Consider the following 136633-nt stretch of genomic DNA (forward strand, 5'->3'; position numbering starts at 1 on the left):
TGACCGCTCTGCTGGTGGAGCGCTCGGCCTCCTCCGTCCGCGTGGTGCTGACCCCTCGCAACATCGCGGCGCTGCGGTCCCTGTTTAACCTGGCTCACCGCCTGGCGGATGGTCTGGGCAGCTGCGGGTGGCTGTACGTGGTGGATGCGGTGAACGCACTGGACCGCATCCTTGCCTCCCCGCACACCACCACGGCGGCGTACCTGCTGGTAAGCCAGGGGGGGAGGGAGGGAGAGGTTGGGATCGTAGCTGGCTGGCTGGCTGGCTGGCTGGCTGGCTGGCTGGCTGCGTCATGGGCACGTGTGTGATATCGTGATGTATTAAGCTGACCAACAACCTAGTGTGGTGAGGTGTGGTGAGGTGAGGTGAGGTGAGGTGTGGGCCTTATTCGTATGCAGCCGGCCTATGTGGGGCCCCATGTACATATACATGTGCGGCAGGTCGTCCAAGGAAGAGCCTGAGGCCGTTACGGGGTCCCGAGGGCAGTGAGGTTGAGGTCCTGCGGGCCGCCCCCTTGGATTGAGCTGAAGTATCCCCCCCTTGTGCTGCACACACGCAAATACACACACGATACACACATACAAATACACACATACAAATACACACACACCGCGGTGCTTCACCCGGCCAGGAGACGGGTGGCGAGGGGGAAATTGTCGTCGGCCTGCAGCCCATGGGGTCAGCGATGATGTCCGGAGCGGGATCAGGAGCGGCTGGGACGGCGGCAGGCGGCGGGGTCACCGGCGCTGGCGGGTCGGCAGCGGCAGCTGCCGCAGCCGCTACCGCTGCCTCTGCCGCCGCCGCGGCGGCGGCGGCAGCAGCAGCAGCAGCTGCTGGCGACGGTGGGCCCGACGACAGCTCCACTACTGCTCAGCGCGAGCTCCGCATCCTGGCCTCCGCCGCCGACCAGTTGTTTGAGAACAGCCACCACATGTCCCCAGAGGCGGTGGTGTCGTTGCTGTCTGCGCTCGCCGACATATCCCACCGTACACTGGCTGGGCTGGGGCTCCTGGCCGGCGGCGGCACCGCGGCCGCAGCAGCTGCCACGTCAGCGCCTGCGCCCCTCCTGCCGAACGGCGGTTCCATGGGACCTGCATCGTCGGCGACTTCGGCTGCCCCCGCGGCGGCTACTGCCGCTGCAGCTTCCGCTGGTGCAGCAGGCGGCGGCGGCGGTGGACCGTTGAGCCCCGTCGCGGCCGCCGCTGCGGCTCCTGGCCCTGTGCGGTTGTGCGCACTCAACCGCATGGTCGACACGCTTCTCCACAACTTGTGGCGAGTTCAGGATTTGTGGGGAATCTTCCTGGCGCATGTGCTGGAGGTCCTGGCCAGCAGCAACGTCCAGGTGCGGAGGAGGACGGGGAGGGGAGGACAGGGGAGGGGGAGGAAGGGGGGTACTGCGCAGAGGAAGAGAAGCGGAATGTTGGAATATGGATGCAGAGGGGCATCTGCGGTATGGAGCGGAGCCGGTGTCTCGGCCTCTCTGCCGCCACCCGCACTCCGAACACACACCTCACACAGAGAGAGAAGACCCCGCTGTTTTGACCCCCCATGTCTTAATCGCAATTGTGGGCCTTCGACAGGGCCGCTCTCATGCGACATGGTGAGTCTTGTCTACTGTCTTGTCGTGTCCGGAGGGACGTGAGGATGTGGTGACCCCTCACTCGCCCGCTCGCCCGCTCCGCAGGTTCGCGCAGCTGCGGTAGACGCCCTGGACCGCACCATCACCGGCGCCCTCAACCCCGACTTGCACGTGCCTGACAAATTCACGGCGCCACTGCCCGCGTTGGAAGACGCTTTCCTGCCGTCGTACGCAGCCGCCGGGGCCACCCGGAGAACGCTGATGACCAGCTTTCCGTCGTACGGACAGTCGCCGGGTGGCGCCGCTGCCGCCGCCGTTGCCGCGGCGTCGCCGGGTGGTGGCGCTGGTGTCGCCGCTGGCTCTCCGGGGTCGCGCCGGACGTCGAGAGACGCGGGTTTCGGAGCCGGTACGGCAGCTGCCGGAATGATGATGGCGGCTACGACACCGTTGTCCAGCCCGCAAGTGCCTGTGCACCCGTCCGCAGGCCGCGGGTTCAGCGCGGGCAGCGGCTACACCGCCCACGGCGCGCCGGTCGTCACGTCGACGGCGACGACGACAGCGTCCCCGCTACCGCCGCCGCCGCCAGGGCGGCGCGTTAGCGGCAGCGGCGGCTCCGCGCGTCCCTCCACGGACTTGTCCTCCCTCCACACGCCGCTCCCCGCGGGACTACCGCACCCGCCGCCGTCGTCCCTTACCACCAGCCCCGCCGTCAACCCGGCCTCCACCTCCGCCGCCGGCACCTCCACCTCCCCCTTCGCTCACAGCCTCAATGCCGCCACCGCCGCCGCCGCCGCCACCACTGCCAACCCCCTCGTTGCCAACCGCGGTGTGCAGCAGTCGGCGCAGCGTGAGGACGTGCAGCACATGCTGCTGGTGGCTCTAGATTCGCTGTACCGGGAGGGAGGCCGCTCGCCAGATGTACGACATGGACTGCTGCGCATCGCGCTGCATGTACTGCAGCACCATGGCGACGGCCTGACCCGGGGCTGGGTGCCATTGCTACGTCTGCTGGACGCCGTACCCCGTGCGGGACAGGGCCCAGCGGATGTGCGGCTGGGCTTCCAGGTAATTGAAAGCTGTGTTTAAGTCACAGGCGCGGGGATGGGGGAAGGGACGCGACTAGCGTGTGTTGGTCTGTTTGATGGTCTGTCCCCGACAGGTGCCTCTCCCCCCCAACCCCCGCCATCCCGTGGGTTGCCGTCCGTCAGCCGCATTCACATCCCCCTTCCCTTCCCCCACGACGACCCGTGGGTCAAGGCCTCAGGTGCTCCTTAAGAGGCTCCACGTGTTTCGTTATCGGTTAGGGCGGTTAGGCTCACGCCTTCCCGGGATAACCCCTCGTCCAAACACACTTCTTGCTTGGAACGTCGGCGGTTGATTGTCCCGGGTTTTGCGCCACCATCATAATCGCCATCATCGGTGTCATCGGGGGGATGATTCTCAGGCATCCTCAGCCCCCACCCCGGGCCCCTGCGCTACAGCCACCACCAGTCAACGCTAAAAACGGGATATGCCTCCACCTCCCACACGCAACCTCCAAACCCACCTGCCCCTCCTCCCGCAGGTTGTTGAGCTGCTGGCCACCGACTACCTGTCCAGCTCGCTGCCTAAGGAGCATGTGGCCAAGGCACTGGAGGTCATTGCCAAGTTCGCCACGCAGGTGCTGGAAATGGGTAAAAAAAGGAGGGGAGAAGGGGACATACTGCCGGGGGGAGGGGCGGGGCCGTCGCAATGATGTGTACAGGGGCCCTGCTTGCTGCCATGCCGCCGCGATGCCGCCGTGAAGCTGAACGAAGGGCGTACTGCGGTTCATTACTTCCATCACAGACCCGCGTGTGAGCAAAGGGAGGGGAGAGTAACAAGGTGTCTAGGTATGTATGGAAGTGTGGGTCTTCGTGTGAGACAGACAGACAGCACGAGAATGATAGACAGACAGACAGCAGAAGAAGAAGGAGCGAGCTGTCCCCGCGCTGGTTAGGGGCCCGCTGTGTTCTCCCGTTCAACAAGCTCTCACCGTGGGCGGCCAACACCGCACAGCATCAGGCGACCTGACAGCACACACCTCACACCACACCACACCACACTGACAGCTCCTTAGGACCGCCCGCCCGCACAAACCCGACCCGACCCGACCCGCAGTCCGCAGTCCGCAGTCCGCCACCCCAACCCCCTCCACCTAACGACCCAACCTCGCGCCCGCTGCTCCCCACCTCCCGCACCTCCCACACTCCCCCACCCGGCCCCCAGGACACTGTCCTGAACGTCTCCCTCTCCGCCATCACCATGCTGTGGAACGTCACCGACCACCTGGCTCGCAGCAGAGGCACCTTCTCCAAGGCGGCGGCGGCGGCGGCGGCTGCAGCAGCACACCAACCCAACCACCACAGCCAGCAGCACACCAAACAAAACCAACAGCGGCCAACAGCCACCACGGACACACCACCGGCTGCGGCCTCCACCCCCTCGGCGGCAGCGGCAGTGCCGCAGGCGTTGTCGCCCTCCCCCCCCGCGGGCCCCTTCGGCGGCGGCTCGTCCTCCCTGCTGTTCGGCGGCGACACGATGTCCGGGGCCGCCGGGGAGAAGCAGATGTCCCCCGCGTTTGCCGCCGCGCTGTCCTTCGCCCGGGGAGTGCCCTCGCTGCCCTCCGCGTCCTCACCCGACAGATCGCCCTGGGCCCAGCTGCAACCACCACCGCAACCACCACAGCAGCCACAGACGCAGGGGCAGTCGCAGCAGCCGGTGGGAGCTGCGGGCGGGGGCTCGGGTCCAGGCACGGGGGCATCAGCGGCCTTGGTGCCGGCCGGCGGGGGCAGCTACCCGCTACATGACCTGGACGAGGCGGAAAGCATCGCCATGTTGATGATTGCGTTCCGCTCCCTAAAGACCCTGTCAGTGGACCCCCGGCCGGAGGTGAGCCGGCGGGTGGGCGGGTGTGCCGGGGCGGTGGCCGGGGCCGGGGCCGGCGCACTGAGCTCGCCTGGGCCACCCGCCTTCCCCCGTCACCCTGCTTGCTACTACGACTTCTATTGCGACTGACAACCCCCCTCCCCCCTCTTTTAGCCCTTTGGGGTTCCGGCTTGTATAACCCAGCTAGGTGGCCGCCTGCCCCCCTTCGCCACCTTCCCCCCTTCGCCCCCTTTTCCCCCTTCCCTGACACGTTAACGTGTGTATGCGCGTGTGCATGTAAACTCGCCTTCGCAACCCCCCTGGCCAATGGCCCTCGCCACAGCACGGCACGGCTTCGCTCAGCCCCGCGCGAACACGCACACGCATGGAAGCTTCTCACGCGCGCATCCCGCTCCTTTTTGAGCTGCCGCCAACCCCCTCTCCCGCTCCCTCTCCTCCGCAAAGCTGCTGTGGTGGTGGTGCCCTCAAAGCCGGTCATTACTGCCCGGGGCCTCGTCCCTCGTATTGGGCTGCTGACCGACCTGTCCTGTCCTGTCCTGTGATCACCTCCTGCGCCAACCTCTCCCTGCTCCCTTGCACGTACCCATGCACGCATTTCTACAGGCTCGCAACGCCGCCGTGCGGACGTTGTTTCTTGCTGTGGGCAGTCACGGCGGCAAGTTCCCCTCCGCCACCTGGCACCAGCTGTTCTGGTCCCTGCTGTTCGACCTGCTGCTCACCATCCACCGCCTGTCCGCCACCAGCTCCGTCGAGGAGGCGGCGGCGGTGGAGTTGGGGAAGGAAAAAGGTGCGTTGCTGGAGGGAGGGGATGACTTGGGCCCCTGTTTGGGGGAAGGGGGGAAGAGGAGCTGTTAGGAGAAAAGCACCATTAGGGGCCATTAGAGGCCGAGCGTGTGGTGCTGTACTCTGGTGGCTGGCGGCTGCAGGATGTCGGTCCCCTCCTGGATTGCCTTTCCCCCTCTTACCCCTCTTAAACCCTTTCCCCGGGGGCGTCTGGAAGTCCGCATTCGGGGTTCCTTCTCGCGTCCTATTCACACGCATACATACATACTTGCGAGCTGACCAGGAACTAAGTTGAGGCGCCGTTGATCCGCTAGATTTGGTTGGATGCTGGTGGTGAGTTGCTGAACCCAACGAATACATTCTGATGTCGGATGTGGTGAACGGATTAGGGTGCCCCTCTCGCAGGGGAGAGCAGGGAACTGCCTCCAAGGGAAAGGGGGCCGCTGGTGAAGCTTAACCACCCTGTAACAATATACATACATACATGCATCTATATATTTCTTCCCGCCGTAAGCTGCCGCTCTTCACCTGCGTCTCTATTGTTCAGGCGGGCGGTCCGTGGTGATGTTGGTGCACCACAGCCGCAACAGCGAACAAAAGCAGTGGGACGAGACGCTGGTGCTGGCACTGGGCGGGGCGGCCAAGGTGGTGCGGTCCTACATGGCGGTGCTCAGCGGACTGGACGTGTGGGCCCAGGCCTGGGAGCAGCTCATGCAGGTGGGCACGGGGCGGGAGGCAAGGGGGCCCGGGCGGGCGCTTTATCACGGGTGCTATCCTTGGGGGGGTTGGAGGGGGCGGCTGACGGGGCTGAGGGCCCCGAGCTCCCATCAACACCCCCCCAATCCATGTGGTGGTGGTGGTGGTGGTGATGATGATGACTACGGTCGTGTTAATTTCTGCTCCACATCCCCCCGGCCCCGACCCCGACCGACTGTTAGCCCGCAGACGTCCACTGATGGGCTCTGTGCACCCACCCTCGTATGCCGCAGCTCCCCAGTTGGCTGAAAAGCAGTCGCTACCTCTTTCCCCCCCCCCCATTCAGCTGTCGTTCCATCCTCCCGCTTTCCATCCCCCCCCGCCCGCTGCCGCCTCAACAGCTGCTAGGGGAGCTGCTGTCCACGGGGCGAAAGGCGCTGTGCCTGGCCTCCACCAGCCTGCTCACCACGGTGCTGCAGACCCATGGGTCGGGGCCGCTGGTTACTAAAACCATGTGGCAGCAGACGCTCGCGGCGCTGGATAGAGGTAGGCGCGTAGCGGGCAGTGGGCGCGTACCCGCAGGCTTCTCTTTAACCCCCTCGCCCTGCCCTGTGCTGCGCTTGCGCTCAGGCGTCAACGCAATGGCCGCACCCAACACCTCCGCACCGCTACAAGCCCGGGCCGAGCTCCTCACCTGCATCACCACGCTCTCCGCCCAGCTCCTGCTGTTGCGCGGTCCACGGCCGGCGGCCACCGGGACACCCGCCGCTACAGCCGCTGCCGCCGGAGGGGGAGGCCCCGCGGCTACTGCCAACGGCGATGGCGGCGCCCCCAGCCCCGACCCGGAACAGCTTCTGCTCATCTTACGATGGCTAGACCGTTTCGCCCGGTACCCCGTGGGTTGCGACGACACGTCATCCATTCACTTCACCACCATAGGGCCCATTCAGAAGGCCGTGCTGGCGGCCCTAGCGGCGCTGCCGCCCGCAGCCGCCGCAGCGGGCGTGTGGCCGGCCGTGCTGAACGTGCTGTGCAACATGCTACGTCCGTTCAGCACGCTGGCTCTGCGGCAATACGCTCAGCAGGCGGCGGCATTGCAGCAGGTGTGGACATGCATGGACATGTGCATGTCTCTTTGCTTGCCGGTGTGAGGTGGCGCACCTTAACCGGGAGCCAGAGGGCCTGGGCCGCGTGCGCCGGTGTCGGCCGCGCCCCGCCCCGCCCCGCCCTGCCCCGCCCCCATCCCAACCTAATCCAACTCTTGGTGCACCTCACAGCCCCCGGGAGCCTCTCACAATGCAAACCCCCTGTTGCCACACCCACCACCGCCACCCCTTCCCCCCCACCACACACACGCACACTCCCGGACCGCACCCCTCGCTTGGTGATCCTCCCCCCGTCCCCCCATCGCAACCATTCCCCCGCTTGCACTTGTCTCAGCAACGTAAGACCTGCGGCCCAGTCCCTGGGTCCGCATCAACCACCGGTGCGGACGGGCCTGCAACGACGACATTAACACCAACACCACCAGCAGCAGCAGCAGCACCCCACCCCCCGACTACGACCTCCACGGGGCCCACCGCGGGTCCCTCCAACCCCCCCGACCCCACGTCCTCCCACATCAGCGTCGCCACCGCCACCGCCACCGCCACCAGCAGCCGGGAGCCCTCCATCCACAACCCGGTAGGGGCAGTAGCAGGGGCAGGTAGCTTGCCGGGTGCTGTCAGCAGTAGCAGCTCCTGGTTGGCGTTCGCAGCCACCGGCGAGGTGGTGGAGGCCCGGGCTATGTCCCCCGTGTGGATGGCGCGAGTGGTGGAGCTGCTGGCGACTTGGTACCGGGACCATGTGTCGTGGCAGGTAGGGGTATGTGTGTGTGTTTGGGGGGGGCCATATCACGGGATCTTACATGCGCCAATCGGTACTTTTCTGTTCTCGTGATGCGACTGTGTCGTTGTGTGGGTGTGTGAATGAGAGCTGAAAAACCCAGGAGCTGAGCAATCACCCTTGAATGTATCACCCTCATCACCCTGGTATCACCCACCCCCGGCTCCCCGCACCCCACCCCAATGTCCCGCAGGTCCGTGTGGTGACCTTCCCGCTCCTGGTGGGGGCCATGTCGGAGTGCATGGCGTGTCGCCACCTGCTGCCACTGCCGCAGTCCGGGAGCGCCCCCTCCACCTCTCAGCAGCCGCCCCAGAGCTCTTTCACTCCGCAGCTGCAGCTCTACCCGGGGCCCGGGGACCCCGCGGAGGGCCCGGCCCTGGAGGAGCTGTGGCGGGCGGCGGCACGAGGGCTGATGACGGTGGTGCAGTCGGGGCTGCCGTCCATCAACATATGCAGCCATCAGGTGGACTCCGGGGCCGGGGCCGGGATCGGGACTTGGCCTCAGGATTGGGGTTTTTGTTGCGGCATGGAGGCACACAAACAGACACACACATAATATTGTGTATTGTATATTATATATTACATAGACGGCTGGGTGAACTAGGGGGAGCTGGTCAAGGGGGAGCGCTCTGGCGCTCAGGTATCGTGGCCCGCAGGGGTAGAGCTTTGGGGGATGACGGAGTTTCTGATACCATCCCGACCATCCCTTTGCAGCGAGGTGGTGACTATGTGTGTGTCTGTGTGTGGGGGGGAAGGGACCCAGGCAACTACTACGAGCTGCCCACGAGCAGATCTAGCTGCTGCCGGGGACGGCACACGGCGGAGAGGGCGTGGTGTCCCTACGGATCGTACGGGCACGTGATCAAGACTGCTGTTCATCGCGCCCTTCACCCCTCGTTCCCGCCACTTTCACCTCCCTCCGTTCACCAACCTCAGGGGCACAGCCAGGGTCAGGGTCACGGTCAGGTGCTGGTGCCGCAGTCCACCTGGCCCGCTCTGGCGCGGGCCTTCCAGATGTTCTTCCTCGCCGCCAACCTGCCGCCACTGCTACAGCCCCCGCCGGAGGTGCAGCACGCACTCTCGTTAGCTGCTGCTGCCACCGGTGGTGGCGGCGGCAGCAGCAGCAGCGGTGCCGGCGCGGCGTACTTCCGCAACATGAACGCCTCCGCCGAGCCGCCGCTGCCACCGCAGTCCACCGGCGCTGCCGCTGCCGCTGCTGCGGCCACAGCAATGCCGGCCCCCTCTCTGGAGCAAGTCGCGGCGGATCTGGAGATTACGACTGCAGTACTGGACTGCCTCTCCGAAACGGTCCTGAGCTCTTGTCAGCACGCACCAGTCGAGGTGTGTTTGTGTGTATGTGCGTGTGTGCTCTTGTATGTGTCTGTGTGCATGTATGTACATGCGCGTTGGTGAACCCCGGGTGTCTGCTATTGTGTCCAGGCATGGAAATGTGTAGCTAACCCCGAAATTCAAAGCCGTTGTATAATTTGGTGAGCTCCGGAATTTGGATATTCCGGATTGTCCTTCACTGCCGTGTGTTGGTATTGTGACACGTAACCGTGTGCGGCTGCGAGTTGAAGTGCTCTGGGCGCTCTGGGCGTTCCTTGTTAAACGTGTTTCGGTTGTGGCTATTTCGGGGAAGTGTGTTTCTTGACACACCACCACGTCTCCCCGCCCCGCCCGCCCTCGGCCCGCCCCCGGCCCTACCCCACCTGATGCAGATGCGGCGAGCACTGATTGAGGTGTTGGACGCGGGGGCCGCCTCCGTCGCAGCGCCCTCAGCAGCCGGCATCGCCACCAGCGACCGGCCCTACGACGAGTCCTGCTTGCCGCCCACCAGCCGCCTCAGCCACGTGTGCCTGAACAAGCTCTACGTGCTGTGCAGCCGGGGACAGGACGCGCCCGTGCCCGAGCCGGAGGGTCGCGACCTGGCGCACCCGCCGGTGCCGGCGGCTAGGTCCCTATTGGAGGTGGGTGAGAACGGGTGCACGAGCGGGGAGGTGCCAGTGGAGCGACTGTGCGGGGGACTGTGTTGGGGTTGTGGGTGCAAGTCTCCATAGTGAGGGTTTTCGTGCGCGGTGCCGGAGGCCTGGATGGAGGCGGGTGTGCCTGAGAGGGCCGCGAGCAGCTCAGGTGGAGCAGAGGACCCGGAAACTGGTAGCTGTACCCAGGAGGAGATTGAAGCCCCATTCCCCTGTGCCCACTCCCACTTGCGGTGCCCAGGTGGCCCAACTCGCGTTGCCGGTCTTCGTAACTCGCTGCGAGGCCGTCCTTCATGACTACGCGCGAACCGAGCAGCGTGCCAGGCCAGGCGCCAGTGCGCCGTCGGGTACGGCCGCAACAGCCGCCGGGGATTCCTCCGTGGTGAGCGGCGGCACCGGTGCTGCCGCAGCGAATGCCGCTGGTGGCGGCGTCGGAGTGGATGTTCAGGCCATGCCGCTGGAGTTGACAACGGCATCTTCGCGCGCGGTGACGTCAGCTGTTATGCCGGCGGCGTTGCACGACAAGGCGCTGCACGTCCTGGAGCTGCTTCAACAACTTCGCGTGGTTCCAGCTGTGTCGGATTCGCTGCTGCCGTCCCGTCCTCATCTCCGTTTCTGGCTGGACGCGGTGCGGGCGGTGCGCTCGAACGCAGCCATGCCGCCGCCATCGCTGGCGGCCGGCGCAGCGGCGGCGGCTGCCGCCGCCGCGCCCGCCGCCGGCGCCGCTGCCGCTCTGCACTCCACTTCTAGTCTCGGAGGCTCCGGTAGCGGACTGGGCCCGGGGTCTGTACTGCAGAGCCCACCGGCGGCTTCCCGGCGCAGCAGCAGCGGCGTCGACCTCGTGAGCCCAGCGGCCGCCGCTGGCGGCGGCGGCGCCGCCCCGGGCTTGGCAGCGGGGCCGGAGCTGTCCTTTTCCAGCCTTGCCTTGCCCACGGGTCGATCCACCCCTTCATTGTCGTTCTTCTCGCGGACGTACAGCAGTACGGGTGCGCTGATATCGTCAGCAATGGGCATCGCAACCGGCAGCAGCGGCGGCGGCGGCAGCGGCAACAGCGCCGCCGTGCCTGTCGTGCCCGTCACCCCGCCCACGCGTACGAGTCTTGGTGACGGTGCTGCCGGCGCAGTCGCCGGCCACACGGGCGAACCCCGCATGTCCGCTTTCATGGCTCCCCGTAACGCGGCGACCGTGTTCGCTACTGCCGGGCCGGGGTCGGTCTCGGGGGCTGGGACCGGGCCCGGGCTGCAGCTGACGGGGAAGTCGCTGTGTGTAAAGGAGCAGCCACACCTGCCGGCGCTGTACGGCGTGCTGTGCGAGTGCATCGGTAGCTCCGACCCTGTCGTACGTGCGGCTGTGCAGAGTATGCTGACGGCACTAGGTGTCGGACTGGGGCTGTGCGTCGCAACACCGCTTCCGCCGCCACCGTTCTTGTTATGAGCAGGGGCTTTCGGGCTTGTGGGTAGGCCTGTAGCGGGTCGACTTCAGAGGCATCAGAGGCACGGCTGATGTCCTGCGGTGATTACTTGAAGGGAGGGATGTGCGTGGTGTGTACTGTTACTGTGGGGAGGTGTCGTAAGGGAGCGGAGATGTTGAGGTGGGTTGTGCTCGCGGGATTAGCCGGGGGACTGTAGTGATGGAGGTGAGGTGTAGTGATCCTTGAAGGGCTCCGCGGGAACAGCGGGACAGCATTTGATCGATAGAACTGAGCTTGCAGTTGTTGTGAGGGGGTAATGGAGCGGAGGCGGACGAAGGCGGAGACGCAGGACAGCTGTTGAAAGATGTCGTCCAGCGAGATGACCGCCGCGTAGGACCAGGCAGGCAAACCCACAAGTGGCGGTATGCTGCGAGAAGCGGAGAACGTCTCGAGGAAGTTGCGGATAGTGCTGTCTGTCGCGGTGCGGGAGATATCTATTGTTGAAGATGTGCCTCTGCGTGTGTGTGTGTGTGTGTTATTGTTAGCTTGCGTGGCAGGGCCGGGTTCAGCCATCATGCTGTGGCACATGCTGTTTTGTCAGCGGTGTATTCAAATATTTCTTTCCTCGAGGATGTGTTCAAGATTGTTTACTACTTGTGGACACGCTGCCTGTTGCGATGCTCATGTGCGTCGCACTCCCGGCGTGAGACATGGACGGGTACATTGCGTCAGCCGTATGGGGCTTGGTAAAGGTGCGGATTGTGCAGTGGACCGGTATAATTTACCTCCCGCACTAGACGGCATTACACATGTACGAGGTACTATTGTGGTTAGGGACATTGCGAGCTGTGGCCCAGAGGCTCCGAGCCATGAGCATCGCGATGGGACTCGAGAGACCTTCCTCATCAAGAGGCCACGAGACTGTTACCTTTGAACACTGCTTCTGTGAAAGAGCTGCCAAGGCGGCTTCCTGCCGCCGTCAGCAGTTGTCCCACCCTGCAGCATCCTGATGCGCCTTTACTCGAGTCGAACATGTCCATCGTCATCGTCCACAAAGCTGCACAGCGTGAGATTGAGACCCCACAGCTAAGTAGAGCCCAACCGCTGCACCGAATGCCTTGGTTTGCTGAGGCGTCTTGGCAGCTGGGGCCTGTTCACGTCTCCGCAGCTTTGCGCAGCTGCGAGACATCCGACACCCACATCACACGTCCTAGTGCCACAATTAAACCGAGTCCGCGCAATCATGTCAGCCAAAACATGCTCGTGCCAGATGGGATGCCAGCCCCACTATGGACCATATCCTCCTCGCTCTGCTACCCACAGCACCAGACCGCGTCGCACCGCACCGCACGGGCCCTCCCCTCCCGCCCTGGCTGAGACGTGCACACCAGCCGCGCGCACGTGCACGCTCAAAGCAAACTCAACTCCGTCGTCATGCCGTTCACGCGGCAGGCACCTGTCGTCTGAGGCTGCCGGGCCAAAGACCTAATCTATCACCACACGCCCAAAGGCCATTTCTAGTTTAGAAGGATAATTACTTAGGGACGCAAAATCTCGACAGCCGGTCAGCACCCACACCGCAGGTCAGCACCTATTGCACAACCCACTCCTATCGCCGCTGCTGCTGGTGCCCAAACAAACCCACGTCGCGCCTCATTTCCATGTCACGCCCATCCACCATCATTTCACCATCACGTTACCAGTTGTCCGGATTCTCCAGATCTGCCAGGCTGTTCTTTGTCGCCCCAAGCGCGGAAGTAGAACCTCCGCTTACCTTGGTGGCGCCGAGCTTCATAGCTCCCAGCTTAGGCTTGGCCGCCGCACTCTCGCCAGCCGCCCTCGCCGCTCCCGCCGTGCCAGCCGGCCGTCGTGCAGCAGCTGCCGTACCTGCTGGCCCGGAGGGACGCGATGCGGCGGCGGCTGGCGCCGCCGGTGCTCGCGCCGGCGCTGGCGCCGGTGCCGCCTTGGCCTTGGCGCCCTTACCACCGTTGTCCATGTCCTCCCACAGCTCATCCTCGTCGAGGTCGTTGCCCCAACCGCCACCGCCGCCGCCGCCGCCGGATGCTCCGAGCACCTCGTCAGGATTAGGCGCCGCGAACCGTCCGCCACCACCGGCGGTCCTGTTAGTGCCAGTGGTGGCGGTGGTGGGCGGCGCAGACGGGGCTGCTGCAGCAGCAGCTGGAGGGGCTCGCGAGGTGGGTGCCGCCGCACGAGCAGTGCTGCCAGTGGCGGCGGTGGATGATGGCTTAGCTGCGAAGCGGGTCCGGGCAGCCAGCTCCTCCTCATCCACCTGTCGGGGGGTGGTCATCTTGAGTTAAGAAACAAAGGTGGTGGTGGTGGTCTAAAGGTGGTGGTGGTGGTGGTGGTGGTCTAAAAGGTGGTGGCGGGAAAAAGAGAGAGAAACGGGCATGAAGGACATTTTCGACCCAAGGCTTACGGGCTTCTAACGCCGCCATGGTAGCAGCAACGGGATGTCAATGCCTTCTACGCTATTTCACACGTGTTAAGTCAATCCCTACCTCGAATGCCTCGTCGTCATCGTCCCAGCCATCGCCAGCGGACGTGGCCTTAGCGCCACCAGCTGCTGACGCAGTCGCTGAGGGTGTAGCCCCGGACCGAGCTGCTGACGGCGCCGCTGCTGAACCCCCGGGACTAACAGGTTTGAGGGCGGAGGCAGTCGCCGCCGGTGCCGGTGCCGGTGCCGCCGCCGGTACTGGCGTAGCTCCCGGTGCCGCGGGCGTCGCTCCGCCCACCGTGTTCATCAGCCCCGATACCGCCCACGTCAGCATGCTGCTCGTAGCCCCGAGCACCGCAGGCGCCTGGCCGACAAAATACGACGCTGCGCCGCCGGTGCCGGCGGCGGCGGGCCCCGTGCCGGCGCCAGTGGCGGCGCCACCCATTGCGCCGGCGCTTTCCGCCGCTGCTGCCTCCCTGGTCCTCCGCTGCTCCTCCTCCTCCTTGAGCAGCATGACGAAGCTGTCCATGCACAGCAGTGACGCCTGGCGCACCTCGGGGATGGCGTCCATGGCCAGGGGACACACCGCAGGCAGCAGCCGCACCGCCGCATCCTCTGCAGAGATGTAGTAGCGGGAAGAGGAGAAAGAGGGAGCAGAAGCGCTGAGCTATGAGAGAGTGTGTGCGGGGAGGTGAGGTTGCCATACGCAAGGCTGTACTCCAGTCGCAGCGCGGCAAAGGGGCTATAGAACCAAATTGAACCCAGCTAGGGAGGAAAGCAGGGAGAGCTGAATAACGCACGAAGCATAAACATGCTTTCGGGACTCGCGGCCAGGCCTAGGTCCACAGGCCCAGGAATTACCCTAGCAGCCAACTAGCCGAAACCCCCCAAGAACCCCCGCCCCATCCCACCCGGCGAGTAGTACTGCTTGGTGGCCGCCAGCGCCCGCAGGCCGGCTATCCTGGCGGGCGGAAAGGCGTCCTTGAGGGCCCGCGTGAAGGCGTTGGGCAGCACCCTGCGGCAGGTGGAGTCCCCCAGGTAGGAGGCCATGTTGCCCAGCAGTACGGTGGTGTTGGCTCGGATGGAGGGCTCCTCATCCACCTGCACGGAGAGAACGGCACGGGGAGGGGGGGGGAGACGAACCACGAGCGAGTGAAGCTGCTGCCAAGGAAAGAGTGCTGCGGCAGATGTACAGGACGGGGGGGAGGAGGGATGGCAGCGAGGTGGATACGCGGGAGGAGCGGGGAGGCTATGTCGGGAGATGGGTTGCCGTCTCCAATACACCCTCACCCCACCCACCCACCATCCACCCACCCCCATCTCGCACCCGCCTTCCCTCTTACAATACTCGTGTCGGCCCCTCCCCCCCCCTCATTCCCCTCTCCCCTGACCCACCTGCAGCTTGGACAGGTGTTTCAGCACCGACGACACGAGAGTCTTATTGGCCATCTTGGGTGCCAGCACCAACATGGACTTGAGGGTGAGCTCCCGGATGTACGCGTGTGTGTCTGTGAAGCCGGTCTGCAGCTGCGGGTAGATCTGCTCCTCGATGACGGAGGTGGTCAGGTGCTGGGCGTACTGGTCCATGGACTCCAGCAGGGACCGGCGAAGGCCCCGGTCTGAGGGCGGGTACGTCAAGAGCGGCGGGGGAAAGGGGAGCACGTGTTGGGGCGGAGTAGGTGGGGAGGTGTTGGGGTCGGTGTGATGAGTGGTTAAGCTGGGGTAAGATGCGGCACGGCACGGCACGCCCCCGCCCTGCCGTCTCACCCGCGGATGCGAAGAGCTTGGACAGGCAGGGCACCACTCTCTTGTTGAACTCGTCGCCACTGAGGTGGCCGCCAATGACCATCAAAGACGACACGGCCAGAGGGGGCGCACCGCCGAATTCGAGCGCGGAGGACAGCAGCGGCAGCAGCTTGCCCACCGCCACAGCGGCCGGGATGGCGGGCAGCAGGGTGGGCAACCGGCGGAAAAAGGACTCCTGGGGTTGGGGAGATGGGAGCGTCGGATCACGTGTGGGTGTGCGGGCGCCGATGTGAAGGAAGGAGTTAAAGTGGAACACGGTTATGAGGACCTCCTTCCCTTACCCTACACCCCGCTACCTCCCCCCCCCCACACACCTTCTCCACGCTATCCTTGACCGCAATGTTCTCCATGAAGGCCACCACATCCACGAGCCGGTTGTTCAGGAAACGGGACTGAGCCACTTTGGCGGGGTTGAGGCGCCGGGCGGGAGCAGAGCTGAGCAGCTTCTGGTAGTCCTGGAGCAGCGCAGGGGGGATCAGGTCGGTGTGCCTGCGGGAGCAGGGGAGAAAGCGTGTCAGTCAGTCGGTGGGTGGGTGGCTGGGTGGGTTTGTAGGGGCCATGCAAGATGGTGTGCTAAAAGGTACGGGTTCACGGGTTAAGTAAAGGCCTGGCTAAAACTGCACCCTACCGGAACCCCAGCCCTGGCACGTCTGCGGGTCGTATCTGAGGCCCCCTCCCCGCCCCAGACCCCTCCCTGGGACCCCAGCTGAGGGCCCCCCACCCTTGGTGGGTGTGTCCCCTAAGGCGCCCGTCTCCGCCTACTTCACCTCAGGTTCTCCACGCTGCTCATCTCCGTGCAGCTGAAGACCTCCTGTGTGAGGCAGCCCAGTCCCCAGGCGTCCACCGCCCAAGGGGGCCCCTGGCGGATGACCTCCCACTCGGAGCGAGCCAACTCGGCCGGCTTGTACTGGTTGCCCACCTGCATCCGCCGCCGCAGGGTACCGCCACCACCGCCGGGAGAACAGGCGGCAAGGGCAACAGGGAGGGCGCAGGCAGGCAGATTTAAGGGACAAGTACGCTCAGCATGGTGAGGCCAGAGTGAGGTCGGGAGCCAAGAAGGTCCGCCAGCGTTTGGGGGGATGGAGGAGATGCTGGTGTCAGGCGCGGAGCCATGTGTAGGCGGAGAGGACACCCAGTTCCCCCCCTCCAAGCGACATGACGCGCGTCTTTAAACCCATGCCGCCTCCTTCCTGCCCCCCTCCCTCCCTTGGGTCCTCTCCCTAGGTCCCCCGTCTCCCCTCTCGGGGGGTTGGGGGTGTTTAGCCCAGGCCAGCTGAGACCCCCTCCCTCTCTCCCTTCTCCTCCGCCGCCATCCATGCCCGCCACCCACCATCCATGCACTGTTCTGCAGCTGCTGGTCGGGTGGCAGTGAATGCTCGCTCAGCAGGTCGAACCCACTCAGCTTCCAGTCCAGGGAGGCCGTTACCACTACGGCGGCCATGCAGATGTTGCCGTGGATCTGCAGGAAGACGTGGTGGTGCGCGGGCGGGGCGGGGGAGAGTGTGTTAAGAGGTAAATGTGATGTCCGGTCAGTCTGCTGCCTGGTGCATATGCGGTAGTTGGTTCTAGTAGTGGTTTCGGAGCCATCTTCCGTACTGTTCCTATCGTACTCTGAGTTGGTATAAGAGACCTATACCAGATAGTTCCTTGCATGCCGACCGCCTCCATGACCCACCCACGCACCCACCCACCCACGCACCAACTTGCAGTCGTTGTTCAAGAAGCTCACTGCGTTGGTGATGTGCAGCATGCCCATTGCAAAGTACTCATCTCTGGGGGCCATGTAAAAGGGGGTAAGGGGGCGCCCACCACCGGAAATGAGGAGGGGAGGCCAAGTGGGTCGCAACCTGAATCAACACTCGGCTAATACCCAGAAGGTGCCCCCGGCGCATATGTGTGTGAGCACACGCCGTAGTCCACCCCTGAAGGAGTCCAATCCCTGGAGCCCCCCTCGGAGAATCCCATCTGGGTCCTCGCCATCTGGGTTTGTCGTTCCGCCTAGTGGCCCCTCTTCACACCCGCGATCTAGGCTTTCCATCTCCTGGGCTTAACGCCACCTCCGCATTCGCCGGTGCTGCAGCAGCTTCCTGCTGTGGGTATCTGTAGCCATGGCAATGACGACGCCTGGAGAGCGTCGGCTTGGCACAGTTGGTGGCTCTCTGGGTGAGGGCCCAGAAACTTGAGAACTGCTATCAGGCGCCAAGCCGCTCGTTGTGTCACCGTATCTCAGCTGGCACAAGAGCTGCAGCGGCTGAGCCCAGGAGCGCAAAGGCCTACAGCCGTGTGCCGGTGGCTGCACAGGCTTGAACTGGCTTTGGGAGGTCTTGGGGTTTTGTATGAGAGGCGGGGACATCTCGGGACTTTCCCTCCACATCTTCCCCTCATCACATGCTAAAAGTATCCCACCGTTCTGGGGCTGCCTCCCACCTGTGCTGCCCCTCCAGTTCCAGCTCCTTCAAGACATCCTTCAAGGGCTTGACGGGCTCCGTAACCAGCATAATTGCAGTCGCGCCCTTTTCAGTCGTCTCCGAGCTATCCTTGAAAGCCAGGATATTGGGATGGCGCAACTGGCGGACATAGGGAAGCCGGTTCGCGTGTGAGCGGTTAGTGTGCGAACGGTTTAGACACGGAGTCCAGGCCTTCAAGGACTGTCCGCTTATTAGTGCATGGTTAGTCACCTATTGACGCCATGGCACTAAATTGCATTTGGTCGCATCGTGAAGTGATCACATAAGAAAGGCGAACCTAGGTGACGAGGCGCTCCAAACTGCGTACCATCTTGAGGCGCTTGACGCCGTTACGTGCACAGACGAGCTTTCGATCATTAGGATCAGTAGCGCTTATCTTGAAGATGGAGACAGGTGAGTTGTCTTCCTTCGATTTTCCCCGATAGTGGGTCCACTGGCCCCAGGCGCTATCATACGGTTCCTCTATTACATAAGGAAACGTATAGCCACCGCCCACAAGGGCGGTGAGCTTTGCAAACATGGCTGTCGGGTTGCAACAGCAGCCAGAAGCCCCTAGGGGCGGTAGCACAGCTACGAGCTATACTCTAGTCAAAACGGGCTACTTAATATTTGGAAAAGAACATAAGCTTGGTTATTAGGCCTTCTGTAAGATATTCACGGCTTGTATGCGTCGTTATACGGGATTCGTGCTTTGGTTAAGGGTTTCATGCGCGCTAATTCCAAGGGTGATATTATGATTTTGTTCTTTAACGTAATCTGTATATACAAGAGGCTTATGCTCAAGCTCACGCATAACGGATGCCAAACAACATCCACTCCAATTTTGTGACCTGCTTGCTTGAATTCCTTGAGGTAGCTGTTCATACGATCTTGTACACCCGTAACCTATACCATAAAGACGCGTTTGAGCGCTGCCGTGCTTTTAACACCTTCACAAGGCGCTCACGCCACCCAGAGCTCAACAGCTACATTTCCTCGACTATCAGCAGGCTTCGGGTTAGTCTCGGTGCCAAATTATCCCATCAGGGCTTCCAGCACGCATTAATACACCTGCAAACGCGGTCCCGGCCCTCTGCCAACGGTTGTACCTTCAGCCCCTCTTGGAATCTGGACACTTGCGGGAGCTGGCCGTCGTATTCCTGGATGCCAAGGGGCGAGCCCTTGAACGGGTGACCTTTGCCACACAGGCAAGCCAGGGGAAACCCGTCCGGCACGGGATTCAACCTAGGCAGTGGGTCAGGCGCAGTGTGTTTCTGTCTTAACTGCCATTGAACTGGGAGACATGCTCCTGGTGAGAAGGCCTTTGTTTGTCTTCACGGTCAGAATGCTGGCCCGTAGCCGGCCTCTGTACTGCTCACGCTGCCCTTGCAGCCATCTCCCCGTGACTTCCTCTATCTTTCTAAAAGGCACACCATATCACGAACTTATCCTGTTAGAAATTACGAGACCCCATTCCATGCTTTCCCAGTCATGGATTTATTTTCCTGTTCCGCCCTTGGTCTGCCGCAGCTTCTGCTTCCACTTACCGCTGGCGGGGCAGGCGCAGGTCATCAGCAGCAGCCGCAGCAGCAGCAGCAAATCGACGTGGGGGCGTTTGAGGCTGGCCTGGGGTCAGCCCTACTGAAGCTTCAGTTTATTGACAGCCTTCTAAAGCCCCTGCCTCAGGGTGAGTAGATCGATGCGCGTGTAAACACCTCTGCAACGTCAAGCAATTGAACTCGACCACTTATCAGGGCGTCGGGTGGTACGCACACGGGTCCATGAAGCACTCCCGGGTCCAATGGCCCAGAAACAGCTGAAGAGACTGCTCGCCGGAAGATCCATTCTTACTCCACGTGCCGCACCAGTCTGCTCCCGCCCCATATCACCAGCTGAGCCCCTGCCTGGCTCCATCCTGGCAATTCTTTCCCTTCTGTTGCCTCTTCTATCCCTTGCTCTTGCCCAGGCTGCACATTTGAGCTGGTGGCGTACAGCACCTCCCGTGCGGGTGTGGATACGCAGTACTTTGGGGAGGAGAGCGGCGGAGGCCTGGAGCTGCGACAGCCTATTACGGGGCAGCCGCTCAAGACGGTGTGCGTGCCGGGCTGCCTGAATATGCAGGTGCACCTAGGGTTGGCTGGGCGGAACAAAATGGACTGGCACGATGGAAACATGGTGGCTTTCAGGGACGGATCTGCGGCAAGTGGCCAGGCGGGTGGATCAGCGGGTGGATTTAAAGACTTAGTAGGTTTAGAGTGGATGGTAATTGAGTTACTACACATCTACATCTACGTGGACGTCGCAGCTGTTATACGGGCCTCACCGTGTTCCTGCCAGAACAGATCGGTTGCCACTTGCCAACGGTGGGATGCTTTTAGAGTTCTTGCTATGGTGCCCTCTGCTAGTCCAGGATGCTGTTCCGCGTCCATCCGCCGCTTCGGCTTCCATACTGCTCGGGTCCCGTGGTGCCTGCGTCGATCCGGTTCGCCTGTATCCCTCTCTGGTCGTGCCGCTGCTGCTGCTGCTGTTATCCGCATACCTGCATATGCCGTTCCAGGTGCTAGTGGAGTCGTCCGCCAGGGGCTGAGGAGTTGGCCAACGAAACAACCTGGCAGGGGGCCCTCCTCCTCGCCCTAAGCACACACGTACACAGCCGGAAAGCCATCAGTACTGTAGGAGGTTCCAATTGGTTCCACCAGCAGCAGCAGCGGCAGCAGCGGCAGCAGCAAGGTAACAGACAGGTTTCACAACAGCACGGACATAAGCAGCAGCAACAACAACAACGGCGCCAACTGGAAGTGTAACGCGGAATAATATTGGCAGCAGGGTTGTGGTGATAGTCCTCGACTTGTCGGGTGCACGGTACGGCGCATCCTGCCCGCCAAGGGTTTTGCTTCCGGCTCCCTCGCAACATTCCCAGGTCCTGCGCCGTAGGTCGTGCTTGGCGATACTTCAACGAATTCCCAGCAGAGGGCTTTCTCCGCCCCTTTCCTCCATTTCCTCCATTTTATCAACGGATGGCCCAGCGGGCGGCCAAGGCGGCGCAGCGCCGCGCCGCGGACCCCAATGAGGCGCTGCTGGCGCAGCTGTTGACGCAGCGAGCGCTGTTGCTGCAGGAGCGGTCCCAGACGGATGGGGTCACTGCCTTCCTGCGCCGACCGCCTGTGCGCGGCCGCCTCAACGAGCGCTTCCTGCAGGTGGGCGAGGCCTCGGACGGGCTGGGTATGGGCTCCGTTTGAGAATGAGAGTCCTCTCCGGAAACATTTGCAACACAAGTGCGCATTAGTGCGCCTTCTCGGGTAGACAGTAACAGCGCGCACAACCTACCCTCGCTTAGTCTTGCTGGGCGGCGCACGTAAGGAATAGCTGTCATGTGCACCTGAACTGCACAGAACACGCTTCGTGGGGTGCGCAATGCCAACCGGCGCGTTGAGGAGGCGGAGATGTGGGAGCTGCGGGAGGCACAACTGGGGAGGGAGGCCCGGGAGGCTGGGGCAGGGGCCGGGACGGAGCGAGAGCGAGGCCGGGAGCGGCGCGAGGAGGAGAGGAGTTCCGGCGGTCGTGGGCATACGAGGGACGGCGCTGGACACAGATCACGGTCGCGGTCCCGATCCAGATCCAGGTCGTACTCGCGTTATGGATCACGATCATCCAGGTCGCCAACTCCATCGCGGTCAGGTTCCAGGTTGAGGACGAGATCCAGATCCAGATCTCCTGGGTGCTCCCCGAAACGGAGAGCTCGCGAGGTTTGTCGAGTTACGGGGATCGGTGTTAATATTGGTTAGGGCTTTCCGGAACTGTCTGGATTGTACCCTTACGACGTCGGTACAGACCGGGGCATGGCAGGGAGGTTACGGACCGTACATCTGAGGCTGTACAGCCTGAGAAACCGGTCGTCTCTCCCCACGCAGGCTGCATCCTAGGTGCTGTAGCACTGTTGACAGCACAGCAGCAATACGCAATAGAGCTGCCGGTGCTGCCGTGACAGGCTGGGAGGCCGCGGGACGTGTCACCTGTAGGGTTACGACACCCAAGAGCTTAAGCTCCGTAACGTTGTGTGATGTGATGTTGTGAGCAACGCCCTTATTGCGCTTCTCACTCAACCGCGACCTCCTGCCGCCTCCGGAACTCCGTGTGCCTTTTCCGCTCCCTCGGATTTGCAGGCGATCCGACCCAGCGGTGGTGATGACGCCCATGCACGACCTGCCCCCTCGCTTCCACGCTCCAGATCGCTTTCTTGGTCCAGATCCAGATCCAGATCCAGGTCACTCCCTCGATCCAGATCTGGTTCCGAGTCACCTCAGCGGAGTCAGGATGACTCGCACCACCACGCATGCCGGCAGCAGGGTGGGCCGCACCGCGGCGGCTCGGCGGGACCCCGACACGGCAGTGCAGCGTTGGATGGCAGCAGCGACGACGATGGCCGCGTTGACTCCCAGCCTAGCGGCGGCAGTAGTGCAAGCACCAGTACCGACAACAGCGACGCCGGTGGCGAGTGGAGCAGCGGCGAAGATGGCAGCGGCGGGCGCGGTGGCGCCGGACTGCGGGGCGATGTGTTGTCCAAACCGGACCGCGAGGTGGAGGGTGATATCCCCGGGGTCCATGGCGGCCGAGCTGATGGGCGAGGGGACGGTGGCCCCGGCGGCGGTGAAGACGGGGCCGACGGTGACGGGACTTACATAATGACGGACGAAGAGATCGCAGCTATGCTGTCACGCTACCGGGTACGCGGCCGCGGCGGGGTGGGCTCCAAGGCGGATGCAGTGGGACCGGAGCCGGACGAGGATGTGGAGGAGGAGGCGGGTGGTGACGCCGAGCGAAGGTGCGGGGCGCTGCGCGTCCAAGGCCTCCAGGCTGAGAGTCAAGGCTACAGGATTTTCGCGAACTTTTCCCCACTTTCATGTCCAAAACAAGCCTAGTTAGTGTGCAACCTACAGCTTCCACCACAGCCACGCATAGCATTGCTGTTCGGCTCATGGAGCTCCGGCCATGTTAGCTTCTGTTGGGCTGCTGAGCGCTGGAGTGCCGTGGGTTGTTGCATGCGTCGTGGTCATGCAAGTAGCAGCTGCCAGCGCGCCACACGGGCGCCGTCATGTGGGCTGGCAAGCCTACGCGCGGATGTTGTCCACAGTGCGGGTAACCCCCCTCTGGTGTGTACACAAGCGCATCCTCACAGGAATGAGCTTGCCTGCCTGCCTGCATGAGTACTGATTCGCATGCAAATGGCTTCGTGTTACATTGTCTGCTTTCCTGACCACTAGTCCCCTGCCAGCATGCTGATCCCTAGCCCCAGCCACCGGGCCCCGTTCTTCCTGTTCTCGCTCGCGATGCCCAGGTCCACCCGCGGGCCGGTGGCTCCTGCTTGGTTGCGGGCGGCTGTTGCAACTCAACAGGTGAGGCCGCCGGGGCCTGGGGTGTTGACAGGGCGATGAAAGTATCCGTCAAGCCGTCGTACGGGACGTTGCCTGAGCCGTCACCTGGGAAGTGCCATACACCGGCCGTCATCTTAAAAACTGGCCCCGCCTTTCCCTGGCTTACAATAGGCACTCGCTTCGCTGGGTCTACCTATGGCAGCTGCCGCCCCAGGCGCCCTGACGCTGCGGGCCTTGCAGCAAGAGCTGCTGTTGCAGCGGCAGCAGCACCAGCGGGGAGAAGTGGCGACAGGAATGGAGACCGCCGGCGACGGGCAACGGAGCATTCTCGGCAAGCGGAGTAGCAAGGCGTCGAAGCGCTCCAAGACTCGGAGCCGGGACAAGGATAAGAAGGGCCGCAAAGGAAAGAGGAAGGATAAAGGGAAAGACAAGGGCCGGGATCGAGAGCAAGATCGACGTCGTGACAAGGATAAACAACGGAAGCGGAAGCGAGAAAAGGAGCGGCTGGAGAGCGGTGGGACGGGAAGCAGGAGAGCAAGCGCGCAGACTGACAGGACGGGCTAGCTTGAGTGCTCTTTCTGTGGGAGCTTCACTTGAGTGCAGGGACAAGGTTCTTGCTGCATGGGGTTGCGGCTAAGGTTGTTGCAGGAGGTTGCTTAGAAGTGTGGCGGTGGTACTGAGAGTGCGTCCATATCAGGGACCCAGCAGCTCTTTGTCCGCGCAAGGGCGTAAATAACCACGATGATGATAACTGATTTGGGAAGAGGACACAAAATCAACCGTGCACGAGCTCCTAGGTGCTCTGAAGCCCTCTGGGGCACACTAGCCAGGAGTCTCCAGGAAGGAGAAGGGGGCCGGACAGGGCACAGCGCCCTAAAAGCGCCGTATGGGGCGACAGCAGCAGTGAAAGGATACCAGAGAGGCAGCCCGAATGATAAAATGATTGGGGAATGCTAAAATAAATAGTTCCACGCGATTGCTGCCTTCGCCTGGCTGATGAATTTCGACAACAGCCTTGCGGCGGCCAGAAGGCATGCGTTCCTAGCCTCGAAGCAATTAACCGCGCTCCCCCAGCTCTCTGCCCGGGCGAAGTCCCCGTCGATCCAATGAAACTCTCGAGGCAGTCAGCCAGGCGTAAGCCAGCTGTTAAGCTGGCAATAAATCTTAGGAGTAACAAGGTGCGCAGCGCGCGTCCCGCTCGGCCTAGCAAGAAGTGCCAGCCCAAGGACTCCATACCTCGCCCACCGCATGTTCAGTTCCACTCTTCCTCTGATGCTCCAAGCTATGGCATCACCGCTCTTCCCAAAGCTCCAAGCCGTGGTTCACTACGGCACAGCCTTCCAAACCCTCCCACGTTTCTCCTCCTACTCCTGCGACAGCATCCCAACGAGGCACTTCTCTAGCAACGCATCTGCATTCACCCAGGGATGGTATTTCATAAACAGCGACGTGCCGTCTTTGCCAGCGGCCTTCAGCAGAATGGCCGCGCCCCCGGGGTGAAATCGCATGTATGGCCCTATATTGTAGACCTTGCCGCGCAGTACCATCCACGCATCATCTGCTGTGTGGTGCTTCTTGACCTCTTCCAAGGTGATGTCCCGCCGCAGCGCCTTGCCGCCCAACCCATTCAGGTCGGTCCCGGACTTAGAAAGCCGCAGCCAATCGACCTGTGTGTAGCCCTTCTCAAGCGGGACCTGAGGGAAGGCGTTATGGGTCGAGGCAGAGACCGGTACAGCACCTTGGCAGGATCACCAAGGGTGGGTTGATGGGGCCTTCGATCAGCTACTGCACTGTAATGCATTTGAACGCGTCCACAGCGGCGGACACGCGCGCAGACATTCGTATCGTGGACTCGGCAGCCTGGTGTCGCCTCTCCGTACCTTAGATCGGGCAGGCTTTTCGAAAATGGGCACCTGGAAACATGGTTTTTTTTGGAGGTTGTGGAGAGAGCGGTTAAGCCGGGAGGGTTGCCAGGGTGTGGGCAGCAGCTGTTCCTCACCGGAGGTGAAGGTTTTTCGGCGGAAACCCCCGAACGGTCCGTCACGGTAGAAAAGGCAGTCAAGGGTATCTGCGAGCGGAAGGCCCACCTTGTAACCACACAGCTGAGCAGGGGCACGAAATCCCTTGCGTGCCCCAATTGTTTGTGTAAACCACCTTTTTGGGAGCCTCCGATGGTTGGTTTAACACAGGAAATGAGAAAGCGCCTCCGTCGTCTTCTGTCATTCCGCACCCTAACTTCACAGGTATCGGTTACTCAACATGGCCAACCACAATGAAGTATCTGTTCAATGCAAAACAAGGTAGGTTAAGCACTTGCGTGGCTGCATTAGCCAAACGTCAGATTGTATTAGTGTACAGCACGGCCTTAAAACTGCAATCTGGTCGCTGAGGTTGTACCCGTGCAGATCTTGTTGCTTCAAAGCCTTCACGTTGACATTTTCAACTACCTCATAGCAGCTTTGATTTGAGCCATTTCCTGTACAGCGGAAGTCTCAAGGACAAGGAAAACGAGCTCACCGTCACCGAAAGTCACTCATGATCAGCGGCTAGCGAACGGCTCTCTTATGCAAGCTTAACTTGCTAGGAGTTGTCGTGGCGCGGGAGGGATGTACGCGGGTGCTGGCGGGCCTCCGCCCGCACGGGCGTATATTTCGCCTGAAGAGCGTGCAAAGATGCGGCAACAAGGGTATGTCGGAGCTCGACGCAACCGTATGCTAGGTTGCGTTTTTAGAGGATCGTACCCCTTCCTTGGCAGGTTGAACATCTTGATGCAAGCGTTTGGCAACACGAAGTTTGCTGCTAGGCTTCCCACGGTCGTTGAAAGGGCTGAGGAGGATGCGTTTAGCAAATGCGTGGACCAGGTGTGTGGGATTTGGACCCGGAACCAGGGTTCAGGGCCCGGGGCCCTTTCCTCGCGAGCTACTTCCATGCCTACCCATGCCGTATGCCGCACAGAACTCATACTACCTGGCCTTCAAGAAGAGGATTGAAAACAGCAAGGACGGCATCGTGAAGTTGCTGGAGCAGCGGCACATACAGCAGCAGCAGAAATTAGCCGCTGAGCAGCATAAACTGGCAGGACATGGGGTCCCTGCGCAGCAGCACCCGCTCCACCAACACCCGCAGCAGCCCCAGTTCCCACCCGCTGGTATCCCCCACGGCATGCAGCCGCCGCCACAGCTGCAGCAACCACCGCACCCACAGGTCAGAAGGGTGAGGGCGAGAGGAGGATAGACAGGGTCATCATGCCCCAATTCCAGCATAGTTGCAACCGACAATCAGGCCCGCCACCAACGGCATGCACTTCCCACTTGCTTATCACGACACGGCACAACATGTTATATACGTTCCCGGCCCTTAAAAGTGGCGCACCATCCTTCTAGGTGACGTCCGGTCCGGTGCAAGCAGGGCTCCGATTTGCCGGGATATGCGGAGGACGGATCCTTGCTTGTACTACGCTGTCCTAGTAGTGTGATATCTTTTGAAAGCACGCTGGAGCTTTACGTCACACACCTTCCTCCGTTACCTTTACAGCTGTCTTAGCAAGAGCGTGGCCTTCCTGGCCGCTTAACTGCCTCTATACTGCGTATATCATGCGGTAGGTGACGTGTTTGAGTGGCCCGTGCGGTGCGGGGTTGCTCCTCCCGCAGGTGCGGGCTCCGCCGCTGGAAGCGGAGCCGGTTATGGCCGCCCAGGAGCCTGGCGCCATGGAGCAAGGCGATGACTTCAACGACTTTTTAGGCACCTTCTTTGCACCTTCGCAGCAGCCACAACCTCCGCAGCAGCAACAGCCCCCACCGCAGATGGGCCAGTCGCTCTATGCGCCACAGCAGCAGCAGCAGCAGGGCGTTGCGTACACGCAGCAAACGGCGGCAGGGGTGGCTCAGCAACAACAGCAGACTGGGCAAGTGGGGAGGCCGTCGCCTGCGACGGCGGCAGCGGCGCAGCAGATGCATATGGCGGGCAAAATGGCAGGGATGCCGACACCCCATGCAGGCCAAATGGGCTCCATGCCGCCGGTAGGCGGTTGGTTTTCGTATTAGGGTGGGCTGGCGGAGCCGCGGGCAGCTGGGGGGTAGCTATCCAAGGCTGTCCTGGGTGTAGGGGCGCCCCTGGCATCGGCCAGCCGGCCATGTAGGCCGGAACCCGCTTGTTTGCAAACGCAGTGCTCATGGGGTGAAGCGCCTCCCACCGTCATCTGCATCACGTTGCTCCTTCCTGTCTTTCATGTGCCCTGGAGCTGATTGCCTGCCTGCATACGGCTCTGCGGCTGCCTAGAGAGCTCATCGAAATCCATATCAGCGCTGGTTCCGCCCGGGTTTCTGTGCAGGGCTACCCGCAGGGCATGGGCGCGCCGCAAATGGGAGTGCAGATGGCGTCTCGGGCGGGCGGTCCTCAGGCCGCCTTTCCTCAGCCCCAGCCCGGGGGTGGCGTCCTGGCCGCTCATGGCCCCTCTGGAGTGACCCCCGGGTCTGGAGGTGCGATGGGGCCGGCCGGGACCATGGCCGTGGAGCAGACCATGGCGGGTATGTACGGCGGGGGCGTGCCTGTGCAGTCTGGCACAGCCACGCAGCACGGCCCAGGCGGCATGATGGTCCTGCCAGGCCAGCCGGTGCCGGCGATGATGGGCCAGTTGCCACAGCAGCACCAACAGCACCCTGGCGTGGGCATGGCGATGGCGGTTGGTGGGGGGGGGCCGGGAGGTCCCATGGCCATGATGCCGCCGCAGCAGGCGGCGCAGGCGCATCCTCACGCCGCAGGCGGCGCGTCGGGGGCTCAGATGCCGTACGGTATGCCGCCAGCTCAGCAACAGGACATGTCCTATGCGCAGATGAGTCAGCAGCACCAGCTGATGGCGCAACACCCGGCGGCGGTTGCTGCGGCCGCGCAAGTGGCGCACCAGCAACAACAGCAGCAGCATGCCCAGCAGCAGCAGGTGGCTGCTGCAGCTGCCGCGCAACAGCAACATCAACAACAGCAGCAACAGCAAGCAGCACAGATGATAGGGCGCGTCGCATCCGGGAGCATGCCACCTCAGGGCGCTGTTAATGCGGGGTCCGCAGCGGCTGCCGCAGCTGCAGCCGCCGCAGCGGCTACGCGCAAAGCGACTCCTATGTCCGTAGGGCCCGCGGCAGCTGCGGCCGCGGCGGCAGCAGCCGCCCAGATGGCGCGTACCGGAGCAGTGCCTGGCACGGGCATTCCAGGAGCACCCAACTTGGTGACACAGCAACCACCCCAACAACCACAACAACCGCAACCAGCCACTGCCGTACCGGCGATGAGCTCTGTTGCGGGTGCGTATGGCGGCGTACCCGCGGTTGGGGGGCTGTCCTCCCAACCTATCGGTGTGCCAGGTGTTCCGGCGCCAGGGCCAGCGGGGGCCCCGCAGCCACAGCCACCACCTGGTGCCGCGTCTGCCACCATGCCGGCGGGCACCATGCCAGTCCCCCAACAGGCCGCCACCTCTGCCGCTCCTGCGGCGGTGCCGGCGCTGGCTGCCCCGACAGCCCCACCTATCTCCGCTGCTCCCGCTGCGACCCCGCCCGGCAGCGGCCACGTCCCGATCTTGGCGGATGTGACTCCCGTCATGGTGGAGGACTACTGGCGCATCATTGGCGCGCTGAAGACCCGGCTGCAGCTGCTGCGGATACACTTGGACAAGTACACCAAGGTCGCGGAGCAGCAGGGCGCCGAGGGGAAGGCCCACCGCTCCAAACGCATCTTACAGGAGGCCTACGACCGCTGCACTGTCGACCCCAACTCGCCAGAGTACGGCAACCTGCCCATCAGCACGGCATCGCTGAAGCTCATGAGTGCCGTGCTATCCTCCCTGGAGGGCAATGCTCGGCGCCCGGCGCAGCCGGCCGCTGCCGTGACGGCCGCGGGTACCGTAGCAGCGGGAGGGACCGGGACGGGGACGGAGGTCACCGGCGGGGCAGCGCAGGGCGCTGCCGCGGCCGACAACTCCGCGGTTGTACGACCCATGATGACGACGACGACACCGCAGCAGCCGCAGCCGCAACCCCAACCCGTGGCGCAGCCCCAGCTCCCGCAACCTCATCCCGCTGGCGCTGTAGGCGCCGTCATGCCGACGGTCAAGCTGGAGGGCGGTACTGCAAATGGGGTGGCGCCGTTGCCGCCGCATGGCACCGCCCCGGTAGTGTCGGCGTCGGTCAGCGCGAGCCGGGCGGCTGCGGCGGCAGCAGTGGCAGCTGCGCACAACGCCAAGCTCCGAGGCTGGAAGGCCCCGGGCCAGCGGCCGCCAGCAGGCAAGGCGGTCGGAGAAGTTGCGGGCCTGCATGGCAAGCCGGCGTTGGATTCGGACCTGGCCGCCAAGCAGGTAGCTCTCCAGGGCAGGGACGGCAAGCTGGAGCGCACCGCGGATGTGAGAGGGGGGAGGAAGGGAAGGAGGGGCGACCAAGAAGGAGGGTTGCCCTCTCGGACGCGGGAGAGAGCCGACGGAAGAGGGAAGGCAAAGGGACGTGGTTGGCGACCGTTCCGACTGCGGTTGCGACGTTAGAAGAGGGGCATGGCAGACGTGGTCTGTGCGGCGCAGGGGTTGGGGTGGTACCAAATTAAGCGGCGGACGGCGCGTGTTAGGACCCGTACCGCGTACCCTGTGTATTAGTATATTTATTTATATATGTATGTATGTATGTATGTATGCTCCCTTCAATATATTCCGGGTCCTGGCAACGTGGGCTCCGGGGCCCCCGTGACTGTTCCACAGTCGCTCTCTCCGGGTGTGGACAACGTGACCCGGCTACTGGGGCTGCTGGCCCAGCCCCTCCCGCATGCCACTCTTCGGGTGCACTCCTCCCGGGGGGCCGCGGACGTGCTCAACTTCGACTGGGACTCGCTCATGCCATCGCTGCCGGCGGCAGCCTGCGCGCAGCTCACAGCCGCCGCGGCGACGGCCGCGGCGGCCGCGGCGGCTGCGGGGCCTGTGCGCGCACGCACTGTCTCCGTGTGCCGTGTGTCCGGTATGTCGTACAGTGACGCCGGCGGTCCAGCGGCTTCGCTGGACTCTGACAAGCCCCAGGTGTGTGTTTTCTGAGGTGCAGTGACGAGGTCAGCCCCACAGCAGCCGCACGGGCTCGCGAGCACACACACAGCCAACGCTTCACTACGGCCGAAGTCCCCTCAAGCGGTGCACCGCCCTGACTAATCCGCAAGAAAAAACGAACTTGTAATATATATGTAATCATATTCCCTTACGTGGCAAAGCCTGGACGGGAGCCGCACCCTAACAATTAGTCCTTGTGCGTGCTACTTCCGTACTGGATCCCATGAAGTGCGGCCGCGGATACGGCTGCAGGCTTCATCCGGGTGCTGAACGTTCCCTGATCTAGTCCTCCAGCCCCCCCGTGCTGTTGCGAACCATAATGCTGTGTACTTCACGCTTCTTTATCTTGTCATTACCCATAACCGTTTCGAGTGTAGTGAAATTATTGCATGATTGCTGGCGGCAGGGGGGTGACAGAGTCTACGGAGTTGACGGTGCCAGCGGCTCTGCCAGTGCGGCCGCCGGGGCCGGTGGCGGCGGCCACGGCGGCGGCGGTTCCGATAGCGACGTGGGTCCCTGTCCGGAGCTGAAGCGGCGGCGGCAAGCGGTAGAGGCGGCATGTGCGGAGGTGCGGGAGGAGCTGGGAGAGACAGTGGCGCTGAGGCTGCTGGCGGACAGCAGCAGCAATCAGGACGCGGAGGGGTCCTGGGCGGAGGCTGGTGGAGGCGGAAGCAGCATGGACGATGCGCTGCTGGTGGAGTGCGATGCAGCCATTGGCGGGGAGGGTGAGCGGCGCGAAATGGGGGGCCCACCGCGGCGAGGGGCTTGGGAGGTTATCGTTGGGCTGTTTTAGAGCAGCAGCGCGCTGTTGTCGGGGGAGTCCATTTGGGGGGAAGGGGGGAGCTCCCTTTCCTTAGCGTTGCGGAGGGGTGAAAGCGAAGGCACAGCCTGCATGTATCGCGTGACTGCACGGCGGCTGGTGTGCGAGGATGTCCAGTCGATGCCATCCAGTTGAATGGGTGACGGGTACGTAGTCTGCTGCCTTCGACCCCTTCATCCTTCAATGAACCTGGGCGTGTGGATGGCCAGCGGGATCCGCATGTAGAGCTCTTTTGACTCCCTTCTGGCTGAAGGGGGTGGACTGTGGCTGGAAATGAAAGCAGGGGAGACCCTGCTAGCTGACCAGCCTGCCGACCTGCCGGTCCAGGCTGCCGTTTTTCCCGAGACCTGCCCTAGCGGCTGTCTGCCTTTAAGGGCCGCTGCCCCACAAACGCACGATTATGACCGAGGCCCCACCCCGTGCACTAGCCAGGTTCCTCTCGGAAGTCTGGGAGACCCGACGCGTTGCTCTTAAGGCGCTACGTGCTGAAGCGGACGAGGGAGGACGATGATGGTCCACCACGTAACCACACTAAAAACGATGTACCGTCCATGGCCGCCCCCCGGCTTTTACGGACACCCCCGCACTTGTGCGGAACTTGTAACATAAACCCTCGTCGCGGTGCCCTTTCTAACTCCCTGTGTTTAATGTCTTCACCCATCAGACGCTGAGTCCCTGAGAGGAGGGGCTGCTGCGGCAGGCAGTGGCAGTGGCGGGACTGTTGGCAGTCCGCCGTGGAAGCGACTGCGTGTGTGCGTCCCGCGGGGGTTCCCTGACGCATCGCCCATTCCTACCTTCTCCTCCACGGATGCCTCGTATACCCATCCATACGGACGGGCAGCGCGCTTGCATTTCCAGGTACGGCTGGGTGAAAGGCGGCGAGTATGCGTTAGCTGTATGTTGAACTTTCAGGAGGCGGCTTTCGCGGAGGAGCTTTTCAGCTGCCAGCCCGGGTCGGCGCAATCCGTGGCACTATCGCACCGGGCTGCAGTCCGATGCTGCGCTGCACGGTGTGGGTGGTGCGGCCCGCGGTGAGGGCCAAGCGCTGGTTTCTCTCCCCCCCCCCGCCCCCCGCCGCCATTGTTCCCTGCCGCAGTGAAATGTTTTTCCAGCCCAGGCTGACCATCCTTATTGCTCCTGCATAGCCTGACGTCGCACCTCTGCAAACCGACGGCACGAGCCCGGTTCTGACTGACTAACGGGTCCCTCCTGTTCCCTCTTCGACATTCCGCCCACGCCGCCATCGCCCTCCTCGCGGCCGCGCAGACGGCCCTGCAGTCCGGTCACGGGCCCCCGCACCTGTCCATCCGCTCGGTGGCCAAGGCCTGGCGGGACGCTGTGGCCCGGGTCTGGGGCGCCGTGCGTGCGGTGGACGCGGGGGGCCCTGCGCATCCGGCTGCCGCGCCTGCCGCAGCCATGGTTTGAAATATATGCAAGCTATAAGGCCTGTCGCTGCTGTTTAGGTCTCTGTTGAAGTCCGGATGCCCGTCTGAGGTCACCGTGGTATAGCAGGCAGGCGTGTGACTACACGCTGCCGGGCACGGTGGTGCTGCATCTTGGAATGGACTGGCAGCGGGGGGGGAAGGGAGGAGGGCACGCATGTGAGGGCGATTGCGGCGACGGCGTGGCAGGTCTTGTTGCATGGCCTTTGCATGCAGTGCCAGAGCAGTCGCCAGCAGCGGGGCCCAAGTGCTGGTTACCGTGAGATGTTTGCAGCCACGCTCAAGGAAAAGGCTGGGAAATGGCCACTGCACGGCCGGTGGTCGTGCTTAAGCTTATGTTATCTCCCAAGACAGGTGGTAAGGCCACCCCACCATGCACCATATCTCGAGGACTTTATTTTGCTTGGTTGTGGGGTTATCCTAGTAGTGTGCAATACTGTTTAATAGGCAGTTTAGGGCCGTTGCCCGTAGTAGAGCTTCTGCACTGGCCGGGGTTGGGTGGCGTGTGAGACCAATGATATCGGGGGCTGAAGGACGGATGGGGATTCCGTCAACGGCCGAGGTCCTAAGGCACGCTCTCTGAATTGCGGTGCCAACAATTCACTGAATGGGCGCATTGCCCCTCGCTGCCCGGGCTGCAGCAACCATAAGAAGCGGTTGGGAAAGGGAGGGGGGTAGGGGTAGCGTGTGCTTAGGACGGGGAATAGACATGATGTCAGGAACAAGTTTTAGCCTGGCGTCGGCACGAAATTCGCATGTGTGTTGCAATCTTGTGGCTGAGTGTGTCAACACAATGCGCGCCTCTTCCGTGATGTTGATCTGTACAGTTTGTCACATTGCTGTGGTTTTGAGGAATGAGGACTGGACTTGTGTCCATATCAACATTTTGACGTCCGCAACTGACAGACCACGAGCGGGGTAGGTGTGAAGGAGCAGGGGACGACGACGCTTGTGTGTCTCGCATGTCTGCAGAAAACACGTAAAACTTAGAGCCAGTAGCGCCGTAAATGTAGTCCATGAGAAAGGTCTCCATGTGTTCATACGTGCGCCAATATGCTTTCAGTCGCACTGCGTGCTTGTGTTTTGCACTTCTGTTCTCGATATGCCTCGCGTTGCTTGATCGGAGGTTGCAGGTGGTGCAATCCCTGCTTTTGCACGTACGTTTTGACCAGGCGTGTTGCTCCTGGCCATGCCGTTGTTGGGCTGATTGGCTAAGCCTTAGTTTGGGTACCCACCACGTTTGCAGCCCAATGGCGGAACCTTCCGGGGTCGTAACCACGTTTTGGAGTAGCAGTTTTGGCCCGCTGTCCCAGGCGTTGTTTCCAGGGGAGGCTTTGCTCTGTAAGCGGTTGCTTTGGCGCTCTAGATTGCAGTCTTACGTAGCCCTCCGGGGCGGGCCTTTGTTCCCGTTGGAATGTGCGCTGTAACTGCTCTGTGGTTACGGAAGACGACAAGACCGGGCCCATGCTGCAAGGGAGTTTGGGACGTGAGGATCTCCCGCTTCCTGGGAGCCGACCTTTCGTTGCCGCATATACCGCTGCCACGAAACAGATGATGGGTTGCGCCCAAACTGGCTCCGGATGGGTTATCGGCAGGCCTCGACTTATGGACTGGTGTCCGACGGTCTGTCGACGATAAACGAGGCCAGGCGCTGCCGTTATTGGCCAGGCAGCGATACATGCCGAAGCACCCAGTGGGTGCCACCCACACCCCTGACTGAACGAACGAACCAACGACTGAACCCGTTGAAGCCGAAGTATCACTGTCGTACCACCTGGCGGCCCCTCGACCTGGTGGGATTTTATGTCCATTCCGTAACCTGTCTCATCCGCAAAGATGAACATTATCCAGGCCTTCCCTATCTGGTCACGTATCTATTTCAAGTCTTTAGGGTTCACTCCTTGCTTGAGTAATATCTCCTTCCAGTGCTTTATCCATCCGTGCGTCACAACTGAACAATTGACGCTGGCAATTCGTTCTTAACTACCCGTTGTTTACACCTCTTGTAAATGGATTGTATCCTGTACTGTTTCTCACCTCAAGTCAAGCACCAATACCAGGGCAGCATACATCCAAGGAGTTCCCCCCTTACGCATCGCCCAGAGCCGACACGAACATAAAATCATCGATCCGCATGCGTCCGCGGGCCATAGCTCTAAAAACTAAAACAATACAACAATGCTTTATCTGCCAAGGGAGCCTCCCTAACTGTTGGCAGGAGCGACTGTGTCGCGCGGCAGTCCTGAATCCTTCCGCAACCCACAGCTTGTGACGTCTGCCTTGTCAAACTTGTTAGTAGCTCACCACGCACCGGCGTCGGGCGTGTTGGCGGACATGTTAGTACAAAAAGTACATATCGGAAGCCAGGCCAGCACTGTTTCACAACCACGAAAAATGCTGGAAGTAGCTTGCAGCAGGATAGCAATGGAGGGGCTCCTGCATGGCACTTGCACATTGACACACGAGCACACGAACCGGCATACTCGCGCACAACGGTCACTGTAGGCGCTGTCCAAGGCCCATCAGGCCGAATATAAAGCACAGGCGTTCAGTCATAAGTTATAAATGAAAGCAGCTGTTACCCCTGTTAATCCTGACCTCTGGACCCTTCGGAAGGTTCTGCCAAAATTTCAAGCCGACAAATACATGCAAGTCTGCTGGCTAACAGCCCCATCGAATGCAGTCGCCCCTGTATAACTGCCCTGGAGCCATTAATTCTTTAGTGCCTGCGCAGTCTCACATCCACATATAAAACGCCAATGACCCCCCCGCTACCTATGGCCACGGCAACAGTCGAGAATGTTGTCTTCCCCTTCCTGCGCCGTCATTGCCCATAACTCTTTCCTTGTCCCTTTCCTGAGCGCTACCGACTCCACAACGAGTCCCATTGCGGGGCCCCCGCTCCAGGCATTCCAGCAGCTCCCATAGGGACTCCGGTCCCCAACCCGAAAGCCTGGGAACCACCCAGGAATGCACCCACAGTACCAAATGTCGCAGGCGCTTGCTGCACAGGGGCACCATACGCGGCAGCTGCGCCGCTGAAGGGCTCCCCACCGCCAGGCACCGGGACGCGATGTGACCCAGCTCCTGCCGGGCCTCCTCCCGTAGAGCCAGTGGTTACAGCTGCCTTCTTGGCCGCCAGCATTGAGGCCCGCTTGCGGAAGAGCAGCCGCAGCACGAAGCGCGCAATCTCAGCGTACAAAGAACCCGCACGGTCCAATAGCTGTAGCAATGCCGATATGAAAAAGTGCACCGCGTGGGTGTTCTCGTCGACCAGGAAAGATAACCGGCCGAAGAAATGCATGACGCCGTTGACCATGTGCATAAAGGACTGCCAGGCCGTTGGCGGATGCGGCGGCGGATGGTTGGGATCCATGGGCCCACCAGGCAATGGCATGCCACCCCCTGCACCGTACATGCCCCCCGCGCCATACATGCCCCCCCCGCCATACATCCCCCCCGCGCCATACATGCCTCCCGCGCCATACATCCCGCCTCCGGCGCCGTAGGAACCATAGCCGCTGTACATACTCCCTGTGGACCCGTACATGCCACTGCCATATGTACCATATCCGCCACCACCATACATGCTTCCCGCGCCATAGCCTGGGCGGTAGCCCGTCCCATACATGTTGGACCCGTACATGCTAGACCCATACATGCTGGAGCCGTAACCAAGCCCCAAGTTACTGCCTAAAGCTCCAGGCCTGGAAGGGTAAAGAGACGACGAATAGCCGGAACCAAGACTGCTACTTGTTGCCAATGCGTTTGTCGTCTCGCCGTCCCGTTCCCAGGGTCGCGCTGGCTGTGTGCGAGGTACTATTGCAGTCGAATGTGAAACTGCCTGTGCGGTCTGGGGCTGCTCCCAGGGCTTCGGGCCAGCGCCCTGTGTGGTCGTCGCTGCTGCTTTCGCAGCTTCCCACGGTTTAGGTGGTGGTGCCGCACCTGTTGCATAAAACAAATGACAGAAACGCGAGCTCGGCTTGAGAATCAAAGCATATTCATGACGAAGCAAACAGCGTCCTATGTCAGCATACATACCGCTCATCTGGTGTCTCCGTAAGGTTGTTTAAAAACTGTCAATAGTACGAGAGGGTTTCTGTGGAGCTCGTGCCTCTCTCTACTGAAAGCCGCTGGAACGGAGGTCAGGGTTCTTTGCTCTTTTGCTCTTTTGCTACCAAGCTAATCACAATTGCACGTGAGCGCAGAGCATATTCTGGAATTAGACAGATTTATATAACTAATGGATATCACGACTGTTACCGTGGACTTGCGTCGTGTCATTCAAGTACAGCAAGCCACATGACATTCTGGGGATGTATGACCGAATCACCACTGGGCGCAATTTTATCATTACATTGCCAAACGTAGCGGAACGCTGACGGATGAGGCCCAACCAAAACTATTTGAATCATAAACTCCGACATGGTAGCACCAGTCCCCAGAACAGGAGAGGAGAAATTTACACAGTAAACACTTACCTATGAAACCACAAATCAGAAGCAGCAACTTAAGGAAGAAACATTATACCATTCACCACCAACTTCCATGGGCAACCCTAAGTCCAACTTGGGCAACGCGCAGCGGGAACCACTCACCCGCTCTTTATCCAGAGCACCCCATTGCCCAATCCTAGTTCCAATGATCGCGCATTGCAACGCGGAAGCATACAAACTTCGCTGATACACCTGCATTGTCCTGTGTCGGTGCAGCTGCTACAACTATAACCAAAAGACATTGCAAGGGCCTGCACTTCCTAGGCAAGACGCCGGGCTCCCTTGCGAACCTGAACGGGCAGTGAGCCCCACTGCGTGAATTGCAGGACGGTAATTACCCTTCCCCCTGACAACCCGTGGTCGTCCTTCAAACCCCGAGCAGACCACCGTCGCGGCTGTGCACCCAACCTGCAAAATACCCCAAATACAGCCGTTCACGCGGCTGCCAGATGGCCGCAAGCCCGCCGCAGCTGCAGTTCATGACCATACAACGCGTATCAACGCTCTGCGATAAGGGGTAGGCTTGTAGGTTCAAGCCCTATGGATCTTCCTCATTCCCCTCCACCTGAAAAGCCACAAGATCCGGCACTGCGCGCAGTTCCTCCTGCTGCTACGTCTCTCACCATTTCGCCTCCAAATGACTGAACTAGCAGAGCGTTAAAGTTCAGTCAGTTCGCTGCTTCAACCGCCTGCCGCGCAGATCCGTCCACCACTCCTCCAGTGCGCCGCCGGCGACCACGTCGCTGCTACCCGTGAACAGCTTCCTCTTCTTCGACGGGTGCAACGACTGCTGTTCCTGTTCCAGCATCAGTTTGGCACGGTACTGAAACTCCAGCAGTGTCTGCGTGTGTAGCGCCACGCACTCATATGTCTCGCAGGTTAAACCATCCGCGCCGTACATCGATTTGGGGGATACCCAAAAGAACGGGTGCACCTTGAGCAGCTGCTTCAAATCCTGCAGCCGCGCCTTGCCGTAATGCTTGCCCAGTTGCGCCGGTAGCGCTTCAACTGCCGCCTCAATCGTGTCAGTGAATAGCCCGATCTCCTTTTCCTTGCATCCAAGAAGGTGCAGGGCAACATGTCGGAGCACTAACCGCTCCTCCGCACCCTCCGGTTCCCTACCCATGAGCTCCAGACTTGCGCCACCGCCGCGGCCCATAGCGGCCGAGCCGCCAGCAGCGCGTGCGGTGCCAGATCGTTGCTGTTGCTGCTGCTTCTCTAGCTTGGCCGGCAGCAGCAAGTCAATCGCTGTGCGGAACAAGAGACACATGTCGCGGTAAGAGGGGAGCTTCTCTATGCGCAGTCGCACCAGCCACTGTATGCTCCTGGGGGCCTGCCAGTGCGTATGCTCCTTCACCTCAAAGTAGTCAACCTCCTGCCGAAGCAACGTCATCGTACTGGCTCCGCCGGCTGCTTTAATTTCCAACGCCTTTTCCAGCACTGAGGGGACGTTGCACAGCGTTGCACCCACCAGTTCATACGCCCGCAGTTGCACCTCCTCGTTGTTGACGGGGACGCACCGGCCCCCCTCCGTCGCCAACAGCAGCACCTCTGCGGCCGCGCGAAAAAGCTGATGCTCAGGCGTTTCCAGCGGCCACACGGCCCGAATAGACCGGTCAAGAACGAAAGCGTAGTACCCTGCCCGCATGTCACCCATATCATCTTTTGTGCCGGCCTCAGCTACACCCGCGCTATCCGACTCAGCCTTCTCGACCGCAGCAGCGGCAGCATCCGCCTTGGCCCTTGCCGCCGCCGCCTCCACTGCGGCGGCCTTCAACGCCAGCGACAATTCCTGAATCCGCTTCTCGCAAGTCTGCGCCAGCTGCTTCTGCATACCGGTCATCAGCTCACCATCCAACCGAGTAGCGGCCACGGCAGCCTTCAACGCTTCAGCGCGCTTTATGGCGTCAGCCAGCGGCAAGGGCGGCTCATCGGGGGCCGGCGGGCCCACAGGCTGGGACGGCCCGTATGCAGCCCGCACACCTTCGCTCGCCAGCTGCATTCCGTGGACATCTGACACAGCCGTGTCGGTCCTAGACCCGAGCCTGTCAAGGAGCCCAGTCCGTAGAACCGGACTAAGAGCGTAGCTGTCAGCCGTCACGCCATCAAGCTCCTTCGGTACGCCACGGCTGCCAAGCCTTTCTCCAAGGCCGACGCCGCCAGGATAGCGGCCTACCACGCCCTCCTCGTACAGGTAGCCTACATCCTGCTTCAAGGTCAGCTGAGGCAAAGGTTGCGGCTGCTGCTGACGTTGTGTTGCTACGATGCAGATGCGCCCGTCAACAACGTCTGCCAGGGGGCCATGCGGGTGAGTAAAAGCTGCAGCGTCGCGGGACACTGTGTGATCCTCCCACATCGCCGTCCCGCCACCGCCAACGGTAATGCCTGCCGGTGGCTGGTACGACTGCGGCTCATACGAATGTTGCGGTGGCACTGCAGGCGCCTCTCTGGCCACGTGGAGCGGAACTGACGGCGGCCCCATTGACGGCGCGCTCGTGCTGCCGTAGCGAGGCACCTGTATTGGATGCGTCTCAGGCACCGGCAACTGCGTGTGCAAAGGCCCATAACCAGCCGCTGCCTGCTGCTGCTGTTGGTGTGTCGGCGCCGTGTGCTGTCCTGGGGCCCCTGCTGCCTCCAGGGCCACCACACGGACAGTGCCCGATTGGTCGACCTGGATACCCCCCGGTTGTTGGACGAGCTGCACGAATGACACCGGCGTCGCCAATGTCTCAACGCTCGCAGGCTTCAGTCTCGCAGGCGCAAGCGGTTGCGGGTAGTTGGCAGCTTCCGAAGCTGGTGACACTGTCGATGGGCCGAGGCCGCTGGGGCCCCCAGCGGCATGCAGCGCAGCAACTGGCGGCGAAGACACTGGCGCCTGTCCAGATGTCGACGACGTCCTCATCAACTGCCCACCGCTAACATCTTCATCTGCCCATGGCGCACAAGAGCTCTGGTGCTGCTGGTAATTGAGCTGCTGGTACTGTTGATGTGGCGCAGGGTACTGCTGTTGCATCGGGGGCGAGGGATATTGCTGCTGCGGTTGCGGCTGCTGCTGTTGCGGCTGCCGTTGCGGCTGCTGCGCCTGCAGCTGCTGTTGCGGCTGCCGTTGCGGCTGCTGCGCCTGCAGCTGCTGTTGCGGCTGCCGTTGCGGCTGCTGCGCCTGCCGTTGCGGCTGCTGTGCCTGCGTCTGCTGTTGCGGCTGCTGAGCTTGCGGCTGCCGTTGCGGCTGCTGCGCCTGCGGCTGCTGTTGCGGCTGCTGAGCTTGCGGCTGCTGTTGCGGCTGCTGAGCTTGCGGCTGCCGTTGCGGCTGCTGAGCCTGCGGCTGCTGTTGCGGCTGCTGAGCTTGCTGCTGCTGTTGTGGCTGCTGCGCCTGCTGCTGCTGTTGCGGCTGCTGCGCCTGCTGCTGCTGTTGCGGCTGCTGAGCCTGCCGCTGCCGTTGCGGCTGCTGCGCGTGCTGTACAACATGCGGCTGCGCAGCAGGATGCGGGGGTAGCTGGTGCACATCCCCCTCGTACAGACGCTGTTGTTGTTGTTGCTGCTGCTGCAGCGGCGGGCGATGTTGTTGTTGTTGCTGTTGCAGCGGGCGATGTTGTTGTTGTTGCTGCTGCTGCAGCGGCGGGCGATGTTGTTGTTGTTGCTGCTGCTGCATTGCGATGTGGGTTGGCGTACATTGCTGTGCCTGGGTGTGCTGCCCTGGACCGTTATGATACCAGCCGGTCCCCTGGGCCCCGTTTGGTTGGCCCGGCTGGCCAGCAGCGCCCGTTGCAGAGTCCACTGCGGGAGATGCGGCGGCCGGCGGCCCGTTATTGCTACTGCTTAGGTATTGCATCTGATTTGGGTATGAGGCCTCGGAAATCGCTGTCTGCGGCGGCAGTAAGGATGCTGGTGGCGCACCGGCTGGCTGTGAATCCGACTCATGCTTTCCCAAACCCACGGCAGCGTCTTGACGCGGGTAACTCTGCATCTGCTGCTGTGGAGGGGATTGCTGCTGCACGCTATGGTTTCGGTACTCGGTCTGCTGCTGCAAGCGCTGTTGTTGTGACGACTTGTCCTTTTGTTGAGGGAAGGAACGTGGTTGCAAGTGATCCGGCAAGCCGCTCGGTCTACTAGCTGCCGGTCCGGATGAGCCGCTCTGGACATGCTGCTGGGCCATCTGCTGCTTTAAGTGTGGTGGCAGTGGATTGGCGGAAGGCAAAAGTAACTGGTTTTGCTGCATAGGCGGCACGCCTAGTGGTCCTTGGTAGAAAAGCGGCCGTTGTTGCCCGTATCCGGGGAGCGTGTGGGTCATGTGCGGCGGCAGGGGCCGTCCCGGCCCAGCAGACGACAGCGCCTTCCGTTGGGACGGCTGCTGTTGTCCACGACCAACGGGGCGCATTATGGCGCCCACGCTGCCGGCGCCGACGCGGTTCAGCAGCGGCGGTGGGTAATCTTCCTGGTGCTGCATCCCTAAAACGTGGCCAGACGGCTACAGACAAGACAGCGGGCGCTTTGAAACAGAAGTGCGAAACGAACTGAAACTCCAGGTGGCTAAGATAGTTATATCTTTAAACTCCAAGAAAACATGACGTGGGCCTATCCACGGCGCACTGCATCAATGGACGCCTGCGGCGTGAACACCGCCGCTGCTGCGCCACAGGTCTGCAAAGTACGCTGCTCCGCTGGAATATCACTAGGCTGACGGTAAACCCGTAAGCAGTGAGACTTGACAAGAGGGTGAAAGGCGGGACGTCCCGACACCACTCCGCTATGTCAAGATGCTTGCAACTCTTTCCACCTTTTCAGTAATTCTATCCTGCACAGAGGAAGATGCGTCCCAGGTATAATCACTACGTCAGATGACCGATAGTCGACGGCTCAAGGCGACACAAAACCCGCATCAAACCTCACTTTGAAAGTATGTATATCATTAGCTTAAGATCTGTACCAGCGGAGTCCACATACTGACCTTCAAAAGTTCGCGGCAAAGCCACCAAAACTCAAGGAAGGAGCAGCTGCAGATGACAAATTGGATGGATAAATCAATACCTAAGCTAAAACAATAACGTTCTGTGCTTGAAACTAGTTGAGACGCCCGAGCGCATTGGACACTTTCAACGGTTGGTCGCGACGTTATCAACTGTAATGCCTGCCTGTAAATGTCCTGCCGGAAAGATGTAGCACAAGATATGTAAGTGCGACATGCACATCCAGCAGGTTGAGAGCAGGGCGGAGAGGCCCTGGTCGAGAGGCTTGGCAGCCGCCGTACCGCTGTCAATTACCAAGACTTATCGGGGCATCCAGCTACATCCTGGCTGCTTTGCGCACCACAACAAGTTCCATTTTTTCGATGCGTAATCAGTTTCCACGTTCATCTTCCCCGGAGCTAAATATGAAACCTATGTGTGTGTGTGTTTATTTCGAGCCCAAAGCAAAGCTTGGATTTGGGAGCCTGCTACTATCTGCTCACCTCGTAACGGCAATACCGCTATACTAACTGCATGCCCCGTCCATCCATAGAACATACGCGTACCAGTAAATTGCCAGCAGCAAAGTTACCATGTCAGTACATGCATCTCGTTCAGCCCAGGAAGAAAAGTCATGTGGTGTCAATGTGCTGGTGCGCATACTGATTCAGCAGCAGGAAAGATCTATTGCGCCTCTTGTTCCACACCTTTGGCGCGTGGCGGTTGCTTTCCTTACGGTACCATTATAAGCCCGAGCATTGCTAGTTTGCTGGTCTCCATTTTGTTTCTGCGAGCCGATGTTATACATATAAGCTCCAGAATTACATAAATGAGGCAGCGGGTACATCATCGACCATGTGACGAGGAAGAAGATTATTGTTGTCCTAACGGAACGCAACGGTGCCGTGCATGGCATTATTAAAAGGCAAGGTGGAAGCATGAAAATGTCCTCTTCCTCAAAGAAAACTTAAGCAGGCTCAAGGTCCCCCTCAACAGTTACAATTTAAAATGTTGTTTACTTTTCTGAATCTCAAAATGCATAGGTGTAGCACACATGCTGGTGGCTAATGCAAGCCAGTGTTTGAATATCCTCTTGGTCGCAATAGCGAAGATTAAGGACATGTCAGACAAGAGCGTTGTGAACACTGCGTTGGGCAGGATTATCGGGGTGAAGAACCAGGTGTCGGATACGACCATTATAACCGGGTGCGTATCTACGTAAATCCTTGAATGGGCACAATATTCGGTGAAAGGTTCTTTGGAGGTGAACCCTCACCTGTGGTTTATACCACTAACGGACTGGTTTCTGTTGTTGGCCAGTGATGCCTGCTGTGAATCTCTATTCGCACTTCGATTTTAGCTGCACTTACTTGTCACATTAGGGAGGCCGTATGCTGCATTAGTGCTGAACGTCTTTACGTGACCTTGGCTGTCAACCTCTGTCCGCGTTTATGGCCAGTTGATGTGTGCCTGTCGTCCGTCGTTTCCGTCGTGTGTCTATCCCACAGTTTATGGATCTCAGGCGTAGTCGGCACTGCAGTCATCATACTCTTTTGCGTGCTTCAACGCGTGAGCCTGCTGTACAAGTACCGGTTGGTAAGCACCACGGTGGTGGTCATTCCCTGCCGAAGAGAGCACCGGAGAAGCTAGCGTATCGAAGAGAGCCCAAGCATACATCTTACACATCCTGCACCCAAATTAGCGGTGCAGCTCTGACCTTTTCCTTGCTTCGCAGGTTGCCAACCATGTACGGGTCAAGCCCCCAAAGCTGCGGGAGCGCGGTCTCATCTCCTTCATGTAGGGTTGTACCTCCCCACACACGTAAACCAGGCAACAGCCGCTTGTAGTATATCATGTCTGATTTCTTTGGAAGGAACCTTAATTGCCAAAGCCTGACCTGAGAAAAACGGGGCCACAAAAATATCCGCAACAGGAATAATTGCAAAATGGGTCTCCTCCGCAAGAAACATAAAATGTATACTTTACCGCTGTCAATAATTTACATGCCGCTATTTGCTTCTGACGTTTTCCAGCTCAAAATATCTGCAAAATCGCCAAGTAGGGTGTTGAAATATCCCCCGCCTTGAGCGCCGTTCCATCGTCCACGCTTACCCCCTGCCCTGGTGCTGACACGACGTGCAGTGATTGGGCCATCAAGTCGATATCGGTGTCGGATGTGGACTTCATTCTCTCGGCCGGACTAGATGCGCTGGTATGTGCCTCTGGCTCCGCTGGGGGGCTTCTGGCGCAGTCCACTCCGGCGCGGATGACACAGCACCCGCGGTGCACTGCTTTCGGTGCAGTGCTTTTTTCCTTGTCAAGCTGTTTATTTAGGGCAAAATGCTTCATGCTGCCGAACGGTGTGCGATAAGCGGGACTCGGGATTATTCTTCCCGTGAGGGCAGCTTGCTAAAGACGAGATTCAGATGAGGACCTGCGCAAGCACCCAGGCGGGCACCGACCTGACAAGCATTGCCATGTTTATGTGGAGAATGTGCAGCACAGCTGAGCCAGCGCTGATTTGAGGGTCGGATGTAGAAGTACCAGCCTACGCGGGCGGGCATGTGCGGGGCCCGGCATGGTCTGTCTAGAGCAAATGTTGCAAGCAGGAAATACGCTCCGGGGCAACAGGAATCACCAATGCATGCAACAATGCCTTTGACACGATGACCCTGTGATCGCCTCCCTGCAGATCATGGTGAAGATCTGTGCGCTAGGTGTGCAGCTGTTTCTACCCCTATGCATTCTGGGAACCGCAGTCCGTGAGTCGGTTCCGGAGCGCCGTATCCGTGTGCATGTAGCGCTGCGGCCAGTAGGCCCCAATCAGTGGGCGGCAGGAGGTCTTTCCGAGGTGCCTGCCAGCATTCGTGTTGTATCGCCATGCAGTGGCTTTGTAGATCCTGCCTGCGTATTGTCCTATGTGCACCCATATCTTCGTGCGGTCATGGAACGTCAAGAACACTCTCAGGAATCTGCACTCGTGTGTTGCCCTGGCCTCATGGAGCGCACCCGTTGCGTGTGTCCGCCTGCCGACTCCTCCACAGTCATCCCGTTGCACTGGACTGGGGGCGCCTCCAAACAGCTGGACGCTTACCAGAGCGGATTCATGCGCCTCACAATGTCCAATATCCCGCATGGCTCCAAGGTCTTTTGGTATGTAACGCCGTGATGGAACATTGTGGTTTCGGGGCCATGCATCCGGACCGTGCCGTTCGGAATCTCACTCCGCCCCACCGTGTTTATGTACCTTGTCACCGCTCGAGCACGGACCTTGGTGCTCGAAGCCGTCCTCCACACAAGGAAACTGAGACGCCGGTTGACTAGTTAGTCTCCGCCTGTGTGAATGCGTTTTATTATTATTATTTTAATCAATTATTAATAACTAATTTATTATTAATATTCCAATTTCATTGAGATGTCTTGCAGCACCTGGGTTGGCACTGTTTGGGGCGCTTTGCTTCCGGAGGATCCTGTAGCCGCCGGGGGGGTTGTGAAGAACGGCATCCTTCTTGAGCTATGGATCTAGGAGGCTGCGGACTTATCAACCTGATGCCATCCTGGCCGCCTTGCGTTGTGTAGACCGATTCAGGGGCGGAATTGGTTACCTGTTGGTTCGGTTGTACTGTTGTACTGCAAACAGGGTGCATCTGGGTTTTGTCTACATCTACCTGGGATGGGCTATGGTGCTGCTACACTGGCATTACCACCAGTACCTCACCATTCGCCAGCACTACCTGCGGAAAGGTGGGTGGAGGTACTCAGGTGCTAGGGCAAAAGGCGCTTGGGGAGAGCACGACTGATCCACGCATTTTCCCTGTGACCTGGGCTAGAACGACCCGGACCCCACGGTGAGGTGAGGTGAGGCGAGGTGAGGTGAGGTGAGGTGAGGTGAGGTGAGGTGACGTCAGAAGAGGCGAGGTGCGTGCAGATCCTAACCCGCACAGCGCCTAGTAGTGCTGGCTCGAAAGCTGTTGCCTTGGGAAGCATACCACACAGTGCACAGTTCTCCATTGCTCTAGCAAAAGGTTGCCGCCGTATTGTTGCACATCGTAGGGTCGCCATGGTAAACATTTGTGAACGTTATGTTGGTGCTTTGTTGCTGCTGTTGCGGCCCTTGCCGCTCAGGTGATGACGTAAATCTGTGGCGGGCTCTGTACGAAGAGCAAGGACGGCCGGATCCGCCACAGGGCAAGGAACCTAGGGGCTCGGAATTCATCAACGGCCTCTTGCGCAGCGTGCAGCTGATCAAGGCACTCATGCCGTCGGGCGTGCCTGTCAGCGGGCCCACGTCCCTGGTAAGACCGTACAGTACAGTAGCAAGTGTATAGTGGATGCTTAGGAAGGCTGTTGTTGCTGCAGCCACCGGACATTTTCCGGAAGGAAAGCCCGGCCTAGCGTGTGTGCCCTCTCCCTGGTCCCCAGCCTGCAGACGGCCGGGACGAGGAGGATGAAGATGAGGAAGAGGACGAGGGCTTTGCGATGGGTGGCATGCCATTGCCGTTGGAGTTGAGGAGGACGACCCTGGGAGGCCTGGACCCAGTTGGGGCCCGGTCGCCGAGGGGCTCTGTGGACGGGTGCGGACGCGTGGTACACGTGCGAGGACATGGGGATCTTTGGGCGGGGGAGTGGTGAGGGCTGTACCAAATAATAAAAAACGTTTGGAGGACTTGGGCTGCCGCTAGATTGCAGCGCCAAGAAAAACAGTCGCGCGCTGTGTTGCATGTGTTGCATGTGATGGGGAAGCTGCCGCGGCTGGTAAGTCAGCTTTGGCTAGGAGCGGTCAGGCATATGCCCATGCTTGCCGCTCGTTTTGCGAGGCGGCTGTGGTGGTTGCTCCCAACCCCCTTGCCGGGACCTCGGAAAATGCATGCCACCTGGCTTGTCAGCTTTAGGAGGGCAGGCACTGAGCAAAATCCTTCAGCGCTTCTTGGCAACCGACCGAGACTGCCCACCTCCCTACCTGTGCACAAGCTCTTGCCTTGTGCTTCTGTGCCGTGCAGGAGCCAAAGCCGCGTACTGCAGCTCTCGGGGGCGCATGACGCACCGACGGCCGGGTCGGGGACCTCATCAAGGCTGTCCCGCCGGACTCTGGCCCAAGCAATCCGCAACCGCGTTACCGGCTCTGGAAGCACCGTGTTGCGGGCCTCGGGGGCACAAGACCATGGCAGCAGACTCATCCACCGGGCCGCCTACAGCATCGGACCCCGCGCGGTGGCGGCCCCTAGCGACCAGGCGCTGCAGCACATGCGACCACAGCTCAGCCTTGACCGCGGAGGCAGGCGGGGCATGTCGCCGGCCCGAGGGCAGTCCTACTTGAAGTCAAGCGAGCCGGTACGCCGTGTATGCGGAGTGATGGGTTCTCTCTGCGCTGCCATGGTGCGGCGGCATGGAGGCTGCATGGACCGTGGGGATGAGAGGCTTCAGCAGCGTGGGGAAGGCCGGTGGGCCAATCTCGATATTCCCAACTTCAAAAGCGGGGCCCCCAGCCTGACTACCGCGCTGTGTTTCTCTTTCGCTGCGCTGCGTCCCGTTACCGTTACGCGGTGCCTTTCGCCTTCGTTTTCCGCAGGCGGAGGTATCGCCTTTACGCGGGCGCGTGTGCATTGAAGATGATGTGATGGGCAGCAACAGGAAGGGCATTGCCGCCCCTGTCCAGCGTACGGGCATTGGCAGACGGGGTCCGTTGGCAGAGGCCGCCGAAGGCACCCAGCACATTGGAGAGGACGACTCTACTGCGACTGCAGCGACTGCAGCGACTGCAGCGACTGCAGCGACTGCAGCGACTGCAGCGACGGCGGCGGCTGTTCCGTCATCGCTGACGGCGGCGGTGGCGCCGGCATTTGCGAGCAGCGCGGCGGTGCCAGTCGCGGTGCCTGGACATACTCGCGCATCACATCCCGAGGTGCCACCATGCATGCCGTCTCAGGTCAGCCTTCAGCTGAAGGAAAGCAGTGACGCCGCTGCCGGCTGCGGCCTCGGTCAGGAGGGGGCTACTGATCTGGAGGCGGGGCTGGGCCGCAGCGTTCTGGGTGCGGACTCGCGCTCTTTGGCCCCAAGCCCTTGCTCCATAGATCGCAAAGGGTCGGGTCTAGACTCTGATGCGCACCTGCTTGAGTGGTGGCTGGAGCGTCCGGAAGCGACCGTCCAGTCGCGCTCACGTGCGCTGCGGGCGCAGCTGGAGAAGGCGCTGAACGGGCGCGACATGGACTTGAAACGGCCCAGCGTGGGCCACCGCAAGACGGTGAATGCGGAGTTCTCGGACGGCACGCGCGTGGCGGTGCTGGCGCAGCACTACGCGGTGCTGGTGACGGACGTTACATCGCGCAGACCGCGACTGAGGTGTGAGGGCTGAAGGGGTGAAGGGGATAGAGAAGGGCAAATGTCAGTTGGGCGCCGAGGCAGGGGGGCTCGACAAGCAAGCGCCTTGTCGGAGGGGAGCTGAAGAATTTTTGCCTGGGCCTGGGGCCGCTGCTGGGCACTCGGTGAGTTCGGGGGAAGGGGGCGACCGAGTCCCCCTGCTGTGGGAATGACTATGGTCATTTTTAAGCTGGAACAGCTGGTACGGGAAACTGGGGGAATTCCAGGTTGGCTTAGGCTGTGAAGTTGTGCTGTCTATGTCGATTTGTGCGGGGAGATGTAGTCTTTTCCGCCATCCGTAGCACAACAGATTGTGGCGCCCGTGGCGTTTCGCAGGCCTGCCGGGAAATTATCATGATAGATTGCACCTCCGCCCGCACCTTTACATTCTTTTTTCATTTCCTTAGCATGTAACCTAAATCAATGTGCTCTTGCACATGATTTCTCCACCCTCCTCCTCCTCCTCCTCCTCCTCGGATTACAGCAGGCGGAACAGCAGGGGCCCCGCTCAGCCTACGTTGGTAACGCTGCCTGGCAGCGAGGCCGCTGACGCCGTCACTGAAGTGCAGGTTACCGGTCGTCGTCCAGCTGGATGCTGCCTACCTCCATGGCTTTGGAGGTGCGTGGCTGCCAAAGGTGTCTGACTCATCCATGGCTGCTAGCACAGCACATGCATCCCCCCCTGTCCCGCAGCTCGAGTTGAGAGGCGCCGCTTCCACAGCCCGGGTCTGTCGGCTGGGCGTTCCAGTCCCCGGGGTTGCTCAATTGTGCAGAAACCCGCAGCCAGCTGGGCTCTCCCTGGCCCATGTATTTGGGTGATGGAAGACGCCCCGGACGATCGCAGCCCGCAGGAACACCTTGGGCCGTCATCTCGACCCATTCATGCATTCGCAACAGCCGCCTAGCTCAAGAAGCATTTGCACGATACGGGTCAACAGAAGACCCGCTGATGCTGCCCCAGCTTCTATGACGCCACTCATGGAAGACGACATGGACGCCAAAACCTGAGCCGCTCTGCCCTCTTCCCTAGGTGGCTGCTTGGGTTTACGTTTACTGGAAAACATCAAAATGTTATCCCCTGCTTTGTAACCTCACCTGCTATGCAGCTGGTGTGACCTACAGTACGGTCACCAAGCCGCCCGCAAGCTCAACCCCAAGCTTCCGGCTACTCTGTCTGAGGAGCTCCTCGCGCCGGTCCCCAGCGGTGCCAACCGCACCATTGCGAGCATGACGGCGCTCGCCCGTGGGTCCACTCCATACCACTGCTCCCCCCGGGGCTCGGGGGATGGCCGTGTCGTGCCAGCTCTGCTGAGTGGTAACCGCACATGCAGCGTCAATACGCCCTCGCATGCGCAGCCTCTCTCTGCGCTACAGACCACCTCAACCGCGGGTCGTATCGACCTGAATCCCGACTCATCACCGAAGATGGCCGGTCGGTGGCACCAGGCAGTGCGCGGTGCAGCGTTGCTGGGCCGGGCCCCGCAGGGGGGCACTTGGAGCGGCAGTGGCAGTGGCAGCGGCAGCGAGAGACTGATTCGGCTGCTGGAGATGATGGCCCGGGAGGCGCAGGGAAAGCTCGCGGCAATGAGCACAGGGATCGTATCGGCCAACCCGTCATTGAGTCGCGGCAGTCCCAGCAGTCATCACACCGGCACCGGCTCTGGCACTGGTACGAGCCACCCGGTGCCGACGTCGTCTGTCAGGGCTGTGGCTCTGCCCAGGTCCTTTGGTACTGGCCCCTCATCATCACACCAGCAGCTACAGCACCAGGGGGTGCCGCATCGGTTCACGGAGCCAGGTCCCGCAGCAGCAGCTGCTAGTGGCGGACAGGCCGCGGCGCGCAGAGGACAGGCAGCAAGCCCGAGGGCAGGTAGCGGCCCCATCATCATCTCTCCAAGGGTACCGGTAGGCGCATCGCTTCGCGGGGTGGCGGCACTGGGACAGCGGGAGGGCCCAAGCACCAGCGGCACAGGCGCCGGTCCGGTGGCAGAGGCGTCGTTGGAGATTCGTGAAGAGGGCCAAGCCGGGGACGCTGCCGGGAGTGAGGGCGTCATCCAGGAGGGTAACCACGTCGCCGGCAGCGCAGGTGCCTCGGCGGCCGCTGGCGTGGGTGCCGGTGCGGGGCAGGATGGCGGGCGAACGGTAGTAGATGCAGCGACGTCGCAGCGTCAGGAAGGCTCACCACCAGGGGACGAGGTGGAAGCCAATCCGGTATCCCAGCAGCCAACCGAACGCGAACGCCTGCGCGCCGCTGCGCTTGCCGGATGGGAGGTTGTACGGCAGGCGGTGTGGGACGGCCGCGTGGCGGAGCTGCCGTGGCGGTACCGTTACTCGGTGGTTTCCGCCACCTTCCTGCGGCTGTTCCCCGAGGAGTTTGACCGCGCCATCCAGGTCGTCAATTTCAAGGAGGTGGACCTGCTGCTGATGGAAGTGGACAAGCACATGGCGCAATACGAGTATGTGAGTGCGGGCAATGCCATCCTAGGCAGGATGGCTAGGGTGCGGGATCGGAGGGGCTCGACTAGGGGGAATGAGGGGAGGCAGAGCGGGGTGATCTTTGGGACGAAGTGGATGCGTCTTTCTTGCACGGTTTGCATGGACGTCCCGTGGCAAGGCCCATCATAAAATTAGGATTTGATGATTTTTGCGCGTTGTGGTGAGCTGCCTGTAAGCGATCAAACGAATGAGTGCAGTCACACGCCGCAGTGGGGCTGAGGCAGCGTTGCCCGCGGGGATGTATGTGTGAGCAGCAGGGCGAGATGGGAGGAGGGGAGGCCTAAATGCGTTTTGGGAGTTGATAACCCTCTCCCTCCCCCTCCCCTAGACAGAAACCCTCTCCATGTACGTTTCGATACGTTTTGAGGCCATGTTCGACAACCCTGCGCCCATATGTAATTGATTACAGGCCATCAAGTACGAGGAAAAGACCGGGAAGCCGCTGTACGGGTGTCTTGGGTTTTGCGGGCTGGTGGGGGAGCGGTGCAGGGTGCGCGACCACCACCGCGACAAGATCAACGACCTCCTGGTGCAGGTGGGTTTGTCAGTCACCTCATGGGTTGGGATTTCGAGATGAAGGTAGGTGTGGTAGGCAGCGGTGATTTAGGCAGATGCGAGGTCCACTCTTTTGTTGCAACCCGCTCGGCGCTCAGCCCTCAGCGCTGTGAAGAGGTGCAACCGGCTGCCACTACTCCACTTTCCCTTGCTCTGGGTCAAGACGGACCCGCCCCTGGGAGCCCGCGCTTTCTTTGCCTACAACGACCGACACCGACACCGACGCCGACGCCGATGTCTACCCAAATCAAACCGCTCATGTCGCGAGCGGTCCAGGATCCGGCTACCGCCGTCCTGCTGTGTGTACATTGAAGCTCATCCCTGTTGCAGCTTTTGCCGAAGCAGTCAGCTATAGCTGCCTTGGAGCTCTACCGGGAAGCTGTCTAGGCTGCGCCCAGGAGAAGCCTCGGCTGCCCACCAGACAGCTAGCTTTCCCGGTTGTGGAATTTCCCTTGGATATGCGTCGCCTCGGCCTACTACCAGCACCACCAGCACCTAACTTTGGAACCCCCTGTAACATGATCCGCTCGTTAGGTTCGGAAGGCGCGAGTGGCGGCTGCCAACAAGGCGCACACGCCGTCCTGGTTTGTGTTTTTCCGCACCCAGCGCGCCGCCGCCATGGCGTCTCAGTGCATCATCCACGCGGAGGACAACCGGCAGTTCCGGGTGCGGCGCCCCGGACCGGTGGTGGTGGTGGTGGTGGTGGTGCGGTTTGCAGTGGGGGCGTGTGATGAGGGGGAAGGACCGTGCGAAGGGAGGAGGGAGACATGCGGGGCCCCGGCCGGCAAGAGATGTATGCGTGCATTGGGCATTGGGCATTTCAGGCATAGGGTCCGGAGGGAAGTGCGAGGAGGGTTGTTAGGCCTGATGAGCCCGATGGAGGTGCGCAAGGATGTGAGCCGTAAGCCCGGTACACCAACCATGCGCCCTGCCTTGGCACGCAATGCTTTCCTACCTAGGCCGTCACACACCCGTACATACCGCTTGCCTTGATGCCTGTCTGTCTGTTTGTCTGTTTGTTTGTCTGTGTGTCTGTCTGTCTGTGTGTCTGTCTGTACCTCCAGGTGCACCCCGCTCCCGGCCCTGACGAGGTCAACTGGTCGGCCCTCTGGTCCAACTTCCGCGACCGCGACCTGCGGCGCAACCTGATGCGCCCGCTGGTGGTGCTCATGGTCGCCTTCCCCATCGGCATATTCACCGGGGGTGTTACTCAGCTGGACTACCTGCTGTGTCCGGCACACCTCTGCGGTACACGGGGTTGAGCACCGGGGGTAGGGGTAGAAGCACGGAGAACGGGGGTGGGCCTTGCAGTATGTTGTTGCTCAAGTATGACTTTATAGATACCACTTCTGAACAGGTGCAGGTGCAGGTGCAGGTGTGCACGACACAGCGCACCAAGAGGTATAGAGGGAGAGGACAAAGGGCCGGGGGTGTTCTTGTTTGCTTTCCTCCTCCTTCCGCCCTCCTCTCGCTGCTTCCTTTTTTTTACCGCGGTTCGCCCTTCCTTGCCCGCCCGCAACCCCGCCCGCCCCACCACCGGCTCAATCACCGGCTCAATCACCGGCACACGTCCACATCTGGTTGTGAGCAGTGGGGTTAGAGAGCGGCTCCGAAGACTGGGTTGCGGCGGGCTGCACGGACGACATCAAGGAGCGGGAGAGGTGTGTGACGCTGGGAGGGGGGCCCTACTGGGAGGCCGTACCGGTGTGTGTGTGTGTGTGTGTATTACAGCGCGGATATCAAGACAAGGTGCACATTGGCTGGGAAAACGCTGTTTGGTGTGGCGCATGCGCCGAGGTGTGTTTGTGCTGTTCTCCAAAGTATACACGCGGTTTCCAACGCCGGTGGTTGATGGAGGGAGGTATCACACGGCACGGCTCGCACGGTGCCTGCACGAAATCTTCCAACCCCCCCTTCCCGCGCGACCCGATGGCCGCCTCCGCTGCGAGGGAAGGTACCCCGCTGTGTGTTCCGCCGGCGACGAAATCACTTGCAGTTTTTAAGCTCCACCTATGGGTAACTAATCCACTCGCCACAAACATGCATTCTGCGCCATGCGTGTGTACTGATAGTATGTACCAATAGTATGTACTGATGATTACAAAGAGCTCATCGTTGCACACCTTTTCAGTGTCGACTCTTAGCAGTGGCTGATGAAAAGAGTCGACACTCGGGGACATCACGGCAACTCGCACAAGTCCAGTTCCCCCAACCTCATCCGCCCCGAACCACCTCCATCCAGGCGGGGTTAGCCTCACCGTCCTGACTTGCTGCCCCCTGCCCCGCACCCCGCTGTGCTCCTCATCCTCGTCTCCTTCACCGTGATCGTGCGGCCCTCGTGTGCCCTCCGTTCCCGCTGCGGCTGTGTCTGTGGTCGGGTGTACCGCAGCCAGCAGCTGTCCTGGGAGTGGTACTGCGGACAGAAGAACCCAATTGCGAGGCTGCTCAAGCGGCTGGTGGTGGCCTGGCTGCCCTCCCTGCTGCTCATCCTGTGGCAGGGCATGGTGCTGCCGCTGTTCTTCACATTCGTGGTGCAGGTGGGGGCGCTTGGAGTGTCGGTTGGTTTCCGGGGGGTGCACACTAATCCTCCTTGGTGACCTGCCGCCGCCCAGTTCCAACCTAATCCTCCTCCCCTTCCAGCCGCCCCACGCCACGGTCTCCCCCGCGCCACGGTCTCACGCTACGTCCCCACTTGCCTGTGTGGTCCCGCAGATCAGTCGCCAGGCCCGGTCTCTATCGGAGGCCGACCGCTACATCGCCAAGAACATGTTTTATTTCGGTGTCTTCAACGTTTTCCTGGGCGGGGTGGCGGGCAGCACCATCATTCAGGTGCACGCGGGGTCCTGTAGAAGTGACGGGTAACGGGGTCTGGGGTGGCAAGAGATGATCCTGGAAGCGTACTGCGCCTCCTCCGTCACGCCTACACGCCTACACGCGCACTCAGTACAATAGCTGTACAGTACATTCAGCACAGACAGGTCAGGGCGTGTCGGGATTTACATGGCCACCGTCACACACGGCTTCCTGGGCGCCTTTGTGCAGATTCGTGCCTCCTATGTATGTGTGCACGCGTGCGTTGCTAGTGTTTGCAGTTCCCATACTTACGCCTGGACAACGCTTTGTTGCTGCGTGCAGGGTATCAACTCGGCCATTGAGAAGGGCCCAAGTGAAATCTTCAATTTGGTCGGCACATACGGTGCGGGGATTGCGGAGCGGGCGGTGACAGAGCCTCTCGAGGGCGTGTGTGCTCCCGCGTGAAGGGCTCCCGCGTAGGGTTGTGGTCGGGCACACCGCTGCGGCCATCGCAGGGTGCAGAAGGGCGAGGGGTGCACAGTGACCTACACAGAGACCTACACTGGTCGCCGATTGCGGTGAGGGCGGGGCAGTGGCCGAGGAAGCCAGTCGTCGTCGCAGTGCTGGCTGGAGCACGGACTGACTGGAATACCGGCCCCCCAGAGTGCCCCAAGGTGCTTTGGCGACAGTTTGTCGTACAGCTTGTACGCGTATTGACGTACACTGAAGGCCTTTTGGTCAACCCTGTCGACCCATCTCCCGCCCCTGCACGGCCGTGGCCCCCCCCCCCAACTATCCCCCCACACAGTGCCCACCTCGTCCAACTTCTTCATCAACTACACCATGTTTAGGTGAGCGTGTAACGGAAGCCGTTGTCGTGCGCGAGGATAAAGGGAGGAGAAAAGCGCCAACAACCCGATTTGGATTTTTACAAGAACGTGGAATGTATGCCAAGGTGCATGTGCGCCACACGGCGACAGGGAGATGTGTGAGGGTGGGACAGGAAGGCCCTGTATGGTACCTTTGGGGCCCGCAGTCCCATGCGCGCGGGCTAGCCGGGGCCCAACAGCGTGCGGTGGGCTGCGTTGCCGCCTCTGCCGCTCTCTTGGGGACCGGTCGGGATCCCCATAAGGAGTGAGTCGGTACCGGATGGAGTGAGGCAACTCCCCGTTCCGGCGGTCGGTGCATCTGCATCTCCTCCATCTCCTCTTCCACCTCCTCTTCCACCTCTTCCTCCTCCACCTCCTCCCCCTCCACCTCCTCCTCCACCTCCAACCCCAACTCCTCCCAACTCCTCCAACTCCCCCCAACTCCTCCAACTCCCTCAACTCCTCGTCCTCCCACCTCACTGCCTCCCACCGCACCGCACCGCGCCGCGCCGCAGGGTTTTTGTGTCCGTCCCGGTGCGCATGCTGTGGCCCCACATCGGAATCCGCATGTACCTCATCCGGCGGTACCTGCGGCTCTCGTGCATCATCACGCGTCGCGAAAGGGCCTTCCTCATGGCTCCGGGTGAGCGCCTCGGTCCCTGAGGTGTGAGAGGGAGCGGGCTCGTGTGGGCGATTGACGCTGTACTACAAGGCCGCCTTAGGAGAGTGCGCCGTAGGACAGAGCTGAGGGCGCCCAAGGCTGAGCAACCGGGCAGAACCGATCCATTTCATGTTTGGTGCATTCCAGGCGAACAACGCTTCTCGATAAAAACAAAGGGGATAAACTAGGGTTCGTATCCCTTTCCGTTGGGTCCGCCTGGCTGGCCTGCCCGCGTGCGTGACGCTCTCGCTCTTCACGACGCTACGCTGCGCGCCCATATCTGCCCATGTGCCGCTTCCCCCTTGCATGGCTGCTAAGCGAAATGGATGTGGCCAACCTGTTGTTGTGTGTTGCTGTGTGACGCCGTGTGCCATACAGTGTCGCCGCGATATGGGTTCGAGGTGGGCATGGTGATGATAATCTTCCTGATTGCCTTCGCCTTTAGCGTGGTGTCCCCGCTTCTGATGCCCATGGCGATGCTCTTCTTCGCCATCTCCTGGCTCTTCTGGCGCTGGGCGCTGCTCTACGTCTACGTACGCAAGTAAGTAAGAGGGTGACGACTGCGGCAGCCTGGCTCAGCTGTGTCCCGCAGTGGAAAACAATCACGTCTGCGGTGACTGGACTGGAACTCGTATGTTGTTGAGTGCGGGGCCGTGCATGTAGGCATGTGCGGTGTGATGCCGTGAAATCCGCCAATGCCCGTTTGGAACCGTCGAGCTGAGATACATAAGGCCACATATGTGCTTAAAAGTGTGGAGCTGCCTTGCGACCGCCGGCTTCAGGTCGGCGGGGTCTCCCATCGCCGATTTAACGAGTTCCTCTCGCAAAGCCGCATGTCATGAAGGCGATCCGCGGCGGAGCAGCTAACCGCCGTAGTGCGCACAGGCCGCGGGTTCTCTAAGGCGCCGCAGTCAACTGGTCATCTCATTTCCTGATTTTCCGCCTCCCAGCACTGCCTCCCTGTCCAGACGTTGTGTGCTCGCCAATACCCACGCACGTCCCTACCCTCTTATGCTAATCTCCTGCGCGCTGGCCTGTACGACAGGTACGAGGGTGGCGGCACCATGTGGCCTTTCGTCTTCAACCGGGTGCTGGTCTGCCTGGCCATCTTCCCCGCCTTCACGGCATGCGTCTTCGTCACGAAGCACGCGTATGCACAGGTGCGCTGTGGTTGAGGCGCTGTCTTCCTGCGTATGTATCTTAGCGGCGGTCATGGGGAAGGCCAGGGTGTTAGTTCGACCCGGTGGCGACGAGGTGGTGGGGTAGCGGCCAGAAACGCAAGGCAAGGCAGGGCAGGGCAGGGCAAGGCAACGCGACGTCACTTTCCTCGTTGTGAAGGTTCTGAAGGGCTGGCGGCCCCTGGCTGGCGGCCTCTGCATGCACCTCTTCCCCCCCCCCGCATGCAACCCCGACGATGCACAGGGCCACACGCATGTCCGTCAACCATCATAGCAACCTCACCCGTCACTCCAGGGGTGCTCTCAGTTTAATTCCCGTTGCTTCCGCCCGCAGGCTATTGTGCTGCTGGTTACCGTCCCTGTCATCCTGGTCCGCTTTCACAAGTACTGCTACTACAGGTGCGGTCCGCCTGTGGTGCGGCTGAGCACCTGATGCACGGCACGGCATGGCGTCTTGGCGTTGCGTCCCACCGCCACTGGTGGCTTAGGATGCTGCTGGTCGCAACTATGCTGTCCACAAAGCCGTACACTGCCTCCGTACACTGCCTCCGTGCATACGATTAGTTAGATGCCGCTTTCCTGCTCTGACTCTTCACGCGGGGCCCCCACAGACATTCCCTCCCAGTTCCAGTTCGGGGTTCCCCCCGTTGTCGGTTCTCTCACGTATCTCTCTCTGCCTCCGACCAGCTGCTCCTGCCGCCCTGGGGCCGGTGTCCTCCCTCCTTCCTCCTCTCTCCGGACTTTCTCTCCGGACTTTCTCTCCGTGCTCAGGTTCGAGACGGGTCTCCAGGCAATGCCGCTGGAGGCCACGGTGGCGGCCCCACCCGCTCGCGTGGAGCCCTGGGTGTACACGCCGCCGCCGTTGCTCAGCAACCTGGCCGGGTGGCACCCCGACTGGTCCAAGTGCTGGATGGGCTGGAACATGCCCGTCATGTACGGGTAACGTGCATACAGGGCATCGCGCGCTTTGTTCGAACCGAGCAGATGTCGAACTATCCATTGTGCGGGGGGTTTGTAGCGCCAAGTCACTACACGCCAGACAGTGCTGGGTCTTACATAACTGTAGGAGTGGGAGGATGTAAGGGGGTTGCAGGACATTAGGCCCTCGAGGGTGGAGGAGAGGGGAAAGACACCGGAAGGTGAGTTTGCCGCCGGGCGCGGGGCGTGCCGGGTTGGGTCGCTCGGTGTCTTTTGGAGGTTGCTAATAGACGTGGTGGGCAGCGGAGGGCGGAAGAGGGTAAGCCGTGTCGTGGTCTGAGAGGTTTCCTTATGTACAGCCTGGCGAGCCTGGTGAGCAAATGCGCCTTCGTTTTTAGTACAGCATGGAACCATATGATTTTCTGTGGTGGTACATAGTAATGGCCGTGTTGACAAAGGAAAAAACACGGCCATGCATGGCTTGATTGGGCGCACGTGAGGGCATGCCATGTAGTATTTATGTTTGCTTCTGCAGGGTGGGACTGGCGCAGGCGGCGAAACTCTTCTGCTGATGCCCAGATGGCCTTTGTCGATATTCTTTTGCGTCCACGAGAGCGATTGATTGCCTTGACGAGAGGATAAGCGGAGGTCGTGATGGTCGTTGAGCGGGTGGGGTCACTTGCTGCCCCGAGTCCGGAGAGCAACACCGGGAACTTATGTGACGTTGTGTGTAAATTATGCCGTCAATCATGCGGCCTGCGCCTGTTATTGGTGGCTGTGGGTCAGTGAGCGAAAAGCGTATCTAGCATTGCTGAAGATGTCGCTGCCCTGTGGGCAACTTCTGCGGGTAGCTTTGTGTGGACTGTGAAGCCTTTATGGGGCAATTTTTTCCCCACCTATGTGGTAGGGTCCCCTGACCCATTTTCGGTTGGGGTAATCCTACCTATTTGCAGATTTATTTTCTGATTTGCTCATGTGCTTGAGGACAGTGGCGTAAAGTGCACCTGTACAGCGGCACGGACGAGTTCATATAGAATTCGTGCGGCGCATCTTTTTCTTTATTCGGTCATGGAGGGGCAGTCGAAGGTGTTTTGCATAGCGCCAAGGCAAGAGTAGGAAGGATTTCGAGTAGAGGTTGTCGAGTAGAGACACGTCCTGACAATTGGCATTGATACAAACTGCTCTGGCCGGTGCCGGCCAACAGCATGTGCTCCCCCAGAGCGGATAATTGGATATTACCTTATTAAGTTATTTCTGTCAAGGGGCATACAGTTAACCGTTAACGCGTAGCACCGTTAATACGTTGTGAACAGCGATGGTCCGTACGACCGCTGTATGTTTTGTGTGCGCTGTCCTGAACAGGAGGCTGATGATTATCGTAACTCCTTGTGCTGGTTTTTCTTTTGGCGAGGCTGCCGGAGTTTGGCTTTTGTGCACTGCACAATTTGGTTCCTTAGCGCTGCCAAGCTAGCAGCCTCTTTTCACCAGTAAACGTGTCGCCTGTTACTTTTTTTGTCGGTTACTCTTTATCACTCAATTTTAACCTTACAAATCCCTGTAGCACTGAAATTCGATATGTCATCTACAATGCCTTCTTTGCTTGCACCGCGAGCGGGGACGCACCCGATGCTGGCACGGCTCGGACAGAGAGGTGTTAGATGTTTTGCTAAAGGTAGATGTACATATGCTCAATCATACACGACGATCGTTAAGCCCTGTGGCGCTGAGGCCATGCGTCGTCACTGCGCACGTCGTGGCTTGTGTCTCCATATCAACAGGCGGTCAGGGTGGCAACAAGAAAAAGCCAACAATAACCGAAAAGCTTAAATCCGGCAACGCGGCGCCGTCTCTAGATGTCTTCCAAGCACCTAAGCCACGCGATGACCCCGGGGAACCTTCAACGTCGGGTTCGGGCCCAGCAAGCGCAAGCATTGCCGCTGCGCTCGAACCAAACTTGTTGCAAGTGGCCTGGCGTAGACTGTTGCGAGAGCTGTCTTCTCTACCACGCGCAATTGCAGTCATGGGTCTTATAGCTGGACTTTCAGGGCTCGGGACCTTCATTCCACAAAACCAGGTGCACGGATGGGAGCAAGGATGGGTGGGAACCGTCGCCGGGTATGCCGGGAACCACGAGGCCTTGCCAAGCGATAAAATTGGGGAAAGGGGAGCCCAAAAACCATCCAAACAACTCGGACTGCAAGGGGTGTATGCAAGCAACCAATATAAAGATAACCTGACATGGCCTATATCCTTTTCTCTCCCACCCTTTTCAAACCCCAGCCACCCTCCCTCAGGACCATTTCCCCACCGTTGCAATTTCCCTTGAACTTGCACTAAGACCCCAACGCATCAGCACCGCTCCCCGGCCTGACTTTTGAGGCGCTCTGATTCCCTGTTCCCTTCCTCTTCCTCAGTCTCTAGACTTCTACCTCACAAACTATCCTGATGGGCCAGAAAAGGTGTTGGGCTTCCTGACGTACGACCTCATCCTGGCGTTTCAGCTCGACCACATCTACACCGCGGACTACTTTTATCTGGCCATCGGTCTGCTAGCCGCGTCCCTGTCCGCGTGCACCTACACCCGCCAGTGGCCCGCAGTCAAGGTGTGGTGCGAAGCGGATGTCCTAATCAACGCTCCGCGAGTACCTAGTGGCCCTGCCAGTACCTGAGCCCGAAATCCGTGTGCGGTCTCCGCATGTAACTACGGCCTTTCGGCCTTGCTGCAAAGTTGCAATGATGTTCCTTACGGCCCCAATACACAGCCACTGCCAACGCCTGAGTCCTGCATGCTCTGCCCCCCATTCCTTCCTGCTCTCCCCCCTTCCCCCGGTTGAGCCCGCAGGTGGCCCAGCGGTGGCGTTTCCTCACACAGCCCTCCTCGCTGTTAAAGCAGGGCCGGACGGAGGTGCTGCCCAATGCCCGCGTCCAGGACCTCGGTGCCATCCTGATGCAGAGGGGCTATCAGGTGGGACCACTATGGGGCTCGGCGGGGACTGGGACTTAGGGGACTTGCCCGTTGCTAGGGGTTAGGAGGCTGAGGCGGGCGATGTTGGGGGGTTGCCATGTTCCGGGATTGCGCCCTATCGTAACTGTCCCCGCTTGCGTGGGCTGTGCGGCTATGCTGGGGAAAGCTTTGGAGGCCTCTGCTGCTGCTGCTGCTGCTGCTGCTGCCGGCGGCGGGGAGGAAGTTAATCAGGGCGCAATACGGGCCCGTATCTGTCCCGACCTATCCCCACCTCAATCTACCTCATTCTACCTACCGGGAGGGCTCTCTTTATTCCCCCACATCATTTATGATTCCGCCGACCCCGCAGGTCTTCCTCAGGGACGGCTCGCTGTACGGCTTCAAGGGGCTGGCGGGCAAGGTGGGCCCTATTGGAGTGCACGCAGCCCTGCTGCTATGTTTGTTCGGAACCGCGTGGAGCGGCTTCGGGACCCTGAAGGGCACCGTCATGTGCCCCGAGGTGAGCCCGGGGGGGAGGGTGAAGTCCCTACTGCGGTTCGGACTGGTGGGAACCGCCAGGACGTTATCCAAACCATATGGGGAGGAGGACGAGGGGGGAAGGTGCAGGGAAAGCGCGGGCGTGCATCTTTCCTACGCGGACATACTCACGTCGCTTCTCCTACCCTCCGGTACGTCCTCCCTGCCTTCGTCCGGCGCCCCAAATCACACCCGATAGCTGTCCGACATGGCTTGGCCTGCTAGGTAGCTGTCGACATCCCGGCAGGATCTTTTAAAGGGGCGAGATGGGCTTAGAGGGCGCAGTAGATGCCCTCTTTGCCCGGTCGTCCCCAAACTGCCCTGACGCCCTCCCGCATGCCAACACGCCCCCTCCCACCCCTCCCCACCCACAGGGTCAGGACTTCCTGGTGTCCAGCTTCCTGGTGCCTTCCTCGCCCATCGCCTCCATGCCAGACGCTGCTTCCAGCGTCATCCACGTGAATCGCTTCCTCATCGACTACCGCCCGGATGGCTCCGTGGCGCAGTTCTACAGCGACCTATCCCTGCTGGACCCGCAGGAAGGTGGCCGGGAGCTCCTGCGGAAGACCATCAGCGTGAATGATCCCTTCCGTTTCAAGGTGGGTGGCGGAACGCCGCAGAGCGCCGTATGGTGGTGTTGGGGCCGGTTCGCGGCCTATGGGGTGGGGCCGGCATACCAGGGCGGGTTTAACAGAAAGCTTCGAAAACAAATAGTATCTCGGCAAGCTTGGAAAATGATACAGTGATGTGGACTTTGACCGCCTATTATCTAAACCTGTCCACACCTATCCATGAGGCCACAAGCACGCGCAAGCACTCATGCGCCCCAGCGTGCGCCTATGTGTACAGGGCGTCACAATGTATCAAACGGACTGGTCGCTATCAGCCGTGACGTTGCGAGTACAGGGACAGGACGCGCCGCTGGCCCGCGCGGCGGAGGCCGCACAAGCAGCTGCAGCCCAGGAGGAAGCCACCACGTCCGGAAACACCACACCCGCCGCCACCAGCGCCACCAGCGGCAGCACCGGCAGCGGCGATGACACCGTCGCGGTGGGGGCTGCTGAGCGGACCGCGTTCAATCTGCCGATGGCCTCCCTGGAGGGGAAGCCGGGTGTGGCGGGCCGGCTGTGGGCCACGTTCCTACCGCTTGGGGAGCCGGGGCAGGATGGGTCGGCGCCCCGGGGCATATCAAGTGAGTGCCGCATGAGGACGGACCCGTTGTGTAGCCGGGTAGATGCAATGGCAGCACAGTGGGAGATTGAGGAATGGCCTCTGAAGGAGGAGGGCTGCAGGAGTTCTGTAAACGGGGACCAGTCGGGCGAGGGGAGGGAAGCGGGCGTCCCACGACCTGAGGGGACCGGAGCATGCATCCTGCTGAAAGGCTCTCTTCGGGATCCTTTGCGACATCACTCTCGCCGAACACCTCCCTGGTACCCTCCGCGCTGAGAGAGGACGCCCTCACGGTCACACGTTGGATGATTGACGGGACGCACCTTGCAACAGCCTACAGCTGCTGCTCTGTTAACAGCAGTCAACTGCCGCCGGGTCTTCTCCTCCCTCCGCGCTGGGAAGAAGCTCCCGATCCTCTACGCCCATTCTCTGACCCTGGTCCCTCCCTTGATAACGCCCTGTCCCGCCCACCCCTGCCCTCCCCCCTACCTTCTGTCCGACAGTCCTGGCCCGGGACCCTCAGTCGGTCGTCTTCTACGACGCGTCGGGGCAGTTTGTGGGCGTGCGACGGCCCGGCAGCGGCAAGCCAATCACCGTGGAAGGGCTTCAGCTGGTGGTCGAGGATGTGGTGGGAGCGACGGGGCTGGAGCTCAAGAGCGACCCGGGTGTGCCGGCTGTGTACGCGGGTGAGTGAGGGGCCGACCGCCAGCAGCCGCATGCGTTTAACGGGTGCGGGTGTGGGTGTGGGTGTGGGACTCCCTGGAGCGGGAGACGCGGGCCTGTGCTTGCCATGCACAGGTGGCTCTTGCAGAGTCGCATTGTCGTCCTAACGGGTGAGGCGGCAAATAGCCCCTAGGTGCCCGGAGCGAGTCGACGCGAATGGAGCGTTGCGACCAGGTCCCGCCGATAACGAGGCAATGAGTACCTGTCCTGGGATCCGGGCACAGCGTAGGGGCGTCTCCCTTATCCGCTCGGCTGGTGCGCACGGCGAGTTACGCTACCAGGCGGTTACTTCGTACTAATGGCCTTTGTTATGGCTGTCTAAGACTGAGAGGGAGTGGGCACGAGAGACGGATGCCCCTGCTGCATGTCCACTTTGCCGCTTCACGCCATTGGCATTGCGCTTGATCTGCCGCTTCTGCGCCCTCTGCGACTGCCGGCTCCCAGGCTTTGGCGGACTTATGGTCACCACTCTGGTCAGTTATCTGAGTCATAGCCAGGTGTGGGCGCTGCAACAGGGCTCAAACCTCTTTGTGACGGGCCGCACGAACAGAGCCAAGCTGGCGTTTGACAGGGAGATGGACGAAGTACTAAACGCGGTGCCGGAGCTGACGCTGCCGCTTCCTCCAGCGGCAGCAGAGCCGCCGGCACCAACACCCGCGGCAGATGCGTCTCCGCAACGCTAACTAGCCACGGTGTTTTCCGTATGGAAGAGTAGCGTTGTGGGGCGGGCACATGGACTGGGTGCTGATGTGGTGTTTCTTGGTCTACCGCTATCGTACTGACCGGGAGCTCCGGATTCTGGGGCCCAGCTGAGGCCCTTTTGGATTTTCGGGAGGACCTAGGGGTTGTGGGGGGTAAGAGCTAGGGGCTTTCCTTGACGATATTGGCAAAGGGTGGTCGGAACTGGCAGTGCTGATGTGCGTGTCATAGGATTGGTGCTGTCCAGGGAACATATTGAGGACGAATCGCAATGCTGACGACGGGTGTGTCAATGTCAGGAAAACCACTTGTGAGGGGTCACGCTGCTAACGAGCAGTGCCGAGCGCCGTACAGCCTTCTCCACTTCGAATATTTAACCACAGGTAACGCCTGCATCAGTGACTACGACCTGCAGAAACGTCAAGCCGGCGGTATACGTTGTGTTGTAAGTTACAACCCTGTTACAACGACCCTGTGAAGAATTGCCGCTCCGCTAGCCCAGGTATACCGGTAACATAAATGCGCGCGTCCAGCCCTAAGTCCATATCCTTGTATGTCGTGCTGCCTCTTTCAGCAGAAAGGTATCCGTTAGCGTCGACGATGAAGTCATACCAAGTTTAGCAATAACTGCAACCTGCTCACCTCATTTACGTGTGCACATGTTAAAACCGTGCAGCACATCACGTATTCGTCAACACACGTCAATGCTACCAGCGTCGCCACAGGCAATCCGTAATGAGAGCGCCTGTCAGATGAATTTGTTGGGTATTGATCACCAACAGGATCTCACTGACACCATGCAAAACGACGGCCAGCGCTGAATCACCGGAACACCTTCACATCCAACAGAACGCCGTCAGTCACGAACAAACGCCAATGCATATCTAGCCATAGGACTTCTGGCGGCCTGTACGACTCGACAACTGTACGGTACACCGTCCAGTGGTTGAGCAGAGGCGCCCAAATACAAGCAGCTGCGGGACCAAGTAACTTAGTTGGACATACACCCTATCTGCGTCATCGCGCTGCCACGTCAAACAATACATCATGAAGCACACGCACGGCAACACTGTCACCTATCCAGTTGTGTACGTAAATAGCGGATTGGGGATCGGCCCTTACACAAGAACAGGCACCGAGCGCAGAAGGCACGCACCCCCAACTCCTGAGGTCGCCCTGCGCAGAAGCAAATGCAAAATGCAAAGCCAACAACATGGGCAAGCGGCACCATCGCCACCCAGGGCAACTTCTTGTACAAGGGCAGGCCATGCACCTCTGCAACAACTATACAGCCATCAACGGAGCTGCGGAGGGCCATCGCAGCTGTGGTGGCCGACACAGCGAGCCGGTGCGCACAGGTAGTTCTGCCATCGCAACACTCCAGTAGAAAGAACAGCAGCATCTATTGCATGTATCACCATAGTCCCCAGCGTCCAGCGCGCTCCGCCAACTGTTGCTCGTCTTGTTTGTGTCAGGCCCCCACCTATTCTTTTGTGTCCACCCAAAGGCACAAAAAAGGCAAGATGAAAGGTAACGCTTCATCCTCCTGCCTGTGCGCCCTCGCCAGCCCCCAAGTTGGGCTGCCGATTTGCATCGGTCATTAACACGTACAAATGCGCAAAGAAGTTCCATAAATTTCAGCACGCTACACTGTCCTATCGCCAGGAAGCGACCTGCATATAGCTGTACATGTCAAACAAACAGGGTGAGATCACGAATTCAGCAACCCAGCCAGAAGGCACCAAACCCTGCTGGAATAGCAATCAATGTTACCCAACTAAAACCCCGCTCCCAAACACTCACACCAATCGCGCCCCATACTGGAATCCTTACATATTCATGCATCCACGTGCAGTCATCATGTCTTAGCTCCAAGCTTTTATTCCCGCATGATGGTCTAGTGCATCATGCTAGCAATACGGCCAAAACCGCAAGACTGAAGTGGTGGAGGTCACTCGCTCAAGGCCCCGGAACCGGCACCTCAACATTCCGACACAAGAAGGTGCAAGCCGCCGGCCGCGGTGCCGAACGGGATGTGCGCGTGCCATGATGCAAAGTCGGGAAGCGGCCAGCAACAGCCAAAATATTGCGCATCCTTCCGTCACATGCGTACAACCTAATTACCGATTTCCAGCTTCCAAGCATATTTCCATTTGCCAGGCGAACCTACGCGCACGTCGCTAAAAGCTCACGTGGGAAAGTTAAGCCGTCGCCGAGCCCATCCGTAACCGATTATTTAAACGCTGGGGTGCACCAGCCCAACAGGCCCCATGCATGCAGCATGAATGGTCACCTGCCACCGCCCCGAACCAAGGCCCACGCTAGGACCGTCGCCAGTTGCGCCGTGGGTCTTAGTCCTGATGCAGTTGTCAAGCAGCGCATTTGAGGACGATGATCCTGCAACTCAGGCTCGTTCGTGAGCAATGAAGAGAAATAATCCTCAAATGGCCTAGTTAGCCTTCTGGCTGAGCGCGCCCTTCCACTCTTCACTATGTGACGGGACGCACGGCAAAGTGCTGCGCACCCAGCGTGTTGAAATCCCCCAAGGATCAAGTCAAGTAACCAGGCGCTAAAGGCCCCTACGCAGCAATGAACCTCCACTCCGGCTTTGGCGGCGTCTGCATGCGCACACACTAAGCCGACCTTTACCGTGGCGGTGTCGAAGCGCATCTGCACCCCATCCATTCTCCTTAGGACACCCGCTCAGACGTGCCTGCGCTACGGCCTCAGTATGCCTCGCCAACACAAACACACAACCAAACAATATGCTCGCACCAGCAAATACACACATACACACACTCGGCTCTCGGCGCTCGTCCAACGATACGTGCACAAGTGCTCACCCTTATATACAACCTCGGCGCAGATACATGCACGTGTGCCTCGCAAACAGCTTCGCTACAGGTACTTGTGCTCTGAGGTCACTAACGAGCGCGGCTGCAGGCCGGGGGCTGACGCAGCACCGCCGGGCTTGCCGCCGGGTTTCCCGCCGGGCTTGCCGCGCATGTCGAAGCCTACCTTGTTGTCCTTCATGGCGCGCGCAATGCGCGCGTGGCCTGCGGTCTGCGCGAACGCGTCGTTGAAGAGGATCTTCATCTGCAGCGCACCCACTACTCCCAGGAATGACAGGAAGGCGATGCATACGAACAGCGTGTAGCCAATAATCTGGTCCACGGTGTAGTAGAAGGAGTCCACGAAGGCACGCATTGAATTGTTCTGACTGCAGGCCACGGTCACGAACTGCAATTCCGTCCGCCCCGGAAACGCAGAGGGTTGCAGAGGACGGTCGTCAGCGCGAAGGGAACCCGGCTCGGAGAAGTTTGTAAGGTTAGCAAGGGAAAGGTGGACCCTGAAGATGTCCAAAGCTGAGCTCAGAGGTTAGATCTTTGGGCTTTGGGAAGGCATGGCCGAGGACGGCGAGGAAAGGCCGCCTAGGTAAAGCGAAAGAGAGGCGGCTGCGAAACAAAACACATCCAGCTGGCCGGTTGGGAGAAGCATAAGGCGCGAACACATGCAGTTGTGGCAAACGTGCTCCTAGGAGCCTCGCTCCGGGTGCGTGGTAAAGACAAAGCGAGGGCCATGGGGACGTAACGGTACAAACAGCGCTAGCTGATCGTTGCTGAAGGGTCACTACCGGTAATGACCCATATGAGGGCGTATCCGGGACTGGGACTGGGACCAGGATAAGCTCCGTACCTTGTGGTAGGCAATCAGCAGCTGGAAGTTGGCGTAGAGGATAATGCAGAGCGTGGCGAGGCCGTTGCCATGGTACGCGCGCGACACCACCGCCAGCCACAGCACCAGGAACACGAACAAGAGGATGGTCATAATGTAGCGGTAGATGCGGTAGGGCTTGTGGTCCGCCAGCTCGGTGAAGTACGTCTTGATCTGAGGGCATGGGGTTGGCGGTGGCGGAGGTGGAGGTGGTGCATTGAGCAGGGGGTGTAACGAGCCCAACAAACGACCCATGTGCACGGCGCGACCGTCCCTGGGGTCATCTTGCCAAACGCCGCAGCGCGCAACAACAACAATTGACGCAAAATAAACAGAAAAGTATGTTTAATCCTAGATAATCATAGGAGCCGGGTGCACCATAGCAGAAGACACGTTCACACGGCACACAACAGTGACAACGATCACATGTTGCCCCTTGCATCACAATTGCCTGTAAGGCGTGTACTTGTTCGGCCTCCGCATGCCCCTTACCAACACTGCTACGCCATTTCCACTACCACCTCGCCTGACCCGCTCCCACATAGAGAGAGTACGAGAGCCTTACGGACACTCACCCCACCAGTGTCCAGAGTACAAGGGATACATGCTCACATGCAACTCAATGCAGGCCCATGGCAGGATCCCGAATGCTGTGATTCCTCACGTCCCGCCCCGGCCCTCCGCACCTGAATGGTCACGTGGACGAAGATCCAGATGCACACAGTGGCGATCAAGAACACCAAGATCTGGTTCCCAAGCACGGAAACAGGTTTCCCAGGATGTGAGACAGCGACCTTGAGCCTGATGTCCAGTCGAGATGCAGCGCATACGGTCAGGAGGATGTACGGCAGACAGCCCACAAATGTGAACGCGATGTTGACCCAGTTGTCTGTGTTGTTGCCGTTGTCGTTGCGCATCTTCTCCAGCATGCCGCTGTGGGGTAACGGCCGGGACGAGGCGGAAGGGCAAACAGGCGCAACGGCCGGTGGCATGATGCGAGATCTTCTTCGGGCTTGGACGGGTCTGGTCAGCCAAGCCCATGCCAGTCAAACAGAGGCAAGCTGCCCAGTCCTATGCTGCTATCCAGATGAGAAGCACCCTTGCGCAATTAAACTTGGCACCTATGTATATACACACAGGCTAAGTGCCATGATCACCCCTCTGTCGGTCTGACGGCAGTCTCACCTATTCCAAGTGTACCAGTTGGAGCCTGTGTTCGAGTCCACGTCGCCATGCATCCAGCGCTGCCAGGCCAGGTAGTTCACCTTGACCTTAGCAAGGTCGAAGGAGAAGGGGTTAAACCACAGCGGCGCGAAGATGAGCACGAACGCCAGCAGCCATCCGGACCAGGTCAAGGAGCCGTAGTTGCACACCTCACAGCCACGCACCACGTACATGGCGATGAGCATAGACATCAACTCGAACGCGTAGTACAGGTGCGAGCGAGCGTACAGCGTGAAAATCTGCGAGGATACCGAGAGGTTTTTAGAAGAGAGGGGAACACCGTCTGTGTCAAATCGCCGCGTGAGAGAGGGGGAAATGCGTGTGTGCGGGAGCGAGAGGTGTACATTATAAATGTACAACAAGTAAAGGAAATTCACTGCCGAAAGCACTGGGTATCCAAAGCACTGACTGTGTGTATCTGTCACATTGTGTTGCGAGATGAAGCAGGCGTGGAGGTAGGCCGCAAGACGTGGCAACTCAGGGAGAGCGGACCGATGGCAGCAGGGCAGGGCAAGACTTTACTCAGCACGACTGTGCAAGGCTGTTGTACGTAGGGAATGTGGGCCGAAAGGCAGAAGAGTATTGTACTTGCGGCGGAAGCAGTGGATGCGGCGAGGGCGGGAAACGCACGCGCGTGGATGAGGCATATTTACTGCTAACGACTAACGACACGCGATTCCTACCCCCCAGGACCGCCAACTCTCCGACCACACCCACCTTGACGAAGTCCAACGCGGTGATGTTGAAGCCACGACCCGTGCCCACATACTTGGCGCTGCCGTACATCATATCCGCAATAAAGGACGACGCGACGGTTTGCTGCTGGAACATGTAGAAGAACAGCGAGCCGGTGAGGATTTGCTGGAACACAGTCACTATGGCCTTGACCACGCCCATCTCCAAAACGAGCTGTCCGATGTACGGGATCATGGCCAGGGTACCCAGCTGCAGGACCTGCAGAACCACAAAAAACAACGGCAGTAGCAGCAGCAACAGCAGCAGCGTGTCAAAAAGGCATACGGCTCTGCTGCACTATTACGACACCGACACACGTGTATGCACCCACAATCAGCAACAACGCACGCACCTGCTGCACGTTGTAAATCCTCTGCAGCATGTCGCTCATGTGGGAGGCCTTGGCCATGTTGAAAACCAGCAGCGCGTAGATGTTCCAGAAGGCGCCCTAAAGGACACAGCACCAACAGCACCGGCCGGAAATGGCGTAAGAATCGATAAACCAGCCGTCAAAGCCACACTGGCGTGCAGCCGTAGTAGCATCGATAATGGCAACATGTAATGTGACGCAAGCGAACACCCCTACACTCCACCTGCCACAGGGGGCCTTTCCAGCCAGGCTCACCTGCGTAGTCAGCCAGGAGTTAATGTAGAAGCCGATGCAAGAGTGATAGAACATGAGCAACCGGAAAAAGTCCAGTCGCGCCCCCAGGCGGCAGGACTCCCGACTGATGGCCCATTCGCCGCCACCACCGGCGATCTTGAAGTTGAAGCCGTTGATGGAGTCGAAACCCATATCGCGGCCCTAGGGTCAGCGGAGGGGAGCGAGAGGGTCGGATATGGGATGTCAGGGAGCAGCGGAGAAAACCATCTTGGCTGGCGCGATCCCTACCTAGGAGCGCTAGGCGCCTTAGGCAAGTGGTCCGCGTCGGACTCAAAACAGCAACGCCAACGGACCCCGCCCACTGTGCTGTAGCTTGTAACTCGTTGCACACAGCAGCGCATCCCAATATTGAACCGCGTACATATCCGTTATGCAATGTTTCTCTGAGGCTTTTCCCGGGTCTTCCCTTGGTTCCGCTGCAGGCCCCGATCTCGCACAGCGCACGCCGTACCTTCCCGCAGCTGACGTACTCCTTGTAGCGAATGCGGCCCCCACGCAGCGTGTGGTTGCAGCCGCAGAACACATCCTCCGTAAGGTGCAGCTGTCGGGTGGCCTTACTGATGCCACCCTGCAGCAGCAAAAGCAGCAACAGCAGCAACAGGGGAATAATCAGTTGATGGATACATTGTAATGAGGTCACATGGTTGCATGATGACACTGCCATGGATACCGCTGCCGGATCCCAAAAGTCCCGAACCCAAAACGCCGGACCCAACAGGAGCATATGTAGTGCCCCGGCACGCGGCTAGCAACAGGCATCCAGGACTGGGCGGGTTGGCGACAGCATATCTGGATGCTGAGGAAACGACAGACTCTGCCCGGCAATCAATTGCGATGGCGTAAACCGGTCTGCTGACCCCACTTTTCTCACCCAATGCCTCTGAGCACGCCCGCCGTCCTTTACAGCGCACTGCTGCTAAAAGCGCGTAACCGGCTAATCCACAGAGTCCCCCCTCGGGCCTTTCACCTCCAGCCTGTCTCACCCTCGTCATTGTGAACATCTTGTTGAAGATGTCAGGGTGGCCGTAGTGTAAGCGGATGCGCGCGGGGTGAGTGAGTGTGCGCTGCGTAATGGTGCCAAACGCGTACTCGGTGGCGGCCGCAAAGCGACCCAGCGCACCGGCCTTGTCGCTGAAAATCCACTCGCGGAAGCCCACCAGCGCCGTGAAGGTGCAGGCCGCCTGTGTGGGGGCGCGCGAGCATGCGAAAAGGGGGGATGCGGGGAAGGCCTTTCGACACACCGGTGGCAAAGACGACGGATGTTAGCTATACGAAGCAACCTAGGTAGGACAAGGCAGGGCCGCAAAGCGTAGGTTACGAGGTGCAAACTCAGCCGGTAATCAGTCGGCAAAGCCGCACCGCACGCAAAAAGCGGACAGCAGCTGGGCACCAACAGCAAAAGCAGCAAAAAAGCACCAGCAGCAAAAGCAGCGCATTCACCTGACGCATGCGCATGACGAAGAGTAACTCCGCTGCGATGGTCTTCCTCGTGATTTGCACCTGCTCATCGTCGTCTGCAAACAGGCGGAAGGCACCCTTGGTGGAGGGCAGCAGCTCCTGAACTAGGTTGCGGCTCTTGAGTGTCTCCGCCAACACGTTATCTTGGTTCATATCAATGGCCTGAGGCGGCAGCAAAGAGGGGTAAAATGGGAAAGGGGTCGGATACAGAAAAAAAGGCCAAGGCTTGTAGCAGTGGTCAAGGAAGGCACTGGAAGGATAGGAAGGCGGACAAAGGTCAGCGCGAGGCTAACAAAAGGGGTTGTCCCCAGTCGCCAAGTGGCAGTGACGCACGCAGGGTGGAAAGCACCTGTGGACGCAACCACAGACGCAACCACCTCTCCCAACACACCTGGAGGCCCTCCCCGAACGCAAAGATGACGGCGTGGTTCTGATTCTCAGGCTTGCCCTCACCGACGATGACACCGCGGCCGCTGTACTTGTTAAGCGGCAGCCGAACTCGGTACCACTGGAGGACCGAGGAACAGCGGCATAACGCAGGAAGAGGAGGAAAGTAAAGCAGCATGGGTGCGGGGAGGTTGAGGTAGGAGGCAATTAGTTGTGATGGAAGGAGACTTGGCTTGGAAGATGGTCGCGTTTATGGCTGGCAGCGGGCCACTCGTTAAGATCCAAACGCCGCCGCAGGGCAAGAGGCAGGGTGAAAATGCGGAGGGTGGAAATGCTCTGAGTCCAGCGGATGGGCGCACCTCAATGACGCCGTTCTCGTCCTCCTGGATGCCCATAGAGGTCAGCGCGGACAGTTGCGCGACATCGTTCAGGTCGCGGCCACGCGCCATGACGGAAAACTGTGTTGGGCCGTTGTCCGTCTCGGCGTGGTCCAAGAAGGCCACCTGTGGGGGAAAATAAGAGCGTAGGAGGGAGGGAGGAGAACGAGCTGGGAGAGAGTGGCAAGGAGAAGGCAAGGAGGCGAAGGGGGCAGAGACGGGACAGAATCTGCGGCAGTGGCGACGGCAGGTGACGACAGGCTCTTCACACACCTTCAGCCGCGGGTACTTCTGCATGAGGATGTCAATGGACGACGCCAGCCAACGCAACCGCAGGTCCTTAGAAACGCGGTTCTTGCCGTACGTCTGCGGTGTCACCACGTACTCAAACTTGCAGTTGACCAACTGGTCGATGTAGCGCCTGCAGCGGCACGTCAGCACCCAGAGACATCAAGAGTCGATGCAGGAGAGCCCACGACTCCAGCAATAACGTACGATACCCCGCCCGTCAAGGGATACCGGCTACCGGCTTCCAGCAGCAACACCGAGCCAGTGGCGGGAGCACTCATCAAACAATCTAGCTGCAAACAAGGTAGTTACCACGCGACAAAAAACTATGCCGCGGAACCACCAAGCTTACAACCTCCATCTCTTTCCATCGCCCGCGGCTTGCTCTCCATCACCGCCTACCACTACTTTCCGCCTGGCACCTGCACCAGCTATGCACATCACCAGTGAACTCACTTGTACTCCACTTCCGTCATGTTAGGCGGCATGGGATGCTCCAGCTTCGCCAGCACCCGCAGCGACACCTCGTTCAGCATCATGCCGTGCACCGTGCGCGCCAGCAGCTGGCCGCGCAATGACGCCCACATCTGCAGCTCTAACTTGAAGTCGTGCAACTCGCAGCCGGGTGCGAAGTCATGCTCTGACAGGTCCATAAGGTTCACGTCCGGATTCAACGACTGTAGGGAAACGGCGGGCCATCGGGCGGGAGCGTAAAAATCGTGTAGAGACAGCAGGTGCAGCAGCGTGTCCATCCATCGTATGCCAGTTTCCAAGAGCGCGATTGCGCGTGGCGTCATACTACTGGTGAGAGGCGTCGTCTTTCGCACCTTGATACGCTCCTTAAAGTTGGACCACTCGTAGGGGAACATGGCCTTGAGGTAGCTCATGAGGCTGATCGAGTCGTCCGTCTCCGACAGCAGGTCAGTCATCTTCTTGCCCTTCAGGCCCAGCTCCTTGGCTGCGAGGCGGCGAGGTTCCAGCAACAGCAAAACGGTGCATCAGTAAGCGCTTTTCAATCATCTTGCGACCCCGGACACCCCCCAGACCCCAGTTATTACGTGCCAGGCAGGTGCCAGGCACTACGCGGCCTGGATGCGCACAAGTAAGGGTTACGCATCCCAGCACGTGATACCCTGGCGCGTGGTGCTGAGACCTCTGCCCTGCCCACTAATGCCTGGGTTTGTGGCTCCCGTACTTACCCAGCGCCTTTGCGTCCAGTGCATATAGCACGTCCTCCTCGTACAGCGGCGTCATGATGGACCAGCTCCACATCTTGTCAATGGAAGGCGGCTTGTCCAGGGAGGGATGGCCCAGCGAGTTGATGAAGAAGCCCAGGACGCGCTGCGCCTCCTCCAATTGGGGCGTGGCCTCCGCCTCCGTGGTCACCAGCATGCGCTTTATCACCCGAATGACACGCAGCAGCTCCCGGTAGTCAGCGGTCGCACTGAGATGTTTGGACAAGGGGAGTGACTTTAATAATAACATCACAGAGTTAGCTAACAGGACTGAGGGGACGTAGCAACAGGAATCGTGACAGCACAGCGCAACCCACGATGCGGAAAGGGCATGACGGCATGGCCGCCCTGAGCTCTATCTATAGCCTAAGCGGTAAGCTCAGCAAATGACCGCGTCGAATGGCCCATCGTCTGCCCGCCAGCCTCCCGTCTACCACGGGTAACCCCCTCCACTCACTTGTTCAGCAACGCTGCCTTCATGACGGACTTGAGGCCCTCTGGGTCACCTGAGATGACCTGCTTCATGTCGGACACCACCTCGAACAAGATGGACGCCAGCTCCACGTCTTCCGAGGTTGCATGCTTGCGCTCCGCGGCCTTGTGAATCGCAAAGCACTCGCCTGGAGCGGAGAGACCACGACAATTAGGGAAGCGAGTTAAAGTCCGTTCATTTATAACGTAAGGGTCATACCTGCCGTCGGGCCGGAGTGCCTTGCCAGTGATTAATGATTGTAGGCGCGGGTGGTGACCCAGCCTGCGGCTCGGCCATGTTAAGCGTCCCGGTCCTGAGTCCCCTGCCCACGTCCTGCTACGCACCTTCCAGTGACACCCAGAGCTGGTACAGGTTGTCCGCAATGTCCTTCATGTCAAAGGGCACCTCGCGACGCTCGCAGATCTGTTCCAGTTGATCCACCAGCTTGAGGCCGTGTGTAAGCATCTTCTTGCGCAGCAGCGCATGCTTCACGTTAATATTGCCGCGCACAAAAGGCGCCGAAGTAATTACGTGCGCGTGCTTGCCCGATAGCAGGCCCACCTGACATAGGGGAAGAGGAGGTGGGCATGGGAAGGTTGAGTGTGTACAGGTATAGCGTATGCGGGTGTGTGGTTAAGAGGTAGGGCAGCGTTGAGGTAGGGCAGCGTTGAGGTAGGGCAGCGTTGAGGTAGGGCAGCGTTGAGGTAGGGCAGCGTTGAGGTAGGGCAGCGTTGAGGTAGGGCAGCGTTGAGGTAGGGCAGCGTTGTTTTGTCAATGCTACAGTCGTATGACGCGACAAATCTGCGTGTATAGGGCACTACAGCGCTCAGCCACGCATCGCTTAGACCGCCATGTCGATGTGACCGCAATCTCTTCTCCCATCCCAATCCCCACGCGATGGGGATCACCGGCGCCTTACCTGGCACCCTAGCCACACAACCAGCACACGCAGCTCGTTGAGAACCATAATCTGCGCCGTGGACACCTGGCCGGTGTCGACCACCTTGCGGACCTGGCCCGCGTAGAAGAAGGTGGGCAACAGGATGGGCCGCAGGCCGTGGCCGCGACTGCCCATGTCCAACCGCACGAACTTGAGCATGGAGACCTCCTTGTCATTGACGTAGTCTACATGACGCAGGTCGTCAATGATCTCGTCCCACGCGAACGCAAAGGCGTTCCACATCATCATCTGGAAGCAAGGACAAGAGTTGGTTTGTCTTGAGGGTGTCACACCTCACACGAAGACAAAGTGCGGATGTAGCCAACTGGATATGCACATGAGAAGAGGCATGGAAATGGGGCGGAACTGAAACCCCGCCAGGCCAAAGAGATTAACTTTCAATGGCCGGCCGGGATAATCAACTCCGCCCCCAATCCTACGGCCTACCCCACATGTCCTTCACTCCGCGTTCTGCCCGGCGCGCTCACCTGTGCGTGCACCTCGTCGATTTCCTCGTCCTCATCAGGATCGGCGCCATCGATGATGACCAGCGAGTTGGAGCGGGCCAGGTTGCCTGCGGCGCGCTCGATGGCCTGCATCCGGCAACAAGCAACACACTCAGCGCCCATTACCAACACGCAACAAAGCGGTTGCACAAAGCGAACTTGGCTCTCCGAAGACATTGATGGCTGGCATATTCACCCATGTGTCTAACTGCGCTCGCAAGAATCGCCGCGCACACGGGTAACATGCACGCTGCAACGACCGTTGTATATCCCGTTGTTGCCCCATTCTAGTTTACCGTCGCCATGGCCTGACCACGGCCTTGCAGTTGCACTGTTCCAAACCCAACTCAACACCACCAGCAATTCACCTGCTCGCGTTCCTTCTTCTCCTTACGCTTGGCCTCTTTTACAGGATCGTGGCCTAACAACGCCGTCACAGGCCGTGCCGTTGTGGGTCGAATTGCGGTAGTGGGTCGCAAAGCTGTGGTAGGGCGCAATCCGTTGCCCGGCTGCAGCACCTGGGCCATGAGCTGCGACCGCGCCTGTGTGCTGCGCGGCAGTGAGCTCGTCGGCCGACCCTGGCCGGCAGTCATCGGTCTCGCGCCGCCACCTCCGCCGCCGACCACGCCGGCGCGGAATGACGCGACGCCGGCCCGGAACGACGCAACACCGGCTCGGAACGATGGCCCGGCAGCACGGAAAGATGCACGGAAGGAGCGACCACGCTCCGGCTTGTTGCTGCCCTGGCCGCTGCCGGCCTTGGATCCTTGCCCGCCGGCTGGGGCGTCATCGCCTCCGCCACCTTGCAGCTGCCTGGCGGCGCGCACCGCCGCCTCCTCGTCGGCGGCCTCCTCATCCTCGCCGGGGGCTACCTTGTTTCCCCCTAGCCCGGTCCAGCCCGACAGACCCGCCAACCAGCGCGACATGATGCCGCCATCGCCATCACCTCCCGCCGTGGTGGGCCTAGCCTGGCCAGTGGACATGGCCATGCGGTTGGAGCCCGAGCCGACCAATGCGGCATTGGAGCTCTCAGCTGGGTCACCGCCGCTGGGGGCCGTGTCCTCCTCCACCTCCTGCCCGCTAAACATCACTGACCGCCGCCGGCCGCTCTTGCTAGTGGTCAGAAGGGAGCCTGGGCCACCCTCCCCATCGGTATTACCGGTGGCCGCGGCGCCGCCTTCACTTGATCGCATGATCGGGTCGAGCTTTAGCCGACTCTTAGGATGCGGAGGCATTGCGGCCACGCTTTCCGATGTGTCATCGTCCTTGGCGTCCTTGAAAAAGTTGCTGTGCAGGGAAGTGCCACTGACGGAGCGCACGACCATGCCGCCGTTGCCACCGGCGCCGCCTTCACCGCCCCCAGCGCTCTTGGCTAGCCCCTGCGCTGAGTCGGCGTCTCCATCCGCCTCCGGCTCTGGAGGCGGGGGCCGGTACCGCGTGGGTGTCCCTAGCAAGTCGGGACTGCCCAGCCGGTCGCCGCCGCCACCGTTCTGTGTTGCCTCCGCGACGGGACCAGCGCGACGCGCCGCGTTGCGCACCGCCGCCCAGCCCGGCGGCACGTCATCGGCGGCGCTTAGGCCGCCATCGCTGCCGCTGCCGCCGCTGCCGCTGCCGCCGCTGCCGCTGCTGCCGCAGCCTGCAGTGGCGTCGGCAGACGACGAGCATGACGCCGTTATTCGCAACTCGGCTGCCCGGCGTGTACTGGTCCGTGGCGTGAGGTGGTCGGCGACGCCGTCGCTGTCCTCTCGGGCCTCCCCTATTGCCGCAGCTATCTCCCCCGAGTGTTCGTCCCCGTCGGCATCGCCGCTGCCGCCACCACCGCTGTCGGTGGCGGTAACAGAACTGGCATCCCGGACGCGCCACTCGTACACCATCGCGAGCGGGTCCCCGTCGGACCTGAAGCCCGTCATGCTGGACAGCGCTGTCACTTCCTTATCATCATCATTGGCGCCGGTCTGTGTACGATACGAGCGAGCCTTGGACGCCTCCAGCCGCCGTGTCCACCAACTCGCGACGTCAACGTCATCCTCCTCCTGCCATGCCAGCAGTCTGTCCGCCCCAGCCGCCAGCGGCCCCATGCCCGACTGCGACAGCTCCAACCAGCTGCCAGCTGCAGCTTCCATGCCGCTGGTGATGCGATCCACCACGGATTCCGCCACGGGCCCCGGTCGCGCGCCGGCGCCGGAGGCACTGAAGCGGGTCATACTGCCACCGGCGCCGCTGACGCGACCGCCGCCGCTACCCGGCGGACTGAAGAGTGCGCCACTGGCAGGGCCCGCCGCCAGGCTGCCGCCGCTGCCCGGCTTAGAGCCGCCGCTGCCCGGCTTAGAGCCGCCACTGCCTGGCTTGCCAGCCGGGTTGCTCTCAAGTGGCTGCTCCTCCACCGGGTTTGCGACCCCAGGGCCCAACGAATCGATGCGCAGAATGTCAGCACGTCCCACACCGCTGCCCTTACTACCCGCGTCGCTTTCCGTGGCTCCAAGAGCCCGCGGCGGTGACCGCGGCGATATGCGTACCGGCCTTGGCATGGTTGGCGTCCCACTGCGCTCTGCAGCCGCTGGCGAGGAAGCTGCCGCGGCCCCGGTGGCCTGTCCACCAAACATGCGGTTATAGCCGCTGTACGATTCGGCCAGGTCACCATCCACATCCTCTACATCTGTCGTCCCCGCGGAGCCGAGCCGCGGGGAGGCCACTGGATGGTAGTCGCCCATGTCAGCTGCGTCTGCCTTGCCCTTGGCGCGAAGCCGAGACGGGCGCGGCATGGCTCCGACGCCAGCTCCTGCTGGTGACAGAGTGCCACGGGCTGCCTCAGCTGCCTGGCGATTTGATGACAACGTTCGTGCCATCGCGTCCGCATCCGAAGGCGCCCCGGTCCATGAATACCGAGGGGGAGGCTCCGCGGAGCCCACCCTTCCCACAGACGGAGACTGTGGCTGCGATGGCGGCACACCGCTGGCGCTCATGCGAGCACTGCCGGCTGAGCCGGTGGGACCGTCGCCCACCAAGCTGGGCCAATTCTGCGGCAAGTCAGCGCGGCCACTGCCAGCCATGCCGAAGCCGAACGAGTCGCCGCGGTCCACCGTTGGCGGCGGCGCCGCCGCCGGTGGCAAAGTTTCCAGCGCCGCGCGGGTCCCGACGCCCGCAAGGCTTGGGGTGACGCCACCTGCGGGCGTTGCCCCGCCGTCGGCAGCACCGCCGAGACCGCTGCCCAGTCGTCCGGCGCCGCCAAAGAGCGTCGGCGTCGAGGCGCGGCTGTGGTTTGGAGCGGTGGTGGCGGGGTTCAGGACAGCGGCTCTCTCCAAAGTGGCTGGCGTGGCTGCGCTGCCTGCCGAAGCGGGCTTATCCTGGTCCACTCCCTCTAACTCATCGTCCACCTCCTCTACTGGCATTGGCAGCGACGCGCCGGCCTTGACGCCAGCAATGCCGCCGCCTGCGCCGCCGTCCTCATCATTGGAGCTGGCGCCATCGCCGGCACCATGGCCTGTGCGGTCCCTACTCGGCAGCAGCACCTTGCGACTGTCTGCCCCCACTGTACCGGCAGAGAAGGGACGCAATGCATCCTCGCCGTCCGGTGCCTTGGCGGGTTCGTCCTGCGCCTCAGCGTCCATCGTCAGCAGGTCACGCCGCGGCTCACTGCTGGCGGTAGCGGCACCCTCGTCACTGCGGCGCGCCGCGGCAGCCATCGCCCTTCCCCAGCGCACCTGCGGGCCCGCACGCTTTGGTGATGATGGCGCATTGACTAGCAACCCGGCTGCGCCACCGCCGCTCGGCCCATCCAGCAAATCGCCAGCCGGCAGTCCCGCCGCCGGCGCGTCACTGCCTCCGCCGGCCCCACCGGCAGCTGCGGCGCCGCCCTCCTTCCGCAGCTTCTGCGCAGCCTGGATGCGTGCAATGACCTCCTTGCGCTTCTCTTCCGGCGACATCTCCTTAAGTTTCGCTGCCGTGGTGGCCACCTGCTTGTTGCCGAGTAGCTTCTCCGCAACGCTTGCCAGCTTAGGCTTGTTGGCGTCCCCCTCACGCTGGCGCTCCGTATTAGCCAGCATACGCTCGGTAATGGTGGTCATGGGCAGTTTGACCGGCAGACGCTGCATCTGATTGAGCTGTTTCTGCATAGCCTTCATGTTGGTGGTGGTCGGTAGCAGCGGACCACCCTTGTGGCCGGTCTGTGGTGGGGGAATGGCACACAGAATATCACAGCGCCGAGAAACTGATAGCCCCAACGGCATCTCAGCAGGGACGTGGCCCGTAAAGGAACCCCCCGATACCGTTTTGCACTCGGCATGTAACATGTCACAGCGACCATGGCAATGCATGAGCCTTGTCGCAATTAGCAAAACACATCACGGACAAATGGTCAATGGTAATATTACGGAGAGGCCCATGGATGGGTGCGGTTCGCAGCCTCTCCGACCTTCAAAATTCAACTCCGACCTTCAAAATTCAACACCAACTTGTCCATTGCAATGCCAGAGGCTCCGCGCAGGCGACTCACCTTTGGCTGCGGCTTCTGCTGCTGCTCGCTGCGGAGCCCGAAATTTTGCAGGGCGGTCTTCCAGCCGGTGCTGAGCGGCTTGTTATCTGCCGCTTTGCCGCCCGCAGCAGCGCCCTTTCCGCCAGCGGCATCCTTGCCACCAGTGGGTTTGCTGCCAGCTCCGCCGCGGGTGCCGTGCCCAGCGCCCGCAGCGACGCTGTCGTCGTCGTCGTCGTCTCCGTCGAGCACAGCCTGCGTGATCGGGTGAGGCAGTGGTGTGTGAGTATATGCTTTGAGAAGCCCTACTGAGAGGCGATATTTCCGATAGTACGCTCATGCGCTCCCAACCCACCGCTACGTTGACGGAACGCTTCTTGGTGCCCATAATTTCCTCGGGCGTCAGCACAGCCTTCTTGAACATGCGTCCATCGGATACGATGGCGCCTGTGTCCGGGTCTGCGGCGTTGTCGAAGAGCATCGTCTTAAGCAGCGTAAGCTGGTTGCGGTTGCCCACCTCCGACATACACTTGAACCACCAGCGGTAGGGCGCTTTGTAAAATTCCTTCACCACCTCCTCCCACGCAGTCAGCACGCCCAGGTCCAGCTTAAACAGGCCCCGGAATAAGCCAAACAGCGTCGTGGAAACCTAATGCGGATGAGCACGGAGACAAATCGCAAGTCGGCAAGATGAGGGCTTCTGCTTTACCCACAGCGAAAAGTACACGTCCCATGCAAAAACGGCCGAGGGCCAAGAAGGGAAACTACCACCTGGGCAATCAAACGGCATACGCACATGCGCGAAAGGAGGGGGTCGCAGTCACAGCTGCCGGGTAGCCCGGGGCTCAGGTGCTGTTGCCTGCTTCTGGTTTCAGGGCGCACTAGGTCCCTACAGCGGTGACATTGCCGTATTGATGGTGTTGCATCTCGAGACATGGGCATCACAAGTACCTGATAGAAGAGCGACGTGTCCAGCAGCACTACGATGACGAAGGGTGCCAGACGCACAAAGGCGAGCACCCAGTCACCGCCAATGCAGGGGATGACGCCCCAGTATTTGGGGTCTTCACTGGGGTCTTCTCTCTTGCACGCCAGCCAGCGCACCTTGAACGTTAAATATAGCTACGGCAGTAGAAAAAGCAGTGCACGGAAAGGCCACAGAAAAACTGCAGGTAAGCAATGCGCAGCGATGAAGGCAAGGTGATACGTGCGTCCGCCACGACGACGGACCGACAAAGCCAACGGGCTAATAACAATGGTTGCCCGAGTCACCCGATAATAAAGTGCACAAATCCTCGTCCCAAAGCAGAAGCAAGCATTCAAGCAATTTTGCAAGAATGGTAAGTAGAAGGTATTGATGCGGCATGGTCATACATACATAGGCACGGTGCGGAATGGCGACAGCAAGCGCATCGACGGTACATACCGGTTCGACGGACGGCTTGCAGATAATGTAGTAGTCAAAGGGGATCTTCATGGCAAAGGCGATGATCCAAAAGAGCGCGTCCAGGAAGAACAGCTTCCATTTCATGTGCATAGGGCCCATGATCCAGTTGACCTGTAGCCAGTGTTCATGGCGGTGCGCACGTGAATGCATTATTGTGGGCCACCCTTACCCGAGGGTGAAACAGAGGCCTATCGGGGCAAGGTAAGTGAGCTTGACGCTCTTGATGAGAATGGCGCGACGCGATGCTTTGCCACCGACGCCCACCCACCCATGGCGTTAAGTGCGCGTGTCACAAGTAGCAGGCCAGCAGGCAGTCATATTAACGGCCTCAACTCCCGATAAAGCGCCAGGTGCCCAGGCCCCAACAGATCAGCTTGCGGGTCCAGCGCTAGGACCCCGAGTGCAGATGATGCCTCCTCCATAATGCGTCCTTATTTTGTGACGCTTCCGTCACATGCTTCACAGCCACAACCTGGAAAGCCCCCAGCTGCACGACCGAGGGTACCTCCAACCCGCCACTTACCGGGTCGGGCCGCGAAGTGCTGGCCTTGAAGATGGGACCCAGATTCAGTGCGTGCGTCAGTGAAATGGTGTAGCCGTCCCGTGTGGTTAACAGGAAATGTAGCATGAAAGCGCCCGCATAGGACCCGCTGAGCAGCTTCCAGTAATCCCAGCAGAACTTCTGGAAGGGGCCCTCGTAGAACTGCAGCACGTACCTGCAGGAAGCACAACAGCTCGGCCCGTGAAGATCAGTCCGCATCCAGGGGCCTCGACGCATGCAGGCTTACAGGTGAATATGGATTTTGGCCGGGCTTCATGCACATATTGCGCAGTAAGTGATTGGCAAGAGCAGCACGGTTTCTCAAAACAACTCGTTTGATACGGACGACTGCAAACGTCCAATTTCTCACCAGCCGAGAATGAAGAACGCCAGGAGGACCCACTCCACCAGGCCTAGCGTGCCGAGGTACGGGCTTCCCTCAATCTCCACCACGCGCACCGGCACCATGCGCGCGTTCTCGTTGCCGATCGCCTTGCTCTCGCCGAAACCGACGGCGCGCGCCGCGGCCAGAGCTTGTGCATTCGCACGACGGCTGATCTTGAAGTTACCCCTGCAAGGCACATGGAAGGGCGACGTAAAGCAGAAGGCGCAGGCAGACGGCACGTCGAGGAAGGTCTGAACATGTGCAGAACCCGTGTCTACAGGAGGAGCACGGAATGCATAAAAGAAAAATACACAAAAGACGGTGCCCTCCTCAAATATACGCTCAGGAAATTGTAAAGGAGCGTGAGGCGCCAGTCGCTTAATAAATAGGCTGTAACCCCTGCGGCATTTGCGTCTCCGCCCAAGCACCTAGACAATCCCATTACCGGCAAACCGCACGCACTTTCTGTCGAACACCTTGGACAGGGCGGTCTGCAGCGGCTCCGGCGGGTTGCGCGTCATGTACCAGTTGGCGAAGCGCTCGAGCGCGGTGCAAAAGGCGTGCGTTATGATGCAGCTGCTGATTATGCGATAGTTCCACCTGCGGGCCCGGGGGAGGAAGGGGCGCAGATTTTCCTCATGATTCAAGCGGCTGCACGCACATTCCGGGTGACTGCGCTCGCCATAATGCATGTTATTTGCCCCTGCTCTGCTCGACCGAACGGATGATGAGATTTGAGGAGATGGATACAAAAATGGTTGCAAATGGGATTGCTATACCCCAGTAAATGACCGCATCCTGGCCTCGGGCCTCAAGCATGCCTGTCCGCCCCACATCACCCTCCTACCCGACGAAAGCCTGCGCCTGCATGCCATGATACAGCACCAAATGCCACGTATATACACGGTAGTAGGCACGGAACACCGCCAGCCAGGTGCGCCGCTCCCGGTACGTCTTAACGAACACGTTGAGACGCCACCAGTCGGCCGCCAGTTGCGGATCGTAATGGGTTTCGGCGCGGCCGCGTGGGTACCCAAGGCGTGTGATGGTGTTGTAGGCCTCGTTGACCTCGCCGCGCACGATCTGATCGCCGCGCACGCGCAGGTCCCGCAGCGCTAGACGCACCACACCCGTGTGTGCCATACTCTCGTTGATGTCATCATACCTGAGAGAAGAGGAATGGAGCATGGGGCAGCGAGGAAGTGCTACGACGCGATATCCAGGAAGAGCCTACACAGGTACCTTGTCGCTGGAAATAACAAAAGTTAGAGATGCCGCGATGGACGGCTGATCAGGTAGGATGGTGCGCGTTTACTCAAGAGATCAGCGGCGGGAGTTTGCGATACCGTCTTCATGTTCAGACGTCCAGTCAGACCGCAGCCCTTGCAGCCCCACACTTCTCCTCCGGCCGCCTCCTTTTAGTTGAAAAAAATTCTTCAACTCCCGGCAGCCAATACGGCCTTGTCCAGACCCCCCCCCCACTTCCAGGTAACCAACCCAAGCCCACCCCCGCGCCCAGGTCTCGCCTGGGTCCGCAGTGCTCACGTTCCTATCCTTCAAACGTACACATCCACACAGCCCCACCTACCCCAGTCGGTGCGCCACCTCCACACCCAGGTTGGACAGGTGGTCGATCTCGTAGCTGATGACATAAAAGATGGGCGTCACAATGCGCTCGTAGTAAAAGTTGCCATCACCAAAGGCGATGAGGTCCGCAATGATGATTCGCTGGTCATCCGGCACATCGCTGCCCTTGAGACGCGACATGATGGGCGCCAGCCGGCCGCAGTCCTCGGGCCTGATGCGGTCGGGGTAAATGCCCAGCGTGTTCTGCAACTCACGAATCAGCTGCTGGTGCTTGTTACGCAGGCCGATGCGGATCTCCCGAATGTTCGGGAAGTTCTCGGGCGGGTCGCGAGTCCACATGTCCTGCATCACATAGCTGTTCGGGTGAGGCGGCCGTGGGGGCACGCGAGGGAAACGGAACCCGGAGGGCAACAAAGGGTGAGCGCAGGTCATCGCGGGGTTCGGATATGAGTCTGGACTATTATGTGGGCAAATGAATGCAGAGGCGGCAACGAAAACTACCGTAAGGCATGCGGTGAGCCAATGAGGGACCAGGAAATGCACCGCGGTACGCAGGCATGTGCAAACTATTTTCCCACAATCGAGGCAACCACCTAGCAATTTTTGCGACTGCAGACACGCCGTAGGGGCTGACCCCAGTGGCTGCGTTGAATTGCGACCGCGATGTGGTGCTTCAGCTTTTAGGGCTGCGCGCAAGGGCCACGCAGGCCATTGGCAGAGCACGGCAGTAATTTCGCCGCCGCCGCAAGCCCGAAACCAATAGTGCACCTTGCCGGCCCTCCTTCCGGTTTCTACGACCTCGACCCCCGTCCCTAAATACCCCGATGCTCCCGCGCCGTGCGAGCAATAACACAGTTATGTAGTAACACGAGCCCCAGGCGCCCCGAACTTTGAAAACCCCACCCAGTGTTGCTTGCAATGGCGGCCGCAGCTTCCTTTGAGGACACAGCGCCCAGCAACAGTGCCAACCTAGGAAGCCGGTAGCCTAAGAAGTCGGTAGCCAGCAGCGTTTCCATCCATGAAGGCTTCCTTGGCCCCCGAAACCCACAAATGAGACTGAAGAGTGAATGACAAGAGTGAGTTAATCGAACGCACGCCTGAACGGTGGCAAACGCTGGACTATCGTCCCCTAATGCCCTTTGCCCCAACCCCCAATTTCCCCAAAGTGCATTCCCACCTGTGGTTCATGCACCAGTACAGGAACCACAACAGTTCCGGCGTGTGGCGCATGGACGACGACTCCGTGTAGATTAAAAAGTACAGCGCCAGTTCGGTCAAGAGTCCGCACACGACCGCCTCATCGCAGTAGCGGCGCTTGTTCAGCAGCTCCTGCGGGCGAAAAAGGAAAGACCACGTCAGCGCCGTGGCTTTGCGGGAAACAGCAGGCTCGCCGCTCGCACGCCGAAGGTCAGCGAGGCCTGTACAAAGGAGAAATGGCTGCGCTGCCTTCCCATCCACAGCTCAGGCCAGACAGGCAAGTGCCGTTCCCGACGACCCTTCATGTCCAAATCCAGATTGGGCAGGGCCAAATGGGGGTTACATGTGACCTGCAGCTACGTTTGCAAATGAGCCCTTCCGGTCCTCCCAGCTGCGCTGTTTCTAGGGCCGCGTTTGCGATAGCCGATAAGTGGTCTTATGCAATAGCATGGAAGCCCTGCGTTTGTCCAGACGCAACACACGCCAGGCTTAACACCAGCACAAAACTTTGTCAAAAATCGGGCCCCGCTTCGCATTGCGTCAGCGCTCGGTGCAAGGGGCAGCACAAATGTCATCCCCTCAACTTCCTGTCGTTTACTCAAGTAACACCTGGCATGACACAACCCCTGACATTTTGCCGCAAAGGTTCAACCAGCTTAGACGCTCGCAAGTGCAAATCCGTGCGAGATTTGAATCGTGTGTATTCTTGTGGTTGTGTGCGGTGCTGCCTACTTGCCAAAGAAGCGCCTGTGCAGCTGTCGTCCTAGGTTACCCGGCACAAGCAGAGCCCATAGCCACATTGCAATGCGCTGTCCAAAGCGCTTCCAGGTAACACCTTCCTGGACTTGTCGCCTTATATGGTAAGGCGCCTTACCACATAACAATGACTGAACCGCAGCACCCAAATCCGACCTCGGCACTACCCTGTATCCCCCGGCCCTGATCCCGAACTCCCGGCCCCCCCCTCACCTGCATAATCATGGGCCGTATGGACAGCCCGTGCATGTGCGTCCAGTACTCCTCGTAGGAGTAAAAGATTGTCGTGTGCAGCTCAAAGACTGCTTTAGCAAAACGCTCTTCCTGGCGTTCGTCCTCGCCCTTGTCGCGCCGGATAAAGTAGTTCTTCACTAGAAGCTGCGTGAGGTGGTCCCCCGCCACGAATATAGTAGCGGGCGTCCACTCAGCGCTAAACCCCTATCCACGTTAGGGCCATAGAACAGCGTTAGGGTGCAATTTTCCCACAAGGTAGGGACTCCACTGGTTCGGGAGCCCCCGAGCACGGAAATACAATTCAGGGAAGGGGCACCTAGGCTCGTACGTACCCGATTTCTTGTCCGGGGGTTGATGTTAAACGCCTGAAATCCGAAGTTTCGCCCCACGCGCCACACGATATTGTGCACCAAGTTCTCAAATGCGAACGTGTGAAGTGCAGGCATCACGAACGGGTTCTTGCGGTCCCGTTCCTTCTTTTTCTTCTTCTTTTTCTTTATAATGCCCTTTTCAGTGGGCAAGGAATCGTCATCGTCATCGTCTTTTTCGCCATCGTCCTTCTTAGCCTCCTCGCTGGCGTGCGAATGAGCTGAAGTAGCCCCTGGGCGACGCATCGCTGACTTGGTGCGCTTCGGTAATGCCGAAACGCCACGCATGGCTGACTTTTTGAAGGCAGACTTGGGAATGGCCGCCGCAGCGGGGTGCACCGGAGCTTCGGTAGGCCCCGGCGTGTCGCCGGCTAGCTCTGCTAATGCGCTGTTCATGCCCAGCGTCACACGGCCGTTTGGACCATCAACAGCTGCCGGTGCTTCCTCCTCATCGGCAAGCCAGCCTGCAATATGCAATCAATGTTCCAGGAACGAACAGGGCATACAGGTCGTCCGCATGTCCTCATGGCCGAGACACTTTTTAAGCATACACCACCGAGCCGCTTTACCTGCCACAAATGTTTTCCAATCCTTCGCTCCTGGCGCCTGAGCTACCTCTTCCAGCGGCTCAGGACCAAGACGCAGCACTTCATTGTTCCTTGCAGCACTAAATGGCCGAAGAAAGCCGACTGCTTTTTTCTGCTGTGGAGGAGCAGGTGGCTGTATTGTAAGCTGCTGTATCACCTGCTGCTGTTGGAGGTGCTGATGCTGATGCTCCGAGAACGAAGGCTGCCCCAGCATGAGCCTGAGGTTACCCCATACAGAGCCCTGAGCATCACCTCCTCCCCCCACATCAGGGGGAGGAGAATCGGACGCAAAGTGTACTGGCATCCGCTAATGCAGTCCACACCCCATTCTGTTCTGGGACCACGCTGCCTACTGGACAGAGTGGTCCCCGCAGATTAAGGCCTCCGTGATACCAGCCGAACGAACTCTTCTGCCGTTGTTGCAAGCCAACGGCCGTTGATGTTCCCTCTCTCTGATGCTGCTGCAGAGTTGATAGTACGGTCGATACCTTCCTCTAATCAAACAATGTAGATTAAAATTCCTACAAAAGCCTCGTCCTTTGAATAAAATCGCGACCGAAATAAAGGGGCGCACAGAGAACGCAGCAACTAAGGTTCACCCTGGCTTCTCCACGACGTCCGCCCTTCCGTCGTGTGCAGGGAAAAGCAAGCTATTAGGCTCGGATCGTTATGTATGTTGGATGAACCTAATCGGACGTTTTTCGGGGAATTAGAGAGTAAACTGCTTTTAGGAGATCCGTTGGGTTGCAAAGATGTAGTGAAAATGAAAGGTTCAGCTAAAGGCTGTGATTTCATACATCGGAATAAGTTCAAACAAGGGCAAACTGTGTCTTGCGTGTGAATGCGCAAACGTACGATGTGCCGTAATTCTCATAACTAGTCTAAAGTATCGGACCCTTTACCATCGTACAACTGTTGAGGTATTGGCTAGGTAGTTATACACGCTTTGCACACTTAAAAGGTTGACATGCCGGGATGCATTGATCCCTTCGGGTCCTTGAGAAGTTGATTAGAGCTCTCTCTCTTCATTATCCTTGATCCGTAGTGCGTTGGGCAATTGACTCAGTTATGAAATGCTTACGAAAACTTAGCTGGTAGAATTTTGAGGCTGCAAGCGCCAGGAGTTGGGCTGACACCGAGCTCCAAATTACGGTCGCGCAAGCGTTGTACCTTGAAGCTCATACTGGTAGTTGCGTTCCCAACATGCGTGATCGGGCACACGATTGGCATGGAATCCCAGTGCTCAGGGTTACGTTTCAGTTTTCTACCCAGTAGGACTAGCCATGCAGCGCAACAGTGCGGAACTTTAATTGAATGGGTCGCGAGGAAGGTTCCAGCCAAGTACACGGCCTGAACGTGCGGCTTTTCCAACAGTTTACATGCAGGACCAGAAGTTACTAGCCCCCCGCTCTCTACGCTAAGCTACAATCATTCACAATCACAAACCCCCCAGTTGCATGTGCTCTGTACGTTCTGTACTTTGCGCCTCGAGGCTCGGCCTTGTAATCTCATTCGCTTTTTCCCATCATTCATTCCTGCGATGGTTTCTGCGAGTTGTGCGTGAGGTGATTGACTACCGGATGTTCCTCCGATTAGTTTTCCCTTGATATAGTGCCCTTCAAATCTCTCGCTTGCCAATATGAAACGGTTCAGACAGGTTTCGCGGTCGGGATTCCAATCGCCTCCTGCTTGGTTTGGGGAGTATCCTTGCTATCGCGCTCGCTTTTTCTGCGCACCCTATTTCTTAACGACTTCACCCACCATGGCGCTGCAACCAGTTTCAGGAGGGACACAGTGGATTGCGAGATACTAGTTGTCACCACCTTTGTGCCCCGACCGTAATGAACACGGCATTAAGAACAGGGGTGATTAAGAGGGCCTTTTAGGCACGGTAGTACCACATGGAAATCCAAGCGGGTCGAGGCCGATACCGGTTCACTACCATGGTATACCATGGAGTTGGTATACCGTACGAGGCGGATCCTCAAACTAACAGACCAGCGTCTTCAATCCTGCCTTTGTGTCCCACGGTTGCGGTTCCTTCATTTGCCACACGAGCAGTTATCCCCGTGGAATTCACAAACACTGCGATGGCGCATATGGCATATCCTGCGGACACTAGGGCCGGCTCCCTCGAAGCACACATGCCGGGATTCTTCGCATAGCAGGAGATGTTGTCCTCGGCGTATTACAACACTAAGGTGCCCCACTGCAGCGTTGCAACTGCATGTAGTACCAGGCTACACCAAGCAGCACGCAGCAGCCACCACCGCCTGTGCGCTGAAGCGAGCCCGTACCGGCCCTCGTTGACAGCGGCAGCGCTACAGTAACGACGGTGGCTTGCGGCAATGGCGCCCCAGCCGTTCGCATGAACCAGGCCATACGGCACGTTCAGGCTGACAGCGTAGCCCCGCTCCTTGCTGCCGTCACCCGAATTCCGGTCTTTGTCGTTATTCCTTGTGCCAAGCCCGGAGCCGACGGTGCCGTCCTCTGGCGCATAGCAGGCGGCGGCCAATCTAGCTGCAAACCTAGTGTCAATGTCAGCCAAGTTCATGTCTTCCGGTATGACGTGCGCACAGGCCGCATCCTGCACCTCCAAGGACAAAGCCACCAGCCTGTCGAGCAGGGTAAAACGACGGTAAGAAATTGGATGCAGCTTTCCTTCCACCAAACAGCATGTGCATGCATGTAGAAGGACGGCTCAGTCATGCTACGCTACGCTAATGGCATCATGGTCTTCGTCGTTTTGCCTACATGTTACATTCCCTGGCACACCCGCGCGCTGGCAGCCACCGCAATCTGCTAGCAGCTGGCATTGTCCCTTCGGTCGTTTCGCGCTTCCCGTCACGTACCGGCCGTACCGTCGCCGAAGGCGAGCGCGTCGCTGGCAAACGCCCTGCCATGCTGACAGCAGCCGAGCCGTCGCACCAGAGGCCAACCTGGATGCGGCTGCTGCTGCGCAAGCGTCCTCCGTGGCGGCCCTACCATTCATGCGAACCGGAGTACACGGTCCAAGCATGAATTGCCAAGCCAAAAGGTTTCTACAGTAGTGTAGTATCATGCACGACGGTAACTCAGCAGCCAATCATGAGAGCCAGGCCGCCTCGGCAAGAGGTAGGCACTGGACACCAGCACTGGGCAGCCACAAGCTGTGTCATCACCGTCCCCCACCTAGATTCATGGGGCCACAAGCAGGGTGCAATAGGCAAGGCAAAGCCTCCGCATGGTCATGTACCTATGCGCCTTTCAAACGGCTCCACAAAAACCGCCTGCAACGAGTTTCAATGAAGCTCACGGTCCTGTAGCCCGCAGGAAACTGTTCGCATACACCCAGTTACCCTTCCTTCCTGGTTCCTAGACGCATGGGCATATGCACACCTACCGTGCGTCCAAGTAACGGCGAGCCGCTCGGCAGATAATGGCAGCGGCAGCGGTGCGGCGTGCCCGCCACGCCCTCATTGTCGCATACGCATCAGCAGCAAGATCAGGATCGCCTCTGCTCCTAGCTGCGGGCGTGACGCTGCTGCCAAATCGCTTACCCCGGCTGCCCAGCACCTGTTGCCGGCCGCTGCTGGTATGCCCGTCTTGAACTTCACCCGCCCTGCCTCCACTCGTACCTGGAAGACGGCAGCTATTAACTGCCCCTGTCGTACACTGCCCCTGCGCCCAAGTCGTGTCTTGGCTTTGGTCCGCAACCTTTTGTGCTGTACTGGCAGGTGGTATAACCCAGTCCAACGGGCAACCTTGGGTTGCTTTTGGTGCACAGGTGGACAAAGAGTTTCTGACATCTCTCAGGACTTCGGAGCTGCCCAGTGAGGCCAACACTTCAGGCGCTGCATCGTTGGCACGGCGGCGCGTCGTTAGCAGCGCCGAAAGGCGCTCTCGTCGGCTAATCACACGATCAACCGTAGGAAAGGCTGATGATTTTGAACCGGACTTGCCCTGGCGGCACCCCGTGCAGGTACAGTCCTTTCTGGCACAGATACCATTATCCTCCACAGCGTAGACTGGCAGGACAGCCTTTGCGTGCCCTGCGAACTGGGTGCCAGCCCGCTTGTGGCTGCCACCCGTGGGTGCAGGGAGGCAAGAGTTTGTCAACGAACCCATCACGGGCGCAGCGCGAACCCCGTGTTGTCCAAGGTGTATGTCAGCGCACTGCCTGCTGCAACAGGCTGCCTGATCGTGAGCAAGTACCGTGGTTCTTGCGGCAGAAGGACCTCTCACAACGCCAACACCAGAGCAGAGTCCAGCATATGAGGCGTTGTTTGCCTCTGGCGCGGGTAACTTTTCCGACGATGCAGGTGCAGCTGAAGGGTCAACCGATCCGGCTCCGGTGCTATGCAGGGCTCGTGAGGTCTGCACAGCTGCGTCGCAGGTCGTGCGTTGGGCCTGCGTCCTCTGAGCCAAGGCCGCCACGTCACGTGAGCACATCACTGTGGCTGTTGTTCCTTTTGCAGCTTGATATGCCGCCGCCACGGCATTGGCAGCCGTGCCCTGACTGGATCCACGGTGACGTGCTCGCTGCCCGGGGCGCCATAGCCTGCCCCCGCCATCTCGGTCTATCCGCGACAACTTAGGTTCTGCCTTAGTCATGACGGACATGGCTGCCTCAGCTGCAAGCTCCCCCAGAACCTTAGCAAGATCACTGTCGCCGTTCCTGTCGCCGCCATCACTAGCATGAACATCCGCCGCTTGCCGCTGCGGGGCCGCTGACGCGATCCTAGGTTGTGTTGCAGCTGCGGGTATGCCTCCAGCGCGGCGGGCACGGCGGTGATGGATCAGTTGCAGCTCATGGTGACCGTCGCCCAGCTCCGAGCGAGCTGCGGCTGACGCTGGAGCAGCACGGCTGAAGGAACTCTGCCAGGGTGGCCGAATCGCCGCACTCCCTGTGCTCACAGAGGTAGCGGCCACTGTTCCCGTTGGCCGCTTTGGGGCTGACCTCCCGGACGAGCGTTCGTGGCTTGCCCGCTGCGGCTCAACGGTAGAGCTGCTTGTTGAAACATCAATACAATATTTTATGGAAGCGGTCCTTGGTGCTGCTGATTCTGCCAGGAGGCCAGAACTGCAGGCGTCTCCTGCGTGGGTCCATATTAGTATGGAAAGCCATAGTAAGCCATGAGAGGTACATCCGATCAGCGTTGTACTGGAATTCCCGTAACTGTGACGCGAACTTTAAAGCTGGCCACATTCATGGTCCGCTCCTGGGCTGCAGTTTGTACATCATTTACAACCAACCGTACCTAAGTGCATTTCACCAGGAGATAATGAACTGCCCGGCCCAGCAAGGGCCGATCCGAGTGCCACGCCAGGAGCTGCTATGTTCGGGAACACAGTCGCTGGCGCCTCGATTGCATGGAATGCTGAGACATTACACTGCTTTGCTATCTCTAGAACTGCAAGCAATTTCCGATGTGCCTGGATGAGCAGCCAGCTCATTGTCAGTAAAATTTTCCCATTTACGCTGCCTCAGATAACAAGTGTCACCTGCAGCTCTTTGCGCAAATGCGCCAGGCCGCCTTCGACAGCTCCACCAAGTGACATGCCAACCAAATCTCTATCTTAAATATGCAAGTATTCTGCAATTAAAAGCTTGATTGTCTCAGTGATGAGCGCTCAACCCGCTATGTGCGTTAGCTTCCGTTACGGCTTGGCTGTCGTCTTTAAACCACCGCTGCAGTACATCGCTTGGCAAGTTGCCATCTGCTTCGCGTGCGAGAGTTACTGTGTTACGCATAATGTGGTGAGAAATGCATGTTGCCTTAGCATGCTGTAACTCATATGCCTGTGCCACTACTTTGTAGTTTGTACCTACTCCTTTCTTCTCGGCCTATCCCGGCATCCACTTGCGCATACCATTAAGGATTTTAAGGATATATGGGTAAGCCCTAGGATTGCATGCTGGGTAAGCCCTAGGATTGCAAAGTAGGTGGTCGACACCAGATGAAGGGCTGACAGCGGCAGAGCGTAACCGCACGAACGGCCGCACGCCGGACCCCAAGGCAAAGGGCTGACAATGGCCCCAAAGCAGGACCGCACGTATGCGAAGATCGCAGAACTTGAAGCTCGCGGACTCGCCGCCCAAGCGAAAGCATCGGTCGCAGTCCGCACGGCGGCGTCACGTGTTCAGACGAAAGCTTCTGGGGTGGTTGTGCCGGTGTTCCGGAGCGTTGAAGAGGTCAGGGCCCTCACGGGTAGGTGGAGAGTTGTGCTAAGGAATCTTTGGCCCGCCCTATCCAGGATTGCAGGTTCACCTTGCGCACGTTTTAAAGCCTCGCGACGTATCTAGTATGTGTGGCTCATGGACGGGGATTATGCCCAGAAGCTCGACCTAGGACTGGAATAGACTAAACCAGGGAGTCATGCCGCGGTATGCCTGATGGACATACGCGGTGTGCATCGTGCTACCGGTTTAAGCTTAAGAGCTAAGGGCTACGGAACGCTGTGGTATCAAGGTTACCCCCATCACGCGTTCATGCAGGTGTCGATCTTCTCCCAAGGGTGGATCTTCCCCTGGACATCATGCCCCTTCCTGCATGCCCCGGGCATAAGCGCGCTTTCCAAAGCGACAGCCACCCCGTTTCGGGGCATTGCCCCTCGGCGGGCGTTAGCAGCAAAAACGCCGCCGTCGGGGCACAGGGTGCGCATGCGCATGAAGTCGCCCTCTTAGACGCGTCTCCCGTGAATCCCCAAGCTGCAGTCTCATCAGCCATAGCAGGACGGATGATGCCCACCCTCCCTGAAGCAGCTGCTCCTGTCGCGCTGGCAGATGCCGCCACTGTCACCGCCCTGCGTCCACGGCCGCCTCAGCGCCCGCCTGGATTGCCTTCTCCGGAGGTCATTGCGGTCGGTCAGGAGCAAGTGGATTGCCGTCCACCAGCACCGAAGCCGACGGCACCGGGCCCTGCCCCCACTGGCAAAACTACTTTACTGGGCTCGACCGGGTCAGCACCAACAGCCCCAGGAACCCCTCCGGAGGCCCCATCTGTGCTGTGCGACCCCAATACCCAAGGGCGCATCCTGATACAAGGCGATACCGTTAGCATAGTCCCACAGAGCAGCACGCTTGATAACGCCAGCAGTAACAGCGGCGCGGGCTGCGCTGGTGGTGTGCAACTGTTGTCGCCCCCTCCGCCCCGCACCCCACAGCCATCGGCGGTCGCTGCGGGGCTCCAGCCGGTGCCGACCAAAAAGGGATATACAGAGGAAGCGAACCGGTCTTGCATGGCGAACGTGCACATGGCGGGATCATTACAACAGCCTCAATCACAGGAATCAAGCTCACGCTCAGCTGATGCCCCACGTCAAGCCACGGAAGCCGCTGACAAAAGCAGCTCTGTGTATGGAGCGGCTTGCGCCGCCTCAGGCTCCAGGGTTGCACAGGACGGCGGCCATAATGCGGCTAGCAACACCGCGAACGTGCCGTATCCTGTTGTGGGTCGCCAGAAATTGGATTCAGCCTTCTTGGAGTACAACCGGCAGCAGCATATTCACCAGCTTCAGCTTGAAAGGATTCAGCAGCAACAACAACAGGCTAAGCACCAATTGCATCAGCTCCAATATTTCCAGCTGCAGCAACGTAACCTGCTGCTTCTTCAGCAGCAGCACATGCAGCAATTTCGATTATATCAGCTATCCCAGCAGGAAAACATTCGGCTCCAGCAGCTACAACAGCAGGTGCAAGTGCCGCAACAGCGGCGGAAGGGCGGCGCCTTGCTAAAGCAAAGCCACCCGGATCCCGAACCACCTGGTGGGCCCGGCGCCCACTGGCCAGCCAACCCGTTGCGCCCTCCGCAGAGGCCGCGTCCTTGCGTGGCGTTTGGGACAGACCTTAAGGTGCGGTATCGAAAGCGACGGGTTGGCGGGGCCAGGCAGTCCGGATGCGGGGGATTTGTTGGCCACTCTGGTCCTTACTCTGCAAAATCTGAGCATGCTGCAATGGCATTCGCCCAGTCCCATGCGTTCCACAGGGCTTTCAATCCTGGCACTGTTTTTGTAGACATTCTCTTTATCCTGAAGCGCGATTATGCACAGAATCTATGGTTTTTCGACGTTGCCTTCACGTTGCCCCCGTTCTGATCCGTTGTGCGCACGTACCGATATTACCTTGCCGGTCAGGGTGTTGAGGCTACGCTGACGCGCGCACTTACATCAGTCTTCCGCAAAGACCCCGACCTCTTCAGAGGCATTTACGGCTTTGACCTCGACTGGTGGCTTGATGCGCGCGGCAAGCCACTCGGCGACGCAGAGGGTGAGTGCTGTGTTCTGTCTTGACTTTCTGGCTGTCTACGAGCTGCTGGGGTGAGTGCAGTTGTGGACCCCTATGCGTAGTTAACCATGGTAACCATGGTAGCGATGAAACGTATGCTTCCATTACATGCCGACACGGCCCGCGGCCCACACGGCCCTGACGATCCCGTGACTGTGCCCTACAGACGATTTACTCGTGGCATTTCTGTTCCACAATTTTGCCGCGGTGGTCGTGAGGGCGGACAGGGGTGCGGCCCCCGCCTGGGCCGGCCAACCCCAGCTGCTTAATCCCACCATATCAGCGTTGCTGAATGAGAAGGTGTACGGCAATGTCCTGCTCCTTAGGATCTTCAAGCGGGTGAGGCGCAGGGAAGGCTCCATGGTTGCCGGCACATGTAGGTGGCTATCAGGAGATGATGCAAAGTAGGGAGCCATGCAGGGAACACGATGTACGTGCAAAGATGGGCCTACATGGCTACGAGCTTCCTTCTCGTAACTCCTTTCTGACTCTTGCCAATAATCTTTGTTGTAATAAATGCAAGGACTGTAAGGCATTTGATGCTTTGCACTGAAGGCTGGATGATTGCCCGCTTTTGCAACTGATTCCTTTTTGATGGCGGTCCGCTCTCGATGCAGGACGGGGTGAAGGACGGCGTTATTGGTTCGGCTGACGGCAGCGGGGCGGCCTTGCAGGTCTCTTCCTTGACGCCATCCCAAGTCCACGCACTCGTGCTGGAGTCGGACAACGTCGCATGGCAGATGGACTGGTACAAGTACGTGCTGGGTGCAGCCGTGGACAAGGGCGGTGACAGTAGTTTGTGTTGTCGTTGGGAATAGTTGCTCTTGACACAAGAGGCAGGATGGTTACGAGCCGGCAGTGCTCGTTGTTGTTGTTGTTGTTGTGTTCACAGAGTGGGAGGCTTCTAGGCTGTTTGCACACATTTGGATTGTCATATGTAGGATTCGAATACCATACAGCGCAATCCACCATTGCCACAATGTGCATCACGCCATACCCGAGCTGCAAGTCCGAGGCGGTTGATTCTGCCTTCTAGGGTCCCCCCTCATCCTTTCACCCGAACATCCGTAGAGACAGAGGGTTCAGCAGTCGCCACCAATCCTTCGTGCGAATCTCGGTCCATCAACTTTGACCTCAACTGCACATTTCAGCAGCTAGCCATAGTCCCACGCTCCCGACAATGTCGATGGTTTACAATGTTCCGGCAATGTCGGGGGTCGTTGTGTCATGTCTCAAGCTGACATACACACGTTTCTGGTATGTGCTGGGGTTCCTCGTTTAACATGCGCGAACGCTTTCCGGCACGAGGTCTGTTTCGACGGCGACGGCTACAATAACGCGCTGCAATAATCAATACGCAAGATGCTCTAACCTGGTCATTTGCACACGGCCACGCACGGGTCCGTTGCGAACTGAATCTCTGTCCGTTCCCTGTGCCGTTCCTGTCCTTTAGGAGCCTCATGCCGAGTCTTGCGGAGTCCTTGTCAAGCGACCATAGAGAGGGCTGGCTGTCGCGGCTACCACTAGCGCCACTCAATGAGCAGGGTAACCCCGATCTCCGGAAGGCTCTGGCGTTGGTCCAGGACTACTTTAAGATTCCGCTACCGGTGCCGCGGGCCCGAACCACTGGCTGCGGATCAGATCGAGGGGCCGTTACTACAGCTGCTTCATCGACGCCACCGGCAGCTGTCTGCCGAGGCGGGCGGCAGCAGCCGTCGGATAGCGGCTCTGGAGTGGCGTCGGGGTCGCGAAGAGATACCGCGGACGCCAGCAGGAATGAGGACGTTACGGAGCTGGTACCCGCGGAGGTGGCTCCGCTGCTGAAGGCTTTGCGCTGCACCAGCCCCTGGTGCACGCCGGTCTGGCGGCGGAAGGCAGGGTCGCGGCACAATGGAGGGCATTCGACCTGCCCCTTTGGCCATTTTTGGAGGTGTGGAGGGAAGGGTTCACCTTCGGGGCGGGAGGTGCCGAGTGAGGGTTCAACAGATGTCAGCTCCCCGAAATTGTTTTTCTGCACATCGGCTTGCTGTCCGGCGGGGCATGCATTGTGAGCGTGGTGATGTCGTATGTCGTTTGGGCATGGACCTGTGTCGGGTAATATGACTCCTGGATCGCTTGCCTTTGATCTGGTTTCCCAGGAGTTTGGACCTGGGAGAGGGGAGCACCACTCGGACTCCGGTGTTTGACGCGGCGCGGCACTGGCCCTCAAAGCCGCTAGAGCCGGAGCTGTGCCCGTCGCTCATCGACAGGCTGTCGCAGATCGGCTGGGCTGTGGTCTTGCCGAGAATGGAGGCGGGTGCAGGAGCACACGGAAACGCATTACCTCAGGTGAGCCTCGATGGCTGCACGCCGGGGATGGCTACATGGGCAGGGCAATCCAACAATACATGTGCCATTTTTTACCCCAACTGTGTCCTTAGCGAACCATGTTCACCTCGCGTTGCAACAACAGGCAACCGCGCAAGGATTTGGCATGGATGCAACTGGGTTTTGTTTTTTACAAACTCCAGGCTGGGTGGCTTGGGCGATAATCTTCCAGCCAAGGTCATCCCACATGGCGCAGTTGCATGCTCCATTTTTTACCTTGAGGGAGGATACAGCTCGCTGACTCGCACAATCAGGACACGATTGCCACACAGGCTAAGCGTGCAACCCGTTGCTTCCGAGCCGTCGGTAAAATCGGGACCGATTTGTGGCTCAATACTCGTAACCTATACGAACTGTACCGGCGATCTACATCGCATTTACTCGACAATGTGCCCTACGCTGCTGACCTAACAAAGGCACCCAGCGCGGATGGCATTTTTGCCCCGGGTGGCAGCGCTGACAGTGAGGGACACGAGGGCAACTTGGAAAAGCGCGACACTTCCAAACCTGCGGCAGGAAGCCGGCAGCTGCTCCCGGAGGATTTGACATTCTACCTTAGCTTCTGCAGGGTGAGTTTGGAATGGGGGCCTAGCTGCTGTCGTGATCGGTGAAGGATTACTGCTGCTGCTGTTGCTGCTGCGGCAGCAATCCTTTTGTGGTTGCCTGCCCCTTGAGCGTGCTCGCGCATATTTGCAATTTTGTCGGGATGTATTTTTGCGGGTCCCCGATTTACGTGTTGGGGTGTCTCTGCAGGAACACCTGTGGCTTTATGAAGAGTTTCGTTGCGTTGCCTGGCAACTGCTTCATGATTTATGGATTCAAGAGTACGTGCATAATGTCTCTTAATGACTTGCTGCAAGGGACTTCTCTTTGGTACCGCGCAGGAAGGATCACGATGCCGCCGATGCCACAGCTATTATGAGCTTAACTTAGCGGCGGCGCTGCAGAGGCTCACGGGGGTTGCGCGAAGCTCGAGGACAGGCGCAGCAGCGCCAGGCCAAGCTCAGGGGAGGTTGCCGCGGCTGGGCTTTGCGGTGCTGGCGAACCTCCAAGGCCCCGAACTGTATGAGGAGGACACACATGATGGCGGTCCCAGCGACAAGCGCTCCTCTTCCGGAGTAGATGCAAGCGTTGCCAGCGCTCAAGAATCGGGTGCTTCACCGCAGGCAACGAGGTCAACGTCTGCTACCACGAGTATTGGCGATGCCTCCACGACTTTCAGCAGCGGCTTCAACTGGGCGGATGAGCCGGAGTCAGCGGAGCCCGATCCAAAGGCGGTGGCATCGGCGGCACGAACGTCGGGTCGGGCGTCACAGCCCGTCCCTCCACGGGCATACGGCAACGCGCCTCTAATGTCGGAACTGCTTCGTCCACAGCGGCTGCCGCCACCGCTACCCATGCATGGGTTGTCCTCAGCGGCGCCGCTGCCACCGCTACCACCTGTGCCGTGTGCAGGGAACGGATCATTAGAATGGAGCTCCCGCGCCCCGATCTGTTGTCAGGAGCCCAGCTCCGGCGACAGCGACAGCACGGTTTTCCGCGGAGCCGCCGAGCGTTCCCTGCGGCGTGACCTTCGGCCGCTGCCCCAACTGCCAGAGACTTTGGACCTGGAGCCAATGCAGGCCCGCCCTGACAAGACGGCTGTCGCCGCATCTTTCACCGTGAAGTCGCGGAACGGAGTGTACGTGCCGCCGCACTTGAGAAAACCAGTGGATGAGGAAACAGAGAAAGACGAGCAGAAAGAAGGGTTGAAGGTAAGTGAACTGCTGGCGGCAGAGGCTCAGAGTGCAACGGCGCCCGCGGGGCAGCGCACATCTTCGGTAGAGGCGCAAGGGGTACCACCGGCCGCCAAGGAGCCGCAGGCATCGCTAGCGCTGGCAACGGAATCATCTCAGATGATGGCTGTAGTGGCAACGGAACCGCAGGCGCCGATGCCACAGGCTGGTGATTCCGTAGGACCGTCTCCAGGAGAGGAGTTCAAACTAGCCGCCTTTAGCGCCTCTAACGCAAAGTCTTCTGTGTCTGTCACACCCGTGGCATCACTCGATTCGCTGATGGAGGCGGCCCAGCCACCCAACCACGGCATGGAGGGACAGCAGTACTTGGGCATCTTTCCACTGCAGGCGCAGGCCCAAGCCTTGGCTCCGCCTGGCCCCTATCAGGCGAACCCGCAGGTGCAGGAGCAGCCTTCTGTTCCTGTCCTTGTCCCTGTCCCAGTTCCGGTTCCGGTTCCTCTCCCGGCAGTGCAGGACGCTTCGCCTCAGCTGCAGGGCGCGCTTGACGGACAGTGTGTAGCTGCCGCAACGTCGTTCCTGCCCCAGCATTGGCCCGCCGCGAGCAACTCAGCACATGCTCCGCTGGTACAGCCCATTCCCTCGGGCGATATGCCCAGCATTGAGATGGACTGCACATTGGGCGACTGCATGTCCCTCTGTGATCTCTCCTTTGGGGGCACACCTCAGGCCCCGCCTCCGTCGTCTGCGCAGCAAGCCAGCCTGGGGAACCAAGGACACGTTTTAGCTGTCGACATGTATGACACTACAGCGGCACCCAATGACCGGCCGACGTTCGACGGCATGCCGACACCACCACCACCTGCCGCCTTGTACCCGGCCCTGCACATGCCGGCAAGGCTGGGTCTGCAAGTCCATGCCCCGCCTTTTTCGCTGGCACACGGCCCTATGGAGCAAGGTAGTGCAGCACATGTACCACCCACGCTTTTCGCAGCTCCCCCCTCGGCGCCTTCTTCCCTTATGCAGCACAGCATTCCACAGTCGGCGCCGTGGGTACAGCAGCTTCAGCGTCCATACGCGCCGCCGAGTCTCGCACCCGGTCCATTTGGTGGGGGCCCGCCCCTGTACGGCACGGTGCCTGCTGGATTCCAGCAGCTGGCATTTCAGCCGCAGTACCAGCCGTCATTCTTGCCAGGTTGGCCGTCGCCTTTGCAGCCGTGTGCACCGCCGCAAGCTCTTGATAACTGGCTACACTCTTAGGGGTATGCAGGGTTCCGGCCGTTGCCGGGTAATATTCGGACGTCGCTTCCGGCGGTAAGGATAGCAGTTCAGCGAAGCCATTCCAGTGGTCCACGGACGGCAAGTGATTCAAAATTCAGGATCTGCTACTGAGGGTATCGTTGCCCAAAATGGGTGTCCAACGTCAATCCTGAGGCCAGCCGCATTTGCACGCGGCACGCGGTGGATGGAGATACAAGATGTGTCATACTGTGGTGACGTTGGTGGGGTGAATGAAAGATTAAAGAGAATACGATCTTTGTATTGGAAAGTTGTCGTTTACACGTTTTGTTTGATTGTATTCTGTGGCCTTCTTCCCTGTCTCTGTTCGGTGCTGCCAAGTGCGGAGCAGCAATTGCGGTTGAATCACATCGTGTTGCTCAGGGAGATGTACTTCACGACTCGCAGGGTCCGGACACCAGGCGAGGCAGGGGGAAAGGAGGAGCGTAGGTGAATATGCGCGTGCGGCTGGGGGGCGAGGCGCTAGCTACATGCCCTTGTCATTGATACAGAAGCCCGCCAGGTAAAAGCGGACGTTTGGCGGCGATGGCATTTTGCATGCGGCTTCAATTCAAGATTATAAGCAGTTGGAGCCAGAATACGAACGGCGCATGTGTCTGTCGCCATCTCAAGGTACAGCACCACAAGCAGGAAGGGGTGCAACACGCAGGAAATTAAGTGGGTTAAGTTGTATTTTTAGCCTTGTCGGTACGTGTGCAGGTTTCGAGCCGCAGACATCCTCTCAGTTGCGTCTCAGACATGGTCTGTCGAATGGAGTTATAAGGACAGGAGTTATAAGGACGTCACGTGTTGCAGCGTAAGGGACTCATGCTTCCCGGAAAAAAAGCTGGAACAGTGGATTGTTGATTTATATGCCGGAGGTGCATCCCTTGTTCCTGCCGGAGACTGAGTGGAGTGCCCGGCAGATTGGAAACCCGGTGTGATAGGACGTGTCTGCGGGTGTGGGCGTGTGTCTGCGGGTGTCGTATTGCAGCTGGCATCTGATCCACCAGTTTGCGTTAATGCGCTCGGGATGTGGGTGGAAGACGAATGTCACGACCTACCGTATCATAATAAGGTGGATTTGCGACACCCGCTATAACCCTTAGTGTCTACGTATAAATATGAGACTCGGACTACACCGCTTGGAGTCGCTTGCAGTACAATAACGGTCCGAGGGTAGTAGTAGTCGTGTATGGACACTAGCTATCAAGCGTGGTTACATGTATGGAACATTTGCTTACATCACTCAACCTCCTGGTCGTACGTATTTGTCGCCAGAATGTTGGCCATGTATACTTGCTACAAATCCGCGCTCGGCATCATAAGGTAGCATGGTCATGTTCCATAAAACACTAAACAACATTTAACGCCTCCGGAAGGCGCTACTAAAAAAATACTTTGTCATGGCACCTTTACGAGAATATGGTGCAGCCATATTTACTCCTGGACTAGGAGAGGTCCTACTTATCAAACATAAAGAGGAAAGCGGGTGGGCCTTCCCATTTGCGCACACCACCGAAAGCGATGTTCATGTGGTTGCAGCAGCCTCGGCCGTGAGGCAGTTGCTTGGTTTGGACGTTGGCGATAAAATAAGCAGAACGCATTGGATTGAGGTAAGGAAGGATTCGTACAGACATGTTGTGATCAGGCGTTGAGGTCATTGCAAGTGAGTGTCAGCTGCTAGGATGGGCAGGAGGTTTGAACGATGAGGTTAGGTTTCTGCTTTTCCTGTTGAAGGACGTATAATGAGCTCTTTGTTCCTGTTTGCGCCTTGCGCCGTACCCATATACCCGTTACCCTCGCCCTCGTGAAACGTTAGGCTGAGTTCCCTCAAACAGGCGCCTTAGTGCGCCTGTATGTGGCCCTGGGCGTTAAGCCCGAGACAGCCACGCCACGCTGTGCCCCGGGCGCTGTAGCTGAGTGGCACCCCCTCCGCAGCATATTCCCGCCGGTGAATGCAATTCTTAGGGCGGACAATGGCGCCGGTGGGCAGCCTGCTGTGGATGCCAATGAGGATGAGGAGGGGGCCAACCTGCTGCTGGAAGCCGGGATTGCGCCCTTTTTGGCGAAGCTTAAGGCATTGCTGAACAAGTGCGACGCCAGGGTCAGGCTGGGGGCCGCAAAAGGGGTTAGGGGTTCAAGGTAGCCTAGTAAAGGATGGGCAGACGTATGTTATTCGCCGGGCAGCCGACTGACTGGTGGGCTTAAACGAGGCTTTGGGGCCGCTGCACGTAGCAGGTTTAGAGTTCGTGTTCCAACGAACGAGATGACAATGCAAGCGTGAACCTGAGCTCGGGCCCTCGTAGTCCATATCCTTTCCCCATCTCGGTTCGTCAGCACGGTTCCTTCCGGCCGGGGCCATGACACTGCTGGCAACGCACTGCCGAAGCAGCCAATGAAAACGGAGACTGTGGCAACTCTGCCGGGTTTTGATCGAAGCTGCCAGACATATTCGGCAACATGTGGGATTTGCCACTTACCTCCCAACCTGCCAGCATTATCGCGTCGCTGTACTGACGTCTCTGCGTTCCCATTTCACTGCTACGGGCCCCACGTCCTGCGCACCCTTGTCCTGCGCTAGGCACCCGGAGTGGCGCATTTCCCAGCTGGATCCCAACCTAATGTGCCTGATCCAAGCGGCAATGGTGCCTCCCGCCGCATCCAACCAAGAGCACCAGCAGGGGGCATCTCCCACTCAGCCGCCGTCACAGCAGCAGGAGCAGGCACCTGGCGAAGGGCTGCCACCGCAGCAACAGCAGCAGGAGCGTTCAGGGCTGGAAGGGAAGGCAGGAGGGCCAGTCCAGGGTCAGCAGCCAGGCGCTGCGGCGGCAAGCGGAGCCGGAGCTGCTGCAGGCGACAGCCAGGCGCCGTCGGGGGTTGGTATTGAGCCAGAGCCAGAGGCTGATATTGAGCCGGGAATACGCAACAACGGCCAGCCCGCAGACGAGCCGGGGCCTGAACCAGGTGCGGCCCAGCAGGAGCCGAATGGAGAGTCTCCACCAAAAAACGCGACAGGAGACTGCGGTCCCTCCGCCGCTACAGCTGCCACCGCCGCCGATGGCGGTGCCTCTGGCGAAGTCGAGGTTGAGGGGGCTGCTGGTGAGACGCGCGGCTGGCGCGGGCCGCGGCCCAAGGAGCATCTTCTGGAGTACTGCCGCTCTAACAACGTAAGGCTCGACATCGTACCGGCTGTACATGCAGGGCGTCAAGGAAATCCACCTGGTGCTTAACTGCCGTGATTACATCACTTTACCGCCCCGCTGCCTCCCAATCTAGTATCACTCATAGGTGAATTCATGCACACAGAGAGAACGCCAAAGCTCAAATGGCCCAGATGCCGCCACCCAAATATAGTAGTGTGACCCAATCGTTCTCAGACCAGCCTGGCAAGGCCCCCTGACGCCCTGACATGACTGGTTCCTTATCCTCCTCGCTAGCTGCCCGAGCCGTGCTACAGCCTGGTGGTGAAGAAGTCAGCTCGAAGACCGCTAGTGACCGCCTCGTGCATCCTGTCGCACCTTGGGGTGACAATTACGCCGGACATGCACGTACCCGGGGGCATCAATGCAGCATGTCAAGTGAGTCAACGGCCATGAGCGCGTGGGGAGGGAAGCTGTGTGCGGTGGGTTTCGGGGGTCGTCCGTCGGTAGCGTTACAAGCACCTGCACCTTTGGAGACCAGGGGCTGGCTTAGGGTTTAGAGGGAACCTGTGCCTGCACGGCGTTCGTGTGGTTATGGAGGATGTGACTGCAGCGATGGATGGGAGTCCTCGCTTCCGGTCTCTTTGAACCATGCGGGTTCTAGGCATCTGTGGCCCAAGGCATCTAAGCATCTAGGCATCATGCGGGTTCTAGGCATCTAGGCATCTTTTGGCCCAAGAGAATTTTCAGGTTTGTCTCTACCGGTGTCACGGACATCTTCATCGTGGAGCTCTGCTTCATTGTTATGAAGGACTGTCTGGGGCTTCACCTCGCCCTTCACTAACCATTGAGGGCCTCACCGGGGTTGGTGCGAACAGCTGGCTGAGAACGTGTGAAATCCAACAGGAGTCCGGGGCCACAAACAGCAATCGTCTGCCAAACGTTCGCACTCCCGCCCGAGCTTTTGATCAAAAGAAACCCCGAGATCTGTCCGTACCCTCATTCATCCTCTTGCTGCTTGCTTCCGCATGCCGCTCTGGGCGCCCTGAGACCCATTGGGCGCCCTCTAATTCCTGCCTTACCTACGCCTGCTGTCCTGGTGCATGCCGCTTAACCCTATCCGCCTTCTGCCACCTTGCTCCCAGGCGGCCGCCCTCGCGGCGCTGTTGTGGCTTGAGGGAGCGCTGCCTCCCGATGGCGGTGAGGCGGTGCGTGTGGTGCCTGTGGGCTGGCCGCCGCTGCTGTCAGAGGCTCGAGGGGAGTCCTGGGAGGCGGCCCAAATGGCCCGCAAGGCCGGAGGTGCTCGTAGGGAGCTCGATACGGCCCAGAGGGTGAGTGTGGTGAGGGTGATTAGGCCTTGGCCTGGCAGCGCAGCAGCGCTCTGCCTGGGCGAGGCGCGTTGTTAGCTGTGTGCAATCCTTGCGCGCTTCTACACGATGGGTGCGCACGGTGTTTATAGCGTTGTTGCAAGAATGTTCCTTACAAAAAAAGAAACAAATGGGATTACAAACCTTCATGGGAGGCTCGCACAAGGCCATTAAAAGCTAATAAGCAACATGTGGATTCAGTGCGCCTTTTACAGAGGATTCATGATAATTCATGCCCAATCACATCCATATGCACATTTACATGGACAGGAGGCCTTGTTGCGGGAGATGGACAAAAAGCGGCAGCGTCTGGTGGAGGAGGCGGCGGAGCTGGAGCGGCTCATGGCGGCATTGCGTGGCGGTGAGACGGTTCCGGAGCCGGACATTAGCCGCCTGACTGTATCTCTGGGGCTGGGAGGCGATGGCAGTAGTGCTGACGGCGGTGGCGGTGGTGGCGGTGGTGGTGGTGGTGGCGGCAGCTGGACACCGGGGCAATGGAGCCTGACGACGGGGGCGGCACCGCCGGTAAGGCCAGTGGGAGTTTGCAGGATAGTGGGCGAATAGTCTCAAGGGAAAGAATGAGCCCAGTGGGCTTATACTTGGCAAGTGCAATACAAAGGGGAGTCTCTTACGCTACGGGCAAAGGGCGGCGTGAGGTGCCAGAGCGCTCAGCGCGAGGACGGCTGGATATGCTGCGGGCGTGGACGTGCGGGGGAGGGCACTGCTGCGTGGGCAAATACGCACAATGGCTGTTCCCTTTCCGACACGCGAGTCCCACCAGCCTTGGTGTGTCTGACAGTGTTCCTTACATTTCATGCGCCCCTGCCGCCCCTGCGACCGGTGCCGCGCAGGCCGCCGGCACCCGCGGGGCAAAGCGAAGTGCTGACGGAGGCGACATCAATGGTGACAGCACCGGCGGCCTGACTGTTGGGCTACGAGCGCTGCAATTTCGCAGCGGTTCCGAGCAGCTGAGCCCCAGCTCCGCGTCGGGGGCAGGAGCCGGCGGTGGTGGCAGCCGAGGTGCTGGTGGCGGCAGGGCTCCAGGTCAGCGTACTGTATTGTCTCTATATTGTAAATAGGGTCAGGTCAGCGTGCGATGGGTTGTGTCCAGTTTTGGGCGACTCCTGGTGCCTTAGGGTTGGCTGGAAGAAGGTTTTTGGACGGGCTGTCACGCGCATGTATGAACCTAATCGATGGCAAGCCAAGTCCGCCCATAAGTTGCTGTCTCGTTCCCATTTTTTGCCCTCCGTTGACCCGAACAACCCCAACCGGAACTTAACTGTCGGTCAATCCGAAGGCATCAAGCGTCCCCGAGAAGATGGAGTGATGGCGGGAAGTCACAGCGTCGAGGGGACCCCGGGGCCCGGAGCCAAGAGTGTCGTGATGGTGAGTCAAACAAGTAGCGTTATGGCTTGAAGCGGCATAGATAGCGGTTAAGGGACAGCCGCCGTGCTGCTTGCAGTGACTGCGCATGCTGGGCATGTCCTCGTTACAAAGTCATTCCTTGTATGATTTTGACACACGTCCTGGCGTCGTACTTTGCGGTCTTCCACTCCCGCATATCGTTTCGCGATTGCTCATCACGCCCCGGAGTCCTGGCTTTCGGTGTGACAGGTCATTCGGACCGAATATTCACGTCCGTATCATTTGACCTTTTTAACCCGTGTACGTTACAACCTGCCTTCCCGGTGCCAAAGTGGGACATCTTCATATCTTTGCAAATTTAAAATTGTACGCAATAAACCCTTTTTCCAGGAGCTTAAGGAGCTCTGCGACAGGCGACGCTGGCCGCAACCCCAATACAGCTACAAGCCAGGCAACGGACCAGGGGCGGCGGCAGTGGTGACGCTGCCGGCAGCGGCCGGGCTGGGGGATGTCAGCAGCGGGCCGCAGGTGAGGGCGTGGAGCTGGCCGGGAAGATTGGGTCTGAGCGCCTGGAATTGTGGTTAACCTGGCTGGAACATAATATCTTGATGCGCGACTGGAATGACTGGTTGATTACCTAAGATATTCGATTTGGGGTTGTGCTCTGACGACAGTGGTCACGAAACTGAGAGCAAAGCTCTAATTAGCCCGCTTCTGCTGTCCTTGATCTGCAGGCCAACCGTAAGCGAGCAAAAGAGGCGGCAGCAGCGGCAGCACTGGCACAACTAAGCGCTTTAGGGCTTAGCTAATGGCTTGGACTAACGCATCTTGCGAACCAGGTGTTAAGAGTGGTGGCAGCGAGGGGCTAACTGACGAGGCAGGCAGAGTGTTCGAGTCTATGCCCGAGTCTGATGAGGCGTTGCTGATTTATGGGTAGCACCCGGGGTAGCACAATGGGCGGAATATGTGCCATCCGCCTGCAGCTTCTCATGAACCCATTGAAACTCCGTGTGCGGGCGTATGGATTCGAGTTGATTTGGGTTCGTTGGTTTGAACCTGATCTGAACGAAACGACAAGCTATCTTACAATTCCCTTCAATCCCTAAGCTAAATTTGGCTCGTAATAGCTCCAACAGCCGTTTATTGATCCAGCGAGCAGATTGACAGCGCAGTATGGTGTTAGTACATGTTCACTTTAGAGACTTTTTCGCTAGACCTACGTTCTTGCATATGCGGGTGAAAAGACCAGTCCCACCTCTTGTCCATAACAGTAACGTGCTAGAATTGGACGCCGGGGGCACTCCTATTCTGGTTGTTATCACAGCGTCACCCCAAGGATGAGTCCTGACAGTTTTCTCCATTGCCGAAAATCATGTGTGCGATATGCAAGCCAAAGAGTGCGAGAAGAGTCCCTAAAATGTCACGGCAACTGGAAAGGCGACTGTTGAGGCAATTGGTCTTCAGCGCAGCACGCGATAACTGTTGTACAGCGAAGCAGTGGCAGAGCCTACAAATGATGCGCAAGAGCTGCTGCGTTTATAGGCAGGCGGGAAGGCAAGGGGAAAGAATTAGCGGGAGTCCAAATGCGGGTGTCGCTGTTGTCGGGGTTTGGCGCAAACGAGGCAATTCTCCCAAGGAAGACATTGCAAAAGCCACGACACACGATGCACAACACACCTGGGGCAGTGGTTGCCTTCCCAGCAGTTTGTTGCCAGGTGGAAGTGGGCAAAAATGACAGCCGGGGCCAAAGGCAAGGGTGCAACGGCTTACCTCCTGGAACAAGTACATCGCAAAATCTGTTTTTTTCTGGCCATCCTCGACTGAGGTAAAGCTGCTTTCTTGTTTCGGTAGGTGTTGTGGTCATTACACTCGCCGTTACTGCTGTAAGAGACTTCGAAATGAGCAAAGACATGGCTTTCATCAATGGATTAACTTCATTGCGGATTCCTCCCAAGAACGCCTCTAACGAAGGGGTAGACCGTCTCTAAGCTTGGCCACGGAATGCTGCTGGACGATTTGCATTGTGCAGTGCGCAAAGTCTAACAGGAGACAAGAGCATCTGCCATTAACAAACAGACGCACTTCAAGGGGTGGTCATGTCCAAAAGCGGCATGTTATACCGTACGAACGCCGCCATGCTTGGAATGCAACAGTCTCGTCAGTAGCCTTGCTCGAAAAGGATATTACCAAAAGCGATATGTAGTCATGGGTTTGACTACTGCTGACCGGATACATTGCTCTGGAGCTGTTAAGCAAAGCACGGGCTGACGTGGTTGGGGCTTCGCGAAAGAAGCCAAGCCCTTGGTCAAGTTGGCCTCAGAGGGAGCATGGCGTCTTCCGAAGGCGTCACTTTTCGCTGGGAGGCCTTTAACAGATGGTGCGACGAGTACGCGGACGCTCATGGTGGAATGAAACCGAAAGTGGAGGACGTCAGGAAGTAAGTCCGCATCTGTCCGATGGCTGAACCAGCTTGTCTAGCCCCAGTGGACTTACTGTGTGGTTCTGGGACCTTTGGCGCCGTCGCATGCAACATATACCCCGAGCGGAAATGCACTGAATATTACTGGCCGACTGCTCCTTACTTGTATTTGTTGCATGCCTCCTTGCACATCCGCTATCTGCTGTCTTGGTCAAGAAATCTTGCGGGGTCGGCGCGCAACATATCCGGGTCGCTCACGAACCGTGGCTGATAACGCAGCTGCTGAGATACGCTTACATTATCAAACGTTACAGGGCATATGACGTGTGCACCGCCGTCGAGTCGGTGGAGGCTGTTGGGCCAACAAACCCCTTGACCAATTGACCACTTGACCTGCTAGACCCCAACCATGGGAACATTCTGTGCCGGCCATTATTGCAGTATAATATGCTTATTACTAAGGCGCCCTTCTTATGCTTCGCTCAGGTGGCACAGAGAAAATGCCGAAAAGGTTTGGCCTGATAACAGCGAACGCCCTTCGGTCTTTCTTGCTGTCAGTCACAATAAAGGAAGAAGGTGCGTACGAGAGAAGTTTGAGGATATACTAGTAAAGATGGAAAAGTTTGCTTACATGCGCATGTCCCCCTCCGCGTTCGTCTGCCAGAGTGCGGGGTCACAAGACTTGCGAATACTACAAGAGGTATCGTGCGGGGAAGGCAGCCGAACAACAGGTATGTGCGATTCTGTGCTCGCTGGCGTTTGTGTGTTTTTTTATACCACTTCATGGTGTCGGGCCGTACAGAGGCGCACTTACAGTTGTGTGTTATTGCGGGATATAGCTTCGCCCGTGGCCACTGGCCTGGCAGTCCCTGCCTTCCCCGGGTGTTTTGGGCACCGTCATCCTTCTCACCCATGCCGACTTCTGCTAGGTCAGTGACGGAGTTGGTTTCGGAACCCTCCTGGGACACAATTCCGTGCCCCAGCTTATCTGTCGTGTCGGAAATGTTACCGCGAGTTTTCCACTTCAGTGCCAGGTTGCCACCAGGAATGGCAACCAGACATTAATATGTTAGGCAACTGCATCATCCACATCGCCCCCCAGGAATACCTGCCAATGTGCGTTTTGCCCATCGTCAGCAGCGCCAGGGTCTGGCTTCATGCCCGCGGAGAGGGGCGAGATGGTTTAAGAATCAACCAACACTCACGCTCCTTGCTATATGCCACGCCTTGCACTGCAGTTGGCGGCGCGCCTTCAACCAGTAGCCCTATCCGGACGGCGAATCCTTGCTGTGACAGCAGCAGCGCGCAAGCTCAACACGGACTGTACCCGCATCCACGCAAAGCGCTTATCCTCTGACGACGTGGCGGGCCATGTTTTTGAGCACACCGGGGATGGGGAGGGAGACCTGCCAGGACTTGAACGCATGGACAAGCGCCGTCGTTTACCTTCCATCACCGATGGACCATTAGACCGCCGGCCATTGCGGCCCGGCGCCGGCCTAAGGCGATCCTCCTCGGACGGGCTGTCTGAGGAGCCTTCGTGGGCTTCAGGCGCTGACACTAGCCATGACGACGGGGAGAGACATGAGGACAGCGGTCTGGCCGTGGGGGTTACAGTGCCGATGCATTCATCCCGACGTGCACCGTACCCGTCGTTCCCTCAATCGCTGAACCCGCGCGTACTTTTGCACGGCGCCCGCACGGGAGTGCATATCACCGTCGTACATCGTGACTCGGACGGGCGTACGATACAGTTGGAGACGCAACCATCTAAGGGAGGGTCGCACCAGGACAGCGGCGTCCACCTGGTGCCAATTCCATACTACGCAGTCGGGGTCAGTTGCCATGTGCCTGATGCCAAGCTTGCCGTGCCGGAAGCCGGCTTGAGGCAGCAGCAGCAGCAGCATTGTCGGGCGCGCGATGTGGCTGCGATTGAATACAAGGCCGCCCAGAGCAGGGGACCCCGCGTCGCCGCTAGCCGCCCTTCATCTGCCCGTGGCCGCCTCGGTGACGAGACGGAGCACCACGAATTGAGCAACGACGGCTCAGCCGCTAATTCAGAGGGCGGAGCGGAAGGCGCGCAGCTTCACCAGCACCAGCGGCGCACGTACGGGACCCCCGATGGCGCCCGGCAAGGCAGCCCAGCTGAGGAGCCCTCAAGCGGTGGAGGGGGATCTCACGGCGGCTGGACCTGGGCAGCAGGGCAGCACCCCGGCGTTGCGCCACAGATGTGCCGGCGAGCGCGCAGCGCCAGCGAAACCAAGCAGCAGCGGCTCTTGCCAAGAGTTCGCCGCTATGTGCGGACCCCGTTGGGCTCCGTGCCGGTGTACATCCTGGACCGCGCTGCCGGCAGCGGCGGCGGCGACCATGGCATGGCGTCACGGCGTGTGCGGCGGCCGCAATGGAACTCCGGTAGCGGCCTCGGCGAAGACCCGGGGGCTGCGGTCTGCGAGGTCAGGGACCCCTTGGATCTGCTAGCAGAGGCCGCATGTGACGTCTTGGACAGCCCTCGACGACCTGCGGGAACGAAGGTGGAGCGGGAGGAGGGCGGTATCGGGGATATCGGCCCTGAGCAGCTGGCGGATGGGCACACCAGGTCGATGGGCACGGACCTTGCTGTGTCAGCTCAGGCTGCGGGGGCTGGTGGTGTTACTTTTGGGCCCGATGGCGGTAATGGTCCTGCCGCTGAGTTGGACGAGACTGTTGTGGGGGCCGGCGCCCCAGCTGGCGGACGCTGCGAAGTTGACGATCCAGGCTCCGCTGTCGATCGTCACATTGCTGCAGCTCAGGGGCATCCTTGCGATGTGAAGGTGGAAGCCGACGGTCATTTTCTCGGGGCTGGCTGCGCTTTGGACAGCACGTTGGGTCCGGAGCAGCCGCATCGATTGCATGGCCCAGCAGCGTCGGAGTTGGGGTCTGCGGCTGTTGTTGTCAAGCAGGAGGAACTAGCTGGAGAGGACAAGCAGTGCGATGCACCGCTGCCGACTCCTGCTGCAGACGGAAAATGCTGCGCGGCTGTGGGTTTGCCGGGCGCGACTCCAGATTGCAGTCTTTTGGCAGTGGCGGAGGGCAATGAGTGCGGAGCGGTTTCAGCGAGATCTGGATTTGGGTCGGGACTGGGGCGTGAGTGCGAAGCCGAACAGCAACCGAGTCATCGACGGAGCCCAAGGCGGCCTGTGTCCTCCTTGCCCGCGGAATCTAAAGGAGTGCAGGCAGCATCGGCTCTGGTGCCGAAAGAGTCGCCCATTTTCCGTCAGTTGACGTCAGCAGCCGTGGCTCAAGAGTTAGAGAACAGCATCCTTGGCTGCCCCACAACGGAGGCTGAGGCCGGGGGGCTTGACGCCAGTGGGGCAGGGGCCATTGCAAGGCAGTCCCGATTGCCACCGCAGTGTCATTCCGGTGGCAGCGGTGGTTGCGCAATGCAGGCCCCCTGCGCAGACAGCCTCTTGTGCGGTGGTTCCAATGGATCCGCCGGTCGGCTGCCGCCCCTTGCCCCAGCCGACTTAGGAGCGGAGCTTGTCACTCGGGCTTCTGCAAATGCAGCTGCAGCAAACATGGCCGCGGCTGTGTTGCACGCGCATCAGGCCAGGCTGTCGCTAAATGCTGCTGCCGGTGGGCTCGGTCTGGCGCTGGGACACGGCGCCGCGGCGCCGCCGGCCTTGCCACTGTCTGCCCTGGCGCTGCAAGGCGCTCTAGCGCTCCAAGGCGCACTGGCGGCTCCGGCTGGGCCGCCGCTACTGTGGCCTCCATTGGGACCCGAGCACATGACCTCTGTGCTTGCTGGCGGCCCTGCCTTGGCTGCTGCCGCAGCGGCGGCACCGCTCTTCGCGGACGCGTCCGTGCTAGGCGGCGCGCTGGTGGGGGCCAGCGCTGCTGGGAGCGCCGGTGGCCACCAGCTCCTGCCCATGGTGCGACTGCTGCAGCTGCAGATGGCGGCTCGAGGACTGGACCCGAACTCGTGCCATGAATAACGGAGTCTTAGCGAGACTGGCCGCCTGGCTGCGTATTCCGAGCACACGCCAGCGATGAGTCGCGGCACATGCGATCGCGTGCGTCTCGGAAACAGCGCTAAAGGACAGCGCCAAAAAGCTTACGGAGCGGCCGAAAGGGTTAAATAGCCATTCCATTGTCAGTGAGGGAAATCGGGCGGCGGCGATGAAACTGTCGTTGCGCCCCTTCCTGCGCGCGGTGAACGGATGGGCTGCCTTTTTGCTTTTTTTTCCTGAGTTTCCCACCGTTGCTGCATTTTTGTGGATGTTTGATTTGGTCTCAAGTTAAATATTCCCACGAAGAAGTCGAATCTAGGGCGGCCATACAGTTACGGTCACAGGTTAGGTAAAAGAGTGGGGGGGGCCTGATCGGGGTGAACCTACGGCGGTTGGCATTCCAGACCCTGTGCGACTGTATTAGTAGTGGCATCTGCAATGCCTACTGTGGATGATATTTCTACATTTGGAAGCAGCGAGGAACCGCACGCGTCAGCGTCTCGTATGTTAGGATGGGGCGGCATACCGTAGACTGCTGTGGGACTGAGACTGCATTCAACGTATGCAAGCCAACCTGACCTTTTTGTGGGTAGCCATCGTCCCTCCTTTGAATATATGCGTTGGCCCGATCACAAGGCGCTCCCCATATCTGTCACCAAAGCGTTACTTTGTCTTTTGGTGTGATGGGCGCTCCTCGGGCAAACCTGAACTCTGCTGCTTGTATTGTGCGTTGAGACGTGGTGTATTACGCTGCGTTGTGCGTGATGTGGTGTGAATTCGACAGGACGCAGGGGCTTCTTCTCCCTTTAGGTTCACCTCTCCGGGGGGCTCTTCCCGATCCCGACACAGTTTAGCGAGAGGAACGGCACGGATCACACCGTGCCGGATTCCACTGCTTTCGCGGCCCTGCTGGGGGAGCAGCGTGATGCGAAGCGTGTTAACCCGCGGCCCGATTGCCTAGGGGTGCCCTTATCCACTTCATCGATCCACATTTCCCATGCTGTTTTTTGTTATTGGACTCCATTTATCAGATTGCGCTCGGTTATCACAACCACCAAGAGCGGGGTTGCAGCAGCCGGCCGAGAACTTGGCCGCACGGAAATGAAGTGGCTGTTGTATATGTGGCTCCGGAAAAACCTCTTTGTGAAGCCTCTCCCGAGCGATGACGGTCGCTGCGTATGGTACTGTGGTGTTTGAAGCGCTGATGCTGCTGTACTGCTGGGGATGCTGATGCGGAGGTGGATCTTGCATGCCCCACCGGACACGGCTTCGGGTCGGGCATATTGCTTGTTGAGACTGCAGCACAGCAGGTTGTGGACGGGCGCGAGGCGGTGCAGTGCATAGTATCGGTACTTCAGGCGACAATGTGAAGGGCTCGTAAAGCGGCAGGAGCGCGTTGGATGCGACCCTAGCTGAGCGGTATATTTGCATCTATGTGTCGGAGTAGGCTGCGGTTACGCCAGTGGTTTTGACCATAAAGTTCCCCCTGGCCGTCTTGTTGGGGCTGCCTAATGTGGTGACCTCGTCCTGCTTGGCTTCGGACCCCCTACAGCCACCTACCTACGTACTTGCCCACCTACTTATCAGCAGGAACATAATGGCAGCTGCTCCAGCTCGTGTACGGCGCGCGTGGAAGTTTTTCCTCTCTGAGCGCCTCGTGAGGCCGTGCCGCGCGGTTTTCCTCCCAGCGCTGCATATACACCTCCGGCCTTAGGCTGTTTACGGCGTCATCGCTACTGCCCTGGCCACGGCTGCCCGAAGTCCAATAGTATGTTCCCTGGAGCTTATGGGACGGACGGAGTGCGAGTAATTGCGGCTTTCTTTTTGTATGTTTCTGGGCGATGCCTTTAGGACCCTGCTACCTGTTGCGTCCCTTAAGAGCTGTCCGGAGGAGGTGAGAGGACTGTGTCCGATTTAGGTTTTTGCATCGCGGCTTTGTCTCCTGGTCATCCTGCTTTTGTATTAACGGGCCTCGAAGACGCATGAGAAGGAGATTAGTTCCGTGTCAAAACTGACGTGGCTCGTAATCTTGCTGCTGTGGCGGCCGTGTGAACATGCTGAAAAACGTGCGACGGGAGAATTTATCAATCATTGCGCGGCGCGTTTAACATCGGGCTCTGTGAAGCGCGGCGGAGGGCCGGCGAAAGGGGGGGACACTCCCACAGGGGGAAGAACTAGTGGAGCTATGATGGAAATAGGCAACGCCAGGAAGAAGTGTGTTTTGGGACAAACGGAGACGGTAGACAAGCTGGATGCGTCTTTGTACAGCCAGGCCTTGTTCTTAATAGCCCGGTGCTGCACGGCGTTTTTGTTCATGTACGGCGTACCATATGTTGGGTAGAAAGCGTCCGTGGGGTGGGTTGCCACCATGTGGCGCGTTATGTCGTTTTCAGATTTAGGAGGGGGGCTGCGACGTCTGCTGTATGCGGCTGGTGTTGCCCGTTTTTCCCGGCCTCATTATCAGCGACGACAGCTGGGAGCTCGCTGTCCTTGGCTGTGGATCGGAAAATACAGGGGGGGATGTTTTGGGTTCCGATGACTTCGATGTCGGTTGCAGCACTGCGCATCTCTGCCGCGGCTTGGATTGACGGTTGTCCCTTAAATTAACTCAGGGACAGACTCATTTTCATACACACTTGCGGGGATGAATCGGCATTACGAGTCGTGTCTTGCTCGTCACGCAAAGTTGGACCTTCTGCAGCTCCGTACCTGCTCACCGGGCTCAGAGGGATCTCACATTTTCCTGCGCGGTCGGCATTGTGCCTCATGTTTACGGGAGGGATAGTACCGCGTTTTACGCGCTTCCTAGACAAAACCACCGCGCACCTTGGACCAATAGAATGAAGCGGCTTTGGTGGCCGGGATTCGGCTCCGGGTCGAAGGGGGGTGGGGTATGGTTGGCCACCAAGTTTATGAGACCGGAGCCAACGCCTGGTCGTTCTGGTACAGCTGCTCGCAAAGAGGCACGCATGCAAAGCAGGCGTGTTGTCAGGTGGTACGTTAGGGTTGTTGGGACCAGACATGCCAGTGCGTGCGGAAGTTGGAGTGTTTAGTGTTCGAGTACTCTTCTCGGGGACGACCAGGCTGAGTATGCTCACGCGTAGTGGGGTTCGGCGTCACATCCGGGTTTCTTGATTGATTAAGCTCACTAATCAGTAAGAAACCGCCAAGTTTATGTGCGCTTGGCGAAGAACTAATAATGTCATCGGGGATGTAGTGTGCTTTATGGCATCGTAAGGTACGGCATGACCGATACTACACTTGAACATGCCATTCAAACGCCGGCGGGCACAAGCATAGCTGCCTTGCTTGCCTTGTGCATACACTAACACGTAAAGAGTTGCTTACGGATTATCGTTCTTGTACGATTGCAGGCCAGTTTGTTTTTCGCAAGCCGTTACGCCTTCATACGGGTGCTTGCTGCTTGCGAATGTATTTCCGAATAGAGCGGCGGTATTGTTAATACATTGTGATAACGCTTCGCTGGTGGGCCCTTCACCTGGTTCCAATCCTAGCAAGTCCTGCTCGCAACAACCGAAGGCGCACAGAACGACAGCTGATCGCCGATCGCCTGCCCAAGCGTTTCCCTCTCCCCTGGTATCACGCCACACCAACTCCACGCACTAGCCTCTGGCAGTTAACGCCCTTTACCCGACAGCTGCACACCTCCACGCTGGCAGATGACACCGCAGAGAGCGGAGAGTTGTATCGGAGAAGAAACCCCGGAATGAGAAACTCGGCAACAGTATCGTCCTATTGCTAGATTCCAAGCTGCTAGAAGTTAGTGCTGGAGCTGCTGATTCCAAAAGCCAGTTAAGGCTACTGAGTCCGCCTAACGGGGATAGAGATGCCTGCAAGGGTAAGGCCTGCCAGGGACACAACATTTGGTCACCAGGGAAAGTGAAACCCAAAACACCGCCCAAAGGCCGACACGTCGGCACTGTAGACAGGCGATCTTCTGCCTGTGCTGTTGGAATTGCATGTGTGGATGGGTTTAGACACGTATCACGCAACCTAGCGAGTTACACGTGTTCGTGCAGCAGCAGTTGCTGGCAGTCATCTCGTCTGATCCTCCTCTGCAACTATGTACAATTATCTTCCGTAACCTCGTTAAATCTGGTGCCGCATGCTGTATATGGGGCGAAAGACGTGATACAACCTTGGGAGCCCTGCCAGCAATTGCCCCTCCGGCTTCCATAAGCCGTCCGTCCAATTTGTCCGTGCGTTCACCACCACTGTCTCACTGCCCCTGTCTGTGTCTCCTCCTAACACAACGAAGTTCACCACCCTAAGGAGCTTCCTGCTCTCCCTGGCCATCTAATATGGCCTAAGAGCTATGCCAGCACCATGCACGGCCTCAATCCACAGCTCCTAGACAGGTCACTACAACGAAAGCATGCAACAGACACTAGACAGACCTCCAAGTAAACCCTTTTCCAACCATTCGCCCCATTCGCCGTTTGCAACGCATCATTACAACAGTACCGCTGTCATAACAGGGCATCTCAACACTTACAACACATCCATTTCCTGTCTAATCAGCCGTCTGATGCTCACGGCATTGCCGCCGCTTAGCCAGCTAGCGAACTAGCCAGTAAGCAACAGCCGCTAAACCGGGCCTACCAACACCAGCACCAGTCGCGGTACCACCGCTGCAACCGGCGACCAGACAGTCCATGGGAACCATAACTCACTGCCTCCGCCATCGTTGCTCACTGCACCGTGTAAGCGTGCGCTTTTCGCTCGCACGCACGCCCTGGTAAGGTGAGGCCGCCCGAGCAATAAGCGCACTCTTACCTTATGGTGGCGGTCAGGTAGACCAGGCAGTTCAGCCGCCGCCGCCCCAATGGAGCGCTCTCATCGTGCACGTCTATGGGGGCATATGTGTGGATCGTGTGGCTCGGTGGACGTGGGAAAGGCGACACGCGGGCTTTAACCCCCTACATACACACATACATACATACATAAATACATACATATATATACCACATGACGTGGCTGTGTTGGTCAACACTACTGGCGTGCGTGTCTGTCGCCGTGTTCTCACAAGGCGCATGAAAAAACGAACGAGTTACCTTGCCGCCACGCAACGCAACGCTCGACGTTAGATAGAGGCGTCGGGACAGATACGTAGATATATACTCGCGGTGAATCGGGAACCAGGAGAAACTCCTGTTGGTTTCCATGGGTGCGCACTCGGGAGAGGTCTTTCTGTGTGTGTGTGTGTGTGTGCTCTCCCTGAGAGAGAGGGCAGAGCTCAATGAAATGCAATTATGATGAAAATGACAACGCGGGTAATTATGCCGCAGCTGGAAGGCCCGCAACGCTGAGACAACTACTCGCGCCTTCATGGACACGCACGGGCCGCTTCATGCCTTCTCCGGGCGTTGGCCTCCACCAACACCGTTGCAGATCGTGCATAGGATCGCTATGATCCCTATGATGCAACTATAAATCACATGCCTATCTTCGTTCGCTCCGGGCCTATGCACATACGAGAGGCGATATGATACATTTACCACAACTTTAGACCAACGTTAGTGCAACCTCAAGGATTCGATACGATACGCGCGCTGCTCCATTGCTGTTGTGCTCGTTGTAGCTGTCTAGATCCGCGACACCTCGGTCACGGGTACACCAATCCACCGTCGAGCATACATACATGCATACATGCAGCACACACACATCGATCGCATCATGACGGAGGAACAATCGCGGCCGTCCTGTTCCCAAAGTACCCGGCGACAAGCTCCTTCATCAAAGAGGCCTTCTGCCTGGTCACGCCCGAGCACGGGAAGTGGCGCATCAGCCACCGAGACCAGTGCTGCGGACCGCAGAAGCCACCTGGAAGCTTCCGGAAGCCCCCGCTGAACCGACCAATACGGTCAGGGCGGATCTCATTGTTGAAGAATTTGCATCCACAGCCGGGAAAGCAGCCCGACTGGAACAGGCGCGGGTCCAGCACCTGAAACCGCAGTCCATGGACTGCCGTACACTTGACCATCACCTTGCCAAAGATGTCCTGCAACAAAAAAATTCGATTGGCCGTGTCGGCGCTCCTCCGTGAGGGCAGGAGGGGCTGAGAGACTGACTCAATAGCGTGCAGTCCCTACTCCCGTTTTCCCTCATGACCCCTCCGCAAAGCCCAACTAGTGAACTGTTCTAGCGGGCGGAAATCCGATTTCCTAGGGCTGTGCCTCCAAAGACAACAGGAAAAAGCTCGTGCGGGTTGGCAGACGCCGTGGGAAAGCCGGGTCAGCTAGGAAGGGGCATTTATGTCGTCGTCGTCACAACAACAACAACAACAGGCGGCAGAGGACAGCACAAGACAGGCGGGCTGTCCCCTCCTCCGGCGCATCCCTGTCATGCCAACAGTGTCCAAACCCCCCTTTTCTCTTTCTCTCTCTCTCTCTGGACGTCCCTGTCCGCCTTGATGCCCTTGATGAGGATCAAAATCGAGCTCAGGGACGCCTCCCCTCTCCCCCGTCCTCCTTCTTACCGCACAAGCAAAGCTTTACAAGCAGCGGCAAACAAACGCGCACCTGCGGGACGCATAAGCCCGCATCCCCCGTCTTATCCTCCTGCCTGTACGCGTTCGCCTACATGCCTCACATACCTTACGGACTCGCATCCGCCTCATCATCCCGCAGCGCACCTGATCCCACAGTCTCGGGCGTGTCTGCACCTCCGACCGCATCTCCCATGCCCAGTTATACACACAGCGGGTGACACTAGCTGAGGCCTTGAAGTACAGCATGCCGATGTTGATCGCTGGGGGCCGCTTGCGCAGCGACTTGAACTCTGGTGAGTTGAACGACAGGGAGTCGTTGTACACCATGCACTTCTCCATCGAACCGAAAAGGTCGGCGTCGTGGACGAGCAGGTACGGCAGCGGGTCACGCATTACGACAATATCCGTGTCTAGGAACACGACATCATGGCCCAGGGACAGTCCGTTCAGTATGTACTTGACCTTGGCGAATCTGATACGCGGCAGGCGGGTAAAAGGAGGAAAGGGAACAAAGCCGTCCATGGCCACCAGGAGGTGCGGAGAGGGAGATAGGGAAGGACGAGGAGCTAGGAGAGAAGAGACGAGAGCTAGGCAAAGAGGAGGGAAGATGAGAGCTGGGCGGCTGGAGCCTCGGCCGGAAAACTGGCGCTAGACGGACCGTATGCGGTATGCTGTGTGGTCCGTATGTGCACAGCTTTTCGAGGGCTCCGTAAGGCGTGCGAGTCGGGCACCACATCCCTTGCGGGCAGTGTGCACAAGCAGACAGGGCAACAGACCTCACGGGGCCGCAGTGGGGAACACATTTTGAAAGCTACGCGTCTATTTCTCCTTGAGCGCGAGCAGGAAGCCTATGCGGGCGGGCGGCCTCCATGGCGGCACGCATGGCGAGACAGAGCGACGAAGCAAGGCCAGGAGGGGTATAGATGGCCCCCTGGGGGACACCACATGGGTGGAAACTTTCCTTTCCCTTTCTTTTCGCACGCGGGGGGGAGCTCCCCCTTTTGATTGGTGCGGAGGAGCAGCATAGGGGGAGGGAATGGAGTTCATCGCGCCCTACTGGTTCCAGACCTCTGATGCCCCCCGGGTACGAAAAACCTAACGAGCCCCGGTATCAGCTTCGTCTCCCCGCATTTCATTTCACCGCAGGAGAGTTCGAGCTATCCAGTTACACGGCTGCTTGACAACTCCTAGAAGCTACCCGTCTCAGGCTGTGCAAAACACCTACTAAGCTAGGTTCGCGACATTGGCTTTCCAGAGCGGTAATGGCGGGACACGTTGGTCTAACGAAGGGGCCATGAACAGGATCTACGATAAGTGATACGGTCATGTGTGACTGGCGGAACCACTGGTACGCCTGACATACCCCAATGAATTGAAGCCCGTGTCGTGGAAGACGAAAGAACCCGTCGCGGCGGTATGCTGCGCATCTCGCACGCACTGGTGGTTGTACGTTGCTTGCAATGCCTGACAAGCCTTCATGGCATCCTGCGACCAGGCAACCAGCACAACCCGACCGACCAGGGAGTGTCCAGCGTCCTTGCCGGCCGTTACAGCTACGCGGCTGAGGCTTTCGAGAAAGTATGGCACCGTGTGTTGCAACGCCTCCTCGTTCGCCATGCCCAGCAGGACGAGGCTGTTGCGGCAACTGAGGTGTGAAATATCGATGGCAGCTCGTTGCAGCGCCATCATGAAAGCGCGTGTCGGCAAACGCATGCCATGTTGCGCATAATGAGATCGGGCATGCTTCTCGACTATGTTGTCACTGATACATGGCTGGACGCACATTACCATGGCAAGCAATAGGAACGTCACCCGCCACGTTTGATGCGGGAGCTTGCATATGTCCGGCATAGTCAACTGTGTTATCAGAATTCAGCATAGTCAATGCGTCCCGGTGACAGCAACCTGTTGTGTGTGTCGCATTCATACTGTTCCTAAGCTGTATTACGTATCAGGGTTAACACGATCCGCCTTATCTTGGTTAAAACATAGCAACCATCGTCCAAGCGCAGCGTGCGCATCGTCTAAGTTCGGATCCTGCCGTACGTGTAGCGACTTGAATTGGTTTACCGTACTTCCGTTGCCCGTTCAATCGTAGTGCAAGTTACATATGGATTTCATGCCTTATACAATCTTGTGTTATGTAGCGCTCTCATTCGGCGTACCTCCATTCAGTCAATGGCCAAGACGGCTCCGCTCTGTCTTCTGCAATGCAAACCGCAAAGCAGTTATAATCTTTGCCTGGACGGCCTATAGATCATGAAGATGTCTAATATGCAAATGCCCTACACGATCTGGTCCCCTAGCCTTATCCTGTTCTTGTCAATTGCTTTGTCCTCCGATTTCCTTAAGGCAAGCGGCGGATCCGACACGTTCCCTCTTCATAGACCCCTCGCTGATCTGCGAGAGGCGGCGCTTCAGTCTGTTGGCCGCGATGGACCACGATACCCCGATGTAGGCATCTTGAACACGGTGCGCAAATCCCGTGCTGTGCACTCCTCCAGCAGCAGCGCAGCAAGGGTTCAGAATGCAGACTCTGACGACTGCTCTGGTGGTTATGCAATTCTTAGCATGGCCAACTACGATGTTATGGAAGCGCTGATGCCGCTCCTTCTCGAAAGCCTTTACGGGATAGAGCTGCCCGGGACCAGTGATACGGGTCCAAACAACCTCGCACGCCATGCCCTTGTGGTTGGCGTCACCAGTAAGGCAGTGCAATCATGTATCCGTCTACGGCGGCGCTACAAACACGCCTGCCTGGACGACTTCCTCAGTGGAATGTACGAGGGGGACAACCGCTATCCGGACTTCAGATTTCTTGCCTACGGCTTGGCAAAGTTTAAATACATTGTAAACGTGCTCAGCACCGGCACGTCGATTCTATACGTGGATGCCGACGTCGTGTTCCGGCGCAATCCTTTCCCCAGCCTGCTTGCCTCCACTGTTGACATCGCGGTGGCCACCGCGCCACCGCCCTGCGGCACATTGCCAACGGAACCGGACTGGTCCATTCTGGACAACCATGAATACACAGAACCGAGTTCCGCTGTCCCCCACGTAGCCAGCGGACCGCAACAACAGGTGAAGAACGTGCGCCGGATGCTGCAGCACAGCGACGAAGCCGGCTCGCAAGGTTACGCCCCGGGCATAACCTTTTTCCGAAACACCCCGGGCGTCATGCGTTGCGCGTACGCTCTGGAGCTGGACATGTGTAATCCGGCTTTCAAGGATCCTAACGCCACAGTATTCGAGCAGGAGCACTTCGCGGCCTTCATGCCGCTGTGCTCGGAGGCATTGGGGCTGCAGCTGGAGGAGCTGCCGGCCACCAAGTACATCACGACCTGCGGCGCTGACTTTTCACATGAGCTCTGGCGCGGCAACGATAGCCCAGTAGTGGCGGTGCACATCTCCGGCAGGCTGGAGTCGTCCCTTCTGGACCGGCAGAAGATCATGGAGGGCCTGGTGGGGGTGAAGGCCAGCGCTCTGATTTACGCGGCCGCAAACCACGTCGACCCCCGCGGAAGTTCGCCTTCTGCTCTGGGTCGTAAGCCTGAGTCGAAGGCACCAGCTGCCGTCAGCGATGCCAAGCTCGATCAATTGGCTGAGGCCGTCAGCGAAACGGTCGCGATGGACTGGTAACTTAGTAACTCATACCTTTAGCGCGCGTTTCATGGCGGCGAGCGAGCACGATTTTATTCCACCTGCGTGACGTCACCCATCGGTAACCCGGTGGCACTGGTCCAGGGGGTGTGGTATTCCAGCCCTAAGCAGGTAGAGGGGGAAAAGGAGGACAGACTGATGGAACGCACACAGGTGCACACCGTCAGATAGTGTTTGCTTGCTTATCTGCTGGGGCGTTAAGGACTGCAGAATTGGGCTGGGAACGAGCCAACAGTCCTGGTTCGTTGTTGGTTAGCGGACGCAAATTGAGCAGTAGCTTGTGAAGTGGGAAATTTTGCAATTGTGCGCTGTAGGGTTTGCGGGCAACTCAGACGAGAGAGTGTACAGGATTGTTCACTCTGGAAGCAAACGAGCTGTCGCATGGAACGTTGTTGGAGGCGGCGGTATTCGTCTTCAAGTTGTGCAGGTGCGTGTACTGACGGAAACTGAAATCCTGTTGTCATAGAGAGATTTATGACTGTGGCTATCCTTGGCTGTGCAAGTCATCCTCGAGTTCGCCGAGAAGGTTGATGTAGCCAGACGTTTAGCTGTGCTCCATTGTACAAATATTTTTGTTGACTCGCAGGAGGCGTTGAATGAGGATGAAGAGCATCGTTGTACGTTGATATATTTGTCGTACTGCCCAGATCAGAGCGGCTTGCGCAGAACATAATGTGACTAGCGCCTTGCGGGTTTTCGTGTTTTTAGCGCCTGTAAGGCGATGAGATCTTTCCTACTTATTGTGTCTTAATATTTCCTCGTCCTTTTTTACCTTTCATTTCGACGCACTTCGTGTGATTGTCCATGCACGCCACCTTTGCGTCGCTCAGTGCGCTGGGAAGCCAACTCTCGGCTTCTCGTGGGGGTTTAGGACCCATTTCAATTGTGTTGAAGTCTCTCAGAAAATTCCGGGTTTCTGGCGGCCGTCTGTTGTAATGGCTCGTAGCGCACCACGTGATTCGCGTATCAGTTGTTTGAAGCGGGTCATTGGTTGTCGCGGCCCATAAAGTTGTTGCGAACTTATGGATCGCAGGATTAGGTGCCCAACCTCCAAATAGCGGATCCAGTTGCTGAGGGGTTGTCTAATCATCTGTAAACAGGGCTGTATCGTGTATTGCAACCTACCGAACTTCCCTGAGCTTGCGCTCTCTGCTGCCGCGTGCTTGTAAACCTGGCCACAAGCTTTAAAATATCTGCCAGGTTTGAAGCTCAGATGCACCCGGGTAAGGCCCGGCTCCATGATTGTCATCATCAATATGAAAGTCGTGTAGTCGTGCCAGCAAGGCATGGTCCGTCTTGTCGGCGATTGCTCTCAACTTCCAGACCTCAAAAACAATCCCGACGGTTAGGAATGTACAGCAGCTCATGAATCACATGAATCACACATGTAAGTATGTGGTGATGTCTGCGAAATTAGCAACACTTCAGCGGTGATCCCTTGTGGTGTGACGTTTGTTCGTATGTTGCAGCCAGATTACACTAGTTCCCCCTGCCTACTGACCAAAGCTGTGACAGCTTCCTTCCCGACGTTTCCTGTACGGAGATTAGGTCAACCAACACAGTTTAGCTTGCACGATTGATTAATGAAATATCCAGCTGTCACTTCTGTTGATGCAAGCCGAAGGATATGACCGTGATTTACGTAGCATTTCATAGTAATGCCAAACATTGCCAACATACCAACAAGTAACACGATTGCAACAGTTCCGGGCATATTCCAGGCATTACAGCATAAAATGCCACCAACGTACAAGCTAAGTCCGTAATTTTCGTAAACTCTCATACCTACTGATCAAGCAGCCTTTATACTATCTGTATTCAGTCTTCGCATGCCATGCGTGCTTAGCGACGACTGGAGACGTTTATGCTCGGAATCGAGTGCTATCGAGATAATCAAAGGCCGAGGATCGCGCTATGACATATCATTAATGCACACGGCCGCCCTGATTCGCAAAGATGCGTTTTATCGGCGAACGACAGCCAGCCCTCTGCTCGCCGTCAATTCACCGGCAACCGGGGTTTTGTTTGGCCAGCAGAATTACAGTCAAACTGCGTATTGTTAACGAGTCGCAGCCTGGCCAAGCGGTCGAGGTAGGTGGTCGAACGAGCTATGCTCCGGAACCATGGGCCTTCCTCATACGGGTGTGCGCTTGGCCACGCAAAGTTCATCATGTGACGGTTGTGCAATACGCAAAGAGTGAAACAGCTACTGCTTGCACATTTTCATAATGCGTGCTTCTGTACTGCTCTCAAAGCGCTGCAACACCATCAAGAAGGCGTGCCGGCCCATTGCGTTCGTCCAGCCTTATCGAAACCTTGCTGCTTGCCAGGTTGTCGCAAACAGCCCTGTGCTTACTTCATCGCGGCGCTCTTTCCTCACTGGTCTCGCCACAGTCCCGGCTGTGGCCTTCGGTGCTAAGCGCTTGTTTGGAAGGTTAGTGATGCTAGCAATCCGGCATTCTTGGCACTTTGGCTCCCGCGCTTTAGCGACTGGCGTTTGGCGATCTTGCGGTTGGGAACTTTGTGGCTCAGACGGCTGCGTTACCCAATGCCAACCTTGAGATTTATAGATCACAGCATGAAATTTATGTCAAATGCCAAAAGTTATGCCAAAGCTGTGCTGCTTCTGTCCTTGACCTGTACGCTGCTTAGGGTTTGCTTTCGCATGTCAGGCCGGGTCTGTCTCCCGCACTCCGTCATCCTTACATCCATTTCCCTTCTAATCATTCTTTTGTACGGTATTGCTGGGCCGGATCAACACGACATTATGGCTACTAGGCTTAGCTGCCCCAATAACCCTGCCCGACAACCAAATGGACAGTTTACTCCGCCTACTCCACAAACCCACAATAGCGTGCTCTGCCTGGGACGGTCCATCTGCTATCCAAATATATGCGATAATGCTCTTGCTCAGGGGTGCCGTCCTGCGGAATCAAATACTTCGTGCGGGGTGCGGTTGAAGAACACGCATTGGATGTCAGCAAAAAGAGGTCCACAGGGTCATCAGTTTACATCGCGCAAGTCACGATGTCTCGCCACCGTTCCCAGCATTCTCGACTGCCTCTTTCATTACTCAGTCTCGTCCTGGCTCAATCAGCAGTGCGCTAATCTTCGCACGCGCGCTATCAGTGCTGCTGCTGCGGCAGCGGCGCCTTCGTTGCTACGTCCGACTCCGCTGATGCTGTTTGTTGCTGCCTGCCTCCATCTCGCCCCCGGCCCTCCGGCTCCGGCACGTGCTTCTTGTCACCCGCCATGTCACCCGCCATGTCACCCGCCATGTCACCCGCCATGTCACCCGCCATGTCACCCGCCATGTCACCCGCCATGTCACCCGCAGCCGCACCATCATGACCAACACTGAGGCCGCGGCCGTGGAGGCGGTTGTCAGCTCGGCCAGCATTCCGGAGCCCCCTAACCCCCTCCTGGCGGTGAGTCGCGAAGGGAGGCGCGAAGGGAGAGGGTTAAGGCGGGCGGTGCGTGTGTATTCCCATGTCCCACACTTATGACTTGAATTTCGACCATGACATCCACATCCCCGACGTGTCTATTCGAGGTACAGCCTGAACCAAAGCACACTGGCATCAGTGGGCTAGTTTTAGCAGGGCATGTAGTCACGCCTTACAGCCAACAACAGCAGCAGTAGCAGCAGCAGCAGTAGTCGCAGCCCTGCCTTAACCCAGCAGCATTACAACAGCTGCTGCAGGGGAGGTAAGGCAGGGAACCAGTTCCAGCGCCTGTCGCAAATGGCCGAGCAAGGGGGCCCAGTAAGGGGGGGAGGGGCATGGCTGTTGCGAGGGGGGTTGCGCGCTGGACGGGTACGGCACAGGGCACCCCGCCTAGCAGCTAACTCATAGCCCTTACGAACCCGTGACACCCGCAGAACGTGAGCTTCCCCAAGTACGACGAGGTCAAGCCTGAGCACGTGGTCCCGGGTGTACGGCAACTGCTTTCGGAGCTCCATGCTGAAATTGATAAATTGGAGTCTGAGGTTGTGCCCACGTGGTCCGGTTTGGTGGAACCCCTGGAGAAGATTGGGGACCGCCACCAGCGAGTGTGGGGCATCGTTAGCCACTTCAAGGTATGAGCGGTGTACGGCCCGGCGTACGGCGTTGTACGATCAGAGGTCCCAGGCAGCCGCCATCCCAGGAGCGAGATGTCGCGGAGCCCGTGTGTGTTAGGGCTTTGTTGCCGGTCATCTCTCGGTTGCCCACCCGGATTCGGGGTTTGGAACGGATCGGCCACTTCCGCATCGACATGGGGTTGCGGCCAAGCCTTTGCCGTATACCCCAACGATTACCCCCATCCTGCCGATCATCAAGTGGTTAATTCCCCTTCTTCCCACCTACCGTCTGCGCCTAGCTCCATGTCCCCACCTACCTCCACCTACCTCTCCACCTACCTCTCCACCTCCCTACACTTCCCAATTTCTCGCATATGCTCCCCCACCCCTCCCCCCGGTCCCGCACCCCTCCGTCTCGCACCTCCCCCTCCCCATCCGCTCCTCCCCCCTACCCGCACCGCCGCCGACTGCCCCCCGGCCCGCCCCGCCCCGCCCCGCAGGGTGTCAAGGACAGCCCGGAGCTGCGGGCCGCCGTGGAGGAGGTGCAGCCCGAGAACGTCAAGCTGTCGTTGAGGCTGAGTCAAAGCAGGTGAGCGCGCAGGAGGAGGAGCGCGGGAGGTGGAGGGGGGAGCCGGCAGGGCCCGCGGTCATCAGTGGTGCAGGGGCTTGGGACACAGATAGGGGCAGCAGGCCCGTACGGGTCAGGTCAATCCGGAGAAGACGTTTCATGGTCTCGGGGCAGGTGGTGTCGCGGTGGCGGTTCAAGGCGGGCGAGGGCGTGTAGACGTGTATGACTGAGTTGTTAGAGGGAGGGAGAGTTGCTTTGCCCCGCACCTCCTCCGTCGCCCAACCCCGTTTCACCCGCGCCTCCCTCCCCCCCGTGGTCGGGGTGTACCACCCCACCCCCCCACACGACCCACCTCGCCTGCAGGCCCCTGTACTCGGCATTCAAGGCCCTCCGCGAGGGGCCCCAGTGGTCGCAGCTGACTCCGGCCCAACAGCGGATTGCGGATAACGAACTGCGGGACTTTGTGCTGGGGGGTGTGGCGCTGGAGGTGGGAGGGGAGGAGAGGGGGGAAGCTGATTGAGAGGAGGTTGAGGGAGATGATCACCTATGGGGGGGTGTAACGGGGTGTAGGGTTAGAGAGAAGTCGTGATGGTGCATTGACCGGCCCACTTGGAGTGGGGGTCATGACATCTGGTTGGGGGGGGGGCGCTACACATGGCCATATGGCAACAACGGCCCTTCTTCAGTCTTCACCTCGTCGAGGAGATGATGTAAAGCTGGGGTGGAAGTTAGTTGGGTTGGAAGTTCAGCAGCTGAAAGATGTGTGAAACAGGGGGGTGTATCTTCGCCCGTGGCAGCTACCCTGCGAAACCCTGCCTTCCCCGGTATTTCGGGGCACCCTCATCCAGTCACCCTAGTCAACTTCTCAGTGGATCGCTCAGGTTCCGCACCCACCACCAGCATCCAACGGAATCTGCCGGGTCGACAGCGGCCCAACTCTGTTCCTGGTCGGCTCGCAGGTCAACTTTATCCCAGGTCACCACCGTCCATCAACTAGGGGCGCAATGCCTTCCACCATCGGAAGGACTTTGACCCTAACGGGTATCGATCCCGGGATCTCCCGGGGGCAATGGTCCCGCCTTACCAGTGGTGCCAAACCCTTGTATCAGATGTTTTCGTCATCTTCGTCGTTAAGTTCATTTTCTTTCCTCACTCGCTACCATCTCTTGGCTCTTGTCCTTCTAATTTTATTCCACTCAACACCTTTTGCGTTGGTTTGCGGTAGCTCGTTTCCTCATATCCAACGCCCCAATTAGCTGGCCATTAACGACCCAACTAACCGGTAACCGATCAACCGCCAACCAACCCCCCAGGGTGAGGCCAAGGAGCGGTTCAACGCCATCCAGCAGGAGCTCACTCAGCTGGCCACAAAGTTCTCTAACAACGTACTGGACGCAACCAAGGTACGGCAATTAGTACGGCCTGCCGTACATATTCGCGGCACTCTCTCTCCACGATGGCCTCAAATTTGGAGAGCCGAGCAGCTCAAGTCCTTGAGCTACGAGAGCAATTTTTCGAATTTGACTATGTCTTCACCTTTGAATGTCTTTTCAAGTCACCCAAGTGGAACAGACCGCCCGATGACACCTGTTTTAGTATTTGCATGTCCTTGTTCAGCTCCCGCCCCTCCAGCCCGCCCTTCCTTCACCCCTTCCTTTACCTGCATACCTACCTACCAATTTGCCTACCTACCTGCCTACCTACCCACTCGCCTTCCCTCGCCCCTCGTCCCTCCGGGCCCCCCTTCCCCCCCTTTTTTTTTACGTTTGCTACTCTCTTGCCCTGGCAGCAGCTTCAATCGTGTGTGGTTCGTCTTTCCCCCCCCTCTCCTTCCCCCTGCTCGCAGTCCTTCAAGAAGCTTCTGACCGACCCTGCCGACGTGGCCGGACTCCCCGCCACTTCCCTCGGGCTGGCCGCCCAGCAGGCGGCCAGGGAAGGCCACGAGGGGGCGACCCCGGAGAACGGCCCCTGGCTCATCACCCTGGACTTCCCCTCGTACTTTCCCGTCATGACGCACGCCAAGAACAGAGCGCTGAGGGAGGAGCTGTACAGGTGCGGGAGGTGGGGGAGAGGGGGGGACGTGGGGGGGGACCTGCGAATGAGGGGCCCGGTCGGGCCCGGGGCGTGCCGTGCCTTGCCTTGCTTTGCCGCGTCTTGTCGATTATCGGTTGGTTGAGCATTTCCAAGAGCAAGAGGCGGGGCTCCAGCTGTCGGAGTTGGAAGCAAGTCTGTCTGTCCGTCTGTCTGTCTCAAAAGGAGGGAAAGGGGCCCCGGAGGGGTTCCATATTGGGGGGGGGGAAGAGAGGGACGGAGCCTCGCCGTGTGTGCCTCACAGCCCTCTGCCCCCCGGCCCCCACATCCCCCCGCCACACACACACGTACACACATATACACGCGCGCACTGGTGCTACTGCTGCTGTTGCCGCCCCTCAGGGCTTACATCAGCCGGGCTAGCTCAGGGGATAGCGACAACGGCCCCATCATTGAACGGATCCTGGAGCTCCGGGCGGAGAAGGCGAGACTGCTGGGGTACGACAACTTTGCTGAGCTGTCCATGGCCTCCAAGGTATGGTGTGGTGGTATGGGCAGGGGGGGAGGGAAGGGGGGGAGGGTACCTCTCGAACTGCCCGGGTGACAGTCCGACACACAGACAGACAAACGGATTTACAACTGCGTGCTCTCGCCTCATGGGTTTATCGTCGCGGAATTTGACATTAACTTCGATTTTGGCGCCCTTCATGTCGTACGGAGTGGAGGCCAATACGGGAATTCGGCCACTAGAGGTTGACGGTGCACCGTACCAGGTGTCATACTGTGCCGTACTACTGAGAGCCCTGGAACCTTACATCTGAGTCACCTCCTCACCACCACCCCAACCCCCTAACGGTGTCCCCTTCGCTCCCCGCTTCCCGCCGCCCGCCCAGATGGCCTCCCTGGACAAGGCCGAGTCGCTGCTGGAGGAGCTCAGATCCGCATCGCATGCGGCGGCGGAGAAGGACAAGCAGGAGGTGCAGGAGTTCGCCACCAGCCAGGGATTCGAGGGGCAACTGGAATGGTGGGTGGATGGGGCCATGGGGTCATCCCACCGCTGTTTTGCAAGGGGGGGGGAGTTGTCATCAAGTAGGATCTCCTGGGGCTCTCTGGCTGCCTTGGTTTTAACCTCGCCTGCATGGCTGTTTTCACCCCCCTCTGGCTGATGGGGAGGGTGTCGATCCCTGTCCATCTTTCTGCTGCTGTCTATCTGTCTGTATGTCTATCTGTCTGTATGTCTATCTGTCTGTATGTCTATCTGTCTGTATGTCTAGTATGTCGGTAGGCTGGTGCACTGTTTTCCACGTTTGACGAGGTTCCCTATGCGCCTCTAGCCGCTATTTTTGTAAGGGAGTGTTATTTTTTGACGTGTTGTTCCCCCGCGGTAGAATGTGTTTCCCTATCCCCCGTGTGGGGAATCCGGTGCGGTTGTTGTCGCCGCCGCGGACCTATCTTGGATGGGGTTGTCCTCCGCTATTGTACGGCAGGTGGGATGTGTCGTACTGGGCCGAGCGGCTGCGTGAGTCCAAGTACAACATCAGCGATGAGGAGTTGCGGCCGTACTTTGCGTTGCCCAACGTATTGGAAGGGCTGTTCAAGGTACGGGGGATGGGGGGCGTGCGTGGTTACCATTGACTTTTGGGTTTGGGCAGGAAGACGGGTAGGGGGTGGGGCGGGCGCGGGGGGCCCCCCTCGGAGCTGAATGGTTTCCCACCTCCACATGAAGCGCTCCGTCGTTCATATGTCGTTCATGTCCACAGCACCTAATTTGTTTGCCAATGTTAGCGAATCGCCATCCTTTTAACTGCGTAACCACCCCAACCACCTGTCAACCGCTCCGTACAGTTGGCTAACCGTCTGTTCGATGTGGAGGTTGTTCCTGCGGATGGTGAGGCCCCTGTGTGGCACCCGGACGTGCAGTTCTTCAAGGTGGGGGGAGGGGGGGGCCTTGGAGGGGGGGGTCGACTGGGGGGGGGTCTAGGGTGTATCTCCTGAGGTGATGAGGCGGCAGCTGGGGTAGCTGCTTTCCATTCCTTCACCCCCTTCCCCCCTTGCCGCAACACTCTTTCCTTGGCAGCAGCTTCACTCGCCCATGATTCGTCTTTTCCCCCCTCCTCAAACTGTCCGGCATCCTCAACCGCATTATCATCCCGGACTCCGCCCTCCACAACCCCCCCCAATCCACCACCTGGCCCCACAACCCCAGCCACGAACCTGCCTTCCCCCCCTTCCCCCCCTTCCCCTCCTGCCTGCCCGCCTGCCCCCCAGGTCCTCAAGGCCGGTCAGCCCAAGGCCTACTTCTACCTGGACCCCTACTCCCGACCTGCTGAGAAGCGCGGAGGTGCCTGGATGGCTGAGGTGGTGGGTCAGAGCCGCCTGCTGGCCCCGCCCGGCAGTGCGGTGAGGCTGCCCGTGGCGCACATGGTGTGCAACCAGATGGAACCAGTGGGTGAGTCACACACACACACACGTACATACACATACATACATACAGATCCCGGGATCGATACCCCTTAGGGTCAAAAGTCCTTCCGATGGTGGAAGGCATTGCGCCCCTAGTTGATGGACGGTGGTGACCTGGGATAAAGTTAACCTGCGAGCCGACCAGGAATGGAGTTGCGCCGCTGTCGACCCGGCAGATTCCGTTGGATGCTGGTGGTGGGTGCGGAACCTGAGCGATCCACTGAGAAGTTGACTAGGGTGACTGGATGAGGGTGCCCCGAAATACCGGGGAAGGCAGGGTTTCGCAGGGTAGCTGCCACGGGCGAAGATACACCCCCCTGTTTCACACATCATACACATACACATACACATACACCGCCGTGATGAGATGTCTCACCCACATCCCTCCCCGGATGCTACTGCTACTGCTACTGCTCATCGCCCCATCATCGCTCCATTACCCCTGTGTCTGTTCCAATGTCTTAGTGGCTCTGTGATTTTTGTCTTTTTTGAATGTACGGCACATCCTTTTTTTTAAGCACGGCCAGCAGCTGGTCCGGTACAATATCGTACATTGCACATGTAATGTATTGGCTTGTGAGCCCCCTCCTCTCCCCGGACCCTCGTCCTCCCGACCCCCCCCCCTCAACCCCTTTCCGTGACCTCCTGCCCTTCGCTTCCTCCTCTTCCTCCTCTTCCTTCGCTTGCTCCTCTTCCTCCTCTTCCACCTTCTTCTTCCTGCCCCTCCTGCCCCCCCTGGCCCCCCTGGCCCCCCTGCCCCTCCTGGCCCCCAGGCGGCAAGCCCAGTCTGATGACCTTCCGCGAGGTGGAGACCTTGTTCCACGAGTTCGGTCACGCGCTGCAGCACATGCTCACGGAGGTCACGGACGGGCTCGCCTCTGGCATCCGCAACATAGAGTGGGACGCTGTGGAGCTCCCAAGCCAGTTCATGGAGAACTGGGCGTACGACAGGGCCACGTTGTACAGCTTCGCCAAGCACTTCGAGACGGGTGCGACATGCGCTGTCGTCCATCGGGGTCAATTGGGGTCGGGGGGGAGAGAGATGGTTGGTGGGGGAGGAGCTGGGTGAAGGAGGTGGAGAGGGAGGTGGTGAGGGCCCGGAAAGGGCCCGGGGGGGGGTGCCGCCAGGGTAAGGGGAGCCGGGGCCCTGTGGGTCTTACTTTGGTTTGAAGTGAAGTGAGGTGAGGTGAGGTGATTTCTGTGGGGCTGGGTGCCCCCCAACCTTTCCTCCTCCTCCGCACTGATAACCGCACCTCCCCACCTCCCCTCATCCCTCCTCACCCCCCGCCGTGTCTCAATCGACAGCGGCTGCTCTCCCCCGGGTCGATCTGCTTATCCCTGGTGTCCGCGTCGCTCGTCAGTGGTTCATCTCTCCCCCTTCCCCCCCCTTTCCCCCCTCTCCCCCCCCCCTTAGGTGAGCCCCTGCCTGAGGAGCTCTACTCGCGACTGAAGGCCGCGAAGAACTACCGCAGCGGTACCATGATGCTGCGACAGCTGCACTTCAGTTGCGTGGATCTGGAGCTGCATGCCAGGTTCAAACCCGGTCAAGGCAAGTCGGTGTACGACGTTGACCAAGAGGTGGCTGCTCGTACACTGGTCATGAAGCCGCTGCTGGAGGATCGCTTCCTGTGCAGCTTCTCGCACATTTTTGCCGGGGGTTACTCGGCGGGGTACTACAGGTGCGTGTGTGTGTGTGTACGTGAATCCGTGTATGTGCGTATGCGTGGGGGTGGCGTTTCCAGTGACCGCTTCGTGTTTTTCGTGTTTTACGTCTTGTTTGGTGGTGCTTGGGTGGAAGAGGTGGAAGGGCGTGTGCGCGTGAAAAAAAGCCGGTATGTGTAGGTTTGAGAGCTGACTGGCGCTCCTCTTACGGGATTTCCTCCTCCTCCGGTCTAAACAAGGTGATAAAAAGGCCTTTTCAAATGTGCTTCAGTTGCCAGAAATAAAAATTACAATAAAGTATCACAAGCTACTTGATTTTTAACTATTTTCCAGGCAAAAGGTGTTTTGCGGAGTGTAGCGCAATTATGGGGTGGGGATGCGGGCGGAAGTTGAGGAGACGGGATGTGGGGTAGGGTGGAGGGGGGGGGGAAAGGCACCTAGGGTGCGGAGGAGTAGGAGCAGGGGGGAAAGGCACCTATGCATTCCTGACCTTCCTGACCACCACGTGTTGGACGTGCAACGTCAGCCCAGGTTCGAAGATGCTTCCCTCCCCGGACACGGACACGGACACGGCCACACACCTGATGGATGCATTGGTGGTTGGATTGTAGCCACCCGGGTAGCTGTCCATACAGACCGGTGCCCCGTCCCCGCCCGACACCTCCGTTGCGTCTCCCCCCCCTGTCCCCGCTTCTCCCCCCCTCGGTGGGTGCTCGCCGTCTGCAGTTACAAGTGGGCCGAGGTACTTTCCGCGGACGCCTTCAACGCCTTTGAGGAGGTACGGCAGTTGTCGTGTTAAGGGTCGCGGGAGGGCGAATGTCGTATATACCATACACACCATGACCTCATCAGCGACCTGACCTGATGAGGCCGCAAGAGGGCGGATGCCGTGTGGCTGAACCCCTCCCCTTCCGTTCCTCCCCCCTTGATCCCCCCTCCCTCCTGTAACCCGGTACCTGCTCTTCCCCCCCTCCCCCTCCCCTTCACTCGATTGTGGTTCGTCTTTCCCCCTCCCCCTCCCCCCTCCCCCCTCCTGCTGTTCCCCTAGGCGGGTCTGGACAACGAGGCGGCAGTTCGCGACACAGGTGCCCGCTTCCGCGACACCGTGTTGGCTCTGGGCGGCTCAGTGGCGCCCGCGGAGGTGTTTGTTCGCTTCCGGGGCCGGGAGCCCTCCACACGGCCCCTGCTGCAGCACAACGGCCTGCTGGCGGTGGCAGCGGCATAGGGAGGGAGCGAGAGAGAGAGGGGGAGAGAGAGGGGGAGAGAGGGGGGGAGAGATGCTGAGGACTGTGGCTGTAGGCCGCCGGCAGGAAAGACGGGGCCCCCATGCATCAGCGGGTTCAAGAAGCTGAGTGCAAATAAGGTTGCACGCTGGAGAGTGGATGCGGTGTGGGGAGCGAGGCAGGAGAGCTGGACCCCCCCTGGCGCCCCCCGGGGAGGTCCAGGAAACGGGGGGGGGAAAGGGCTGCGGTCCGGGGGGGTTGTTGTGTTGTGTTGCGCATGGGCGGATGGGTTTGCGAGACGCGGTGCGACTAGCAAGCAGCCGCCGTGGTGGCTCCCGGTGTGGCTGTTGGGTCCTTAGGAATAGAGAAGGGGAACCTGCCGGTACGGAGGACGCAGGAGGAGGACGAGCGTGTGTGAGAAGCGGAGGGGGAAGAGGAGGGGACGGTGGGTTTCGGAGCTGTTGCGGAGCTCTGCTCTGTCGGAACCGACCGCTAAGGAGGCCTCTCATGTCTGAAGGAGGGTGTGTGTGACCGGGTGGCTGCGTGTTTGGGAGCGCGCGCGGCTTGTACATGTATACTGTACATGTGTAGAGCAGCGGCCGTATGTGTGTAGGTTTATCTGACCGGGCCTGACACTGGCCAGGGACTGCTGCCCAGCCCAACGGAAAGACCGCCTAAGCTCTCTCCCGCGGACGGGAAAGAGGCGCGAGGGGCCTCTGCCCCCTCCTAAGCAGCCGAGAGCCGCAGGTCCGCTAGCTCCCGCTCTCATCCCCCGGGGTTGGGGGACGTCGCACGCACGCACGCTCGCAAAGAGTCAAGGCTCCGTCACACGAGTTTGCGCACTGAGCCTGAAACACGAAACAAGACTCCTCTCCATCCTCGGCCTGATCCGGCTCATTGGGTGAGGGTTCACCAAGACACAGGAAACCCAGAATCCCTGTACAGACCCTACCCTTGCTACTAGGGCACGA

At 59.3% G+C, this 136633-nt stretch overlaps 13 protein-coding genes across 13 annotated transcripts in view; 7 read left to right on the plus strand and 6 right to left on the minus strand.

Annotated features, from left to right (window-relative positions):
• The window catches only part of VOLCADRAFT_89599 (uncharacterized protein), a gene marked incomplete at both ends in the record, with an annotated part of 21164 nt that extends 9898 nt beyond the window's left edge, over positions 1–11266 (plus strand). Inside the window, 16 exons of the mRNA XM_002949115.1 lie at positions 1–209; positions 632–1342; positions 1685–1985; positions 2064–2644; positions 3144–3239; positions 3827–4489; positions 5090–5273; positions 5817–5986; positions 6367–6511; positions 6596–7068; positions 7406–7822; positions 8043–8069; positions 8124–8312; positions 8786–9190; positions 9571–9819; positions 10073–11266. The exon at positions 1–209 is cut by the window's left edge and continues 128 nt beyond it. Coding sequence (XP_002949161.1) covers positions 1–209; positions 632–1342; positions 1685–1985; positions 2064–2644; positions 3144–3239; positions 3827–4489; positions 5090–5273; positions 5817–5986; positions 6367–6511; positions 6596–7068; positions 7406–7822; positions 8043–8069; positions 8124–8312; positions 8786–9190; positions 9571–9819; positions 10073–11266 — 6014 coding nt within the window. The remainder of the gene's footprint in view (positions 210–631; positions 1343–1684; positions 1986–2063; positions 2645–3143; positions 3240–3826; positions 4490–5089; positions 5274–5816; positions 5987–6366; positions 6512–6595; positions 7069–7405; positions 7823–8042; positions 8070–8123; positions 8313–8785; positions 9191–9570; positions 9820–10072) is intronic.
• A 2466-nt stretch (positions 11267–13732) lies between these two features.
• Positions 13733–18581, minus strand: VOLCADRAFT_80567 (uncharacterized protein; the record flags this gene model as incomplete). Its single annotated transcript, XM_002949249.1, has 10 exons — positions 18280–18581; positions 17932–18071; positions 17204–17276; positions 16835–16963; positions 16272–16423; positions 15819–15993; positions 15466–15679; positions 15094–15317; positions 14610–14799; positions 13733–14313 (listed from the first exon to the last, which is right to left on the minus strand). Exons 1-10 carry the CDS (start codon positions 18490–18492, stop codon positions 13733–13735), a joined length of 2091 nt encoding a protein of 696 aa, XP_002949295.1. The 5' UTR covers positions 18493–18581.
• Positions 18582–24699: 6118 nt separating this feature from the next.
• On the minus strand, positions 24700–25053 carry VOLCADRAFT_46640 (uncharacterized protein; the record flags this gene model as incomplete). The annotated part of the gene is made up of 1 exon (XM_002949250.1): positions 24700–25053. A coding segment is annotated over one exon (354 nt), but the record flags the coding sequence as incomplete, so codon positions are not given.
• Positions 25054–35514: 10461 nt separating this feature from the next.
• Positions 35515–36605, minus strand: VOLCADRAFT_104235 (uncharacterized protein; the record flags this gene model as incomplete). Its single annotated transcript, XM_002949251.1, has 2 exons — positions 35515–35982; positions 36597–36605. The coding sequence occupies 2 exons, from the start codon at positions 36603–36605 to the stop codon at positions 35515–35517; spliced, it is 477 nt and encodes a 158-aa protein (XP_002949297.1).
• A 1206-nt stretch (positions 36606–37811) lies between these two features.
• On the minus strand, positions 37812–41065 carry VOLCADRAFT_89603 (uncharacterized protein; the record flags this gene model as incomplete). Its single annotated transcript, XM_002949252.1, has 2 exons — positions 37812–40022; positions 41042–41065. The coding sequence occupies 2 exons, from the start codon at positions 41063–41065 to the stop codon at positions 37812–37814; spliced, it is 2235 nt and encodes a 744-aa protein (XP_002949298.1).
• Positions 41066–43072: 2007 nt separating this feature from the next.
• VOLCADRAFT_104236 (uncharacterized protein) lies at positions 43073–57942 on the plus strand (the record flags this gene model as incomplete). Its single annotated transcript, XM_002949116.1, has 27 exons — positions 43073–43296; positions 43599–43686; positions 43826–43887; positions 44233–44302; positions 44783–44852; positions 45135–45243; positions 45731–45834; positions 46216–46385; positions 46513–46718; positions 47091–47421; positions 48017–48429; positions 48932–49066; positions 49554–50907; positions 51353–51478; positions 52033–52164; positions 52563–52746; positions 53090–53159; positions 53230–53295; positions 53888–54035; positions 54211–54327; positions 54634–54694; positions 55100–55142; positions 55676–55803; positions 56200–56362; positions 56867–56981; positions 57334–57398; positions 57771–57942. Exons 1-27 carry the CDS (start codon positions 43145–43147, stop codon positions 57940–57942), a joined length of 4854 nt encoding a protein of 1617 aa, XP_002949162.1. The 5' UTR covers positions 43073–43144.
• A 1598-nt stretch (positions 57943–59540) lies between these two features.
• On the plus strand, positions 59541–63926 carry VOLCADRAFT_41429 (uncharacterized protein; the record flags this gene model as incomplete). The annotated part of the gene is made up of 9 exons (XM_002949117.1): positions 59541–59589; positions 59696–59991; positions 60332–60520; positions 60760–60882; positions 61232–61381; positions 61773–61997; positions 62248–62590; positions 63072–63254; positions 63736–63926. Coding segments are annotated over 9 exons (1749 nt in total), but the record flags the coding sequence as incomplete, so codon positions are not given.
• A 499-nt stretch (positions 63927–64425) lies between these two features.
• VOLCADRAFT_104237 (uncharacterized protein) lies at positions 64426–65673 on the plus strand. The gene is made up of 3 exons (XM_002949118.1): positions 64426–65338; positions 65466–65520; positions 65558–65673. The coding sequence occupies exons 1-3, from the start codon at positions 65038–65040 to the stop codon at positions 65592–65594; spliced, it is 393 nt and encodes a 130-aa protein (XP_002949164.1). The 5' UTR covers positions 64426–65037; the 3' UTR covers positions 65595–65673.
• A 1215-nt stretch (positions 65674–66888) lies between these two features.
• VOLCADRAFT_89607 (uncharacterized protein) lies at positions 66889–90579 on the minus strand (the record flags this gene model as incomplete). The annotated part of the gene is made up of 36 exons (XM_002949253.1): positions 66889–67230; positions 67687–67878; positions 68391–68637; positions 68890–69167; positions 69646–69882; positions 70016–70111; positions 70289–70468; positions 70779–70895; positions 71311–71508; positions 71768–71947; positions 72177–72293; positions 72532–72675; positions 72823–72970; positions 73294–73514; positions 73665–73795; positions 74037–74281; positions 74530–74692; positions 74889–75105; positions 75464–75733; positions 75973–76077; positions 76359–80153; positions 80483–80713; positions 80814–81107; positions 81410–81580; positions 81885–82016; positions 82429–82621; positions 82817–83017; positions 83294–83431; positions 83679–83996; positions 84420–84773; positions 85596–85747; positions 86585–86749; positions 86938–87437; positions 87543–87778; positions 89858–90175; positions 90413–90579. The coding sequence occupies 36 exons, from the start codon at positions 90577–90579 to the stop codon at positions 66889–66891; spliced, it is 11193 nt and encodes a 3730-aa protein (XP_002949299.1).
• Positions 90580–90978: 399 nt separating this feature from the next.
• Positions 90979–92680, plus strand: VOLCADRAFT_104238 (uncharacterized protein; the record flags this gene model as incomplete). Its single annotated transcript, XM_002949119.1, has 5 exons — positions 90979–90993; positions 91327–91372; positions 91640–91700; positions 91732–91981; positions 92285–92680. 5 exons carry the CDS (start codon positions 90979–90981, stop codon positions 92408–92410), a joined length of 498 nt encoding a protein of 165 aa, XP_002949165.1. The 3' UTR covers positions 92411–92680.
• Positions 92681–93573: 893 nt separating this feature from the next.
• Positions 93574–113469, plus strand: VOLCADRAFT_89609 (uncharacterized protein; the record flags this gene model as incomplete). Its single annotated transcript, XM_002949120.1, has 29 exons — positions 93574–93735; positions 94039–94197; positions 94368–94595; positions 94707–95393; positions 95676–95808; positions 95993–96165; positions 96444–96580; positions 97280–97756; positions 97965–98154; positions 98466–98762; positions 99078–100884; positions 100953–101034; positions 101142–101240; positions 101547–101654; positions 101925–102085; positions 102750–102820; positions 103027–103311; positions 103703–104171; positions 104250–104374; positions 104645–104785; positions 105493–105678; positions 105985–106239; positions 106566–106758; positions 107012–107100; positions 107329–107607; positions 109443–109516; positions 109985–110074; positions 110163–110229; positions 110737–113469. 29 exons carry the CDS (start codon positions 93574–93576, stop codon positions 113467–113469), a joined length of 9957 nt encoding a protein of 3318 aa, XP_002949166.1.
• A 2099-nt stretch (positions 113470–115568) lies between these two features.
• On the minus strand, positions 115569–121681 carry VOLCADRAFT_117113 (uncharacterized protein; the record flags this gene model as incomplete). Its single annotated transcript, XM_002949254.1, has 6 exons — positions 115569–115601; positions 116202–116227; positions 116311–116433; positions 119329–119506; positions 120140–120467; positions 121359–121681. 6 exons carry the CDS (start codon positions 121679–121681, stop codon positions 115569–115571), a joined length of 1011 nt encoding a protein of 336 aa, XP_002949300.1.
• A 527-nt stretch (positions 121682–122208) lies between these two features.
• Positions 122209–135664, plus strand: VOLCADRAFT_104239 (uncharacterized protein; the record flags this gene model as incomplete). The annotated part of the gene is made up of 19 exons (XM_002949121.1): positions 122209–123630; positions 123970–124082; positions 126050–126089; positions 126993–127083; positions 127536–127733; positions 128216–128304; positions 128647–128770; positions 129597–129686; positions 130130–130335; positions 130717–130849; positions 131208–131338; positions 131802–131913; positions 132160–132243; positions 132583–132763; positions 133551–133766; positions 134083–134133; positions 134192–134456; positions 135166–135217; positions 135488–135664. The coding sequence occupies exons 1-19, from the start codon at positions 122255–122257 to the stop codon at positions 135662–135664; spliced, it is 3729 nt and encodes a 1242-aa protein (XP_002949167.1). The 5' UTR covers positions 122209–122254.
• Between the last annotated feature and the right edge of the window lie 969 nt (positions 135665–136633).

This window comes from Volvox carteri (genome assembly GCF_000143455.1).
Source record: "Volvox carteri f. nagariensis unplaced genomic scaffold VOLCAscaffold_13, whole genome shotgun sequence".
Taxonomy (NCBI): Eukaryota; Viridiplantae; Chlorophyta; class Chlorophyceae; order Chlamydomonadales; family Volvocaceae; genus Volvox; species Volvox carteri.

Coding starts and splice junctions, on each gene's coding strand:
- VOLCADRAFT_104237 (XM_002949118.1), top strand. CDS start 65,038: ATGAAGCACACGCACGGCAACACTGTCACCTATCCAGTTGTGTACGTA. Junction 65,339..65,465: donor GTGGCCGACACAGCGAGCCG/GTGCGCACAGGT, acceptor TGTTTGTGTCAG/GCCCCCACCTATTCTTTTGT. Junction 65,521..65,557: donor CAAAAAAGGCAAGATGAAAG/GTAACGCTTCAT, acceptor CGCCCTCGCCAG/CCCCCAAGTTGGGCTGCCGA.